At 39.5% G+C, this 144,179-nt stretch overlaps 2 protein-coding genes and 1 pseudogene across 4 annotated transcripts; 2 read left to right on the top strand and 1 right to left on the bottom strand.

The window, feature by feature from the left end:
- The first annotated feature begins 51,692 nt into the window (after window positions 1–51,692).
- CT47C1 (cancer/testis antigen family 47 member C1) lies at window positions 51,693–56,084 on the top strand. Its single transcript, XM_077145501.1, has 3 exons — window positions 51,693–53,518; window positions 54,467–54,629; window positions 55,898–56,084. The coding sequence occupies exons 1-3, from the start codon at window positions 52,363–52,365 to the stop codon at window positions 55,908–55,910; spliced, it is 1,332 nt and encodes a 443-aa protein (XP_077001616.1). The 5' UTR covers window positions 51,693–52,362; the 3' UTR covers window positions 55,911–56,084.
- A 3,542-nt stretch (window positions 56,085–59,626) lies between these two features.
- Window positions 59,627–140,419, bottom strand: KIAA1210 (KIAA1210 ortholog). Of its 3 annotated transcripts, XM_077146016.1 has the most exons (13): window positions 140,288–140,414; window positions 126,841–126,901; window positions 112,149–112,252; window positions 109,516–109,586; window positions 98,890–99,058; window positions 93,221–93,347; window positions 92,211–92,348; window positions 87,678–87,830; window positions 73,000–73,105; window positions 66,622–70,746; window positions 65,434–65,597; window positions 63,692–63,797; window positions 59,629–62,228 (listed from the first exon to the last, which is right to left on the bottom strand). In XM_077146016.1, exons 3-13 carry the CDS (start codon window positions 112,175–112,177, stop codon window positions 62,017–62,019), a joined length of 5,400 nt encoding a protein of 1,799 aa, XP_077002131.1. In that variant the 5' UTR covers window positions 112,178–112,252; window positions 126,841–126,901; window positions 140,288–140,414; the 3' UTR covers window positions 59,629–62,016. The 3 variants fall into 3 exon arrangements, with proteins under 3 accessions (XP_077002132.1, XP_077002131.1, XP_077002130.1); XM_077146015.1 differs by lacking the exon at window positions 126,841–126,901 and having other exon boundaries at window positions 140,288–140,419; XM_077146017.1 differs by lacking the exons at window positions 112,149–112,252; window positions 126,841–126,901 and having other exon boundaries at window positions 59,627–62,228; window positions 140,288–140,378.
- On the top strand, window positions 80,688–81,201 carry LOC143670918 (double homeobox protein A-like; annotated as a pseudogene).
- Window positions 140,420–144,179: the final 3,760 nt, after the last annotated feature.

Raw genomic sequence — 144,179 nt, 5'->3', positions numbered from 1 at the left:
TGCAATTGGAGTTACCACCTGGTTGAGTTTATGATAATCCACTGTCATCCTCCAAGGTCCATCTGTTTTCTGCACAGACCAAATAGGAGAGTTGAATGGGGATGTGGTGGGAATCACCACCCCTACATCCTTCACGTCCTTAAGAGTGCCAGTAATCTCTGCAATCCCTCCAGGAATACAGTATTGCTTCTGATTTACTGTTTTGAAAGGTAGGGACAGTTCTAGTGGCTTCCACTTGGCCTTTCCCACCATAGTAGCCCTCACTGCACATGTTAGAGAGCCAATGTGGGGATTCTGCCAGTTGCTCAGTATGTGTCTTTCAATTATACATTCTGGAACTCAGAAATAACTACAGAATGGATCCAGGGGCCCACTGGACCCACTGTGAGATGGACCTGAGCTAAAACTCCATTGATCATCTGGTCTGCATAAGCTTCCACTCTGACTCAGGGACCAGAGTGATGTTTCGGGTCCCCTGGAATTAATGTCACTTCTGAACCAGTGTCTAATACTCCACAAAATATCTGATCATTTCCTTTTCCCCAGTGCACAGTAATCCTGGTAAAAGGCTGTCAGTCTCCTTGGGGAAGGCTTGGAGGAAGATTAACAGTATAAATTTGTGGCAGTGTAACAGGGTTCTCCCCCAAAGGGACCTGGCCTCCCCGTCATTCAAGGTGCTCTGGGTCTGTAAACTGTCTCAAATCTGGAAATTTATTAAGGGACAGTGACTCTGTGTTTTTGTAATTCAGGTTAGACTTCTGTTCACTTGACCCAGGACTCTTTTGTTTATACAGCTCAAACAAGAATTTAGTAGATTATCCATCTATTGTATTTCTAGTACCCCATGAATTACTAGCCAATGCCACAAATCTCTGTGAGTCAGATTATTTTGACTCCTGCTTTGAGTTTGCTGTCTATTATAATAGCCACATCCACCCTGTTTTTGGTGATTAAGTGCTGCCACCTGGCTTCTGCCAACTCAGGATCCAGTCATCCTCATTTTGTTTAAGGATTCCAGCTCAGTGACAGCCGTTCCTACAGTAATATCTGACCTACAGAGAAGTGCAACACAGAGCTCTTCAGGGATGATGGTGCTAGTCTCACAAATTTATTTCTCACTGTTCTGGTAAAAGGTGCATCCTCCGGACATTCCTGGGGTGTAAGAGCAGGCTTTGCATGATAAATCTACTCTAACATTCCAATCTCTCTAAGCCTCTGGATCCCCTCATCTACATTATACCAAGGCATTTCTGGCATTTAAACCTCAGGTAATGTCGGCTACCTTTTTGATCCATATTTCAACCAACCATCCAAACAAACTGGTAATGCCTTTTCTAACCCCTCTAGCTATAAGCATAGAATTATTGATATAGTGGGCCCATATCAATAAAGTCAGCCTGATCCAGCCTTATATTCCTCCCACCATTATCCCACACCCTTAAAATCCATTGCCACACATATTCCCCTGATTTCTGTCTATATAAATTGGAAAACTCACACAGTTCTTTTGGAGTATAATGTACCTCTTCATGTGTGATACTTTGTACCTCACCTTTAGGGGCCTGTGGGGACTTAATCTGGTTATAAGTCTGGAAGAAATGAGGGGTGGTGGGGGTGGGTCATGAAAATAATCAGAAATATCTTCTAAGCCATTTGCTTCAGGGCATTCATTTTCAGTTTCATCTGGTGAAACAGGATTAATCACTCTAGGGCTAATCCCCTCAGGTGGAGGTTGGGTGGCCAACTCCTCAAGGCAGGCTGGACATCAGGCAGCTATGCTCTCAGGGCAGACTATTACAGGGTTATCTAGAGAAGACTCAGCATGACCTAGGGCTCCAACTTCGCCCCTGACATCATTATTAATCCATATGTCACTATCCCATTTTTCAGGGTCCCACTCCTTTCCAATCAATGCCCTCATTTTAATGGCAAGCACCAAGCAAGATTGAGATTTCAGCTTATGTTATAAAGTTGCTATTCTAACAATAGGATTCTAAGTCTGATTTTCAGAGATCTCAAGTCTACAGCTACAGGAAATACGATTTTCCTTCAGGACACTCATAGAAACTTTTTTTAAAAATCATGATCAGCCAATGTGATCATGATTTAATTCTACAAAATGTCCTCATAGCAACAGACAGGCCAGCACTTGTCCAACCAGACAAACAGGTACCACCACTTGGCCAAATTGACACATGAACCTGACCAAGACATTTCCCAAGGTTGCAACCCTCACTCCAGCATTTGGAAAGAATAGAGCCTTAGAACTGTGAACTTGTAACTTAATAACCCCCCCTTTATAAAACCCATTTCATTTCTAATATATTGCATTCTGGTAGTTGTAGCAAACTAAAATAGTAACATAGGGCAGTTCACTGATTAAAGCCTCTTAATTTGGAAACCCTGCCTCCTTGCTTTCCCACTCTTTTTTTTCACATGTGTATCTCCATAAATAGATTAAGGAGAATCATATCCCTTTGTGCCCAAACAACACAAAAGGAAGTTGTAATTAGATTTCTCCATGGAAATACTTTTCCTGCCTGGAGGAAGTAATACAAATAGGGTAGTGCACTTTCCCTTCCTACAATTATCATCTCGATTTCCCCAAAGAAGTTTGGCTCTGAATTGAAAGCACAATTCCTCTTTTATCCTCTGGACAATCATTAAATGAGCAATTTCATCTCTGGAATTCAGGATCACTGGGACAATTAAAGATTCCCACCTTCAAAAAGAAACCTAGAAGAAGTGTGGATAATATCGGGATATTTGGGGGAATATCATTTGACAGAGAAAAAGTAGTATGCGAAGCTTTCTAAAAGAATGCTTTAAATTAATCTGAAGTATTCTTACCAGAACTCATACATTTTTCTAGTGTGAGTCAGTGGGACACATAGGTCTATACAACCCCTTTCAATCTTAATCATCTTCAATATGGTAATGTTGGTAATGTTACTTCTAGACCCACTAGAGAATCACCTTTGCTCCTATCTATTCTCTTACATTGGAGTTGAACCTTATTAGCTAACGGTTCACCCATTTCTAGCTTCTGTGTATCTCTAAGTCCCCTATATTCTGTATTATAAGACTCTGATTTTAACTTTACCATGGCCACAAAAGTGGAATCATACAGTATCTATCCTTTTGTTTATGGCTAATTTCACTCAGCATTATGTCCTCAAGGTTCACCCATCTTGTCATGTGCTTCAGGACATCATTTTGCCTTACTGCTGCATAATATTCCATCATATGTATATACCATATTTTGTTGACCGACCCACTCATCCTTGATGGTCATTTGGTTTGTTTCCATCTTTTGGCAATTGTGAATAAGGCTGCCATGAACATCAGTGTGCAAATGTCTGTTTGTGTCATCACTTTCAGCTCTTCTGGGTATATAGCAAGTAGTGCTATTGCTAGGTCATAGGGCACCTTGATATTTAGTTTCCTAAGGAACTGCCAACCTGTCTTCCACAGTGGCTGCCACATTACACATTCCCACCAGCAGTGCAGAAGTGTTCCGGTTTCTCCACATCCTCACCAACATTTATACTTTCCTGTTTGTTTAATAGCCACCATTCTTATAGGTATGAGGTGGTATCTCATTGTAGTCTTGATCTGCACTTCCCTTACAGCCAATGAAAATGAGCATCTCTTCACGTGCTTTTGAGCCATCTGTATTTGCTCTTCAGAAAAATGCCTATTCATAACTTAACCCATTTTATAATTTGGTTGTTTATTCTTTTGTTGTTGAGTTGTATGATTTCTTTGTATATACGGGAAATCAAACCTTTGTCCAATATGTGATTTTCAAATATAATCTCCCATTGAGCTGGCCGCCACGTCACCTTTTTGACAAAGTCTTTTGAGGTGCAGAAGCATTTGATTTTGAGGGGTTCCCATTTATCTATTTTTTCTTTTGTTGCTTGTGCTTTGGGTGTCAAGTTTAGGAAGCTACCTCCTATTATAAGGTCTTGAAGATATTTCCCTACATTTTCTTCTACAAGCTTTATGGTGCTAGTTCTTGTATTTAGGTGTCTGATCCACTTTGAGTTAATTTTTGTGTAGGGTGCAAGTTAGGGGTCCTCTTTTATTCTCTTGGCTATTGATATCTAGTTCTTCCAGGCCCAATTATTTTTTTTTTTTTTTTTTTTTTTTTTTTTTTTTTAAAGACAGAGAGAAGGAAGGAAGGATAGAAGGAAGGAAGAGAGGAAGAAAGGGAAACATCTTTTTTTAAACATTTTCTTGTTTTATTGTATTTTGTTTCTCCGTTTTCGTTACATGGGCTGGGGCCGGGAATCGAACCGAGGTCCTCCGGCATAGCAGGCAAGCACTTTGCCCGCTGAGCCACCGCGGCCCGCCCCAGGCCCAATTATTGAAAAGACTATTTTGCTCCAGTTCAGAGGATTTGGGGGCCTTGTCAAAAATCAGTTGATCATAGATTTGGTGGTCTATTTCTGCACTCTCAATTCGGTTACATTGACCAATGCTTCTATCTTTGTGCCAGTATCATGCTGTTTTGACCACTGTGGCTTTATAATAGGTTTTAAAGTCAGGGAGTATTAATTCTCCCACTCTTTCTTCATTTTTCAGGATGCTTTTAGCTATTCATGGTCTCTTTCCCTTCCAGATGAATTAGGTAGTTAGCTTTTCCAAATCTTCAAAGTACATTGTTGGAATTTTGATTCGTACTGTGTTGAATCTGTAGATCAACTTGGGGGAATAGACATCTTAACTATATTTAGCCTTCTATCCATGAACAGGAAATGTCTTTCCACCTATTTAAATCTCCTTTTGATTTTTTTTTAGCAATGTTATATAATTTTCTGTGCACAAGTCCTTTACATCCCTAGTTAAGTTCATTCCTAAGTATTTGATAGTTCAGTTGCTATTTTGAATGTAATATTTTCCTTAACTGACTCCTCAGCTAGCTCATTGCTTGTATATAGAAATGTCACTCATTTTTGCACATTAATTTGATACCTGCCACCTTGCTGAATTTGTTTATTAGCTCAAGTAACTTTGCTGTAGATTTCTCAGTTTCTTCCAAGTATAGATCATGTCATCTGCAAATAGTGAGAGTTTTACTTCTTCCTTTCCAATTTGGATGCCTTTTATTTCTTTGTTTTGCCTGATTGTTCTAGCCAGAACTTCTAGCACAATGTTGAATAATAGTGGTGACATTGGGCATTGTTGATTTGTACCTGATCTTAGGGGGAAAGCTTTCAGTGTCTCTCCATTGAGTGTGATGCTAGCTATTGGTTTTTCATATATTCCCCCTATCATATTGAGATAATTACCTTGGGTTCCTATCTTTTGGAGTGTTTTTACCAGAAAAGAATGCTGAATTTTGTCGAATGCTTTTTCAGCATCAATCGAGATGATCATGTGATTTTTCCCTTTTGATTTGTTAATGTGTCATATGACATTAATTGGTTTTCTCATGTTGAACAATCATTGAATTCATGGTACAAACCCCACTTGGTCATTGTGCATAATTCTTTTAATGTGCTGATGTATTTGATTTGCTAATACTTTGTTGAGAATTTTTGCCTTTATGTTCATTAGGAAGATTGGCCTATAGTTTTCCTTTTTTAAAGCATCTTTACCCGGTTTTGGTATTAAAATGATAAGAGCTTCATAAAATGAGTTAGGTAGAGTTCCTTTTTCCTCAATTTTTTGGAAAAGTTTGAGCAGGATTGGTGTTCATTCTTTCTTGATTGTTTGACAAACTTCCCCTGTGAAGCCATCTGGTCCTGGGCTTTTCTTTATAGGAAGATTTTTGATGACTGATTGAATCTCTTGTCTTTTGATTGAGTTATTGAGATCTATTTCTTCCTGAGTCAGTGTAGCTTGTTTGTGTGTTTCCAGAAATTTTTCCATTTCATCTACGTTGTCTAATTTGTTGGTGTATAGTTGTTCATAGTACCCTCTTGTGATTTCTTTTATTTCTTCAGACTCTTATAATGCACCCCTTCTCATTTCTGATTTTGTTTATTTGCATCCTCTCTGTTTTTTTGTCAATCCTGCTAGTGGCCCATAAATTTTATTAATTTTCTCAAGGAACCAACTTTTGGCTTTAATGATTCTTTCTATTGTTCTTTTGTTCTCCCATTCATTTATCTCTGCTTTAATCTTTGTTATCTCTCTTCTCCTATTTGTTTTGGGGTTAGTTTGCTGTTCTTTCTCAAGTTCCTCCAGGTTTACTGTTAAGTCCTCAATTTTTGCTCTTTCTTGTTTTTTAATATAGGCATTTAAGGCAATAAATTTCCCTCTCAGCACATCTTTTGCCTATCCCATTAGTTCTGATAAGATATAATCTCATTTTCATTCATCTCCAGATAGCTACTTATTTCTGTAGAAATTTCTTCTTTGACCCACTGGTTGTTTGAGTGTGTTACTTAATCTCCACATACTTGTGAAGGGTCTCATTCTTTGGTGGTTATTGAAATCCAGCTTCATTCCATTGTGATCAGAGAAAGTTCTTTGAATAATTTCAATATTTTTAAATTTACAAAGACCTATTTTATGCCCCAGCATATTATCTATCCTGGAGAATGTCCCATGAGCACTAGAGAATAATGTATAAGCTTGTGTTTTGGGGTGCAATGACCTATATATGTCTGTTAATTCTAATTCATTTATCAAGTCATTTAACTTCTCTATTTCCTCATTGATCTTCTGTCTTGTTGTTTTATCTATAGAGGAGAGTGGTGTATTGAAGTCTCCTACTATTATTGTTGAAACATCTACTGCTCCCTTTAATTTTGCCAATGTCTGTCTCATGCACATTGGAGCTCCTTGATTGGGAGCATAAACATTTATGATTGTTATATCTTCTTGGTGAATTGACCCTTTAATTAGTAAATAGTGTCCTTCTTTGTCACTTATGATGTCTTTACATTTAAATTCTATTTTGTGCAATATTAGTATAGCTACTCCTGCTTTCTTTTGGTTACAAATTGCATGGAAAATCTTTTTCCATCCTTTTAGTTTCAATCTATTTGTAGCCTTGTGTCTAAGAGGAGTCTCTTGGAACCAGCACATAGCTGGATTATGTTTCCTGATCCATTATGCCAATCTGTTCCTTTTAATTGGTAAGTTAAGTCCATTAACATACAAAGTTATTGCTGAAAATGCGTTTCTTGATTCTACCATCTTGTCTTTTTATTTGTGAGATCTATATATTCTTTTCCCTCTTTCTCTTTGTATTCTTTAAATTACCTTTAGTGGTACTCTTCAATTCTGTGCTCCAGACCTCCTCCAGACCTCCCTTCCCTGTCTTTCTTTTTAGCTGGCAGAAATCCTTTTAGTATTTCTTGTAGGGCTGTTGTCTTGTTGACAAATTCTTTCAGGACTTTTTTGTCTGTGAAGGCTTTAATCTCTCCCTCAATTGTAAAGGACAATTTGGCTGGGTACAGAATTCTTGGCTGGAAGACTTTCTCTTTCAGGATCTTGAATATATCATACCACTGCCTTCTCACCCTCAGGGTCCTAGTTGAGCAGTCTGAACTCAGTCTTATTTGGTTTCCCTTGTGTGTAATAGATTGTTTTTCTCCTGCTACTTTCAGGATTTTCTGCTTTTCTTCAACATTTGATGGATTGATTATAGGGGAAGGCCTATTTGGATTTATCCTGTTTGGAATTCTTTGGGCTCCTTTGACTCGTGTATTTATGTCCTTTATGAGGGTTTGGAAGTTTTCCCCCATTATATCCTCAACTACTCTTCCTAGCCCTTTACTCCTCTCTTCTCCTTCTGGGACACCAGTGATTCTTACATTTGTGCGCTTTGTTTTGTCTATCATTTCCCTGAGTTCAATTCAATTTTTTCCCATCTTTTTGCTATTTGCTGTTTTGAGTCTTCAAAGTCAATTATCCTGTCCTTTATATCACTTATTCTTTCTTCTATCTCTTCAAATCTTTGCTGTGTGCTTCTAGTATGTTTTTTATTTGGTCAACAGAGTCTTTAATCTCTGTGATTTCTGCTGTTTTTTTATTTATTCTTTCCAATTCATCTTTGTGCTCTTCTACTGTCTTCTTGATCTCCTTTATGCCATTTGCTATCCCACTTATTTTATTAAGTAGAGATGTATGAACATCTTGGATTAGGTGTTCCAACATCTGTGTCTCCTCTGGTGCTTTAATGTGGTCACTAGAAGAGATCTTCTGCTGTCTTTGTCGCATGTAGATATCTTGATTGATTTACTTTGGGAGTTGATTTCTTTCAGTAGTCTAAGGCCTTGTGTTTGTGAGATGGTGTACAGCAGGGTCCAGGGCACAGGGTGGAGCACTCAGTATGGTGATTTGTTTCAGGGCACGTATGGGCACAGTTGGGGATGTTACACTGATGCTTGTGAACATGGGTGCCCAGCGACCAGGGAGGATGCAACTGTGTGGGTGCATCAGTCTGGGGGGGGGGGGCGTAACTCTGGTGTGAGCTGGTCTAAGGCATGGGGCCCTTTGTGTGCACGCAGAGAGATGTGGAAGCAGGTCCACGTTATGCCTTCATGGAGGACTGGGGGCAAATGTGACCTGGCTTCACAGGGCAGTACTTTCTCAGAACTGGGAAGTGAGGCTGAGGGCTGTGCGCATGCTTGGTTCTTGGACTGCTGTAAAGTACGGTTCCCAGAGCTGAATGATGTGATCGGGGCCGGTGCACATGCGTGGGCCTAGGAGTGTTGTAAAGGGATGCACTGAGCTCAGGGAGGGTGGGGTGAGGCTGTGCAACACTATGGGCAGGGGGCAGAGGTAGCCTAGGTATGGAGGTTAGTGCTGCAACCTTTATGTGCTGGGAACAGCCTGCAGGGATCAGGGAGGGGGAGGTAGTGCTCGCGAGGGGTGCAGGAGAGGTGGATTGGGCTGCACTTGGGGTGGGGAAATGGGGCAGTTACGTGCACTGCGGACTTGTGGAGTGGGGGCACATGAAGCATGAGGAATGGGAGAGGATGATGGGGTTCAGGTGTGTGGGGTGTGGAGCAAGCACCAGTCACAGGACTGTGCTGGTGAGGGTAGCATACCGAAGGAATACCGCCAAGCTTTCTTCCTAGTCCTGCACTCCAGTCCGTGCACTCCCACAAGCTCCACAGCTCTGCGACTCCATGCCTCCACGCCAGCCTCCAGCTTTCTGCCTCTCAGTTCCTCAGCCTCTGCAACCAGGGCTGCTACATGTGGTGCAGAAGGCTCTCCCAGGTCAGCTGCACTCACGAATCAATGCCTCAGTCACCCTCCTGTCCCTTCTCTAACTTTTCCATGGAGCAGGGCTAATCTCGAGCTTCTCTAGTTGGCCATCTTCCCAGAGGCCCTAATTTATTTTTTAATTAGCTAACTCTGGCCCTGATCATATTTACTATTCAACTTGCTATTGTAATTTCTCCCTCCATCTCATAGACAACCACAGACATATATACACACACAGTCAATTATTGCTCTTGACTCTCACTTGTTTCTGTTTCATATTTTGGGGTAACATGTTCTGTTTACTGCACTGGGAGGTATTTTCTAGACTCTGCAGCTGGATCTATGCCTGCTTCAACGCAGTTACCCTAGTCTCGTTCCAGATCTTTCTATAACCGTTGCACATAACTGAGCCATGTCCAACTGGTTTTAAGATCTGACACCCATTCTGACCTATGAACAGTAAATATCCATCTACAAGGTATATTTCACTCTTTGTTCATGTGTTAATTCACTACCAAAAAGCTGCATTTCACTTGGCTTCCTCTGCAGGAATGTAAGCCATTACTTGATTCATTTTAACCAATTGTTATAACAAATGTATTACATTTGGTAAATGGTTACAATTGTATTTGTACTTTCACTGCAGTGGTTTTCAGACTTTAGTGTGCGTAAGAATCTCCAGAGGGGAAGCTAAAATGCATATTTCTGGGTCACATCCTCTCCCACCAAAAGATTTTAAGTGAGTAGATTTCGTGTGGGGCCTAGTAATCTACATTTTATATAAGTGCTCAGTTAACTCTGACATTAGTGGTACTGTTGAGCATACTTTTCAATACCATACTTACTTGGCTTGTCAGTAAAGCCCACATAGATCACTCAGGAATTAGGAACACAAATTCTCCTTTCAGTGCTTTGAAGAATATGCATCTGGAAGTCTGCTTTTCTCCTACAATGCCATTAAATTCAAAGACAAGGAAATCAAAAGTTAAAACTACCAGCATGTCCCTTTAAAGAGCATTATTAGTTTGAAAATGAAATGTTTGCTTGCTTCCTTCACAAAGAAAAAGTTCTGCTTGCCGTGGGAGTAAAAGGTGTTATGACTGCAAATTTTTGTTCACCAGACAAATTCCAGTCCTTTCATATGGCTTTAGACAATGCTTTCTCAGTTGTTTGTACAGCACTTCAAAATCCTGAGGAGGTAGTTTCAGTGTGGGCTAATGCCAGTGTTATTTAGAGAACTCACAAAGAGAATCAAGACTCTGCTTGAGGGGACAGAACAGTGGCCTCCCCAGCAATAAGACTTGCACTTTGCTGGAGCTACTGAGTCATCCTGGGGCACAGACTCCCACCTCTCTTAAAGTGGGGAAATGAATTACATCTCAGGCTTAAGACCAGAATCTGGCTCAAACACCCTTTGGAACGCCCTCCCCACCCCTGGTTCTAGACTCCCCTAAGACCCCAGGCAATGGAAGAAATACAGGATTCAGTTGCAGTTTTGGTACTTTACTGACTATAAGACTTTGAGCAAGTCATGCCACTGTTCCGAGGCTATATAGTTGGAATTAAAAATAATTGCTTCACAAGATTGTTGTGAAAACTGATTTAGTTTGTGAAAAATTGAAGCATAGTATGTCACTAGACCCCTGCAACTTTCATTCTGTCACTCCAACCTTGTAATTTGCCCTGCAGTCATTGCCACACAGCAGTGAGAGTTTTCCCAGTCACCGTTTAGCTTAGGGGAGTACCCTTTCCCGTGGATACTACATGCCATTTAATGTGATTAGTTTTATGGGCTAGCAATAACCTTGAGAACAGTTTGGATGTGGTCATCAGTTACCAGTATGATATAGTAGCAAGAAGCTTATGGGTTTTAATGTTATTGTGAATACTTCTCTTTTCCTTAAAATCTCATTTTAATCCATTTCTTTCACAAGTATTTTAAAAGTTGATACAGAACAATCTGGATTTACCTAACAAATCAACTAAGATGATGGTTCTTCATGGCATGAGGGAGGCTATGTAATTTTCTGAAAACCTGATGAATGCTATGAACGTTCTCTCTCACCTCTGGGGAAAAATGTACATACACGCCAAATTTTATATTCAGTTTTTGAAGGCTCAAACTCCCCAGAGATCATCAATTAAAGCCAGATTAAGAAACCCTGATATGAGTATCATCACTCATCCACCTCTCTTTCTCTAGTAAACTAGGAAATGGAGGTCAAGCTTTAGCCCCAACTGACTTGCAGAATGTGGGAACTTCTTCCCTATGAAGCTTGTTTATACTCCCTCAAAACACCTGTGTGCTCCTTTAACAGACAATTTGGGTTCTTTAAAGGACTACATCCAACATATGTCTAGGCAATGATAGGGTTTCTGTGGTGAGGCAATTAGGAACTCAATTTAATGGGAATTCAGCGAATTTATTTTCCAGCTACTGTAAAACAGGCATAGAGGAAAGAAAGGGTCAGGGGAATACTCCAAGGAAAATTAAGTTTTCACCAAGCGTCCCATTCAAATTGTAGGGGTCATATTTTCCACATTGCTCAAGTCATATTGCAACTATACAGGAAAATATTGCTGATTCCCTGCCAGGCAATGTACCCCACCTTCCCAGTACTGCATTTTCTAATGAAGATGTCAAAAATCTCAACTTGCCAATGCTCTCATTCTCAGATATCAAGAATCAGAGAGTGAGGTATCAATTTTTTCAGGGTACAAGCAGCTGGGAGAGGAAAAGATGAAGTAGGCTGCATACAGTAAATGACAGCAATTAGGCATCAAACCAAAAGCAAGTGGTAAAATGCATTCAATTACCTTCTATTATTATTTTGGAAGCCTTTAGTTAGGTCTGGCATGGTCATTCAAAACATAACTGCCTCCTACAAACAGGAAGATATATTTTAAGGGTCAAAATGTCACATCATTCAGATATAATATTATCACTCCTGGACTTCCCTTGACAAAAATTAAATTCAGGGTTATTCCTTCATAAGAATCACCCCCACCATGCCAACACTTGTGATAAAAAAAAAAATAACTGTTTGAGAAAAAACTGTTAAAGCCTGGAGTGTAAGCTGTGGCTAAAGAACAAGATCTATGTATGCCCTTGACTTCATTAGAACACATCTCTGTCATTATCAGCTCCAGTCTAAGGAAACCCCAAATCAAAACACAGAATTTGTTACTCTTTCTAAATAGGGATCATATCCAGGAAGAAAATTAAGAAGATGAGTGACAGAATATGGAAATAAAATGAGTGATTTTGAAATTAATTGATAAATAATGGATTTACATATTCAGGAAAAGGGAGAACTTGAAAGAGATCCTTAGAACTGAAAATTAAGAGTCATCCTGTCCTAATACTCAGCTAATACAGGAAAGCAGTCCTCACCTTATTGTTTTCAGCAAGGAGAAGAACCAATAAAGTCATACCAGTAGCAGCTATGTTACCTATTCAAAGGACTTTTAACTAAAGGGCAAATATGAAATTACTCATCATAAGGAGGTTAGGTTTTCAAGTTCTCAGGATTTGATCCAGGACTTCCTGTTCTTTGTTGTCTATATTCTCTTAGTAAATCATGTCATTTTTCCTGTAGCTTTAAAAAATAACATCTATACACCAGTTATTCTGAAATTTACTTCTCCAGCCCTAAGTGCCCTGGACCAAAATGATCAACTGCCTACTTAACATCTCCACTTGGGTATCTCAAATCAATAAATTTTATTTGTCTGCCTGTAGACCCCCTAGTAAATGGTACACCATTCATCCAATTATTTAAATCATCCTTGACTTCTCCCTCTCCCTTAACCTCTGCCCCTAAGTAACCACACCCAGTGAATCATTAAATCATTCAAATGCTACATGTCTATAATTAGAAATGAAACTCTAACCCTTCCCTCTCATTTACAATGTGGTCTGGGTCAGTTGTGAAAATATAGACATAGAATATGCTATATTTCCTGGACTGATATGCCTGTACATAACACTCAGACTGTGTCTCATTATTCAGGATACCTCTTCAGGGAATTCAAAGAAATACTGTACTTATTAATATTATCTAGAATGATTTTTATTTATCAGTATAGCTTTACGGCCAAATAAAGCAGTGAGTAGTTTGGCCTTTATAAAGCCTTCTAAATGAGAATATAATGACTGGTTATCTGAAAAGTAATGGCAATGGGTAGTATTTAGCCATAGTAATAAAAAAAATCATTTTTCATCTTAGTTTCTAAGAAATTATTTAATGATATATATTTTTAAAAGATTAGGGTAGGAGAGATGAAAGTTCAAATAAGATATGTTTTCATTTACTAAAATATCAACTTGAAGCCTAGTTATTTCTTTGACAAATTTTCAGTCACTGAATTAGTCTATTTCTGTAACATTGGCAGTAATGCCCCAACTTGCACTTCTGATTTTAGTTGTTGCATCTTTTCCTCTCCCTTTTTTCTTTGTTAGTCTACTGAAAGTTTTGTATATTTGTTGATATTTTCAGTGAACCAACTTTGGTTTCTTTGGTTCTTTTGTATTTCTATTTTCTATTTTGTTTACCTCCATGCTATTATTTCTGTCCTCTGCTAGCTTTAGGTTTAGTTTTATCTTCTTTTTCTAGTTCCCTATTGTATAAAGTTAGGTTATTGAACTGAGATTTATCTTCATTTTCAATGCAACAGCTTTTAGCTTAAATTTCACCCTGAGCACTGATTTTACTGCATCTCATAAGTTTTGGTATGTTGTGGTTTCAATTTCATTTGTCTTAAAGTACTTTTCTAATCACCCTTATGATTTCTTGACACATTGGTTGTTTAAAAATGTGTTGTTTAATTTCCACATATTTGTAAATATTCAAATTGTACTTCTGTTAGTGATTTCTAGCTTTATTCCACAGTTGCTGGAGAAGACATTTTGTATGGCTTCAATCTTTTCAGCCACATTTTCAATTTGCTTTATCTGATTGTTTGTCACCCTGGCTCACATTTCTGAAATTGTTACCAACAATGGGCTAAAGGCCAGATCTTCGGGGTAAATAGATACCTTGCGATCCCACCAGCTATCATAATAAAACTGACCCAGAAATTCAGCTGAGACACTTGTACTACTTTGAATACCCTAAAAAGTGAAGCACTACCCAACTCTACACCTTACTCAGAGCTTAGAAAGGGAGAAAATAATGGGCATTAAGTACTGTTAGTAGTTAGGACCCATCTACACAAGTAGAAATGTTATCCTGAAAAATGTTTATCATATGAACAAGCATGTATTGAATGATCACAATGGGCCAGGTTTTTCTGGACATTTACAATTTTATGGCATTTAAATCTTAAAATAACTCTAATATGTGGGTGCTACCATGATATCCTTTTTATCGCCAAGTAAATCTAGGCTCAGGAAGATTAGTAAACTCCCCCAACATCTCACAGGTAGTTAAAGGCAGCATTAGGAATTGAAGCAATGCAGTCTGATTCCAAGTTTAAAGCTCTTAATGGTCATACCATAATGCTCAAGGGAAAAATAACTAAAAGGAAAAATTCTGTTGAGGACACAATATCAAAATTCATTTCTACTTTTAAAGTCAAATACTTTGCAAATATATTTATGGAGCTTTGCTGGTTTGAAAGGATTATGTGCCCTAGAAAAGCCATGTTTTAATCCTGAACCATCGTGTAGGAGCAGCCATCACTTTTAATCCCTATTCAGCACTGTAGGTTGGAAACTTGATTAGATAATCTCCACAGAGATGTGACACACCCAGTTGTGGGTATTAATCTTTGATTAGAGGGAAATATGACTCTACTCGTTCCAGGTGGGTCTTGATTACTTTACTAGAATCCTTTAAAAGAGGAAACATTTTTGGGGAAGAACGACAGAGCCACAAGAACCCACACAGCCAGAGACCTTTGGAGATGAAGAAGAAAAACGCCCCTGGGGGAGCTTCATGAAACGAAAAGCCTGGAAAGAGAGCTAGCAAATGTTGCCATATGCCTTTCCAGTTGAGAGAGAAACCGTGGACTTCATCAGCATTTCTTAAATGAAGGTAACCTCTTGTTGGGGCCTTAATTTGGACATTTTTATAGACTTGTTTTAATTGGTACATTTTCACAGCCTTAGAACTGTAAACTTGCAATTTAATAAATTCCCCCTTTTAAAAGCCATTCTATTTCTGATATATCACATTCCAGCAGCTAGCAAACTATAACAGGAGCCAATATCCTGACTCTCCTTACTCATTCCCATTGAAATATGAAAGTTCTCTTCATAACCTTTGAGAGTATTACCTAAGGGGGATATGAATCTTATATTATAATAAATCATATTTCACTTGATAGGCTCAGGTAATATATACAACTCTAGGTGGCATCATCCCTAGCTTTCTGTCCTTTTTCCAATGGAAAGTCCTGAGCAACAGGACTTAAGATGCTGATGGCAAAAACCATAATTTCATGTTGAAAGAAAAGAGGAGAAAATGCTATGAACAACAAAATAGTGACTGCTTTTCCAGGGAAGTGGCAAACTATTTACCCTTAAGTTACCTTGGTGTGGTCATAAACTCTGCCAGTTAAGACACCATTTCAGTAACTTTTGTAGTCTTGAACTAGAGTTACTGTTATTGACCTCGAAGCTAATCACTGTATCTATCACCTCTCTAATAAAAAGCACTTCACGATAAGTACAAGAGCAGTCTTCATTTGCTTCAAGGATAGACCAGATGCTACAGGCTTCCAATTTCTGTTTCTATTTCCAGTTTGGTGTAAGTGCCAAATATTTTCTCCTCAGATGATTATATGATCTACTAACAGGCACCATCTTAGTGGAGTGGGAGGACAAGATTCACAAAGGCCTCTTCCGCAATTTCCCACTTGCATAGGGGAAACCATTAAGGTTCAGTGGTTATGCTTTTCTCCAGAGAGAAAAGGGGCTCCTGCTTCCAAGGATGTCAAGGACAGGATGAAGTGAGATACATAAATGACTCTTGTGTACATTACCTGGTAAAGGTTTTCTTGAACCTTAATATAGTTCTGATGCTATGTCAAAATAGCTCTATCTAAATATCCCCTGGACTTCTGGTTCTGGGATAAAACCAAGGAGTAGATGTGTTTCTACCTATTCCTCCCACTAAGTACAAGTAACAACATGGCTTTTATATATAAAACAAATGTAAGAAGCCTATGAAAGGTGGAGAAAAAAGGAAGACAGGCTAGAAGCCTCAGGACATGGTGATGAGTTCCCTGGGGTTTTTTGCCTCATATATACAGGAATGGATGTTGTACATGCCTGCAACCAGGAAACACCAATGGGTGCAGACTAACAAAATCTAGGAAAAGCTTCCTCTTTCTATCCAGAGGACCAGGAAAAGGGCAGCTTATCAAAACATTAAAACATTTTATGGTCTTGTTGAGATAAAAGTCTCTGAGAGGTAAAACCGTACAGTATGAAAAGATTGCTGATGAGCGCTCTGGGAAGTTGGAGGCTGAAGAGATTCCCATGGGCTGTTGGTTCAGAGAAGGGCTCAAGAAAGAGTCCAAACTTGACTTAGTACTTAAAGCATGGTTAGGATTTTGAAAAGCATTGAGGAGAGAAAGGGCATTCCAGCCACATGGAACAAAGTGATCAAAGGCTTTACAAAGGCTGGAAAGGAAGATCTATATAAAAGGGTGGTAAAGTTTGTGCTGAAAAGGTCACCTGGGTCAATATCATGGATGTCTGATATCCCATATTAAGGAGCTTTGGTGTTATCCTGTTAACTACTATTAAAATTTGGCATCAGCATCAGAATAACACAGTGTGTGTGGAGGTTTGAAATTGTATTACCTCAGAAAATCATGTTCTTAAACCTAATCCATTCCTGAGGGTGTGGGGACCGATTGTAAGGAGGACCTATTAATAAAGTTACTTTAGTTAAGGTGTGGCCCAACTCAATCAGAATGGGTCTTAGTCCTATTATTAGAGTCCTTTATAAATGGAATGAAATTCAGACATAGAGAAAGCCACAAGGGGCATCCAGAAGCTGAAATTCAACTGAACCCAGAAGAAAAAGGAGAGACCAGGAAATAGAAGTTTAACTTGAATCACAAAAACAGAGATTCATTGCTCCTCAATCAATTTCAGACTGGAGAATATTTTCAGACATAGAACCCCGTGAATGAAGGGAAGGCTGGGTTCCACTGGGGAGGGACACTGTTACACAGTCAGAATTTATACTGTTAACCTTCATCCCAGCCTTCCCCAAAGGGGAACTATGATCTTTTACCAGGTGACTGTGCACTAGAGAAAAGAAGGTGATCAGAAATTTCAGGGATAATTAGACACTGACTCTGAACTGATATTAATTCCAGGAGAACCAGAACATCACTGTGGTTCACCAGTCAGAATACGGGGTTGTGGGAGCAGTTATCAATGGAGTTTTACCTCAGGTCTATCTCACAGTGGATGCAGTGGGTCCCTGAGACCATTCTGTGTTTATTTCCACAATTCTGCAATGAATTAATTGAAATAGACATAGTCAAAAACAGGTAGAATCCTCAGTTTGGTTCCCTGACTTGTGAAGTAAGGGCTATTATGGTAGGAAATGCCAAGTGGAAGCCACTACACCTATACCTTGCAGAATAATAAATCAAAATAAATGCCACATTCGTGGAGAAATTGCAGAGATTAGTGACACCATCAAGGTCTTAAAGGATGCAGGAGTGGTGATTCCTACCCTATCCCCATTCAATTCTCCTATTTGACCTGTGCAGAAAACGGATAGACATTGCAGGATGAATTGATTATCACAAACTTAACCAGTTGGTGAGTCCAATTGGAGCTGCTATTTCCAGATATCATTGCTTGAGCAAACCAACACATCCCCTGACACCTAGTACGCAGCTATTGATCCAGCAAATGTTTTTCTTGATACCTGTTAGTAAAGACCAGAAGACCCAGTTTGCTTTCAGCTGGTAAGGCCTGCAATATTCCATCACCATCCTGCCTCAGGGATATAACAACTCTCCCATCCTATGCCATAATCTAGTCTGCAGAGGATTTGATCACCTTTTCCATCCATGCGACAGCACCATTAATTTCAGGACATTATGTTGATTTGACCTCATGAGCAAGAAATAGAAAGTACTATAGACTTATTGGTAAAACATTTGTATGTCAGAGGGTGAGAGATAAACCAAAAAAATTTCAGGGTCCTTCTACCTCAATAAAATTTCTACGTGTTCAGTGCTGCAGGGTATGTTGAGATATCACTTCTAAAGTGAATTATAAGCTGCTACTTCTGGCACATCATACAGCCAAGTAAGAATCACATCTAGCTGGCCTCTGTATTTTGAAGACAAATTACACCTCATTTGGGTGTGCTATTCAAGCCCACTTATTGAGTGACCCAAAAAGCTTCTATCGTTCAGTGGGCAATGGAATGAGAGAAGGCGCTGCAATAGCTCCATTCTGCTGTGTAAGCTACTCTGCCACTTGTGCCAATTGATACACCAGATCAAATGGTTCTGGAACTTTCAGGGACAAATAGAGTTGCTATTTGGAGCCTCTGTCAGGGTAATCATAGTATAGACCCTTAGGATTTTAGAGAAAAGTCCTGCTATCCTCTGCATATAACTATTCTGCTTTTGAGAAATAGTTTTTTGCCTGCTACTGGACTTTGGTATAGCCATTTCTTAACCATGGAACACCAAGTTACCATGAGACCTGAGTTGTCCATCTAAACTGGGTGTTGTCTGACCCACCAACCCATAAAAAGGTGTGCACAGCAGCACTCCATTATTAAATGGAAGTGATATATATATGATCAGACTCAAGTATGCCATAAGGGCACAGGTTATATGAAAAAGTAGCCTAAATGCCCATGGACCTGCACTCCTGCCACATTACCTTCCTTTCCAAGCCCAAAGCTATGGCATCTTGGAGAGTTCACTATGGCCAATTGAGTGAGGAAGAGAAAACTCAGGCCTGACTGACAGATGGTTCTATATAATATAGAGGTATCACCCAAACAGCTGAAACATGATAGTCCCTTTCTGGGCATCTCTTAAAGATAGTGGTGAGGGGAAGTCCTCCCTTTGGGTATAATTTTGAACAATGAACCTGGTTGTTCATTTTGCTTGGAAAGAGAAATGGCTATAGTGCATTTGTGTATTGATTCATGGGTTATACCCAATGGTTTGGCTGGATGATTAGGGTCTTGGAAGGAACATGACTGGAAAACTGGTGACAAAGCAGTCTGGGGAGATATATAGATAGTCCTTTCTGAATGGGTGAAAAACATGAAGAAAACTGTGTCCCATGTAAATCCTCACTAGAGGGTAACTTCAGCATAGAAGACTTTTAATAATTAAGTAGATAGGATGGCCCATTCTATGAATACCAGTCAGCCTCTTCCCTCAGCCACTTCTTTCATTGCCAAATCAGTTCAAGAACAAAGTGGCCATGGCATAGGGATGGAGGTTATACCTGGGTTCAGCAACAAGGATTTCCACTCATCAGGGCCAACCTGACTATGGCCACTGCTAAAAGCCAATCTGCCAGCACTATTTTATTTTTGGTTTGTAACTCTACTTTTCTTCCTATAGGATTTAAAAGGCAAATGCATAAAATACAATGGTAAATCGGTGTTCATGTGTTCATAATGTATATTCATGTAATTCGTAACATAAACTAAGTAGTGATGGGGTGACAGAAGGGTTTAGGAACATAGTTTCTGATTACTAGTGAAGTTAAGTTGGAATCCAAGAAATCGAGATTGCAAGAGATCTAGAATGTTAAATTTAAGCCCTGTGATAACTACAAAGAAAATATCAGAGATTATCCAAGATCAAGGAGACAGAAATTAGGGGACAGGTTTAGAGGGTGGGAGAGGGAACATGGGAATGACAGTTAATGCATAGTGGGTACAGGGTTTCTGTTTGGGGAGATGGGAATATTTTAGTAATAGAAGGTGGTGAGGGTACCAAAACATTGGGAATGTGATTATTCCTCATTGAATGGTATGTTATGACTGGTTGAGATGGAACAGTTTATATTGTATATAATTCCCACAATTTAAAAACAGCAATTTAAGAGAGAATAAAATTAAATGCAATATATTATCCTAGAAAGGATAATAAGGAAGGAGAAAAGCCTCCAAAGGTTATATTGAGACATATTAAAAATTGGAAAATAGCCTCTAAGCTTTATATCAATGTTAAATTTCTTTAACTTGATAAATACACATAAATTGGTTATATAAATGAACATACATGGCAGTATTAAATGTTCAAAGAGCACAATGTATACCACCTACATTCAAGTATTCAGAACACGGGTTGATAAACAAACAGATATAAGGATGGGTCATAGATAGATGAACAGATGAAATGTGATATGTAAATATGGAAAAATGTTAAAATTGGTGGATCTGGGTATCTGGGGAGATAGGGGTATGTTGGAGTTCTCTTTAAGGGGTTTATTTTTGTAACTTTTCTTTAATTTTGAAAGTATTTCAAAACACTTTTCTTTTATGTATACGATTTCCATCAGCCTAGAAAATTACTTTATACCCATTCACCATTCTAAGTTTTATCACCATAAATTAGTTTTGCCTGTTCTTGAATATCGTATGAATGGAATCATACATTATGTACTCATTTGCTTCTGGTTTCTTTCATTCAACACATTTTTATGATTCATACATATTGTTGCATGTGTAAGTAGATTCTTTTAAATTGCTTAGCATTTCATTGTAGAAATATGCCAGAATTTGTTTATCCATTCCTCTATTGATAGAAATTTGCTTATTTCTAGTTTTTTACTATTGTGAATAAAATTTATATGAATATTTGTATACAAATAAAGATGAAATACTTGTGTATACACTTAATATGTACAGGATCACTATGCTTAAAATCACAAAATACTGTTAAAATAAATTAAAGACTTAAACAAATGGAGAGGCATACCATGTACATGGGTTGGAAGATTCAAAATAATAAAACTGTCAATTCTACCCAAATTTGTCATACATTTAATGCAATTCCCATCAAACTTCCAGCAAGGTTATTTGTTGACAAAATTTTTTCTAAAATGTACATGGAAAGGCATGTGTCCTAGAATGCCTAAAACAATCTTGACAAAAAAATTAAGTGGGAGGAATCACTCTATCAGAGAGCAAGGCTTGTTTTATAGCTTCAGTAATCACGACAATGTGATATCGGCAGAGGGATTGATATATAGAGCAATGGAACAAAATAGAGAACCTGGAAATAAACCCACAAAAATATGCCCAACAGATTTTTTTAGAAAGGAGCAAAAGAAATTCAAAGGAAGATAAAGACCCTTTTCAACAAATGTTGCTGAAACAATTAGACAACCATTGACATAAAAATGAATCTCAATCTAACTCCTACACCTTTTTTTTTTTTTAACTTTTTTATTGTATAGTATAACATATATACAAAGTAAAGAAATAGTTTTCAAAGCACTCTTCAACAAGTGGTTATAGGACAGATCCCAGAGTTTGTTATGGGCTACCATACGATCCTCTTATATTTTTCCTTCTAGCTGCTCCAGAATATAGGAGGCTAGTAACTCTTATACCTTTTATAAAAATTAACTCAATATTGATAATGGACTAAATATCAAACTATAAAAGCTTGAGAAAAAATATAGGAGAAAATCTTCAGTATCTAAGGATAGACAAAGAGTTTTTAGAGTTGACATCGAAAGCACAATCTATAAAGGAAAAATTGATAATTTGGATCCCATCATAATTTAAAATGTTTACTTTGTGGAAGCTCATGCAAAAAGGTGAACAAACTAGCTGCAGACTTGGGGGAAATATCTGTAAACCACATATCAGACAAAGGACTAGTATAAAAGGACAATTAATTGAGAAAATTGGAAAAAAAAACCATGAACAGACATTTTACTGAATATGGCAAATAAACAGATGAAAAGACATTCACCATAATTCACCACCAAGGAAATGCAAATTTAAACCAACTGCAATGTGATACAACATTGTTCTAGTCTGCTAGCTGTCAGAATGTGATATACTAGAAACGAAGTGGCTTTTAAAATGGGGGATTTAATAAATTGCTAGTTTATAGCTCTAAACCCATGAAAATGTCCAAATTAAAGCAAGGCTATAAAAACATCTAATCTAAGGCATCAGGAAAAGATACCTTGGGTCAAGAAGGCCGATGATGTTCAGGGTTTCTCTCTCAACTGGAAAGGCACATTGCGAACATGGTGACAACTGCTAGCTTACTCTTCAAGCTCCTTGTTTCATGAAGCTCTCCGGGGGCGTAGTCTTTCTTCATCTCCAAAGGTCTCTGACTGTGTGGGCCCTCGTGGTTCTCATTGCTCTCTGGTGTCTCTCTCGTCATTCTGAAACTTTCTCTAAAATGCTTCCTCTTTTAAAGAATTCCAGTAAACTAATCAAGAACCAGTAAACTAATCAAACCCAATCTCCATGAAGATAATTTAATCAAGTTTCCAATCTATAGTGCTGAATAGGGATTAAAAGAAATGGTTGCTCACACAAGAACTGGATCAGGATTAAAACATGGCTTCTCCAGTGTACATAATCCTTTCAAACCAGCACACACACACACACACACACACACACACACACACACACTTTTTGGAAGAGCTAAAAAAGAGACTATATGCTGGTGAAACCAGAGAAACCGGTTCATTCTCATACATTACTAGTGAGGAGATACAGTTACTGTCTTCAAATCTGGCAGTTTCTTATAAATCTAAACATTTAATTACCATGTGATTCAGAAATTTATCCCAGATATATTAAAACTTGCTGCTCTAATTTGTTAAGTGGCCAGAATGCAATATACCAGAAATGGAACAGCTTTTTAAAAGTTGCAAGTTCACAGTTCTAAGGCCATGAGAATATCCAAATTTAGGCCCCAAATGAGGTTACCTTCAGTCAAGAAAGGGTTATGCAGTCAGGAATACCGTCAGCTGGGAAGGCATATAGCTGGCATCTGCTGAAGTCTTTGGCTTCTAAACACCTTTGTAAACTGGGAAGGCACACGGTGATGTCTGCTAGCTTTCTCTCCTGGCTTCTTATTTCATAAGGCTTCCCTAGGGACATTTTCCTCCTGCATCTCCATCAGCTCTGAAGCAACTGTTCTCCAAGCATCTGACACAGCTAGTATCTCTGTCCTTTCTGGCTCTTTCTAAAATATTTCCTCTTTTAAAGGATTTTAGCAAACTAATCAAGACCCACACCAAATGGAGTTATACCTCATTTAACCAAAAGGCTACACCCACAATTGGGCGTGCCACAAGTTCCTGGAGATAATCTAATCAAAGCTCATACCCACAAATGGGAGCGCCACACCTCTGCAGGATAATCTAATCAAAACGGTTTCTGCCCTACAATTATTGAATCAAGATTAATAGAAATGGCTGCCCCACAAGATTGGATTAAGATTAAGACATGCCTTTTCTGGGTTACATAGTAGCTTAAAACTGGTACATGCCACCTTCTGGACCCCAAAAAAGACATGTTCCTTCCACATATGTATTTCATATACATTAATTCCATTATAATATCACAAAGCTTTAAACAATTTCAGTAACAATATAAATACAATACAAAGTCAAAATCAGTGCAAAATCTCATCAAACTCAGCTACAGGCATGGTCTGTTCTAAGGCAAAACTTCTCCTCTGGCTCTGGACCTGTGAAACTCAGAAGAAGTTATCTGCTGCCAATATATAAAGAAGGACAGTCATAGGATATATGTTTCCATTGCCATAAGGAGAAATTGAAAGGTAAACAGGGGTCACTAGACCCAAACAGTTCTAAAAACCTGCACAGAAAACTCCACGGGATTACAATGTCTGAGAGTCATTTATCCTCAGGGCTTTAGAAAGCATCAGTCCCATCCTTTCCAAGAGCCTATGCAGTGGCCTTGCTCTCTCCAAGTGCTAGAGTTGCAAGTCTGGGTCTCGTTGAGAGAGACCACCTTTTTCTCAGCTCCACCCTCTCCAAGCTCCAGACCAGCACCCGGGATCTCTGCCATCTCCAGGGCACATACTCAACCCCTCTAGAACAATGCAGTGGCAGCCAGCCTCCCTCCAATCCCTGGTTTATGTGCTCCAACCTCTCTGAGGCCTGGGGTAGTAAAACCGCCCTCTGCTTCTGGGCAAATTCCCCCTCTTCACATCTATGTGTGGGTCCGTTCTCCTGGCCTGAGAGTTCCTGGATCCAGATCTTAGCTTCCATGGCTCTGCCTCTGAAAGTAATTTTTCCTTCAATTTGACCCTTTTCTGTCCATTTTAGTTGAGAATGGCAATGGTTCTATTTATACAGATCCCACAACACTCTTCTTGGTTTCTATGTAATATGCAGGGATCATAATCATCAGACAATAGGACTTTCTACAAACCCTTTCTGGATAATTCCATTTCCAACCCAAGCTTTTCTTGAAATGGCTGACTAACTTCATGTTTGATTAAATCCTCAGATTGGGCCTTATTCACTGGGGTCTCACTTTCTGAAAGTCCAGAATTTTCCAGACCATCAATTCCTGTTTTCTTTGAACCCAAGTTCAGTTCTCAACTTGTCTCTTTCCTCTTGCATTTTATTATAAGCTGCAAAGAGCAACCAGGCCGCATTTTCCACATCTGATTTGGGAATTTCCTCAGCCTAATATCCAAGTTCATGCAGATGCTTGGAGAACAGTTGCTTCAGGGCTGACAGAGCCCACACATTCAGAGGCCTTTGTAAAGCTCTGAGGATATTTCTCAAGTTCTACCTTCCATCCAATTCTAGCACCTAATTTTACCAAATTTTCTGCCACTTGAAAAACAAGGGTTGCTTTATATTCTAGTTTGCTAGCTGCTGGAATGCAATATACCAGAAACAGAACAGCTTTTAAAAGGGAGAATTTATTAACTTGCAAGTTATAGTTCTAAGGCTAAGAAAATGTCCCAATTAAAGCAAGTCTAGAAAAATGTCCAAATTAAGGCACCAACAAGAGGTTACCTTCACTCAAGAAAGGCCAACGAAGGTAAGGGTATCTCTCTCAACTGGAAAGGCACATGGTAAATGTGGCAAAGTCTGCTAGCTTTCTCTCCAGGCTTCTTGTTTCATGAAACTCCCCCAGGAGTGTTTTCCATCTTCATCTCCAACGGTCTCTGGCTGTGTGGGCTCTCATGGTTCTTGCAGCTCTGTCATTCTTTCCAAAAGATGTTTCCTCTTTTAAAGGATACCAGTAAAGTAATTAAGACCCACCTGGAATGGGTAGAGTCACATCTCCCTCTAATCAAAGGTTAATACCCTCAACTGGGTGTGTCACATCACCATGGAACCCATCTAATCAAAAGTTACCACCCACAATTGGGTAGGTTACATCTCCATGGAGATAATCTAATCAATTTCCAACCTACAGTACTGAATAGTGATTAAAAGAAATGGCTGCCTCCATAAGATGGATCAGGATTAAAACTTTGGCTTTTCTAGGATACATAATCCTTTCAACCAGGTACACTTTCCTTCCAGTTTGCAATGACATATTCCTCATTTCTGTCTAAAGCTTCATCAGACGTATCTTTAAAGCCCCCATTTTTACCAACAGTCTCTTCAAAGCATTCTAGGCCTTCTCTATCAAGCTCCTAACAACTCTTCCAGAATCTTCCCCTTATCCATTTAAAAAGCTGTTCCAAGATGTTTGGTATTTTCAAACTGTAGATGCACCCAGTTTCTCTCATACCAAAATCTGTATTAGTTTATTAAGCTGCTGGAATGCAATATACCAGAAATAGAATGGCTTTTAAAAATGAAAGTTAAGTAGAATGGATTGATCTCTAATGTTGTGTTAGTTAATTTTTTTTAATTAATAAAAAAAAAATAACATGTAAAAAAAAAAAAAAAGAAAGTTAATAAGTTGCAAGTTTACAGTTCTACGGCTGTAAGAATGTTCAAATTAAGGCACCAACAAGAGGTTACCTTCATTCAAGAAAGGCAGATGCCATCTGGAATAACTCTCTCAGCTGGGAAGGCACATAGCTGGCATCTGTTGGGGTCTTTGGCTTCTGGACACCTCTGTCAGCTGTCAAGGCACATGGCGATGTCTGCTAGCTTTCTCTCATGGCTTCTTATTTCATAAGGCTTCCCAGGGGTGTTTTCCTCCTGCATCTCCAGAGACATCTGGTTATGCGGGCTCTGTCAGCTCTGACGCAACAGTTCTCCAAGCATCTGCATTGGCTAGCACCTCTGTCATTTCTGACTCTCTCCACAATATTTCCTCTTTTAAAGGATTCCAATGAACTAATCAATACCCACCCTGAATGAATGGAATTACATCTCCATTTAATCAAAAGGCATATCCACAATTGGGTGTGCCACATCTCCATAGAGATAATCTAAGCAAAACGGTTTCCATGTTGCAATATTGAATCAGGATTAAAAGAAATGGCTTCCCCCACAAGATTGGATCAGGATTAAAACATGGCTTTTCTGTGGGTACAGAACAGCTTCAGACCGGCACATTTATTTTCCCACAAAAGCCTGCACATGAATGTTTGTAGGTTTCTTTATAATAGTCAGTAAATCAAATCAGCCCTGATGTCCTTCAGCAGGTTACTGGTTAAACAAATGTGGTACATCCATATCATGGTATACCACTCAGCCATAAAAAGGAATGGACCATTAATACATGCCACAACTTGGATGAATTTCTGGGGAATTATGCTTGGAAGAGAAAATAAAGCCAATCCCAAAAGTTTACATACTTATGTAACTCCATGTATATAATATTTTGAAATGAAATCATTTTAGAAATGGAAAACATATTAGTAGTTTCCAGGGATTATGAATGAGGGGTGAAGTCAAAGTAGGGGGGGAGGTGTGATTATAAAACAGCAATCTTAGAGATCCTTGTGGGGATGGAACTTTTCTGTTTCTTGACTGTGGTGATGGATACATGAACCTACACAATGATAAAATTGTATAGAACTTAATACAGGCACGAATAGAAGTAAGCTGGGAAAATGTGAATAAGATCAGTGGATTATGTCAATACCAATATCCTGGTTGTGGTATTATAATACAGTTTTTTGAAAATATTATCATTGGGGGAAACTAGTGAAAGTATACAAGGGATTTCTCTGTATTGTTTTTTACAATGGAATACGAATCTAAAATTACCTCAAAAATTACCTTAGAAAAAGCTACAGTAACTGAGTCAGTATGGTGTGAGTACAAAGATAGACAAAATAGACCAAGGGAGCCTATCACTAAGCTGTGTGACATTGGACATATTACTTAATTTCTCTGTGCCTCAGGTACTTGTTAAATGAGGATAATAATAGTACCTACCCCATAAAGATTGTGGAAAGGATTAAATGACAATACCATAATTAACATGGTCTGGTATATAGCAGCCACTATTTGTCATGTAAGCCTTTGTGTGGGTCAACAACAGACATAGGTGGAAAGTGTGAATTGCTAAACAGGAGGGGTTAACTCTTCTGCATCCCATACAGCCTAGGAATTATAACACAACCCATACAATCTGTAACCACATGCAGACTCCATGCTGCAACAACAGTTAGGAAATTTAGTAGCATTCTCCCACATTGATTTGTAGCGAAGCCACAAAATTCATGAAGAAAGCATATAGTTTATTCCACAGTGTAGGGTGACATGATGGAAGATTGCTGTCAGTTCTTGAGCCCTACTTCTGATAGTCAACCAAAGGAAGACACTGCTGATGTATAAAGATATACCAGTGGTCCCACCAGAAAGTCGACCAGTTGAAAAGCCCCTCATGAACTCCTTAGAGCCCACTTAAAGGGAAATTCCCAGAAGCTTTTAATAGGACCTTACCATAGGCCATATGCCCAGGGAAGCACTTTTAAGAGCAAAGTTCCACTAAGTATAGAACTGCCATATGATCTGGCAATCCTGTTACAGGTATATACTCAGAAGAACTGAAGGAAGGAATACCAGTGGACATTTGCACACTGATGTTTAGAGTGGTATTATTCATGACTACCAATAGATGGAAACAGCCCAAGTGTCTATCAACTGATGAGTGGATAAACTGTGCTGTATACATATGATAGGCTAGGAAGGGTTTTAAAGGGAAGAGTGACATGATATGATTCATGAATTAAAAGGATTACTCTGACTATTGAATTACGAATGTTCAGAAAGATAGCAATGGTGGAAAAAGGGAGACCAGTTATGAGAGTATTAGAATAACCAAGATAAGAGATATTCAAAGTGTGAACTAAGGAGATAACAATAGAGTTGGAGAGATTAGGTTCTCCTCTCCATATCATCACCAAATCTTGTATCATTTCTGAAAGGCCTTGCTGAACAAACAATGTAAACAGTTGTAATTTTTATCTTCCAATACAGAAAGTTTTATCACCCCTTAAATGCTTGATCTCTTCATTCTCCATATTATAAAATTTACTAATCCTCCCTCAGATATCAGTTTCCTAATTCAGCAGTGCATCAATGGACCACTTTCTAAACATTAATAGCATTTTTTAGTCAAAAGTAATTCAGGAATCGGGTTCGATTCCTGGAGCTTGCCCATGCCAAAAAACAAACAAAAACATGGAAAAGTAATTCAGGACGTCTAAAAATTAAAAACTTTTTTGTTAAACTGCTATAGATAACAACAGGTATTGTCGGTTCTGCCAGGGCTGTCTCTGAATTAAGGTAAGGCTAAATGAAAGGAAGGGCAGTTATTCTACTGGTTTCAATTAAAATCCAGCATACTTGGATATCTGTTATCTCACTAAGTCAATAATGGGCCTTAGATTTTAATCACTCCATGAACGTAAATGTAGTGCAATCTACCAAATACTCTAATCCTAGATTACATTTCAAGACAATAAAATTAGGGAATCATTCAGGTGTTTCTTATAGGAATACTTCATTACAAGTTGCCCTGCTGGGCTATGTGGAGAGGAACAAAGAGAAAAAGGAATAAGGAAGTGTTCCTTCATGGATATTAGCTACATAATCCATGTTTGGGATAGCTAGAACAGAAGGCTATGATATCCATACCAGTGTGAAAAATAATTTTTAAAAAGTTTTAAAAAGGGCAACTAATACCCACATGTTGCCTGAAAGTATACTGTATTTGCCCAAAGAGTAATTTAAAAATCAAGAGACTTCACACTAAAAATATCATCATTGGCAGCTATTGAAATACTGGAAGAGCAAATTGCAGGAGCAGTATTCCTACTTAATAAAAAATAGATAGAGACAAGTAATGGGTGTTCTAATTGAGCAGGGCACATTCGTTTCAGTTTGTCAGTCCCCATCATTGAAACTAGATCGACATAAAGCACTCCTGTCTTAGATTACAGGCCAGGAGATCCTTGTTCTAGTCCAGGCTTCTCTATTAACTAGCAAGCCAGGTAGCTGCTCTGAGCCTCAGTTTCCCTGACTGAAAAAGAAAGGTCTTGGATTCAAATCTCTCTCCTACATTTACTACCATCCCAGAAAGTGCCAAAGAGTACAGTTCAATGGAGAAAAATGATTACTCAACAAATGGTGACAGAGGACAGCTGTTTAAAAAACAAAAAGCAAACTAATACCCAAATAACATATGCCAATATAATTCTACATGGATAAGAAGATACAATGTAAAAATTCGCAACTAAAAACTAGAAAAGTATATATACTTAAATGGTCTTATCTCCAAATATTAAAGAAGTTTGCTGATTTAAAGACAATGGAAGAAATTGCAAAATCATTTATTGGTAAACTTTCTAAATAAAAAGAAAAACCACTGCACTTAGAAATATTAACAAACTTAAAAGGCAATCACAAACAGAAAAATTACAATAAAAAGGACAAATGGTTTATGTCCTACCTCCAATTTCACCACAGCTCCCTCACACAGACCTTGATAAAAGGGAAAGCAGGGCATAAGCTCTAAACTGCTCCACAAACTACAGGGTTATTCCTGAAGGTCTGAAGAGATTACCCAACATCAGCCACCCTGAAATTTAACAACTAGGAGGGGGTAGGGAAGGCAAAAGTTATTACCTTAATTTTAAAGATGAGAAAACTGAGTTGCAGAGAAGCTGAACTATAACAGCTGGTAAGTGGTAAAACCAATTCTAGAACCCAACTATGGCTGTCTTGATTTTAGCCACCTGTGGAATGAAGCAGTTGGATTAGATCCCTGGTTCCAAAGAGCAGAGCTCAAACCAGCAGCATCAGCATCCCATGAGAAGTTGCTAGAAATGCTAATTCTCAAAACCCATGCCAGACCCATGGAATCCTGACTTCTGGGAGGTGGGGCACAGGAATCTGTTCGAACAAGACCCCCAGGTAATTCTCATGCACTCTCCAGTTTGGAGAACTGCTGGACTCCATGATTTCTAAGGTCCCTCCCAGATCTAAAGCAACACCATTAATATGTGACCATTAATCCCCAGGGCTGTTGGCACAAAACCACGATGTGTTTTTGACCCAGGACCAGTGTTTTGTTTGGGTTTTCTTGAAATGGTATTATGTCAGCAAAAGCTACCTGTCTTAAGTCAATTGCATGAAATACACTGGTCATCATAACCTAGGCCTTCTTCCTGGGGTCTATTTGGAGAGAGGAGTGATGACCCCTTTCCCAAAGGCAAATTGAAGGCAGGTGGGAGGGAGGAGGGGCAATGAAGCATGGACCTGTCAATCACCACTTCTCAGCAAAAGAGCTTAGAAGTTTAGCCCTCCTGGTCCAGCTGGAGAAACTTGTTGACCTTTCTGGCAGGTAGATTTAAATGCGGACGTCAGCTCACCTGGCTCAGCATTGTAGTTCTGCTCTGACTACAGTGCCAGGCTTTCATTCGCAGACAAGGTCTGAGTTTCAGCTACTGTCGCCTAACCCAGGTCATTGAACAGCGGCCACCTTCACCTCAGACGTTACCGGTCGCCCTCACTCCAGCAGCAGCTGCTCCTGTCACCTTCAGTTTCTGCTCTCACTTTTGCCGCCACTTCCCAGCCAAAGCTACTGAGAAGGTATTGGAGTTCTCCCAACATGTCTGATGAAAGGGACCTAAAACCTGTTACACTTGACGAACAAGCCCAACAAGAAGCAGTCAGTGTGAAGGATGGAGGGAGAGGAGGGGAAACTGGCTACGTGGAGGGGCGTGTTGAAGGGGGTGACTGTGTTGGAGGCATTAACCCTGATGCTAAGGAGGCAGATGATGCAGAACAAGAGCTGAGAGCTGGTGGGGAGGCGACAGGAGATGGTGGCAGCCAGACAGAACAGGGTGCTGAGAGACTGAACATCATCTTTCATGATCCATATTCACGCTCTGCCCAGCTTCCTGTTCTAATTGTGGAGCCAAAGGCACTTGAGCAATTTGTCTTCACATATAAAGGCGCTGATGCTGGGAGAGCACAAAAATCTCCAGCTGGAACCCAGGAGGCTGAGATTCAAGTTGCAACAGAGGGTACAGAGAAAGAAGCAACTGTTGAGGGGAGGCATATTCCTCAAGCTGCTGGAGATTCTCAAGAAAGACGTGGTGCTTCTGTTGAAACATTTAATGACTTCTTTCGGAACTTGCCTATTCCTATTAAGCGGCGACTAGGTGCCCTCAAAAAACTTCAGACTGAGGTGGCAAAAATAGAATCAGAATATCATAAGGAAATTCATGACACTGAAAAGAAATATGCTTGTCTCTACCAACCTCTGTTTGATAAGCGTTACAAAATCATCAATGCAATTTGTGAGCCCACAGATGATAAAAATAAGTGGAACCCAGGTGCCAATGTGGCAGTTGCTGAGGAAGTAAAGGAGCAGACAAAGCTTGAGGGGAAAACATCTGAAAGTAAAGACTATCCTAAAGGAATCCCTCATTTTTGGGTGCAAGTATTCAAAAATGCAGAGTTGCTCAGAAATGTGGTTCAGAAGCATGATGAACCAATTTTAGAGCACTTGAAAGATATCCGACTCAAGTTCTCAGATGCTGGTGAGCCTATGAGTTTCACAGTGGAATTTTTATTTGAACCCAATGAATACTTTTCAAATGAGGTGTTGACAAAAACCTATGTAATGAGGTCAGACCCAAATCCAGCTGATCCCTTCTTCTATCATGGACCACAGGTGATAGGCTGCATTGGGTGCGAAATTCATTGGAAGAAGAGGAAGGACGACCTTTGGAGACGCATTGAGCAACAAGAGAGCAAAGGAAACGAAACTTCTGAAACAGTGTACGGAACTTCTAATAACTCATTCTTCAATTACTTTAGTACTCCTGAAATACCCGAGTTTGGAACGCCAAGTATGGATGCTAAAGCAAAAATTCTTGAAGATCTTCGATTAGGGTTTTTCTTCCGTGAGTATTTAGTCCCAAGATCAGTATTATACTTGGCAGGACAAGGCAATTAGGATGATGACTATCACAAAGGGAAGAACCAGGTGAGAAGAAGAGGAAGAAATATAACATTAACGAAAGCCAAAGGATAACCGTAAAAGACTGTTTTGCAGAGTGCCAACTGCTGTGAGCTGGGGGTATATGTATCAGTGAATAACAGCATAAACAACTGAGTTGCTTATAGCCTCATGGTTTGGGATTTTCCTGTTAGCTAAGTAAGAAACTTTTGAAGGTTTAGAACCATTTTTTTCTTATTAGACTTTCGATGGTCCCTGACTTTTGTGCTACACAGAATAGAATTCATTGCATCCTATATGCTTCCATACTTTGGATCATAGTACTTTTGCCACAGCTATAAGACTACAACTTCAAAATATGGAAATACTTAACAGAGACCAAGAGTTGTTTAAAACACTTCCTGAGAAACCAACTGAGGTGGTCATCAAACCAGCTTGCATGACGTATACTTTCATCACCATGTAATAGAAAATGTAGTCTCTTGTACTAACCAGTAAATGATATATTTCTAACCTAACAGCATGTATGCTAGTAAAGGATGATGACTTCTGGTAGGACCATATTTAGTAACTACTAGCCTGTTTGATATTTTTGTATTGACCACTTAAATTAAAAGAAAAGTCATAGTAAGGTGTTTAATCACTGGGATATTAAAGTTTTATATTCATCTTATATTAGTATGAAGTACACTCAAACTGTTAAAGTAAATTATATGTCACCATATCTTCTTGGAATGGTATCTTTTTCACCCTTTGGTAAACATGTATCAAACTCCTTGAAGCCTAAAATATCATTGGGGGTGGGAGAGGCTCTCTAGAGCAGTGATTGTCAAAGGGTGTTCCCCAAAGTGATAATCTAGGTCTATTGGAAGCCACATGGTACAAGTGAGCCCAGGCCTGGATTTTTGGCTTAAAATGTAGGGCAAGAAGCCAAGTTTTACATGTAGTAGGACCAACTTTACTTAATTTACTGGCTTGGAAGTTCTGCGGATGAATTAACCAGGGAAGGAATAACTGTGCTGGGGAGGAGACTAGAACCCAAAGGAGTCTGAGATATTTCTCTGAGGGGAAAGATTGGGCAACAGTGGAGAAAGGTGTAAAGCACAAATCTAGTTGCAAAGGAGTTCAGACTCAATGATGCCATTTATACAAAGTTTCAGAAACATGTAGAATACTCCTGTGTATTTCAGGATATAAAAATATTTAACAACATGGGGCATTTTCACAAAGTGGGAAAAATAAAGATGTACATGGGAATGAAACACCAAATCTGTGATACTGGCTACTACTTGAGGGAAGGATGCACAAAGCTTCAAATACATTTCTAATGTTTTATTTCTTAATCTTGGGTGTGGTTCCGTGGGTGCTACAGAGGTTAATGTTAGTGTTCATATAAGTATTGCTATAGATTTATTTGCGACTTTAAGTAGTAAACGGACCTCATCTCTAAAATCTAGATGAAGAAGTGGGTGAAAGGTCATCAGAAGGGGAAAGGGGCTCACTGATTTGGGAGAAAGGCCTTGTTTCTACATTTAGTTAAGATTACTTAGATACTGTTTGTCATTAATAACTTCCTCTCCTAAATGGTATAAAATACCTCACAATATACCTTACATTAGCCTCCCTATACCATGAACTTCTCACTGGTTAGAACCTTGAGGGGTCTTAGTCACATTTCTCTCAAGGAACAACTACCTCCAGTGACAAGTGGGCCTAAAGCAAAGCTGTGAAAAATGGGGTAACACTTGTGTCCCCAGCTCTTTTGTCACTTTTTCCAATGCCCTCCTTTTCACTCTCAGGCACTGACTTTGTCTTCCTCCGACTCAACCGTCATCTCCAGATATCTAATAATCAGGCTGTCATATAGACCTGCCTTCCCTGGGAGCACCCCCGGCACAGATCTTTTCTTTATTACTCTACCCCTTGCCTCTGTTCAAATATTCTATTACACTTCATCAGTCTCCTGCCTTGAAGTGATACCTAGTTAATGATACAAATTTTCAGATAGGTTTTGACACAATACTATCTTATAATACACTTGTCTCTGAGAAGTCCTATGAAATGATGCTAACATGAGAAATTTCAGGCCATTTGTGAAGATAGGACAAGAAAATTTGGGAGGACGTTAATCATACCATGTAATGAAACAGCAAGTTGGTTTGCATGTGATCTGGCCTCCAAAAAATATTGCAATTTAGTGTGAGGTAACCACAAAGCAAACAATCTTTAACACTAGTTGTAATCCCCTGCAACCTTATATACATGGCCCCATTTTAATTGTCAAATTTAAGACATTTTTCCTATGAATTTGCCTCCTCAACTTAGAGAAAGTTATACCCTGTGCCAACCTGAGATACGTTGGTGTGTAAGGAAATGACCAGCATTTTACAGAAATTCGATATTCAATTTCAATCTCACTAATCTCTTGGGGGCTCACGCAATTCATAAATGTGATCCTACAACCTAAAGGCATTTGGTTTTGTACTTTGTACAATTAACCAATTGTGCTGGATTGAATCTGTTGTTAACCCCAGAAAAGCCATGTCCTTTAATCTGCATTCAGTATTGCTGAGTAGGATCTTTTTTTATTGTTTCCATGAAGATGTGTCCTCACCCATTCAAGGTAGGGTTGCTTACTGGAGCCCTTTAAGAGGGAACCATTTTGGAAAAAGCTTTAGAGCCACCAGAGCTGACAGAACCAACAGAGCCCACACAGCCAGAGACCTTTGGAGATGAAGAAGAAAAACGCCCACAGGTGAGCATCAGGAAATAAGCTGGGAGAGAAGGCTAACAGAAGTCACTATGTGCCCTCCCAGCTGAGAGAGGAACCCTGAACTTCATAGGCCTTTCTAGAATGAAGATAACCTCTTGTTGCTGCCTTAATTTAGACATTTTCACAGCCTTAGAACTGTAAACTTGCAACTTAATAAATTCCCCTTTTTAAAAGCTGTTCCATTTCTGATATACCGCATTCTAGCAGCTTTCAAACTAAAACACCAATGTGGAGAAATAAAGTTGCTTTCTGTAATTCAACAATGTTTATTTGCTATGTTTCAAGTACCAGTTTAGGTGCTTGAGAATATAGCGAAGTAAACACAATGATCTCTGTCCTTGTGACATTTATGAGGGGTGTGTAGGCAACTAAAACAGATAAAATTAAGGGGAGAGGTTCCAAGTTCTATGAAGGAAATAAAATGAGGTGGTGATATGATAGACAGTGATTAGGATAGAGGTGAGGGACAACTTTAGCTAAGGTAGTCAGGAGTGATCTCCTGTGAGTACTCATTGGCTGAAACCTGAACACCGAGAAGCAGGCAACCATGGAGCAATCTAGGAGGCAGATTCCCATGAAAATGACTAAGAACATAGAAATGAGGTGAGATGGGGGGAATCTGAAAGTATGTATTTCTACTCATTTCTTCTATGGACTAAAGGACAAAATTAGAAATCTGCTTCCTTTGAAGGAGGAAGAGACACTGATAAACCTCACTAATATCCCTTAATTTGGACAATACTCTGTATATTATTATGTTGAACATTCAAAAAAGTCCCTGGAGCATGTTTCTGTTTACTAAACCTGCCAGAAGGAATGCAATATACCAGAAATGGATTGGCTTTTATAAAGTGGATTTATTGAGTCACAAGTTCCAATTGTAAGGTTGTGAAAATGTCCAAATTAAAGTACCAATAAGAGGATACATTCTTGGAGGAAGGACAGCATCCAGGTTCCTCTGTCACATGGGAAGACACATAGCGATGTCTGCTGGTCCTCCTGAGCTAGTTTCAAAATCACTCTCTCAGCTCTGGTGGGTCCTTCTGGCTTCTGCAGGAGTGAGGGTGGGGCTTTCCTTCTCCATCTTCAAATGTCTATGTCTAGGCTTCTGCCCTCTGTATCTCCACTCAGCTATTTCTTTCTCCGTGTGCTCTTTTAATGACTTCAGTAAGCTAATTAAGACCCACCTTGAGTGGGTGGGGTCACATCTCCCATCTAATCAAAAGGTCCCACCCACAGCTGGGTAGGTCCCATCTCCATGGAAACAGCCTAATCAAAAGTCCAACCCAAACCATAGCTCTACCCCCACAAGATTTCATTAGGATTAAAAGAGCATGGCTTTTCTGGGGTACACAATAATTTCAAACCAGCACACATAGGGAAATAACTATTTATTATCCTTATTTAACAGATGAAACTGAGAAACAGAAAGGCAACTTACCCTAAGTAACATGGCAATTAAATAACAGAAGAAAAGGGAACTTTCTTAATGTGGTAAAGAATATCTATTTGCAATGAAGAGCCAACTTCCCATTTACACAAGATTAGAATATGTCAGTATTAGTAAAATCTAACTTTATGATTCCAGGGTTGGAACTACAAACAAGTTTATTTTCCTGTAGTCAAGCACATCTCTACACATAGACGTAGACAAGGTATGGGCCAAACAAAAGCAAGGTTAAGATCGTGTCCCACTTTCCTCCAACTAAGTGGGGAGAAAAGAAGATTTCTTGTCAAAGAGGGGAGTTTAGGATTACCAAATGGAAGTGATTATTTCTAGGTGGCGGTGAGATTAAGGGTGATTTTTATTTTCTTATTCAGGCTCTAAATGGCTTTCTGGCTGAGTAACCTTGGGCAAGTTACTAAACTTCTCTATGTGTTGGTTTGCTCATTTGTAAAAGACAGATAATAATAATAGAATTCAGTATAGATTCCATGCTGTCAGAAATTGGGGGCAATTCTAAGTCTGATATTTCAATAATTTTTATCCATAGGGAGGGGAGACTAGAATTAGGATAAAACTGCCAATTGTAAAGAGGTAGCAGATACTCATTTTAGCAAAGAGTGAAGGATTTTTGGTGGTTTGTGACCTCATTTTTGTCTCTACTTAAAGAAAATTATAACAGGACCTTGTTTTGTCTCCTGTTATCATGGTCACAGAGTTTCTTTGTCTGATATAGTGTCTGAAAGTCAAGGGATGCTTTTTCTTCTGTCTCATTGTACACTTCTTTCTCTCAATTAGATTGTAAGACACTTGTGGTCAGGGATGGTGACACCTGCTTCCCTGTCATGGCTGGGTCTTCCGTAATGCTTTGAATGTACAGATCTAGTAAATACTTATTGTTTGGTTGGTTATCAGGGGAAGGCTGGTCTGAGACTTTCAGAGATCCTCAGTTCATAGCCACTTACTTTTGTGCCTGGGTAATTTACTTTCTGCTTTAAATTCTGACACTTCCTGAAGCTGAAAGTATAAGAAGCAGTTCTCAAAAGTTGATTTTGATGATAAAAAATATTTAAGCCCTCTAACCTCCTATATTCTGGAGCAGCTAGAAGGAAAAATGTGAGAGAATCATATGTTAACCCATGACAAACTCTGGGATCTGTCCTGTAACTACTTGTTGAAGAGTACTTTGAAAACTATTGCTTTCCTATTTCTTTGCTTTGTATATATGTTATACTATACAATAAAAAAAAGTTTAGAAAAAAAAAAAGAAACAGTTCTATCTCAACTTCAGATTAAGGGTCAGAACATATTGTTTCTAGGCCTGGCTCCTCCATTAAGAACCATGAACTTGGGAAAATAACATAGCTGCTTTAGGCCTCAGTTTCCCCATTTAAAATAAAAGGTTTTGGACTCAATCTCTAAAAGCCTCTTCGTCTGTGAGATTCTAGGAGAATATGAGTTTTCTCTTGCATCTCTTCTACCTTTTCAGAAAGTGCTCAAGAATACATGGCCAGGGAAGAAGAAAGCATAGTAGGGTTTGGGATAAGTTCATCCTCCAGAGCAGCTAGTAAATAGCCAGGAATGGTACAGAACAACTGCTGGGGGAATATCAGTGACTGGACACATAGCGTTCACCAGTCCAGACCAGATGGAATGACTGAGAACCCACAAAGAACTGTAAGCCCATCAAGCTGTGGAGGCTGGCACTCCTCGCCCATGGGCACAGCAGGCTGGTTTCCCATGGGGAAAGGAAACAGACTTTACTAGAAGCAAGGGCCTAGCTCAACAAATCTCCAATTGCAGAATTAATTAACAAATTTTGACTACTGAAAATAGGCCCCCAGCACATATAAACATGGATTAAGCACTAGAGAAAATAGGAGATTTGCCCCAGCAGAGAGGGAGCAGGGCTAACGGAAAAAAAACAACAAAGACTTTTTGAGTTGGACAACACAAAATAGTGCAAAAGGGCTGGACCCCACGAAAAGGGGCACAAAAAGCCTGGAGATACATAGAGCCATGTACCAACACACACTCTTGATTGATAAATATGAGGAGCAGGGGTCCAGCTCTGAAAAGAGTTTTAGCTTTTTTTTTACTCTCAGGCTCCACCACTGCCTGAGGCAAATGCAGAACTAGAGCTTGTCTGAGAGGCAAAGTAACTAGTCAGGTAAAAGGTGACAATTCCTAAAGAGTGTATGTTGCCCAAGAAAAGGGGGGTGGGGTCCACCTCAAATGGAAGCTCTCCTTCAAGGAATTCATGGACCAAGGGCTACAAACAGAAGCAATCAAAGCCAACCTATTAGCTAACCTCTGTCCCAACCACCACCACCCCCACTGGCATGGAGAGTCTGCTGAAATCAAAGGCATCACACCACTTTACGCTGGTGGGAAGCTGTGGGCAGAAAACCACCACATGCTGGGCAGGACAGGAAAGGTGTCACAGAGTCTAGAGGCTTCATTAGAAAGTCTGAAAACCTGCTGGGTCTCAATCTCAGGGAAAACTGATGATCGCTACTCTTTCCTCCTGAGACATGGGCCTGTCTGGTCTGGGAAAATCTACTGGGTTCTATAATATCTAAACAGACCCTTCTCAATAAAAGGCTGCATATAGGCAGTTCAAGGAAAAGAGAATCAAGAACTGAAAAATTCTAACCAGTTAAACAGAACATATGCTAGAGGTCTACAATAAGTTGAACTGAATATCAAAGAACAGATAGAGAACAAAGCCATTAAGCAAGAAAACCCTAGGTAAAAGAGTGAAAACAACCTCCAGAATAAACTAATTAAGGAAAAAATGCCTAGACACCAGCAAAATATAACAAGTTAATACCAGGAATGTCAAAGCTGTGGTCCAGTCAAAGGAACAAACCAATACTTCAAGTGAGCTACAGGAGTTGAAACAACTAATACAGGAGGTTTGAACAGACATGCAAAATCTCATCAAAAACCAAATCAATGAATTGAGGGACAATATAAAGAAGTCAATGGGTGAACTAAAAGAAGAACTTGAAAGTTTGAAAAACAAATTGCAAAATTATAGGAATGAAAAGCACAATAAAAGACTTGGGGAAAAAAAACAATGGAAACCTACAACAATAGATTTGAAGAGGCAGAAGAAAGAATTAGTGAACTAGAGGACTGGACATGTGAAATTCAACACACAAAAGAAAATATAGGGAAAATGGAAAAATATGAGCAGAGTCTCAGGGAATTGAATGACAATATGAAGCACATGAATATGCATGTTGTGGGTGTCCCAGGAGAAGAGAAGGGAAAAGGAGGAGAAAGACTAATGGAGGAAATAATCATCAAAAATTTTCTATCTCTTACAAAAGACATAAATTACAGATCCAAGAAATGCATCTTACCCCAAACAGAATAGATCCAAATAGATATACTCCAAGACACTAACTGTCCAAGACACTAACTCCAAGACATGAATTGCCAAATGTCAAAGACATAGAGAGGATGTTTAAAGTAGCATGAGAAAATCAATCCATCACATACAAGGGAAACTCAATAAGAATATGTGGATTTCTCAGCAGAAACTATGGAGGCAAGAAGGCAATGGTATGATGTAATTAAGATTCTAAAAGAGAAAAACTGTCAACCAAGAATTCTATACTCAGAAAAACTAGCCTTCAAAAATGATGGGGATATTAAAATATTTTCAGACAATCACTGAAAGAATTTGTGACTAAGAGACCAGCTGTGCAAGAAATATTTTTTAAAAAAGCTTTTTGTGTGTGTGTGTAAAATATAACATATATACAAAGCAAAGAAAGTAAAAAGCAATAGTTTCAAAGCACTGTTCAACAAGTAGTTAGAGGAAAGATCCCAGAGTTTGTCATGGGATACCATACCATCATCTCAGACTTTTCCTTCTAGGTGCTCCAGAACATTGGAGGCTATAAGGAATAATTATATTTTTATCTTCACAATCAACTTCTTTTTTGTGAAAAACAACATATATACAAAACGCAATAAATTTCAAAGCATAGTACAGCAATTAGTTGTAGAACAAAATTCAGTGTCTGGTATGGGTTACAATTCCACAATTTTATGTGTTTACTTCTACCTGCTCTAAGGAACTGGAGGCTAAAAGAAATATCAATTTAATGATTCAGCAATCATACTCATTTGTTCAACCTACCTTCTCTGCATAACTCCACCATCACCTTTGATCTTTCTCCACTCTTTAGGGATATTTCAGATATTCCCATTCTAACTTTTTCATATTGAAAGGGGCTGTCAGTAATATGGGATAGGGAGATGGAATTAGCTGATGTTCTGGAGAGGGTTGGCCCTCTAGGTTTCAGGAGATATCTGGTCCAGGGACCCATCTGGAGTTTGTAGGTTTCTGGGAAGTTACTCTAGTACACGGAACCTTTGTCATATTATATATATTGCCTTAGGTGTACTTTAGAATTGGCTGGAATTGTTTCAGTTGGAGTTTGGCAAGTTATGATAGGTAGCAATGTTTAACTGACACGTGCATAAGAGTGAGCTCCAGAGTAGCCTCTTGACTCTATTTGAACCCTCTCAGCCACTGATACCTTATTTGTTACATTTCTTTCCCCCATTTTAGTCAGGATGGCATTGTTGATCCCATGGTGCCATGGCCAGACTCATCCCTGAGAGTCATCTCCCATGCTGCCAGGGAGACTTTCACCCCTGGATGTCATGTCCCATGTAGGGGGGAGGGCAATGATTTTGCCTGCAGAGTTGGGCTTAGAGAGAGTGAGGCGACATCTGAGAAACAAAAGAGGTCCTCAAGAAGTAACTCTTAGGCATACCCATAGGTAGGCTAAGCTTCTCCACTACATACATAAGCTTCACAAGAGCAAGCGTCAAGATCAAGGGCTTGGCCTATTGACTTGGGTGACCCTGATGTTTGATGCAGTATCAGGAGTTTCCCAGGTGTATAAAGTTTAATAGTTCCATATTTTTTCTCCCAACCCTCAAGAGACTTTGTGAATACTTTTTTATTATCTACTTAATATATTCTAGGATGTATCCAGGCATTACATTTAGCTGTACAGGGTTACATTCTTATTCTGGGCTCCCTGTATTTTGATTCTTTAAATGAGGTATCCAGACAGGTTGTGTTAGATCATGTGCTAAAAAACATTTAGGTTCTAGACAAAATAAACCTTTCTTCCTTTGGTCTCAAAGAGGAGGTGAGGTTCTGAAATGTAGACAATATCTTTCTTACCCTGTGTTCTGAATTACCTTATCCTGACCTGATCAGCTTCATTCTTATCTCTAACTACCAGAATATACATATATAAAACACCCTCTCAAAATCCAGAAATAATAATTACCACTCCAAACTAAATGTGACTGCTATAAGAATTTACAGTCTAAGCCCCTATTTTCTTGTAAGCATTTTCTAAAGGACACATAAATAATTGCTCTTTTGTTTCTGGTTTACTTTGCCTCACCAAATGTCCCACAGGTTCATTCCCAATGGTGCAACCTTACAACTTCATTCCTTTTTGTATCTTCAAGAAATAGTAAAGGCAGATAGGAAAAGGCAGGAGAGCGAAGTCTAGAGAAGAGTGTAGAAATGAAGACTATCAGTAAAGGTAAAAAGAGAAAAAAATAGACATGACATATGAAATCCAAAAGACAAATGGAAGAAGAAAGTACTGCCTTTACAGTGATAACACTAAATGTTAATGGAATAAACTTCACAATCAGAAAGCATAGACTGTCAGAATGGATTTTAAAACAGGACCCCTCTATATGCTGTCCACAGGAAACTCACTTTAGACCCAAGGACAAAAATAGGTTGAAAGAGAATGCTTGGGAAAAGATGTTTCATGCAAACAATAATCAGAAAAGAGCCAGAATATTTACACTAATATCCAGCAAATTAGACTTCAAATGCAAAACAGTTAAAAGAGACAAAGAAGGACACTATGTATTAATAAAGGGAATATTCAACTGCAAGACAAAACAATCATAAATATTTATGCAGTAAGCCAGAGTGCCCCAAAATACATGAGGCAAACAGTTAAACACTGAAGGGAGAAGTAGATACTTCTACTATAATAATTGGAGACTTCAATTCCCTACTCTCATCGATGGATAAAACATCTAGACAAAGAGTGAATAAGGAAACATATTTTTGAATAATATGATAAGTGAACTAGACTTAACAGACATTTACAGAACATTATACCCCATAACAGCAGGATACACATATTTTGCAAGTGCTTTTGGATCATTCTCAAGGATAAAGCATATGCTGGGTCACAAAGCAAGTCTAAATAAATTTTAAAAGAATGAAATCAGACAAATCACTTTCTCACATCATAATGGAATGAAATTGGAAAACCATAACAGGCAGAGGGCCAGAAAATTCAGAGGTATATGGAGGCTAAACAACACACTCTTAAATAACCAGTGGGTCAAGGATGAAATTAAAAGAGAAATCAGGAAACATATTGAGACAAATGAAAATGAGAATACAAAATATCAAGGTATATGGGATGCCACAAAGGCAATGCTGAGAGACAAATTTATTGCTTTAAATGCCTATATTTTAAAAAAGAAGAAAGAGCAAAAACAGAGGAATTAACTGTGCATTTGGAAGAACTAGAAAATAACAGCAAACTAACCCCAAAGCAAACAAACGGAAAGAAATAACAAAGATTAGAGTAGAAGTAAATGAAATCGAGGATATAAAAACAATCAAGAAAATCAACAAAACCAGATTTGGTTCATTGAGAAAATCACTGAACTCTATGGACCCTTAGCTAGGTTGAAAAAAAAAGAGTGAAGATGCAAATGAATAAAATCAGAAATGGAAGAGGTGACATAACCACTTGCCCCCACAGAAATAAAGTAGGCAATGAGAGGATACCATGAGCAACTAGACAACACAGATGAAATGGACAACTTCCTAGAAAGGCATGAACAACAAACATTGATTCAAGAAGAAATAGACGACCTCAACAAACAAATCACAAGAGATTGAATCAGTCATTAAGAAGCTCCCCAAAAAGAAAAGTCCAGGACCAGATGGCTTCACATGCGAATTTTACCATTTTAAGAATGGTAAAATTCTTAATTTTACAATTAAGAATGAATTTCTTAATTCATTCAAGAAAGAATTAATACCAATCCTGCTAAAACTCCTCAAAAAGTTGAAAATGAGGGACGTCTACCTAACTCATTCTATGAAGCCAACATCACCACAATACTGCAGCCAAACAAAGATACCACAAGACAAGAAAAATAGAGACCTATCTCTTTAAGGAATATAGGTGGAAAAATCCTCAACAAACTATTTGCAAATTGAATCCAGCAGCACACTAAAAGAATTATACATCATGATCAAGTGGGATTCATTCAAGGTATGCAAGTCTGGTTCAACATAAGACAATCAATTAATGTAAAACACCATATCAACAAATCAATGTGGAAAAACCACATGATCATCTCCATTGATGCAGAAAAGGCATTTGAAAAAATTCAACATCCTTTCTTGATGAAAACACTTCAAATGACAGGAATAGAAGGGAACTTCATCAACATGATAAAGGGAATACATGAAAAACCCACAGCTAACATCATCCTCAATGGGGAAAGACTGATCGCTTTCTCTCTAAGATCAGGAACAAGACAAGGATGCCCACTGTCACCAATGTTATTCAAGAATGTGCTGGAAGTCATGGTCATTAGCAAGTAGACAATAAAAAGAAATAAAAGGCACCCATATTGGAAAGGAAGAAGGAAAACTCTGTTTGCAGTTACATGATACTATACATTGAAAATTCTGAAAAATTGACAACAAAGCTACTGTAGCTAATAAATGAATACAGCAAAGTGGTAAGGTGCAAGATCACCCCAAAATCAGTAGTAGTTCTATACACTCGTGATATGCAATCTGAGGAAGAAATTAAGAAAAAAATCCATTTATAATAGCAACCAAAAGAATAAAATATTTACGAATAAATTTAACTAGGGATACAAAAGACCTATACACAGAAAACTACAAGATATTTCTTTAAAAAATCATGGAAACTGAAATAAATGGAAGGGCATACTGTGTTCATGGATTGGAAGACTAAATATAGTTAAGATATAATTTCTACCCAAATTGATTTCTTGATCCAATGTAAAACCAATTAAAATCCCAACAACTTACTTTGCAGAAATATTAAAAACAATAACCAAACTTATTTGTAAGGTCAGGGTGCCCCAAATAGCTAAGATTATCTTGAGAAAGAAAACTGAAGTGGGAGGTCTGACACTACCTGACTTTAAATCATGCTATGAAGCTACAGTGATCAAAATAGCATGGTACTGTCATTAAGATAGATACACTGGCCAATGGAATAAAATTGAGTTTCAGAAATAGACTGTTTCATCTACAAACAATTGATGTTTGATAAGGTGGTTAACCCAACCCACCTGAGACACAGCAGCCTCTTCAATAAATAGTGTTTGGAGAACTGGATATGCAAATGCAAAACAATGAAAGAGGATCCATATCTCACACCCTATACAAAAATTAACTCAAAATGGATCAAAGACCTAAACATTAAAGCTAAGACCATAAAACTTTTAGAAGAAAATATAGGGAAATATCTTATAAATCTTGTAATACGAGGCAATCTCTTAGATCTTACACCCAAAGCAGGAGTAATGCAAAAATAGATAAATGGGATATCCTCAAAATTAAACACTTTTGTTCATCAAAGAACTTTGTCAGGAAAGAAAACAGGCTGCCTATGCAATGGGAGACAATATTTGGAAACCACATATCAGGTAAGGGTTTAGTATCCAGAATATATAATACATAGAGAGATTCTAGAACTCAACAACAAAAAGACAAACAGCCCAATTAAAAAAATGGGCAATAGACATGAACAGACACTACTCAGAAGAGGAAATACAAATGGCTAAAAGGCACCTGAAAATATGCTCATCTTCACTATTAGGGAAATGCAAATCAACACCACAATGAGATATCATCTCACACACACTAGAATAGCCACTCACAAAGGACAGAAAACAACAAGTGCTGGGGAGGATGTGGAGAAAGAGGTACACATATCCACTGTTGGTGGGAATATGAAATGGTACAACCACTGTGGAAGGCAGATTGGCGGTTCCTCAGGAAGCTAAGCATAGAATTGCCATATGATTCGCCACATCCCCTTACTAGGCATACATTCAAAGGAAATAAAGGCAAGGTCACAAGTGGACATTTGCATATCGATGTTTATAGGAGCAATATTTCTGATTGCCAAGAGATGGAAACAACTCAAACGTCCATCAATGAATGAGTGACTAAACCAGCGGCAGTATATAATTATGATGGAATATTATGCAGCTATAAGACAGAATGAAGTCATGTAGGATGTAAGAATGTGAATGAATATTCAGGAAATTATGCTGAATGAAATTGACCAGGAACAAAAGGACAAACACTGTATGGTCTCACTAACATGAACTAACATTAATGAGTGAACTTGGAGAACTGAAGTTAAGAACACAGGTTATTAAGAGGTAGAAATAGGGTAGAGATTGGGCAATTGGTGCTGAAGAAATAAAGACTTTTGCAACAGGACTGATTGTAAAAATTCAAAAATGGATAGCACAATACTACCTGATTATAGCACAATAATATAAGTACACTGAATGAAGCTGAATATGAGTATGATAGAGGAGAAGGGCTGGGAGCATATGAAACCAGAATGAAAGATAGAGGATAAAGACTGAGACGGTGTAATTTAGGAATGCCTTGAGTAGACAATGGTGGTGATTAAATGTAAAATAAAAAAATGTTTTTGTATGAGGCAGAACAAATGAATGTCAATGCTGCAAGGTGTTGGGAATCGATGGTGTAGGGGATAAAGTACGTCAATGCCAGCTAGGGTCTCTAGTCAACAGTAACATTGAAATATGTTTCCACTGAATATAACAAAGACATTATGCCAAAACTAAATGTCAACATGTGGGGCATGGGGAAGGGGTACGGTTTCCTTATGGAAGAAAAGGAAATGACTTCAGATAGATTACGGTGGTGAAGGAATGTCTATACACTTAGGTTGGACTGTATTATATGTGAGCAAAACTGTTTAAAAATGAACAGAGAGAAACAAGAGTTAGAGAAAATGAGAAGTAGATGTACCTATTCTCTGTTGGTAGGGAAAATGAAGTGCAGCCCATTGGAGGACAGTGTGGTGGTCCCACAGGAGGCTAGGGGTGGGGTTGCCATATGATCCTGCCACCACGTTGCACAGTATATACCTGGAGAAACTGAGTGTGGGGACTTGAATGGACATTTGCTTACTGGTGTGGCTGCAGTTTTCCCCATCCACAATGGATAAAGGTGGCCTAAGGGTACAATAACTGAGGAATGGAAGTACGAACTACAGGGTATACATACAATGGACTACTCAGTGGCACACAAGAACAAATGAAGTTGTGAGGTATGCAACTAGGTAAATGAACCTTACGGACTGTATGTTGAATGAAATGTCAGGAACAAAATGACAAATATGCCTCAATCATATGTACTAACAATAACATAAAAACTCGGTGAAGTAAAGTTGAGAACATGGGTAATCAGGTTGGAGCCTATTGTGAAGGGTCCTAGATTGTAAGCTTTTACTGCAGTCACATATATTCAGAAGCTGTGACTGTTAATTTTATATTCTGAGATACTGATCTGTTGGTATAAAACCTGGTCATTCCCACTAACTTTGGGTATTTATGTGACACTGAGACTCAGAGTTAGAGTTCTGAAGCTATGAAAGCCAGCATTTCCCCACACAGGAACTGTTGAAAAAGGGATCATACTTCAACTAGAGATATGAATGAAGCTACTCTTGATAGGACTAAGGTAACTTAGAATACGGGGTAAAGGATATTGCCTATATTCTAAAACTTCAACTTCTGTTGAGACCAAAGGGAGAGATGTTTATTTGGTTCAAAATTTATTTTGGGGGTAGCACATTACCTAATTTAACTTGTATAGTCAATTTAGTTGAACACCATAAGTACATGGAATCTTGAATAGGGTGTGAGATCTTGTTGGTTTTTCCAGGTTAGTGTGATGTTCTGACTTATCCCAGAGTAATTGGGCAGTGAATAAAAAAGTATTTGCAAACTCCCCTTGGGGGGTTAGGGAGAAAGGAGGAAATATTCACCATTTGGAGAATTCATGATATTCTCACAAGCAGTGAGACAACCAAATCAATAGACTGAGTCCTTGAACTTGGGGTTCGCCCCTATGAAACTTATTTCTGCAGAGGATAGGTTAAACCTTTTTATAATTATGCCTAAGAGTCATCCCCCAGAGAACCTCTTTTGTTGCTCACATATGGTCTCTCTAAGCCAACTCAACAGGTGAACTTACTGCCCTCCCCCTCTTCATGGGTCATGACTCCTAGTGGTGTAAATCTCCCTGCCAGTGTGGAACAGAACTCCTGGAATGAGCTAAGGACTAGCATCACAGGATTGAGAAAGCCTTCTTGACCAAAAGGGGGAAGAGAGAAATGAGGAAAAAATAAAGCTTCAGTGGCTGAGAGACTTCAAGTGGAGTCAAAAGGTTATCCTAGAGGTTGTTTTTATGCATTATATAGATATGTCTTTTTAGTTTATGGTGTATTGGAGTGGCTGGGAAAGAAGTACCTGAAATTGTTGAGTTATGTTCTGGTAGCCTTGATTCTTGAAGAAGATTGTATAACTATATAGCTTTTACAATGTGACTGTGTGATGGTGAAAACCTTGTGTCTGATGATCCTTTTATCCAGGGTATGGACAGATGATAAAAATATGGATAAAAATAAATAAATAATGGGGGGATAAGGGATAAAATAAATTGGATAGATTGAAATGCTAAAGGTCAATGAGAGGGAGGGGTAAAGGGTACGGAATGTGTGTGGGGTTTTTTTATTTCTTTTTCTGGAGTAATGCAAATGTTCTAATGCTGATGAATACATAACTATGTGATGATATTGTGAGCCACTTGTTGCACACCATGTATGGACTGTATGTGTGTGAAGATTTTTCAATAAAAATATCAAAAAAATAAAGAATACATGGCCAGACATCAGTTAGAGGAGAATTACTCAAGAAATGAATGGTTGTATGATTAGGAGTTTAAAATAAGCAATCAACTGAGATTTTAATCCTATACCACATGTCAATATTAATTCTAGATGGATAAAGCAGTTCAGTGTAAACATACAAAAGACATCCCCAAATAAAGAAATATAAAATATATTTATCTCTGGATGAGAGAATACTTACAAGTTCACAATGAAGTTAAAACCATGAAAAAAATATATTATTAGGCTTTGCCATATAAAAATGAAAGCTATATACTGGGAAACAGTAACCAACTTAGAAGGCAAAAATCAAACTAGGCAAATATTTGCAACACATGATTAATATCAAATATAATCCCATCCCATTCCATCCAACTATCTCAGATTTTGACACCATGTTATGTACTTAGCCAGGGCAGAAGTATGTAACCTGGAAACAATTAACTACTCCAAATCCAAATTAGAAGGATCTCTGTAGGCCTGAGAGGCTACCCAATAGCTTCTCACCAATAATTCAAGAGTGGGAAAAACTATAATTGGTGTAAAATCTTATACACATGTAAGATTTCACAGGACAAAAAGGGCTTTCATGCCCATTATACTATTTGATTCTTACAGCAACCTTATGAAGTAGCTAAGTAATCATTACCCTAACTTTACAGATAAAACTAAGGCCTAGAAATGATAAGTAATTCTCCCAAGAGTACATCAGAAGCCAATGTTAAAACCAACTCTAGACCCCAGATTGGAGTTCTATCTCAGTTTTGCTGCCTTTTTTTTTTTTTCAGTTTTGCTGTCTTTATATTGAGAATTTTGTATCAGAGATATTCTGTTCCTTTCTAGATATAAACCAATGATTTATGACAACATCATGCTCCCTTCTTGAGGTTGGCCCAGAAGGGATGGGAACATTGGGTTGAGGAAAGGAAAAAAGAGCCCTCCTTCTTACCTTGACAGGATTTACAAAGTGTTATTTTTCCTACATGTAATGTAAAAAATATATCATTTGCTATGGTTTTTTCCAAGAAACATTTTTAGTGTTACAAAACATTTTTTTAGCAGAATAAGTATAAAATAGCTGTTGATTTCTCCATGATTTTCAGAATTATTTACACTTCAAGTCTTTACTAAGTGAATCTTGAAATCAATGAAAGTCTTAGACTGTTACCACAGAAACATTCTAGAAGCCAGACCTTTTGGTGTCTGTTGTGCCTAGCTCTTATCAGATGGCCTGGTCCTTTAAAAGGAATTGTTGGGGGGTGGGTGTCCAAGAGTAGTTCAGTGATAGAAGTTCTGCCTGCCTTGCGGGAGACCCAATTTCAATTCCCAGCCCATATACCTTCTAAAAACAAACAAACAAGCAAAACAAAACAGACAAACAAAAATTCAACAAATGGTGCTGCAATAATGGGATACTTACATGGAAAAAGAATGAAATTTGACCCCCACCATACAGCATACAAAAGTAAAAAAAGGAATTGTTGGTTGGGAAACCACCAACGTCTTAGGAAAACCAACAGCAACTGCTTTAAGTTAGAAGAACCGCAATGTAAGTAGGTGATTCAAAGAGTTTCATTGTATTTGCAGAGACAGGTATCTGGCCCTCCTCCAGATGTCAGAATCCCTAAGCTTTCCTATACTTGGTTTAAATAGTTTTGCATGGCTTGGGGCCAGGTGTTTTACAGAAAGCTAGCGTTGTTTGCATCTACAACTATCTGTCGACTAATAATCAATGAGCATGTTCCTACGGTTATGTAATCTTATGTTGACTATATACTATTTCATACACTGCATGTTCAAAACTGGCAGAAAGTCTACACCTCTGGGTGTGTCTTTTACTATGCTTTACTGGTTTAAAAGGATTTATGTACTCTAGAAAAGCCATGTTTTGATCCTAATCAATCTTGCGGGAGCAAATGTTTCTTCTAATCCCTATTCAGTACTATAGGATGGAAACTTGATTAGGTTATCTCCACGGAAATGAGACTCACTCAATTGTGGGTATTAAACTTGATTAGAGGGAGACATGTCTCCACCCATTCTATGTGGGTCTTGATTCATTTACTGGAATCCTATTAAAAAAAAGAGAGAGATTTTGGAGAAAGCTTCAGAATGATGGGGGAGCAACAGAGCAGAGTCACGAGAATGATGAGAGAACCACAGAGTCCACCAACCAGCGATCTTTGAAGATGAAAAAGGAGAACACCCTGGGGGAGCTTCATGAAGCAAGAGGCCTGGAGAGGAAACTAGAAGACATCGCCACGTTCGCCATGTTTGTCATGTGCCCTTCCAGCTGAGAGAGAAACCCTGAAGCTCATTGGCCTTCTTATACCAAGGTATCTTTCCCTGGATGCCTTAGATCCAACATTTCTATAGACTTGCCTTAATTGGGGCATTTCTATGGCCTAAAAACTGTAAACTAGCAACTTATTAAATTCCCCCTTTTAAAAGCCACTCCATTTCTGGTATATTGCATTCCAGCAGCTAGCAAACTAGAACATATGCTAATAAGGCAGGAGCTACTTTTGGGGGGCTTTTATGTCTCTACTTGTAGCCAGTTGAATCCAGTTTCTCTCTTAACTAGAGAAGCAGGATGCAGTTAACTACAAGTGCGGGATGTTCGTCTGAGTATAGATTTTAAATTTGTGTAATTTATGTATATTTCATTAGTTTTCAATGCTGGGTTCTTGGTTCCCTTTGTTCCATAGTTCTGGCTGGCTACCAACTTCCCCTATATAACTGTAAGTGTTTCTTTGTAACCCTAGTAACTCCACTGCCATCCTTCACAGAATCTCGTTATCCATTCTTTGGAGGCTTTAAGTGAAGTTGATAGGGTTCATTAAATACCTTCCAGCTCCTTTTCTGACTGCATCTACTTCAACTTTATGCATGCTTCTCTAGGTTGCTTTCAGGTTAAATCACCCAAATTCTCTCTCTCTGGGAAGGTTTTTCTACTGCTGAGGTCTGAGCTATACATACAGCAGGCTGATATCAGGGAACTCCTTACACTGTACGCTTCCCGGGGTGCCTCCGTTTTGGACCACTTTAGCTTTGGGGGCAATCGTAAAACTAAATGACTGGACCTGAGTGGGCCTAAAAGGTGGCACAGCCCCAACCCACAAAGCATCAAGGGAAAGGGATGCAAGACGGGAACTCCAGAAGCTGAAGGTCTTGTTGGACACGGGGCACGTCAATCCTCACTTGTCAGCAAATGAGCTCAGAGCTCCCTTTGTTGGCCGTTTCTGGCCCCGCCCTCCGTCACTTGGCCGGGTGACTCTTTCCCACCTTGTTCACTGCCCGCTTCAGTGTAGGCTTGGTGGTGGCTCCTGGGGTCAGACCCTGCCCTTCCGGTCGTGAGGCCCCCTGAAGCACCGTGACAGACTGCTGTCTCCTCAGCGGCCCCCTCCTCAGCCCGCCCCTCCACCTCAAGGCAGGCGGCACTACCAACCGCCTTGGTGACCGCCATCTTTGTCGTCGTTGCCACAGCCCGATCCGGGACCGGTTGAGGTACTGACTGGACTCGTGATGTCTGCCGCGGAAGAGCGAGACCCGGGCCCAGGCGGCCGGGACGACCCCAGGGGTGTGGCAGAAACCTGGGCCGTTTTGACTGATGCTGGTAGTGGGGTGGTCCACAACCCTGAGCCGGTCGAGGGCCCTGCGGCCGGGGCAGCGGGGGTCGCAATGCCTGGGATACTGCAGGAGGCCGCCGGGGCCCTTCAGGAGGAAGAGGGTGGGCAAGAGGCAGCCCTCCCCCAGATCCAAGAGGCCGAGAACTCCGAGGAGGACTCGGATATTGAGCCAGCCGAGGAGGAGGACCAGAACCATGAGGCGGGCCTGGATGACGTCGTGGAGCCCCGTCATTTCCCCCTGGCAGGCTTTCGGTTCATGTTCCTGGATCTGATCCACTCCCTCCTCCAACGCATCTATTATAACCACCACATCCTGGTCCGGCCCCACGGAGACCATGTGTTAGTGAGCCAGCGCCCTCAGACCCCCGGGAACCAGGGAGACCCGCCGGTGCTCCACGTGCCCGAATCCCCCAGGGAGCCACCTGCGCCCCAGGCTTCCGAAGACCCGGGAGAATCCCCCGCGTTCTGGCAGCCCGGAGACCCGGGAGAACCCCCAGCGTTCTGGCAGCCCGGGGACCCGGGAGAACCCCCCGCGTCCTGGCAGCCCGGGGACCCGGGAGAACCACCCGCGTTCTGGCAGCCCGGGGACCCGGGAGAACCACCCGCGTCCTGGCAGCCCGAGCACCCGGGAGAACCACCCGCGTCCTGGCAGCCCGGGGACCCGGGAGAACCACCCGCGTCCTGGCAGCTCGAGCACCCGGGAGAACCACCCGCGTCCTGGCAGCCCGGGGACCCGGGAGAACCACCTGCGCTCTGGCAGCCCGAGCACCCGGGAGAACCACCCGCGCTCTGGCAGCCCGGGGACCCGGGAGAACCACCCGCGCTCTGGCAGCCCGAGCACCCGGGAGAACCACCCGTGTTCTGGCAGCCCGGGGACCCGGGAGAACCACCCGCATTCTGGCAGCCCGGGGACCCGGGAGAACCACCCGCGTTCTGGCAGCCGGAGGACCCAGGAGACGGCCCCACATCCTGGCAGGCGGAGGGCCAGGCAGGGGAAAACGCGTCTGCTCTCCAACCCGAGGAGCCAACAGAGGAAGCGGTAGATCTTGAGGGTGAGGAACGAGTCCGGGGGCCGGTGGGGCTGGTTGACGGGGCAGCAGCCCAGTAGGCGGGGACCCAAGTTTCCAGGGGACTGATGCCAGGCCAAAGCCTCTGGCACCCGTGGCCTCTCGGCAGGGGTGTGATGTTGGTGCAGCTGATTCCCTTGCTGGCCATGCTTGGGGCTTGCCTGGGGTGGAGAAGCAAAGGGCCAGGGCCCTCAAAAAACTTCAGGCCAAGTATACCCAAGTAGAAGCCCAATCCTATAATGACCTTTAGAGTCTTGAGAAAAAATATGCTGCTCTCCACCAAAATCTGTTTCATGAGAGATTGGAGGTGTCAGTGCAATTATGAACCCACAGATGGATGTCAGTGGGAGGTAGAGTTCAGAAGGGAGATTAGCAGGAAATGAAAGGGGAGCCTGAAAGAGAAGAGTAAACAAATTTTGGTTTGCTGACTTTTGGTTGATGACTTCAAAAAAAATGTAAAGATTCATAGAAAGTTGATACCACAAAATGATGAACTGATGAGGCAGCACTTGGTAAAAATTAAATATTCAGGGGGTTGAGGAATCAATGAGCTTCACCATTGAATTTGTCTTCGAAGCAAATGAGAATTTTCTCAACAAAGTTCTGCCCAAAACACACAGAATGCTATCAGTCCCTGATGATTCTGATCCCCTCTTCTCTAAAAGGCCAGAAATAATCAACAGCATAAGGTGTGAGATTTACTGGAAAGAGGGAGATAATATCAACATGAAAACTATCAAGCAGCAGAAATGTGAGGGCCACAGAAATATTGAATCAATCAGTAGAAAGGTGCCCAGCTATTCTTTTTGTTAGTTACTTTTATCCCTCCTGATTCTCTTGAGCCAAGAGTACTGAATGTCCTTACTGATTATGGGTTGGGATTTTTTTTCCATGAATATCTGGTCCCAAAGTTCTTGTTATTCTTTACTAAAGAAATGAATAAATACCAATATGAAAACTCTGAGGAAGAGGCCCAAAAAGCTGGTGGTGAGGAAGAGAAAGAAGCAGAACAGGAACAAGAGAAGAAAAATGAAGAAGAAGAAGAAGGACCTAAGAAGGATCTGGACCAAGCTGAGGGCCGCCCCAGAAAATCCAGGTATCTATATGTAGCCTTGAATATCAGCCAACCATTCCTGGCATTTACCTGTTACTGATAGCTTTATGTTTGTTTGTTTTAATCCTCTCAGTAAATTAATTACAAAAAATTTTGCTTAAAATTAATTTTAAAATTCAATTTAAGGAGGGGGTGCAAGGGTAGTTCGCTGGTAGAATTCTTGCCTGCCATGCGAGAGACCCAGGTTCAATTTCCAGTCCATGCACTTCCCCAAAAATAAACAAACAAGCAAAACAAACAAAAATTCAACAAAATGGTGCTGCAATAACAGGATACTCGCATGGAAAAAATAATGAAATGTGACCCTGCCATACAGCATACACAAAAAAATTTCAACTTACATTGCTTGTTATTCGAATACTTGTGTACCTAATAGTATAAAATATGGCATGTGATAATGCTGCTGCATGGCTACTAATTTGTTCTGTGAGGTCCTAAAAGATTTAATTATCAGGGGAAAAATGTGTGAGAGGTGGTAACAGACCAATATTGTTTAGAATATGATTACCAGAAGAAGCAGCTAAAGTGTCTGGACCATGCACTGGTTAGGCCTTCTTCACTTGGCCACTGAAATGTAGTCTCTTGTACTAGACAGAAGATTAAGTCTTTTAGAATGTGACTACTTACAAATAATAAAAAGTTTAAAATTTCAAGTGGGACTTGAAACCTAAATATTCATTCAGCTGTAGAGTTTTGTATTTCATGTGACAGTCCAAAGAAAAGAAACTTAGTCACCGTACGATCATTGTTTATTGCAGAATTGGTAATTAAGTCTTAAGGTATATCTTTCTTTTGAGTATATTTAAATGATTAACTAATATTTTTCTTTTTCTTTTCATTTTCACAGCTATATATTTCATAAAAGCCTCTTTCCATATGATAGATATGCAAACCAAGGTTTTGGGAGGGTGTGGGATATCATTTGTGGAACTAACACAGACTTTTAAGGTGGAGAGATTTATTTAAATCCAAGAATGACCTCTAAAGAAAAAAACCAGTCAAGTATTTATTGTGTTGGGCAAGAGGGAGACAAGGTTGGTGCAGTCATATGAGTGAAGCCCTTGGAGCACGTGCATCCTGATATCCAAGGGTGCAAGTTGCAAGAGGAAAAGGTGATGTTCTTCACTCCTTGTTGAGATATAAGCACACAAATACAGAAGACATATGTAGGGCTATTTTCATAGATTTAAAAGCCAGTAGTGCAGGTTAATGTTGTATAATTGCTAATTTTATCTTATTTCATCCTGTAGTTGGGAGAAATAGAAAGAAAAGGATGGAGAAAGAAGAAAGAATCTGTTCTTCACTGTTTTTAGGTTTTTCGGTTTTTAGAAGCCCAAGGGAATTTTATCCACAATGATTTCATTCCGCAGTTCATCACCCAGAAGTTCACCATCCACTGACATCTGACTTCTCTCTTACCTTTCACAGATGTATTTGACAGGATGTATTCAAGTTAAAAATAAAAGTTGTTTTGAATAACTAACATGAAATATGTGCAGATTTTTTTAGATAAATAATCATGACTCAAATCTCTCTTTTACCTCTTTTTGTTTTGGTCCACCTTATTTTCACTGAAAGGGATAACTTTCCGCCATTTGGTAAGCCTATTTTCAATGATCTTATTGATGCTTACTATGTATTAAAATGTCAGGTTTAAACAATTTTTGTAAAGAGAGAGTTGGAGGTTAAGCTGTTAGAGGTGTTATCCACCACATTAGTCACTAGTCACTTGTGGCTACTGAGCACCTGAAATATGGCTAGTCCACTTTGAGATGTGGTACAATTATAGAAAATGATGTAAAGTAGCTCAATAATTTTTATACTGATTATATGTTGAAATAATAATATATTCGGTTATGCCAAAAATAGTTTTAAAATTAATTTCAAGTTTCTTTTTACTTTTTTTATTGTGGCTACATATATATATAACATAAAATTTTACATTTTAACCATTTCTAAGTGTACAATAAATCCAGCGACATTAATTACATTTATAGTGTTGTGCTACCATTTTACCACCATCCATTACCAAAGCTTTTTATTCATACCAAAGAGAAACTCTGAACTCGTTAACTAATAACTCCCATCCCCCTTCCCCCCCACTCAGCCCCTGGTAACCTCTAATCTACTTACTGTCTATATGAATTTGCTTATTCTAGATATTTCATATAAGTGGAATCATACAACATTTGTCCTTTTGTGTCTGGCTTATTTCTCTTAACATGATGTTTTCAAGGTTCATCCATATTATAGCATGTATCAGAACTTCATTCCTTTTTGTTTTGGGTGTGTGGTCCGGGAATTGAACTCGGGTCTCCAGCATGCAAGGCAACCATTCTAGCACCGAACCACCTGTGTACCCATCCTCTCATCCCTTTTTATAGCTGAAAAATATTTTCATTGTATGAATATATCATTTTGTTTATCCATTCATCTTTTGATGGACACTGGTTGTTTCCACCTTTTGGCTGCTGTGAATGATAATTGGTGTTCTTTTTACGTTTTTAAGATTATCTCTAGAAAATTAAAAATTACACATGTGGCTATGTATATGTGTATGAGACAGGACTGTTTTAAACTGTTTTTGAAGGAAACTTTATGGATAACCCAGTTTTCCTGAAGGTCGGCTGGTGCTGCTGGGCCTGGGTTGACTTTGATTTGGAGCAGTGGTTCTCAAAGTGGACCAGCAGAATCGATATCACCTAGGAACTTGTTCAAAATGCAAATTCCCACCCAAGAGCAACTGAATCAGAAACTCTGAGGGTAGGGGCCCAGCAATCTGTTTTAACAAGCCTTCCAGGGACTTCTGATGCACCCAAAGATAGAGAACCACTGGTTTAGAGCAACAGGGAGAAGAAGCTGTGCTTCTCTTGGAAAGTAGGACCAGCTGATTCATTGGCTTGAGCCTTTGGTAGGTAAACTGAACAGAAAGGCAAGAGCTGGGCTTGGGAGGAGACTAGAATTCACGTCTAAGACACAGAGAGCAAAGATTGGGTGATCTCAACAGAAAAATTCATAAGAGAGAAAGCTGGTTCCAGAAGGATACAAATATACTATATATATGAAATAAACTAAAACATGTGCAAAGTGATCACCATATAGTGATTTGAATACAAATATATGGCCGTGAATGGCATGCATAAGAGTGGTCCCATACAAATGTAGCATGCGTAAGTGCATGCACAGGAAAGATAAACCCCTCATTTAGGACAGTGGTTACCTCTTAGGGAAAGAAAGAAGAGAATTCTGTTGTGAGGGGAACACAGTGGGCTTCAACTGTATTTGTAATATATTTCTTAAGCTGGGTGGTGGGTTCATGGATGATTATGGCAGTGTTCTCTATAACTTTGTGTAGGTCTGAAATTTCCTAATAAAAATGCAAAATATAGAAAGGAAAAGGAGAGAGTGGGCTTAATTTCTGGACTCTGTTGAAGGGAAGAAAGATGACATAGTTGATGAGAGTAGAGGATCAGAGAAGGGAAAGAGACTAGAGATTTGAGGCTAGATAATCTCATTTTCACATTTAGTTATGGATTTCTAAGGTGCTCTCATATTCTGTGGTAGCACATCTCATATTCTAACTTGTGTTAGTATTATTTTTAAAAATTGAGGTGAAATTTGCATAACAGAATTAACCATTTTAAAGTGAACAGTTCAGTGGTATTTAATACATTCATGTATGGTGCAACCACAACTTGTAGTTCTGAAATATTTTCATCATCCCAAAATAAAACCCTGTACCCATTAAGTAATTGCTCTACATTCCCTCCTCCCCCATCTCTCACACCCACCAATCTGCTTTTCCTCTCTATGGGTGTAGAGAGGAAAAGGGTATTTCATATAAATGGAATCATATAATACATGATCTTTTGAGTCTGGCTTCTTTCATTTAGCATGTTTTCAAGGTTCATCCATGTTGTAGCATGTATTAGTACTTCATTCCTTTCTGTGACTGAGTAATATTCCATCATATGCATATATCACAATTTGTTTATCCACTTATCAGCTGATGGATATTTGAGTTATTTTCATCTTTTGGTTGTCATGAACAGTGCTGCTCTGACCACTCATGTACAAGTATTTGTGCATTGTTTATATATGTGTGTGTATCTATCTTCCCTGGATTCTGCCTGGATTGAGAGAACCAAACTTTAAGCATTTTATTTATCTTTCTTTCCCAAAGTCCTAGGCACTGAGTTTTCTACTTAGAAGATGCTCAAGTAATATCTGTTAAAGTGAAGTAACATTTCAGCAATCCTGTTTTGTCACCAGTGTTTATGTTTTAATAGGCATTATCATGTAGCATTCCTTATGGCTAGAACTACATGATGATTCATAGGCACAAGGCTCCTTGTTGCCATTATTGAAACTGAAAGGGAAGGCCAAGTAGACAGTTAGCTGTGCAATGTGATTTGAAGGGCGTGAAACAGGGGCAGGGTTGGGGAGGTTCTTCCCACCCCATTGGAGCAGCCTTAGAAGAATCCAAGAATTCTAATTTCCAACCTGGCCTTTCAGGTCATTATGAAGTGACACTGGTCACTTAAGGAAATATAACATTTTATTTGATGGATTATTAGTTGATTTACACATTTTAGATATTTAGACTTAGGATACGTGGGCCCACTACTAAATTCTTGCCCTGACCCTGCAAATGTTACAAATGTTACAGGTGGCCTGTAACAGATTCAATACCTGGTATATCAGCCCTTCCCTGTCTTTACTCCATGTCACACTTTGTTACCTGAGCACAGTGGGGCTCTGTGCTTCTGAAAATGACTTGTTACAGTAACCCATCCTGCCTATAGGATTTCCCTAGTCCCTGGGCCAGACTGGAGTATAACCACTAACCATCTTGCTCCATCTGCTTACCCCCAGTGGCATACTCCCTTCTACCAGTCTCTTTCTTTGCTCTCCAGGTGTTTACACACACAAAACTTCCCCTTCAATACCACTTATCCCTTCTCCCCTCCCCATAACATACCCATCTGGGGCCATTAGCATGCTCAGACACACCTATGTGGAACCCCTTTAGGCTCAGCACAAGCCCTCTGAAGAACATTCTCCTTCTCTGACAACCCTCAGGTCTGAGTTGTCAATATTTATTTCCTATTTATTTCCCTTTGCATGTCACAGACAGACTTAGATGGACCACAGAACAGGCTTTATTTACTTTTATTTATTTATTTACTTTGCATATAACAAAATCAAGAAACCTACCAAAAAAGTTGAAAAACCTATCAGAATGTGTCCCTAGGCATCAAAAACACTTAACTTCATCATTTAAAAACAAAGTGTTGTTAACCATGGAAAAGAAATTACTAATGGAGAGTTCTCAGATTGAGAATAACCTAACAGTGATCTACCCTAAGAACGGGAGTGAGGGAGGTATAATAGCTAATCTACCAGGATTACCTGGGTAAAGGGCATTTAACTAAATGAACTGTTCACTATAGAAATACAAAGGAAGTAAAATCAAATCAATTAAACACTTAGCATTATCAAAATTATCAAAAAGATACAGCATCAAGAAAGTAAATGTTTTATAGAGAAAATGCAAAATCCAGCATCTGGTTGTACAGTGTCATACCATCACGAGGAAAACCAAGTAACAAGGGTTTAAATTAGCTCTGGCCCTTAAACGCCTCTGAATTTTTTGCATGGGGCAGCTTCCCCAGTCAGAATTTAAAGGCACAATTAGATGTACAAGCCTGCATTTCTGTTTAAGCAAAGTGGCTCTGAGGTGACAGAAGCAGGCACAGCAATAGCCATATCAAAAAGTCACTTCTGGGTCCCCTAAGAAAATGACTTGTGTTTACTGTCCAGGCTCTGGGAGCTCTCCCTTAGAATTTGATAGGTTTTGTGGATCCAGGCTGGATGGAAATACAGGGTTGTTTGCTTCATGGAGAACCAGCCAAGTTACAAATTAACTCTTGTGGTAAAGATGCCTACACCTTCACTACTGTGCCTGTCTGCTCTTAATGGAAGTGATGCTGCCAAAGAAAAACACTGCATGGCAGAATTAGAAGGGAGGGGTAAAAAATTGCTGGACTACATGCTCCCTCTCCTCACAGCTGACCATCTCTCTCAAATGGACTCTTCCTCTCCAACTCTGCTTTTTTTGACTTTCTCTTTCCCTACAGCAGGGGAAAGTGTGAATAGCTGGATGAGGAGATCGGTACTGTACATCCCAGTAACTTTTGAGGTGTGTGCCTCTAGAAATGAGGGCAGGGAGAGGTTGATTTAATTACGCAAGTTAGCAGAAAGTCAACTGCTCAATGGCTTTAGGATTGCGATTTTGCTTTGGTCTAAAACCTTATGAAGCAGAGTCTGTCAAGGGAAGGGGACTAGAAGCCAGGCTACAGGGAGGAGTTCTCTACCTTAAGGCTGGAGCCAGAGGAAAAGGGAGCACTCCAGTGTTCCCAGATTTACTTCATGGTGATGAGTTTGCCATCTGCCTGAGATTGAAAGTACAGATTTTGGCATCTGTAGAAGGCTGAATTTCAAAAGAGTCTTAAGAGCCTAAAGAACAAGATATGTATGACAGGCAGTACATTTCTGGGTAATTGGAGATGGTCTCACTGGCACTGGGGCAAAAGGTCAAACACTGATGAACTAACCATCCTGAGGAGAATGATATTCCCCAAGAAATGTTCTGCCTCATAGGGATATTTCTGCTTCGTATTCCCTGTGCTCGACTGGGGGCAGGTTGGCATGGAGCATGTGCAAAGCGAGATCTCTGCCTAGTGTTCTGTGTCACTGTCACCCAAGTTGCAGGCATTGAGGAACCCAGGGATACAGGGGAGATGTTTCAGTGGGTAGTCGGCTGACTGGGGGAATTGCTGTGCAAAATTTTTCTGGGAGACCCAGAATTTTCACTACCATCACCTCTTCTAGGAGCCTAAAACTGCTTTTACAGAGCCTGAAACAATAATCAAAGAAATAAAGCATTTAACAAAGCTCATAAAGTCTAAAAGCCAATCCTTAGGTCAAATCATCTGGGCATTTTCATTAGAAATACTTCACTTGATCAAAGAAAATGACATCCCCTTAGTTGCTCTGACAAAATGTTTTTGTTTTCTCCCTTCTAAAGCACATTGTCCAAAGTTAAATATTTCGTAATTCTGCAAGCACTGAACATTCCCACATTTTTATAGAGGAAATGCTGGATTTCCTGATGGTGGCTGTCACTGTAATGAAGATTAGGCATTCCTGAAATTTATTTCATTCAAATAATTATAGGCTTTAATTGCCATTTCTAAGGCTCTTTTGATTAATTAAAAAATGGCCACAGTTAAGAAACCACTATGTGGAATTAATATAGCTATTGATAATTATGATTGAAAAAGTTGATGCTCCACCCATGAGCTATTTATTGCGTAATATCTGCTATATGGCCCCATGCTTTGGCTTTCTTCTTAGCCAGGGAGAACCATACTGGTTCAATCGGTTCAGTTGGCTCAGTTGGTTCAGTTGGTTCAATTGGCTCACCTAACTCATGGAGGCCAGTTGAGAGAGATGAAAATTGTCTGGTTCCTCTTTCCATGGAAGGCACTTGAAATATCTCCTCATCTTCAAATCCAACTGGAACCACAGCAAATAAATACACAAGCAGTAAGAAGCCCCAAAAGATACTGGGGTATATTGTTTATGGAATGCAATTAAATTTTTCCTCCTTTCAATTTCCTCTGATCCACCTGCTCTCAATGCTGCCCAACTCCGACTCCCTTCATTGTCAGGTTTTTAAAGCCAGTGTGAGTAATGCTATGGGAGTTATGTAGAAGGGAAAAAATTAGCATGGCTGTTGTCAGAGGGGCCTGGACATGGGAAGGCCTGAAAATGCCTGCAACTGTAACTGCCCTTCTTTGGGAGGTTAACGTTGGACTGTCATATCTTACATTTTTGAACAGATGCCGTAGGGGTACTATATTGTACGGTATCAGTTCCATTTTAAAATTTAAATAAGGTAACATTATTTTTGTGTTGCCAATACATGATGTGCTGTGAAACAACTGATGATGTGACAGATCCATACGGTAACAAATCTGTGCTAAACGACATCATACCAAACTACCCGGGCCACTCCCTCCCCATCCTGCTTTATGCCCAGTTGTCTCAGTGGCATAGTCTCAGCCAGTGGTTCTCAAGCCTGGCTACACCTTAGAATCACCTATGGCTCTTTTAAAAATACCATTGTCTAGGGGAAGCCAAGAAAATCAGCAATTAAAAAAAAAAAGCTCACAATGCACAATGAAGGTTGAGAACCACTTGACAGGAGTATAGTGCCCATACAGGCCAGTAATAACAATGAACAAGTCAGCTGCTGCTGTTTCTTGGCCAGACAATGAGTTTGTAAACTGCTAGTCTAATCTCTTCATGAGGAGGACTAAGGAAGAGAGAAAGAGATGGTTCAATATAAATCCATCTTCCCTTCTCCCTCCAACTGCCGTAAAGAAAAATGCCCTACTGGTAAATATGCCCTACTGATGAGACCACATTCTCTTATATCCCAGCACAATGTTTTTTTCAGCAGCCAACATTTCCCTATCTCTCACATCTCTGCTCAGAATACTGAGGGGTTGAAACAAGCCTTTCAAATAGTTGTGGGTTTTTTTGGTTTTTGTCAAAAATTGCTTCAATTCAATACCATTGGGCCTTATAGTGGATTATTTTTTAACAGATTCATTGGGAATGCAGACAGTGAGAAAATGTTGCTTTGTTATGAGCTAGAAAGTAGCTTGGTATTTTCCTCTTACATACCCAACCACAGGAATATTTGAGTGAGTGATCACTGCTTTGTGCCTATACAGCTTCCTCAGTGGAGTAATAGACTAGAGGACCCTCTGAAAGTTATACAGTGGTTTTAGTAGTCACTTCTATTGAATTTGTCCTAGTAATTGTATCTAATTGAAGGACCATCAGAGAATCATGAAGTTGATTTGAGGGGCAAGAGACATGTATAGCCTGAGCTTGAAATTCCAAGAGCTTCACAACATTCTGCCAGGGTTATTTTTGGGGTGTATGTGCCTTTGTGTGTGTTTGTTTACCTGGTTGGGTAGACTTAGGTTGCTTCATTTTTGCCATCTTCTCCTGTCTGTAGATACTGGAAGTTAAACTCCTTCTTGGTTGGTATGGATTTACAAGGTCAGCTCCCTTGAATACAAAAATGAAAACAGAAAGCTTATAAGTACTGACATGAAAACAGCAAGTTATTATTCAGAAGACTATAGGGTACAAACTCTGTCCTGGTTACTATGAGTTCAACAGTGGTCAAAAGGAAAAAGATAGACATAAATGGCAGATAGATAGGAAAGAAGGAAGAGAGAGAGGGAGGGAGGGAGGGAGGGAAAGAAATAGCATCAGGAGCCTCTTGGTTTGAAGTTGAGATTCACAAAACCTAAACTGGGTCATGTTTAATCACCTTTCAGACCTGGAAGAAAAGGTTGTCTGTGTAAGATGAGAATTATTTAACTTGAGAGCCACCTTTTCCCTAGCACTATACCAGCATTTAATAGCAAACTAATAGTATATTGAGGTTATAAATCCTATCAATTAATTGAATTGAGTTCCATGAGATTTCTACTTAACAAAACTTGCTGACATCTGACTTGAAGCACTCCTTGTATTAGAAAGCAGTATATCTGTAGGTTTTTTCAAAATAATGTAGTTTACCCTTTTCAAATTAATCTTTTCCACAACTGGTTTAAATAATGAGTTTATATAAATCTACTGCATCTCCGTCTGGCAAAATCATCATCCAGAGCCTTCCTCAAATTCTCCAACCAGAGCCCTAAAAAAGAAGTGGACTTTGCCTCTTTAAGGTCTTGTTCCCATATAAATGGTAATGATAAAAAATAAAACATCTTTGAAACAAAGAGTTTTAAACAGGTCCTCATCCGGTCTCTCAATAAATTGAGCAAGCACTTAAAAGTATAGGATTTTAAACATATCTCGTGATATGTAAATTGGATGTATTTTCTTGAGTCTATTTTTTGCAATTTTGACAAGGTTTCTCATTCCAACACCTCCAAAGACATTGCAAATGGGACATTGGAAGCAAGGCATTATCCCTTATCCATATGTGGTACCATTAACCTAGTTCATCACATAACATATTTTAACCTACAAGAACATGCCACACCAAATCAAATCAATACGTAGAAATCCAGACAATGAGTTTGTAAGTTCCTAGTCTAAATTCTTAATGAGGAGGACTAAGGGAGAGAGACAAAGATGATTCAATATAAATCCATCCTCACCTCCCCCTGCAATAGCTGAAAAGAAAAATACTGTGGTAAACATCAAACATAGGTAAGTCATTATATCCTGATATGGAAAGGCCCACAAATAAAATATTAAATGAAAAAAGTAGTAGTGTAATTTGATTCCATTTATATTTTTAAAATACATGTACTTATATATAGGCATGAAATATCTGTAAGGAATAGTCCTTAAACTCTTACCCCAGTGGTTACCTTTGGAGATTTTTATGACTTACTCCTTATTTCTTAACCAATCTCATTGAACCCTGCTCTACAATATTTAGGATAGGGTTTAGTTTACAAAATCTCCCCATATTTATCACTTTTTGCAAACCTTTTAAAAGCATAAAGCATGGCATGTTTGTGAAAGTACAAATCAAGTCTTTTTTCCCATCCAAGATTCTTCCTTCCTTAATGAATGCACTCAAAGAGATGGGGTGCTGCATGCCTGGTTAAGTTCCCGATGGAAGCTTAATCAGGGACTCCAGAACCTTTGGGAGTGTTTTCTAGGCTACCCCATGTCCTACCCCATATTGATGTTCCTTAGCCTCTGATTTGGCTCCAGCTGTCTCCTTGGTTTTGGGCTCTTTCATAGGAACTTGGGCCTGGAAACTCCTCTGCCTGCGCTTTGCCATGGTTATCCATGTTGGCTCTAAGATGGCATCATCTGGCTGTTTATCAGGAACCTTTTCTGAGAAAGGAATGAAAAAGAGTTACAACTGGAACAAGATAAGCAGGGTCTTAAGTCTTACCAGGGCTTACCCATGATAATGTTGCAAATAGGTTCCTCATTAATTGCCAAATGAAAATCAATAGATATCTAGTGGAGAAGGGCCCCCTTCTTTTCTGCCCCCAAAATCCAGCAAGGGAGGAATTCCTTGGGTACTTAAGAAGCTTATACTTCAAAGTTGGCATGCTACTCCCTTACTGGCCCCTTTCCTTATACCTTACTCTTCCTTTACCTAAATCAGGGCAAGATAGTGGTCACAAGGTGAGATGGGAAAATTCTTAGGGGGCCAGAGACTCAAGCCACTGATGTCATTCCTTTAGTTCCAAGAGAAAAACAAAGTATTTGTTTCTCATGCAAGTGTGTGTGTGTGTGTGTGTGTGTGTGTGTCTATGAGTGTGTTTAAGGCATATACAAGATTATGTGATGGTAAATGTGAAGCTACAAGAGTTTTGGGAGAAATTAGTGCTCAAAAAGCTAGCTAGCTCTAGATTCTTGGACATTTCAGCTTGTGAAGGGACTGAAGTACAAACATTTACATTAACTTAAGATTTCAGTCTAGCCAGGGCTTACCCACTATGAGAGTCTGAACATAGTACTGTATTAATGAGTTGGCTTTAAAAATTCACTTGGTGTTGGAGAGGCATACTGCATGTAAAAGTACTTTGAGAAAGCATAAAGTTCTATCCAAATATAAAGTATATAGAGGGTAGGGGAAGTGGAGAGATCATGTGATCATATTTCTATTACAGGAAGTGGATGGATGTCCAAAGGGAGACACCCTTGAGAAAGAGAAGCATTAAAATTAACCACTCCAAATCCATTAATCGAGAATGGGGCACTATCCTGCCCCCAATTCCTCAAGTCAACCCTTAGACAACATTTCAGTAGGCAAGACTAGAACAGAGTTCCTTCTATTCAAGACTTTGATTTCCAGTTCTTCCCTCCACTTGGTACCTATTTGCTATCTGGGAAGATAAAGTCTCACCTGGGATCTTATAAGCAGGTTGATTCTTGGTCATGTCTTCAGATTTGGGCCTGACCTGTTGCTTCTCTGCCAAGTCAGATATTGTGGTGAGGTTCTCTGAGGTGCCCGGGTGCCTCTGGAAAGTACTTCTTCTGACTTGCTGTTTTTTACCAATGGATGATGAAATCGGGCCCGAGCAGGATGAAGGAAGCTCGGTAAAGTCATCTTGTTTCTCATCCTTGTACCTCTGAGAGAAATGGATTTTCTTCAGTCGAACTCCAAAAAGGTTTTGAACATCAGTCCCACTGATGGGTGAGCTTGAACGACTGTTATTATTTTGATCACCACTTTCAAGAACTTCCTCTTTACAGTAAAGACCTCCAGAGTGGGATGTTTGACAGGCTGGAGTGATAGTGAACTTCATAGATTTGGTAGCAAGGGTTGAGATGCTCTTACTGAGGTCTTCAGAGCCTTGGCTTTCTTTTTTGGTTTTGCTTGGAGAAACTGAGCCTCTTGGTAGGATGCAGTTCCCAGGATTGCTCTCAAAACTGATTCCCTCAGCAGTAGCACTCATGGAACATGAGTAAACTTGTTGCTGATTTTCAGGATTTCCAAAAGCCTGGAAAGGGTGTCTGGGAGGCAGTTGATCCTCAGGACAGCCCCACTCTGCAGATACACTTGCTGAGTCCATTGAAAAAATTTGTGACTGAAGTTCAGACCCATCCAAGGTTTGGAAAGGGTGTCTGGATGGCAGCTGGACTTTAGAACTCCAACATTCTGCAAGAAAACTCTCAGAAGGTGTGGAGAGTTCTTGCTGGTGCTCAGGCTTCACCATGGCCTGTATAAAGTGTTTGGGAGGCAGCTGCTCTTTAGAACTGCTCCACTTATCAGGAATACTCTCTGAACCTGAGAAAACTTGGTGCTCAACTTGAGGTCTCAACAAAGATTTAGAAGGATGATTTTGAGGCAGAGGATCCACATTAATGCCCCCCTCAATAGCAGGGCTTTCTGAACATGAAAAGATTTGCTGTGCCATAAACTTCACAAATGACTGGGAAGGGTGCCTGGGAAGCAGTGATTTCTTAGAAATGTCTTCAACCACAGGATTCTCTAGAGGTGAGGACATATCCTGGACTTTAGACCTCCTTACAAACTGGGCAGGATATCTTGGAGGCAGTGACCTTCCAGAAATACCCCCTTCAACAGTAGCACCCTCAAAACCTGAGGAAATTTGCTGAATGTTATGTCTTTCGAGGGACTGGGAAGGATGTCTGGGAGGCAGTAGCTCCATAGAAGTGCCTCCCTCAGCCACAGCACTCTCCACACCTGCAGAGACTTGCTGCTGGACTTCAGCATTCATGCATAACTGTAAAATGTGTTTGGGAGGCAACAATTCCACAGAACCAATCAATTCTGCAGAAGTACCCACTGGACCTGAGGAGACTTCTTGCTCAACTATTGGTTTTTTCAGGGAATGAGAATGATGTCTGGGAGGCAGCAGCTCCATATAATTGCTCCTCTCAACAGCAGTGCCCTCTGTGCCTTGTTGGAGTTTAGGCCTCATCCATGGCTGGAAAGGGTATCTGGGAAGCAGTGACTCCATAGAACTGCTCCATTTTGCAGAAGCACTCACTGAATCTGAAGTGTCTTGTGGCTCAATTTTTGGTTTCATTAGGGGCTGAGGAGGGGTTCTGGGTGGGATCAGTTCCATAGAAATGCCTGAATTAATAGCAGCACTCTCTGGACCTGCAGAGACTTGTTGCTCAAATTTAAGGTTCACCTGTGCCTGGAAAGGGTGTTTGTGAGGTAGCAGCTTCACAGAGCTGCTCCATTCTGCAGAAGCACTCATTGAACCTGAGGAGTCTTCTTTCTCAGCTATTGGTCTCATCAAGGACTGAGAATATGTGGGAGAAAGCAGCTCCATAGTAATACTCTCCTCAGTCACAGTGCCCTCTGGGCCTTCAGAGAATTGTTCGACTTTAGGGCTCACCTCTGGCTGGAAAGTGTGTCTGGGAGGCAGCAGCTCCACAGAACTGCTCTCTTCTGCAGAAGCACTCGCTGATTCTAGGGAAATATTCTGTGACTGGAGTTTAGGTTTCACTAAGGGCTGGGAAGGGCCAGGAGGCAACAGCTCCTTTAAAATGCCTTCCTCAGCACCAGCACTCTCTGAGAAGGTTTGCTGGACTTTAGAATTGGTCAAGGACTGAGAAGAACAATTGGGGAGCAGTGATTCCACAGGAAAGACCCTCTGAGAGTCTATGTCCTCTGAACCTAAGAATACTTTTTGCTGAACTTTAGGGTTCATCAAGGGCAGGGAAAGAAGTGTAGGAGGCAGTGGCTCCATAGGAATGTCCCCCTCAACAGCAGCACTTTCTGGACATGCAGAGATTTCTTGCTCAGCTACCGGTGTCATCAGGGGCTGAGGAGGACATCTGGAAGGAAGTAACTCCATACAAATACTGTCCTCAACAGCAGCTATCTCTGGACCTGCAGAGACCCGTTGCTCAACTTTAGGACTCACTTGTAGCTGGAAAGGGCATTTGGGAAGCAGTGGCTCCATAGAAATGCCCCCCTGAACAGTATGGATATCTGGATCTGTGGAGACTACTTGTTCAACTGTTGATCTCATCAGGGGCTGAGAATGATGTATGGAAGACAGCAGCTCCATAGAAACAGTCGCCTCCACAGGAGAAATTTCTGGACCTGAGGAGACTTGTTGCTCACCTTTATACTTCCTCGGGCGCTTAGAAGGGATTCTAGGAGGCAGTGGCTCCAAAACAATGCCCCACTCAACAGCATCACTCTCTGGACCTGCAGAGACTTGTTGCTCAAATTCAGGGTTCACCCATGATTGTAAAATGCAGCTGGGAGGTACTGGCTCCACAGAACAGTTCCATTCTGCAGAAGCATCAGCTGAACCTGAGGAAACTTGTTGCTGAACAACAGGACTTGTGAAGAGCTGACAAGGGTATTTGGGAGGCAGTTGCTCCATAAAGGTACTCAACACCTCAAGAGTGTTCCCTGAAACAGAGACGACTTCTTGGTGATCTTCAGACTTCTCCAAGGCCTGGGAAGGGTTTCTGGGAGGCAGAACTTCCTCAGCACTGCTCCAATCCTCAGCAATGCAACTATTTGATTTTGTGGAGACTTCTTTATCTGCAGGCTCCCCCAGAGCCTGGAAAAGGCATCCAGGAGCCAGCTGCTCCTCAGAACCACTCCCCTCCTTTGAAGTACTCTCTGAATCTGAGGAGACTTGTTGACAGTCTTCAGGCGTCTGAAAAGCCTGAGAACGGCTTCTGGGAGGCAGTCTTTCTGCAGAAGTGTCTCCCTCTGCCATAGTACTTGCTGTGTCTGAAGCACTAACTGTAGACGCCTGGAGGACATTTCCGGTAGGCTTTTCTTTGTAGACATTTAGGATATCTAGGGCTGACTCCATTTTAAATTGGGCATTTGTTGAATCAAGGCTGGAAGCTTCTTCCTCTTCTGACTTCAAATAAGAAAAATCCATAAACACCTGAGCCTCCAATGACACTGAGCGAATATCTTCTTGGGTTGTAGAAGGGCTTTCCACCACTGATAAAAGAGGAGCTCTGGCTTCTGTCTTCTTGGCTCCAGAAGCCAAAAGAGGAGCTCTGGCTTCTGTCTTCTTGGCTCCAGAAGCCCCAAATTCATGGTATGGTAGAAAACCACTAACCATGAACTCTTTCATGTCTCCAGGTATGGGTTGTGGTGCTGATGCTTTTTTGGATTCAAAATCTATGCCAACATTTCTCCTTCCCACGTCATCTTTATCTGAAAGCAACTCCTGAGGGATAGCTGCTGCTTCTTGTGGAGTTGTGGACTGCTCCATAAATTGCTTCTCCAAGGGCAGGTGGCTGAGGGCACAATCCCTGGCAGTCTTCTTGGCAGGTGGGGGCCCAGTTCTAACTCCTGGGTCATACCCTTGGCTAAATTGTTTAAGGCTTCTTTCTCTGGTTCCACACTCATTCATTCCTGAAGCACTTGATCCTTTTCCTCCATGTTGTCTTCCATTTGCTTCTGACATACGGTAGCCCAGACTCCCAGCAGCATCAGTGTTCAAAGCCTCATCTGTTGTTTTCGTATCACAAATCTCAGCTTTGTTGCTTTGTTCTTGGCTTGAGGGACCTGTACCAAATAGAAATAAGGAAAGGAGAAATATGTGTGCTTTTGACTTCCTAAAATAAGTCTACTCTGCCCTAGCCCAATAGGTACATATTTACTGTTTAATTCCCTAGTATGAAGAAGCAGCTATTTATAAGATAGAGAGCAACTTGGTCACTAACTGGTAGCCTTCTGTAGGTGAAAAATTTTAAATCAAAGGGAAATCCCAGTTTGTTTTTTTAACTGATTCCAGGGCTGGTTCATTACTATTTTATCAATAGTTCAATCTTCCATTAGGTCAGGACACATTAAAAGGTATATATATATTTTTTGTATGCTGTATGGTGGGGGTCACCCTTCGTTCTTTTTCCATGTGAGTATTCAGTTATTGCAGAACCATTTGTTGCATTTTTTTTTGGGGGGGGGGAGTGCTTGGGCTGGGAATTGAACCCGGTTCTCCCACATAGCAAGCGAGAATTCTACTACTAAACTACCCTTGCACCCCCTTAAAAGGCAATTTTTGAGCTTGCAACAATGATTACCTTTAAATAAACTGGAGCAGGGGAAAATTTTACCCTTTAATTAACATCTATGTTTTCTACTTAATATTTATCTGAACTACTTGAATTTTTATATTGTACATATATTACTTTACTTTTTTAGAAAGGTGCCAACAGGAGTTAACTGGGAGGTAGGCTCATGGCTCCCTTTTCTTCTATTTTTTGTTCTTTTGTTTTAAAATAATCCTATGTAATATTATACATGCAAAGCAATTCTTGGGAAGCCTAAACAACTGCACCCGTCCACAGGCCAAGCACGAGGCAGCAGTTATATAGATTGCGTCTCTCTAGTCCTTTTACTAAGGAACGCCATTTGATCCTTAGGTGGGAGGGTGCCTGGCTGCCCTTCCTCCCTTACCATCTACTACATCTCTAGCTCCATCTGGTGGTTTTATATCCAGCAAACAGTTCTGAGCATCACTGGTTGCACTATAAACCACTCCCCATTATATGGAAAACCAGTCAAAATATCTAACCACATGGACACTGACTCGGTTCTATCCTCTGTTTGTAAAACAGATAATCATTAAAAATAACTACAAGAAAAGATTTTAAAAAGTAAAAGAAGTAGCTGATTTCATTTATTTCTAAGGGGAACATATTGTTTTTTAAGTTTTCCTAGGAAAATATGTTTGGGGATATCCTTTGAGCCCATGTGTGAAATTATTCGTGGCAAAAACGTAAAATAACTGCTCAACTTAATTTGCAGAACTGGAACTTTGTTTTTTGCTTGTTTGTTTTTTTAGAGGTTATAGGTTTTCAGAAAAATCATGCATAAAATAGAGTTTCCATATACAGAGTTTCTATTATTAACACTTATTTAATTAAAATAAAATAAATAATCATTAACATTATTAGTGTGGTACATTTTTTACAATTCATGAAAACATTATACATGCACTATTCACTATAGTCCATCATTTACAATAAGGGTCACTGTGATGTTAGCACAACATTGTGAATGTAATTAGCAGCACTGAATTATGTGTGTGGATGTGGATAAAAGGGAAAATTTGACATTGTATATATGTTACTAGAAAAAAATTTTAGAAGCACAGGATTGAAATTTTGTTTTGTCAAGTATTTGAAAAGAGCTTGACATCATCTGGAACCAACATTTGCATATGCACACATACAAACACACACCCGGATTTTCACCCTGGTAGTATTTGCTGTTTGAGTATTTGATGGGTGTTGGCTGCCATAGACATCTATCTGCAGCTTGCGGATATGGGCACTTGTCTTACCTAGTTAACACCAGACTCTTCTCTCTACTGGAAGAGAAAGACAACTTTGACCAAAAAAAAAAAAAAAGAGTTTTTGCCAATTCTGTTACTCTTGTCTGCTTCTGTTGTTGAGGGAAACCGTTGAAGGGGAAATCACTGGCTGCCCTCAATATCTGAGCTCACCGAGGAACTCAGCAGGGCCATCATACTCAGAAGATTAAACAAACTTAAAAATAAACCAAGACATCTCTCTGGTTGGAAATTCATCTAGCTACAGTAGGGATCCTAGTATGACCCTTTACCTAAATCCCACACAGGTGGCAGTTTAGATGGAGAAAATTGAACCACATTAAAATACATCTTAAATAGAAAGTTCTCTGAGGATCAAGGTCAATAGGCCCAGGTAATTCTCTTTTTATAGCTCCTGTCACATAGTACTGTGCAATTAATTCGTAATACATGTTTTTCGATGAGGATGAATATGTGCTAACCTGCACTGTCTTTTTCCAGCTTCTTTTGATCACCTTCTTTTGGTTTGATTGTACTCTTCTCTTCAGAAGCCAGTGGAGGGTTTGACTCTTCCTGCTTTGGTTTCACCTAAAATGAGGGAAAAAATCTGATTCACTGCTTGCCCCGCACCCTTAGATGGTTGTCAAAGGAAAAAAAAATCAGGAAAAAAGTCCTTGATACTCAAACAATTCTGTTGGGAGCATATTAATGCCATTAAAGATGGAAGTTATTTCCAGTGGCATCTGCCAAGATCTTTATGGTGATCCTTTTACCAGTTGGAAGTGGCTCATCCAGATTTGGAATTTCTGATTGATGAGTGACATGCTGCAGGGCTCTCTTTCTAAAACACCCTGGAAATCACTGAACTGCACTGGAAGGCCAGAAATCTGAATGTTGCTGGGTCTAACAACAGTCATGCCTCTGGCAACACTGGAATTCTGAAATTTGGTTTGGCAGACTTTGAGCCAAGTTCAAATCTTGTTTGGCTTCTTTTCAGAGAATTTAGTGGAAGTGTGAATTATATCTTTCCAGCTCAAGAGAAGAAAGAGGATTGGGATTTTATTGGGAGGGATGAGAGATAAAGAAGGTTTTAGCCCTTACAATGAATGAGTTGAAATTGGTTTAGTATGAACAGAGTTTTTAGATAATTACATTGCAGTTCTGGAAATACGAGAGTAGTACAACACTGCAATAATGTCTGGAATTTACTTAGTCTAAGCCTTTACGGCAGGCATCTAAAGACAAATGTACAACACTTTATGCTCCAACTTGAAGTGCCTGCCCAAACAGACTCAGGTTAATATAATTGATTTTTGAGTGAATGGAATCCGATAGACTTGGTTTCAAATCTCTGTTCCATAACTAAACTGTGTGACCTTTGGTAGGTTGTTCTCCGAATCTTGGTTCTCGCATATATAAATTAGGGATAAGGGTAAACCTCCAGTGGGACTTTCAGATCTGAGAAATTTCAGAGCAGGGAGCAACTGGTAGCAGCCTCTATGTCATAAATGATCCCAAACCATTTCTATTCATCCATGTGTCAGAGAGAGAGTGTCAAAAGAGAGACGTAGATGTTCAGACCTTCTCAGAGAGTGCTGCCAAGGCCTAACCATTAGATTATGCGGAAGAAAGAACAACAGAAGGATCACAACTAAGTTTCTCTCATCCAACATTTCCTGGCTCCCAGGTTTGTGGTGAGGTGTCCAGGTGATAATGCATGTATAAGGCTTGGCACACAGTAACTGGTCACCCCCTGCTTGACACCAAATCAAGGAGATCATCTCAGGAACCCTTTCTCTGCCAACCATTCTTTCAACTCACACTTTGTCCAGGTTTTAAAGTTAAATTATGATGTTAGGCTAAAGGCAACATGATGTGATGAAGAGTCCTGGGCTGGAAGTTTAGAGACTGGGTTCTGGCCCTAGCTGTGCCACCAGCTGGGTGTTTGATTTTGGGCAAGTATCTGAACTACTTGTACTTTAACGTCCTTCCCTGTAAAATGCTTGCACTATGCAATCTTTTAGTCTCTTCCAGTCATGATTTACAGCCCAGAATCATTGTGGAATTCTGTGTTCTACTGAAGTGAATTTTCCAGCATCATTTGATTCTTAACTTTATAGCAAAAATCTTTTTCAAAGTCATTGCTTCCTATCTTCTGAAACAGCAATTGGGGAACATAATTCAACTTTTCTTAATGACTAGGGCAAATAATGAACATGATCCATTATACTGGACTATGATACAGTGTGGCCCCAAGGGAACTACTGAGAATGGGAAAGGTTCTTGACCCCTTAGCCCCTATACTAAATGACAACATATTGTTTCTATCATCTCTGCTGTCAACTGTCACTTCTCTTTGATGTCAGGTCTCTGAGTCTGCTCTGTGGTCATGTTTATAACATAATCGTTTGGCCTAAGTGTAGCTCCGCTTTTTAGAAAGTCGTGTGACAAGATTTTGTGACATTTATTTGTCAGTAAGAGATCTTTTGAAAGATTAATAGTTGAGTTCTAAATATTAGCAGTTGCTGAAGGCCTTATCTCCAAATGAGATCTGATTACTAAAATAGTTTATCTGGGTTAGGGTTGACTATTCTACAAAGAGGGCTGAGTGAATTCCCAGGTGCTAAGCCAATAAGCAGTTTCTGGGGGGTTAGTCACTATAAATACTTTCTTCATTTAATTTTATACGAGTTCCAAATGGATGCAATCATTAGATGCAAGCTTGCTCACCCCTCTGGCGGTGTCAATCTCAGGACTCTGCCCTCAACTTTGTCATCCCTTACTTAGGGTACGAGTCCCCTATATTGTTTCCTTAGAAGCAGTTTGAAAAGGTTGGAACTCCTTTTTCATTATACACGGGTTTATTCCAGGCCTCTTGAAGGACTTACAAGCACTTGAAGAGTCTTTCTGATCTTTTGCTTCCAGTGGTTTAAAGCCATCTTGTGTCGAGCAGCTGAAGTGTCTAAACAGCCCTGGGTATTGACTGAGATGCTGAAACCAATGGACAGTTGTGTGCTGCTGGGAGAGGGAAGCATGGCAAACGTGGTCAAGGATGGTGAGTGAAAGAACCCAGATGATACCTCAGAGGCACTCTGGAGATAGTGGAGGAAAGAAATAGGTCAACCTTGTATGTTGTCACTGGTCTCAAAAGTTGGAAATTCCTCTGGCTGAAGAATTCCTAAAGAATAAGTCCTTCATGAATTACTGTCCCTTTTCCCTACAGTTCTATCAACACTTTCAGTCAGTAGGCACATTAGAGGCAACGTGTACTTTCTACTGCCTCCCTTGCAGGTGAAAACAAGAAATAGAAAAAAGTTTGGAATGCGCCCCTGCTTAGAAAGCATTCAGGTGCTGCCCATTGCCGTCCAGATGGAAACCCAAACACTTAAAGGAGTTTGCAAGGTCAGAGGGTTTGCATTTTCTCCTATTCTGTATCCCTGGCATTTATTGACAGAAAGGCACCTGGCTGGAATCAGAGGTACAATCTGTAAAACACAGCAGGGCTCTGGGATTTCTACAAAGGAGGGCTTGGTGGAAGGAAGAAAATCAGGGTGGAAGAGGACTTGTGTGCAAGCTGCATTTGCATAGAGAGCGTGCTGCCTTTACTTAGCATTGTTCGTGGTGCAAGGCGCATGACAGGACACTAAAGAACTGAGTGCGCCCATCACCAATGGGGTGGGGATGGAGCCTATTACCTTGTCTTCCTTGTGGCTGGTCTCCACCTTTCCAAACCATCTGGTTTTGGGGTGCCTAGCTGTGTTCCTCTGTAGGAGCTTCAAAATAATCTTTTCTGGGCCTCTTGGCCTAGCATTTACCTCCAAGAATGCCCCAGATCACCTCCCATTTCTAAGAATCACAAGATATCTGTGTTAGCAGAGCCCTTTTGAAGGCCAAGGGATGAGCCATCTCTGTCCCGGACTCCAGTGTGAAATGATGTAATTTAGCAGATGGACAGAACTTCCATTTGTGTTTACTCTCTTGTTCTTTCCAAACTAGCTTTACACAGTGCCAGCCACCCCTTTGGTATTTGCAGCTTTCATATTCCTTTGTATTTCCCCAACACCATTGTATGTTGATCCAGTGATAACGTTAACTACTCTCTTGGTTGCAGATATGGCTCTTTTATGGCCCATGGTTCCAGTTCCTAGAGATTTAACACAGTGCTGATGGGTTCAGGCTGATGATACATCTAGCTCACCATTCTGTTTTATTTTCATTCTGATAATAGAGGAAGGAATGCTACAGTTGTCTTTTATGGGATCAATCAACAAAGTTAGGAGTAGTCTTAAGCCTTGCTTAACTTCTCTATCCAACTGTCACCCATGAAATTATTTAAGATCTCTTCCTGGTATTATGTATTATGGATTGTGTTATCACTTGGAATTATGAATTTAATACTCAACATACAGAGTAATGTCTCTTGTTTTATTTTTCCAAACTTCTTTCATGCTTTAGGGTGGTTTTATAGGTCTGGTCTTTTGGAACTGGATGACAAAGTCAGTGTCCCACTAACTTGTGTGATCTGTCTGCCCATTGCCTCTCTAACTACATCTCCTAGCTCTTTTTGCTCCAGCCACACTGTTGTTGGTTTGCCATTCCTGCAACGCTCCATGCATGTTCTCCTCTTAGGGCATTTGCACTTGTTATTTCCTCTGCTTGGCTTGCTCTTTCCCCATGTCTTTGTGGATAGCTCCCTCACTTCCTTCAGATCTTGATTCAAAAGCTGCCTTCTCATTGAGGCCTTCCTTGACCATCCATTTAAAATTTTGGCCCCCCACCCTGACACTTTCCCTGCATTACTTTTTCTTCCTGATGCTTTCATCACTGTCTAGCACAATGCATATTTTGCTTATTTATCTTGTTTGTTGTTCATATCCCCCATTAGAATATAAACTCCAGGAAAGGAGGTCTTCATAGTAAGCTCCTCTGTTCCCTTTGTCATTTTAGTTATTCTTTCTGAAGTGTGCACTAGCTCCAACCAAAGGTAAATGGAAAAAGACAGAGGTCTATGAATCTGGAAAAATCTAAAAAGCCACCATGCACAATTTAGCTTGTATGAAAACTAACTTACAATGTCTAGCCAGCAAGTACATACATATTTAATAAAGAAATATCTTCAGTTCAGTTGGTTTTCCAAACCTTGTGGTATAAACACTACAGACAAAAGCATTATTTTTCTAGTGAAACTCACTCTATCCTATAACAGAGAAATCAGGCTCAGCAAAAAATCTGGCAATGTCTAGATTGGGTGAGTGAAGGAGAGAGCTTATCTGTTCCTAATCACTACCTAAACCATGAGGCCATCAAACTTGATAAGTCACTAGTCTCCTAATCTTCTTAGGCTTGCTTGGCTCTAATTAAGGAATCTCTGAGCATTAGATATAAAAAATAGACTCCTGCTATCCTCAAACCTGTGCTAAAAATTAGAGAGCAAAGCCATTAAGTATTATCTCCACCTCCAGCTCAGGCAGGTGATTCAAAACAGCCTGAAGAGGATCTGGATCTTTGGATTTAGAATATGTGTATATTTTACAACTTCCTTTAAATTCACCAAAGTGAACTAAATAAACTGTATACACATCTCTAGAACTCCAGGCAGTGTTTCTCAAAGTATGAATTATCAAAGCACAGAATTACCAAGAGTGAGTTTTGAAAAGGCACATTTCAGGGACACACCAAGATGTGATGAATAAGAATATCAGGGGAAAAGGCTTAATAGGCTCTCCTAGTGAGTCTTTTGGGAGCCAGGGTTGATAATCACTGCCCAGTCCTCTGGCATGAAGGTAAAGCTCCCATTTTCAAACAGGAGCTCAACAAGTTCCTAAATAACACAGTTGCCTCAGAACAGGAGCCAGCAATATGTGGATTCAGGCTGAGAAGTGGAGCTCCTTCTTAGCCCCCTTTCTATCAGCCATAATGGTTAGGAGCAAACTAGGGAAGTTACCACAGGAGCCACCCATAGATTTACAGGGTTTATTAATTACAGAGTAATTAATTCTTGAATATAGAGTTTATTAAGTAAAGCAGGACAAATATTTAGACTAATGCATTTAAATGTTGACTGTAAATAACTTAACTCTGTTCATTGACCTTGAAAATACATTATTAGCCTATTCAAGTTAATAAAGAAAATTACATGTCTTAAAATGTTATCTAGTCTTCTTAATTGTAATCCCCAAGATAAGCATTACAAAAATGAAGAAAATAATTTACACAGAAACTAAAAGGGAAACAAAGTGGTACACTACAAAAAAAAATCAATTCAACAAAGGCAGTAATAGAGGAAATGAAGAACACAAAAGATATAAAGCATATAGAAAATAAGCAACAAAATGGCAGAAGTACTTCCTGATTAGTAATTACCATAAATATAAATGTATCAAACAATTAAAAGACAGTGATAGGCAGAATGGATAAAAATCATGGTCCATCTTTATGCTGTCTAAGCAGACACACTTTAAATCCAAAGACACAAGTAGGTTACAAGTGAAAGGATGGAACAGATGTTCTAAGCAAATCATAGTAAGTGAGAACTGGAGTGACTATATTAATGTCAAATAGGCTTTGTCAACAATTGTTACAAGAGATCAAGAAAAACATTATATACTGATAAAAGAGTCAATCCATCAAGAAGCAATAGCAGTTATAAACATAAGGGCACCTAACAACAGAGCCCTAAAATACATGAAGCCAAAACTGAAAGAATTGAAGGAAAAAATAGACAGTTCTACAGTAATAGTTGGAGACTTCAATAAACCACTTTGAGTAATGGGTAGAATAATTAAACATAAAATACAATAAAGCAACTAAACCTAACAAACATGTGCAGAACATTCCACCCCCCAACAACAGAATGCATATGCTTCTCAGATGCATACGGAACAGTTATCCAGGATAGACTATAAATTAAGCCACATGCTGGTTTGAATCTGTTATGTACCACAGAAAAGCCTATGTTCTTTTAATCCATCCCTGTAGGTACAGACCTATTGTGGGTGGGACCTTTTGCAAAGGTTGTTTCCATGGAGATGTGACCCAGCCCATTCAAGGTGGGGCTTAATCCCCTTGCTGGAGTCTTTTATGAGAGGATAAATGGCAGAGACATTTTGGAGAGAGCTCAGAGAAAGGAAACACCCCAGGAGAAACCAGAAGGACCCACAAGAGCAGAGAGAGCCATTCTGAAACCAGAATCCAGGAGAAAAGGAGCAACAAATGTCACCATTTGGTTTTCCATGTGACAGAGGAACCTCAGATGGCAGAGATTTTGAACAATGGGTATTTAAAACCTTTCCTCAGAAAAGGTATCTTCCTCTTGATACCTTAATTCAGATATTTTCATGGCCTTAGAACTGTTCTTTGTAACCTAATAAATCACCTTTGTAAAAGCCAATCCATTTCTGGTATATTGCATTCTGGCAGCTTTAGAAAACCAAAACAGGCCAGAAAACAAGAATCAATAAATTTTAGAAGATTGAAATCATACAAAATATCTTCCCTGAGCACATCAGAATGAAACTTAAAAATTAATAACAGAAGGAAAACTGGAAATTAAACAATATACCCTTAAACAGCCAATGCATTAAAGAAGAAATCATAAGGGAAATTATAAAATACTATGAAATGAAGGAAAATGAAAATTCAACATAAAAAAATTTATGGGATGAAGCAAAAGCAGTGCTCAGAGAAAAATTTATAGTTTTAAATCCCCATATTTAAAAGAAAGAAATATATCAAATAAATAACCCAACTTTACATCTTAAAGAACTAAAAAAAAGAGCAAACTAAACCCAAAGCTATCAGAAGGAAGGAAATAATGAAGAATACAGCAGAGATAGAGATAGAGAATACAGAAACAATAAAGAAAATCAATGAAACCAAAAGTTAATTCTTTAGAAAAGATTAGCGAAATTGACAAGCCTTTAGCTAGATTGACTAAGAAAGCAGAGAGAAGACTCAAATTACTAAAATGAAAAATGAGAGTGGGGACATTACCACCAACCTTACAGAAATAAAAAGGATTATAAGAAAGCACCATGAACAATTGTATGCCAACAAATTACAGAACAGATAAAATAGACAAATTCCTAGAAACATACACTACCAAAAGTGACTCAAGAAGAAATAGGCAACTCCTACTCACATGCTTGAGACACCAAGGATCTCTTTCAACATGGCCCAGAAAGACTCCACAAACCAGATCATCTCTACATGTCAAAGGGGCAGTCGCACCAAATTTACACCGGATCAGCTAAAAATCCTCATAGACACTTTCAACCAAAAACCTTACCCAGGTTATGCTGCCAATCAAAAACTTGCTTTAGAAATTAACACCGAAGAGTCTAGAATCCAGATTTGGTTTCAGAATCGAAGAGCTAGACACTCATTCCAGAGGACAGAACCTGAGCAGGCCTTAGAAGCACGCCACGCCCACAGACCAGATGCCCCTGTAGAGACTCAAGTTAGAGAAGCCAGGCGATGCCGAACTACCTATATATCTTCCCAATTATGCACTCTCATCAAGGCGTTCAAGAAAAACCCTTACCCTGGGATTGATTCCAGAGAAAGACTTGCTAAAGAAATTGGGGTTTCAGAGTCAAGAGTCCAAATTGGGTTTCAAAACTGAAGATCTCGATTCTATGACCAAAGAAAAAGAGAACCTGGTGAGATCCAAGGAAAAAATATAAGACAAGGCACAAGGTCTCTGAGAAGAGAGAGTTCAAGACACAGAAGCTACACGAAACGTCACCAACCTCACTAGCAACTGTTTTATTTCTCTGGAGCCAGAATGAGGGGGCATAGAAACAAGTTCCGTGTATCAGATATCATCATCCTGAGACCTAAATATATCTCACTCTTCCTGGGAATGCACTCTTCCTCTGAGATTACAAGTTGAGCATACTGGAAATGGTAAGCAAGACTTCAGAAGGCAGAAACAGGTCCAAGAGGCACGTCACAGCACTACTCACCCAGCCTGGATACAGAGTTCAGCAGAGTTTGAGGACAGTGAAAATAAAACTAACACATTTTTTAATCATCACATTAAGGATTGGTTCAGACAAAAATAATTAGTGGATGTAAAACTCTTGAAATGAATGTTTTTTGAAGAACAAGATATGTATTGTCTCAAAGAATCTACCAATGGATTCCTTATTAATTACAACAGGAAATTTGTATCGGAGAAACCTGACAGACTCCACCTTAACCAAGTGCTCGAAATTTGCTTTATCAGCAATAACATGGACTGAGGTGAGGTGCTTCCTGATATGAAGCATCTAAGAAAGACAAAACATCCTTTCTGTGGTATTACTGTCAAAAGTGCACATGCTTAATTTAATCATGAGGCAACACAAGACAAGCAAAACTAAGTGACATCCTACACAGTAACAGACCTGTACTTTTTGACAATGGATTGAATAATTGCAATAAAGATGGAGACATAGTATGCCAACTCAAGAAGTCTCCTGAAGAGCTATCTCCTATATGTAGAATGTGCTGCCATTTATGTGAGGAATGGACACAAATTCAGAGACCTGGTTATGCTTACAATTTCTCTCCAAAGATGTTCAAGAAACTGGTAACATTGGTCATCTCTTTTTTTTTATAAATGCAATTTTATTGAGATATATTCACACGCTATACAATCCATTCAAAGTACACAACCATTGGTTCACGTGGTTGTGCATTCATCACTTGATCATTTTTGGAACGTTAGCATCACTCCAGAAAAAGAAATAAAAATAAAAAAGAAATCCCAGACATTCCATGCCCTTTTCCCCTCCCTCTTATTGACCACTAGTATTACAATAGTTAACTAAGACAGTGTTGGTTAACAGAACAAAATATCCAGAAGTAGATCCATAACCACACGGACAACTGAAATTTTTTTACTCAATATAGTTATACAATCATTATCAAAGATCAGGGCTACTGGGCTACAGTTCAACAACTTCAAGTATTTCCTTTTGGTTATTCTAAAATACTCGGCACTAAAAAGAAATATCTATATAATGAGGCAGTAGTCACAGTCATTTGTTAAATCCTAATTTCTCAGTTACACCTGCTCCATCTCACACCAGTTTCCTCTTGGGAAGAGAGATGGAAAGTTAAAGATAGAACTGTTTTTTTTTCACTTTTATCTTTTTTTTATACTGTTGTAGTACCAAATATACAACTCAAACTTTCTCATTTTTACCACTTTCAAGTGCACAATTCAGTAGCATTAATTCTATTCACAGTATCGTGCTACCATCATTAAAGCAACCATACCTCAACTTTTTTATCATCTCAAACAGAAACTCTATGTATTAAGCAATAGTTCCCCTTTTGCCACACCTACTACCCTCTCCCCACCACCATGGCTGCTGGTAACCTGTAATCTATCTGTCTATGAAGTTTGCTTATGTGTATTTCATATAAATGAGATCATACAGTCATACAATGTTTATCTTTTTGTGTCTGGCTTATTTCATTCAACATGAAATCTCCAAGATTCATCCATATTGCAGCATGAATCAGAATTCCATTCCTTTTTATGGTTGAATAATCCATGGCATGTATCAACAATATTTTGTTTATCCAATCTTATATTGAGGGACACTTGGGTTGCTTCTACCTTTTGGCTATTGTGAATAAAGTTATACAAATATCTGTTTAACAAAAGAAAAGAAATAGGCAATCTGAATTGACCTATAATAAGTAAAGAGATTGAATAAATAATCAAAAACCTCTAACCAAAGGAAATCCCAGAACCAGACAATTGTGAATTCTATTAAATATTTAAAGAAGAATCAATGCAAATTCTTCTCAAATTCTTCCAAAAAAATGGAAGACGTGGAAACACTTCATAGCTCATTCTATGAGGCCAACATTATTCTGATATGCAAGCCAGAAAAATCACAAGAAAAGAAAACTACAGAACAATATCCCTCATGAATATAGATGCTAAAATCCTCAACAAAATATTAGCAAACTGAGTCCAGCAAAATAGTAAACGAAGTATTCATCATGACCAAGAGGGATTTATCCCAGAAATACAAGATGGTACAACATATGAAAACCAATCAACATAATAAAACACATTCATAGAATAAAGAAAAAGAAGCACATGATCATCTCAATTGATGCAGAAAAACTATTTGAAAAAAAATCCAACACTCTTTGATGGTAAAACACTCAACAAACCAGGAATAGAAGGGAACTTCCTCAACACAATAAAAGGCAGTTTCGAAAAAACAGAGCTAACATCAAGCTCAGGACTGAAAGCTTCTCCCCTAAGATCAGAAACAAGACAAGGATACCTGCTTTTACTACTTTTATTCAACATTGTACTGGAAGTTCTAGCCAGAGAAATCAGGCAAGGAAAAAAAGGGCATTCAAATTGGAAAGGAAGAAGTAAAGCTATTTCTATTACAAATGAAAAGATCTTTTATAGAGAAAATCCTTAAGAGTCCACTCACCATTAGAGCTAATTAAGAAGTTCAGTGGAATTGCAGATACAAGATCAACATGTAAAAATCATTTGTATTTCTATATACAGCAATGAACAATCCTAAAGGAAATTAAAACAATTCCATTGATAATACCATCAAAAAGGATAAAATACTTAGCAATAACTTTAACCAAGGATGTATAAGACTTACACACTGAAAATCACAAAATATTGCTGAAAGAAATTAAAGGAGACCTAAATAAATGGAATAAATCATAAGACAATATTGTTAATATGGTAATACTCCTCAAAGGAATCTACATATTCAATGTTATCTCCACCAAAATCCCAATGGCCTTTTTTCTTTTTAAAAGAAACCTGACAAGCTGATCTTAAAACCCATATGGAAATTCAAGGTACCAGAAATAGCCAAAACAATCTTCTAAAAGAAGACCAAAGCAAAATTTATATTTTGGGTCGTACATTTCCTAATTTAACTTGTATGGTCAGTTTAATTGAACACCGTAAGTACAAGGAATCTTGAATAGGGGATGAGGCTTTCTTGGTTTGTCCAGGTTAGTGTGATGTCCTGATATATTCCAGAGTGATTTAGACAGTGAATAAAGAAGTACTTGCAAAGTCTCCTTGGTGGAATGGGGAGAAAGGGGGAAATATACAACTTCCCCATTTGGAGAATTTCTGATATTCCAGCAAGCAGTGGGGACAACCAAATCAATAGGCCAAGCCCTCGATCTTGGGGATTCGCCCCTATGAAACATACTCCTGCAAAGGATAGGAGGCTAAGCCTACTTAAAATTTGGCCTAAGAGTCACCACAGAGAACCTCTTTTGTGCTCAGATGTGGCCTCTCTCTCTAGGTCGACACAGCAAGTAAACTCACTACCATCCCCCACTATGTAGGACATGAGTCCCTGGGGTGTAAATCTCCCTGGCAACATGGGACAGAAATCCTGGGATGAGCCAGGACCCGGCATCAAGGGATTGAGAAAACCTTCTTGACCAAAAGGGGTAAGAGAAACATGAGAAAAAATAAAGTGTCAATGGCTGACAGATTTCCAACAGAGTCAATAGGTTATCCTGGAGGTTATTCTTATGCATTATATAGATGTCCCTTTTTAGTTTATGGTGTATTAGGTGGCTAGAGGGAAGTCCTGAAACTGTAGAGCTGTGTTTCAGCAGCCTTGTTTCTTGAAAATGATTGTATAATGATACAGGTTTTACAATGTGACTGTGTGATTGTGAAAACCTTGTGCCTGATGCTTCTTTTTTCTAGGGTATAAACAGATGAGTAAAAAAAACCTGGATAAAAATAAGCAAATAATAGGGGGAACAAAGGTTTAAATAAATTGGGTAGATTGAAATACTAGTGGTCAATGAGAGACAGGGGTAAGGGGCATGGTATGAATGAGTTTTTTCTTTTTTCTTTTTTTTTCTTTTTTATTTCTTTTTCTGGAGTGATGCAAATGTTAAAAAAAAATGATCATGGTGATAAATACACAATTATGTGATGATATTGTGACCCATTGACTGTACACCTTGTATGAAATGTTTGTATGTTAAGAATGTTTGTATATTTGTATGTTAAGTTTTGTCAGTGAAAATATCTTCAAAAAAGAAGAACAAAGTTGGAAGAGTCACATTATCTTATTTGAAAACAGGGTGTAAATACAGTGTGGTCCTGGCATAAGGATACCCACCTAGATCAATGGAATAGAATTGGGAATCCAGAAGTAAACTCATACATCTATAGCCAGCTGATTTTTTTAAAAAGAGATTAATCTGTTTCCCATTCAATGGGAAAAAGAATAATCTGTTCAACAAGTATTTCTGGGATAATTAGATATTTACATGCAAAAAGAATGAATTTGGACCTTTACCTCACACCATATACAAAGATGAGCTCACAATGGATCAAAGACCTAAATGTAGGAACTAAAACTATAAAACTTGTAGAATAAAATTTAATGGTAAATCTTTATAACTTTGTATCGGGCAACAGTTTTTTAGTATGACACCAACAATGTAAGCAACAAAAGAAAAAATAGGTCAATTGGACTTCATCAAAATTAAAAGTTTTGTATATCAGATGATATACAGGAGAGTGAAAAGAGAATCCATGGAATGGAAGAAAAATATTTGCAAATCATATATCTGATAAGGTAGTTGTGTACAGAATATATAAAGAACTCTTACAACGCAACAGCAAAAAGAAACCAAATTTAAAAATTGAAAATACATTTCTCCATAAAAATATACAAATGGCCAACAAGCACATGAAAAGATGCTCAACATCATTAATCATTAGGAAAATGTAAATAAAAACCACAATGAGATACAACTTTATACTCACTAGGATGGCCTAGGAAAAAAAAGGAAAATAACAACTGTTGGTGAGGATGTGGAGAAAATGGAGCTCTCACACATTGCTGGTAGGAATGTAAGAGGGTGCATATGCTGTGTAAAACAGATTAGTAGTTTTTTAAAAAGTTAAGCATAAAATTACATATAACCCAAGAAATTCCACTTTTAGGTATGTAGCCACAAAATTGAAAACAGGAGCTCAAAAAACACTTGTAAATGAATGTTTATAGCATCAGAATTCACAATGGCAAAAAGGTGTAAACAACTCAAATATCCATCAACAGATGAAGGATAAACAAATTATGGTGTGGAATATTATTCAGCCATAAAAAGGAATGAAGTTCTGATACATACCACAACATGAACCTTGAAAACATTATCATAAGTGGAAAAAGCCAAACATTAAAAGATAAGTATTATATGATTCCATTTTTATGAAATCCAGAATAGACAAATCCATGGAGACAGGAGATTGGTGGGTGCTAGGTGCAGTGGAGGGGGGGGACAGGAGACGGGGAGTGATTGCTTAATAGGTATGGGATTTCCACTTGGGGAGATGAAAAAGTTCTGGAACTAGATAGTGGTGGTGGTTGCACAACATTGTGAATGAACTTAATGCCACTGAATTGTTCATTGGTTAAATATAGTTAAAAATGGTAAATTGTATGTTATGTGTATTTACTACAATGAAAAAATGTTATCTAATTCAATCCTTCTACCAATTTGTCTGAATTAGTGGCATTCTACAGAAGATGTTTATAGTCATATCTTACATCTATCAATAGGTGACTAACCATCCACCTAACACTAGCCTGTGCCTTAACTTCGGTCATAAACTATTTGTTTCTTTATTGTCATATTTAAATAAAGGCTGCTTCCCTCCATCAGCTCTGTTAACATCAAAACAGAGTTTTGCTCTGCCTGGCCAATTATGTTCATTATAAATTACCTGTTTCCTTTTTAGTTTCTAGGCTTAAATGTTCTAAACTCTAGTTTGCTCTAAAACTACATGCCCTAACCTTTGAGATTTGGGGATTTGAAACTATAGAGGATTAATTTCTGTAGCAATCTCTATATTTTGTTTCATGAAGTAACTAAAAAATCTGCATATAATTATATTTTTCTGAAAGACTGCCTTCCATTTGTTTATAAATTAAAATGCTGATTATTTAGTTTGTAGAATTGTATAGAAAATGTAAACCACTATGCAAATAAAAAGCCAAGAATGGCAATACCTTCCCCAAACAGTCCCTTAATGTTGAGCTAGAACAGGAGAAAAGAGAAAGCAAGAAAACATTATGCCTCTGACCCACAGCCCCCAGTGTACCCCTTAGGATAGGGCTAAACTAACCTTCATTGCCAAGATGTTGGGGAGTAAAGACTTCTGTTGTGAGCTTTTCAGTAACTCATCATCTGTAGGGATTTCTTCAAAGTCCTTAGAGAATGTGTCAGGTTGGATAAGAGGTGGGCTGATGCTGGGTTGGGGTGGATGCAGTGTTGAGATCTGTCAAGGAGGAGGAGAGAAGGAAAGTTACAACCTGCATACTTTCCCCAAGTCACTGGTGTTCTTCTTTTGCTAATGACTGAAGGACCCTAAGAAGGAAAAAAAAATACAAGCTTAGGAAAGAATTTCCTACCTCCCTATCTTTGCTTCTAGGGCCTAATCAGAATAGCCTTGGTTTATTATCTGGATATTCTAATAATAACTGCAGTAATAACTACTAACTTTTATTGAGGATTTACTCTTTGCCAGGCAAAGACTCCTTTCCATAGATGTATCTCATTTAAACCTCACAACAATTCTTTAAGGTATTTGTTATTGTGGTCCCCATTTTAGAAATGGGAAAAACATGGTCTGAGAGCTGACATGACTGGGCCCAGTTTTCACAGTGGCAGAGCAAGTATTTGAAAGGTATGCCTGACTTGATAGTCCATACTGTTAACCACTGCGCACTCCAGCCTCATAACTATAAGAGCTGGAAAAGAGAGGTCCCATACTAAGAAACAAGTTCAGGAAGTTTAAAGGTGACAACCAGAAGAGATGTTGTACCTGCTTCCTTCAGAAGGCCCACAGATCCTGAAACCCAAAGGGGCCAGTCAAGGGCATCAACCAGTCGCAACCCCCTACCCCTCGACACCCCTTCCCAACATGAAAAAGTTAGAATGGGCACAGCCCAAATACTCCTAAAGATTGGGAGAAGGATCAAAGGAGAAATAGGAGTTAGAACAGAGAAGATAGGATTAAAAAATGACTATGACTACTGAATCATTATATTGATATTTCTTTTAGCCTCCAGTGTCTTGGAGCAGCTAGAAGGAAAACCCTGAAATTGTGGAACCATAACCCATAGCAAACTCTGAAATCTGTTCTATAACTACTTGTTACAATGTACTTTGAAATTTATTGCTTTTTGTATATATGCTATATTTCATAATAAAAATTTTTTTAAAGAAGGGCCATAGAGGGAGAGTCAGTCATGTGAACTGTAAGAAAGACCACTTTGTAGTATCTGTTTCTTAAATTACTGAATTAAGTTTGATCGAACAACAGGAAGATGTCAGTAATCTGCTACTGCATCTCTTTATCCAGCAGCCCTTTTTTTCCTGAAATAAAAATAACATGATAATATCTTGGAGACTAATCAACACACCCATATTCTTAACACTATAGATGGGACATCAGGTGAAAATTTGGCAGAGGATAAAATTGACGCAGTCCTGATATTTTTAACAGAGCTATATTCCTAGACTTCCTTTTCCACAATCTCCCAGTTGCTCTGAATGTCTTTTATTCAATTAATAATCCTGCCCTTTAAAGGGACCCAGTCACTGGTCAGCTGCTATCAACTACTCTGCTTTATCGCTATCATTATCACTTAAAGGACATTCTCCATGTAAAGGCCAATTTGTTTGATGATGTCTCAGGTCCTGTTAACATTCTAGGTTATCTTCGGCCCTGCTTCCTAGGGAGGGAGGGTCTAAGAAGCAGGCCAAGGAGATGAGGTTTGGGTCCAAGTCAAACACTTGAAAACATTTACCTTTGGGCTCTCATGGCTTTCCCCACAACCTTCACTGTGAGAGAAAATGCCTCCAGAATCTACTGCTTTCATTTTCACAAAAAAACACTAATCTTTTTTTAATGGATTATCTCTGTTTCTGGGACTAAGAGAAGAGGAAGAGAGGGAGGAAGGAATCTAGGAAACAGGTTTTCTCTTTCTGAATGCAAGAAATAACTCTGTGGCACTTGGTTATGGTTTGGCTGGGAATGCAGCTATGTAGGCAGGTGAAAGCTGGTGTTAATATCTAAATTGAAGACTGAAAATTTCATAGAAGTGACTTTTTAAAAGACATTTTTTATTATGAAATATTTCATATATACAAAAAGCAATACATTTCAAAGTACATTGTAACAAAATTATAGAACAGATTTTAGTTTGCTAGGGATCACTGTTCCACGATTTTATGTTTTTTCCTTCTAGCTGCTCCAAGACACTGGAGATTAAAAGAAAAATCAATATAATGATTCAGCACTGATACTCATTTGTTAAATCCTATCTTCTCTGTTGTAACTCCTCCCAATCTTTAGGGGTATTTGGGCTATGCCCATTCTAACTTTTTCATGTTGGAAGGGGCTGCTGCTAATATGGGATAGGGAGATGGAACTAGGTGGTGCTCTGAAAAGGCTTGGCCCCTTTGCATTTCAGGACCCTTCTGGTCAAAGGACCCATCTGGAAGTTGTAGGTTTCTGGAAAGTTATCCTAGTGCATGGAACCTTTGCAGAATCTTATATAATACCCTAGCTGTTCTTTAGGATTGGCAGGAATAGTTTGGGTTGGTGTTTGGCAAGTTATGATAGGTAGTTATGTCTAACTGAAGCATGCATAAGAGTGACCTCCAGTGTAGCCTCTCAACTCTGTTTGAACACTCTCAGCCACTGATACTTTATTTGCTACACTTCTTTCCCCCTTTTGATCAGTATGGCATTTTTGATCCCATGGTGCAGGGCCAGATTCATCCCTGAGAGTCATCTCCCACACCACCAGGGAGACTTTCACCCCCCTGGATGTCATGTCCCATGTAGGGGGAGGGCAATTGTTTCACTTGCAGAATTGGGCTGAGAGAGAGAGAGGCCACATCTGAACAACAAAAGAGGTCCTCCAGACGTAACCCTTAGGTATACCTATAGGTAGGCTAAGCTTCTCCACAACATACATAAGCTTCACAAGGGCAAGCCTCAAGATCAAGGGCTTGGACTATTGATTTGGGTGTCCCTAATGTTTGACACAGTATCAGGGGTTTCCCTGGTGGTAAAGTTTAATAGTTCTATGATTTTTCTCCCATCCCTCAAGGGACTTTGCCAATGCTTTTTGATTATCTGCTTAATATACTTTGGGATGTATCCAGGCATTACATTACATATAGGATTAAAGGCATTCTCATTTTTATTCTGGGCTCCCAGTGTTTGGATTGTTTAAATGATCTATCCAGACAGATTGAGTAAGAATATGTGCTACAGAAAATTTAGGTTCTGGACAAAGTAAATCTTTCTTCCTTTGGTCTCAAAGAATAGACAAGGTTCTAAAATATAGACAATGTCATCTTTACCCCTATGTTCTGAATTTCTTTAATCCCAACCTTATTGGCTTCATTCGTATCTCTAAATACCAGGTTATACATATATAAAACAGCCTCTTGAAATCCAGAGATAACAATTACCACAGAAGTGACTTGTACTGCTGTAGTCTAAGGGCCTTTGGGAGGGCAAAGCCTATTGACTTAAGGGCTGCTTTACAACCTTAGGATCCAAGCCATTAATGAGTATCTCAGTGTTTTCTTCTCCCTTCTTCATGGTATATGGACCCAGCAGAACTTCCACATAAAGTATGGAAACCAGAGTGAAAGGTGTGGGGTCTCAAGCAGGTATATGAGAAGTAAGCCCCAATTATCCTTTATTTATTGATATGCAGTATGGCAGGGGTCACATTTCATTCTTTTTCCATGGCCCTATTTATCTTTTGACAAATAAAAAATAATCAGCTCTCAAGTGGATAAGGGTCTTCTTATGTGAACTTCCCAGTTACACAAAGATCTTTGGGTATAATCCCACCCAGAGACTGAGAGAAGAAAGAAGGAAGCTGCTAAGATTTATATCCCTGACAACGTCTCCAGCTACTCCTCTGTTAATTGCATTTCTGGATCAGAGCTCCAGACAAATATGACTGAGCATAAAATAATACAAGTTTATTACTAGGTGGGGGTATGAGACTGTCCTATGTCCATGCTATATTTCATGGAGACTAAGACTTTTCCCTATTGTAGCAAGTACAAAGAAACTGAGCAAGTTAGAGACTAGGGTAACGGGAAGACCACGGGTTTTGAGGTCAACACACCTGTAACATATTTCTAGCTTTATTTCTTACTACCTGAGTGAGTTTGAGCAATTTCTTTACTCTCTTTGAGTCTGTTTTATTATCTGTAGAATGGGGACAATTATATCTACTTCTGGGGTTATTAGGATCCAGTGAGAGGATATGTAAAATGCCTAGCATAGTACTCGGTATATAGTAGGGAGAAACCCCAGAGATGTTAATTCTTTTCCTTCCCATCCCCACAGCTGAGGACTCACAAAGCACCCCACCTCCCAGTTTTCTCCTCTGTCATCTCTCATGGATAATAATAATAACAGCAGTGCTTTACATATCCAATTTCATTCAATCCTATCTATCCTTTGAAGTATATATTAATATTATACCCATTGTACATAGGGAAAGGAAGGTTTAGAGAGGTTAAGCAACCAGCCCAGAGTCATATAGCCAATAAATAGCAGAGTGAGAATTAAAGCACAGATCTGTCTGACTCAGCTGCTTATATTCCACTCTATTACCTCAGCGATCATGGAACCCACAGCCCAGATTCCACTTCTGGGTATATATTGGGGTAAAGCTTCAAAGACAGCATCAGAAAGAGTTCCAGAAACATCAATAAGTCCACTTCTAGGCAGAGTTCTAGAAACTTGTGATGTCTGTGGAAGAGACAGAAAAAAAGTGGGAGTTGGGATGATTGCACATTAACAGTCTAATGCAACTGCTAAAATAGTTAAAGCATTCCTGGGATGTGTTAAGAGAAGTGAATGATGGTAATACTGGCCAAAACTTATTGAGCAGTTACTAAGTACCATACACCAAGTTTGGTGGTTGGAGCTGTTATATATCCCAGAAGGGGTCATGTTCTTTTAACCCATTCTTGTGGATGCAGACCTATTGTAGGTGGGACCTTTTGGTTATGGTATTTCAACTGAGATATGACCCAACCCATTCAAGGTGGGTCTTAATCTCCTTACTGGAGCCCTTTATAAGAGAATAAAACACCACAGAAGCTAAGAGATGAAATTAAGAGAAGCTCATAGAAATATCCCAGGGAGCTTAGAGAAAAGACCTAGGCTAAGAGAGGACCCACAGAAACTCAGAGAGGAAGTCACTGAAGCCAGAGGCTGAAAGCAATGAAACCCTGGAGCAAAGGACCAATAGACATTGGCCATGTGCTTTCCCATGTGACAGAGGTATCCCAGATGCCAGCAGCCTGTCTTCAAAGTCAGATATCATCCTGCTGATGTCTTGAATTAGACATTTTCATGGCCTAAGAACTATAAATTGTAAGTTAATAAGTCCCCATTGTTAAAAGTCAACCCATTTCTGGTATATTGCATTTTGGCAGCTTTACCAAACTGCAATACCAGCTAAATTCATTATATATTTATACATTCTCATCCAATGCTTAAAACAGACATAGTGGGTAGAATCAGCTGAAAAGTAGGGCCAAGTCCCCCCTGCTCCTTTTTCTGGTAGAAGTGGAGTATGGAATAGAAGAGGCACTGAGGCTCAAGCCCACTATTACCTGCAGAGTTCTGCCTCTTTGGGGTTCCAGAGAGGGGCACATTTTACTTGCTGATATTTCAAGTTCAGGCTCCAACATGAAGATACTGTCATGGGATAGAGCTTTGTTCCCCATGCTGCTCGTTGCCCTGAACAGGAATGAAAGTTCTTATAAAAGCAGCTCAACGGAATAGGAATGAAAACACATGCATATCCATATTACAGTCTACCACAGGTACTACAGAAGAAGGACAAGGATGCACAGGTGCTGACCCAGAAAGTTCTCCAAAATATATTAATTGAAAAAAAATGATAGCATATATGACATACATATGTAGTTGTGTCCACAGAAAAAAGTCTGTAAGGATATGCCCCAAATTGTTAGTGATAATTACCTCTGAGGAGTGACACTAGGGATATGGTGATATTTAATTTCTACTTTATGTACTTCTGTATAATTTTTATTTTTAAATGATGAGCACATATCTTTATATACATATATATGCCAGCTTTATTGAGCTATAATTCACATACCATACAATTCACTTAAAGTATAAAATTCAATGGTGACAACTATGGGAAATGAAAGGGAAGGCACTGAGTCTTTATACTATTGTGGTGAGAGTTACGAAATATATTTTACACCCTGAATCTCTCTAGGTTTTCTGCTTTAATTTATTGTAAAATATCAAAGATGTGCCAACATTCTGGATTTTCGTCCACCAGGTCTTTTCCTCTTTCACACAAGGATGCTGCAATTCACCTTATTTCTTTCAAATTCATCTTACACAGTCAAGCTTGCTAAAGCCAGATAGAAATACCTTCTAATTGAAAATGCAGCCAGTTTGACGACAATTATGTGTTAAGACAAGTCAAGGGAAAATTAGAAATAAATAAAAGGCACCAAAAAAAGTTACAAAAGACTTCTTTGGGGATGTGGGAATATATTTTACCTTTTCAAAATTTCAACTAGACAAAGACATCACAAGAAAAGAAAACTATGAACTACAGACCAATATCTCTTATGAATATAGACACAAAATCTTAAACAAAATACTAGAAAGCTGAATTCACTAACATATAAAAATAAGTATACACCATGGCCAACGAGGAATTGTCTCAGGAATTCAAGGTTGGTTTAATATTTGAAAATCAATTGGTGTAATACACAATGTCAGTAGAATAAATAAGAAACACCACATGATCATCTCATAGATGAAGAAAAAGCATTTGACAAAAAAAAAAACCTTTCATTATAAATACTCAGCAAACTAGGAATGGAAGGGAATTCCTCAACCTGATAGAGGGCATTTATGAAAACCCCATAGCTAGCATCATATTTAATGGTGAAAAACCAGATGCCTTCCCCCTAAGATCAAGAACAAGATAAGACTGTCCACTCTCACCACTTCTATTTAACATTATACTGGAAGTTCTAGCCAGCACAGTTAGGCAAGAAAATGAAATAAAAGGCATGCAGGTTGGAAAGGAGGTAGTAGAACTATTCACAGATGGCATGATCATGTATATAGGAAATCCTAAATAATCCATTAAAAACTTATTCACGCTAACAAAATTATTGAGCATAGTTGCAGTACTTAAGATCAATATCCAAAAATCAGTTGTATTTCTGTACAATTCAAATGAACAATCTGAAAATGAAATTAAGGAAATAATTCCATTTATAATAACATCAAAATAATAAAACACTTAGGAATAAATTTAACAAAAGAAGTGTAAAACACATACTCTGAAACAAAAATAATTGTTGAAAGAAATGAAAGATGATCTAAATATTTTTTTTAATTCTATGTTCATGAACTATTGATGGCTATGCTCTCCAAATTGATCCACAGATTAAATGCAATCCCTTATCAGAATACCTGCTGGCTTCTCTGTAGAAATTGACAAGCAGATCCTAAATATATATGGAAACTCAAGGGATCCCAAATAGACAAAATAGCCTTGAAGAAGAACAAAACTGGAGGACTCATATCTCCTGATTTCGAAGCTTACTACAAAACAACAATAACCGAAAAAGTGTGGTACAAGCATAAGGACAGACATCTAGATCAGTGGAATACAATTCAGAATCCAGAAACAAACCCATACATCTATGGCCAATTGATTTTTGATAAGGGTGCCAAGACCATTCAATGGGGGTAGGGAATATTCTTCAACAAATGGTCCTAGGACAACTCAATATCCACATGTAAACGAATGAATTTAGACCCTTACTTCACACCATATTCAAAGATATGGATCAAAGAAATGGGTCAAAGACCAACAACAAAATAGATAAATTGAACTTCGTCAAGATTAAAAACTCTTTGCTTCACAGAACACTATTAAGAAAGTGAAAAGACAACCCACATAATGGGAGAGAATATTTGCAAATCATATATCTGATAAGGGTATTGTATCTAGAATATATAAAGAACTCTTACAAATCAATAATAAAAAAACAAATAACCCAATTGTTAATTGGGCAAAGGATCTGAATAAATTTTACTTCAAAGTAGATATACAAATGGCCAATAAGCACATGAAAAGATGCTCAACCTCATTAGTCACTAGGGAAATGCAGATCAAAACTAACTGAGATACTACTTCATACCCACTAGATGGCTATAATAAAAAGCTCAGATAGCATCAAGTATTGGTGAAGATGTAGAGAAATTGGAATCTTCATACACTGCTGGTGAGAATGTAAAATGGTATAGCCACTTTGGAGAACAGTTTGGCAGTTCCTCAAAAAGTAAAACATAGAGTTGTCATTTGACTCAGTAATTCCACTTCTGGGTATGTATCCTAGAGAAATGAAAACATATGTCTATGCAAAAACTTGTACATGAACTTTCATAGTAGCATTATTTATAATAGCCAAAAGGTGAAAGCAACCCAAGTGCTCATCAATAAATGAATGGCTAAACAAAATGTAATAAATACAAACAATGGAATACTATCCAGCTATAAATAGGAATCAAGTTTTGATTTATGTTACAACATGGATGAAACTTGAAAAGATCATGCTAAGTGAAAGACGCCAGTCACAAAAGACCACATATTGTATAATTCCATTTATGTGAAATGTCCTCAAAAGACAGAATAGACAGAAGGTCGATCGGTGGCTGCCTACAGCTGGATGGGGAGGGATGGGGCGTGATTCCTACTGGGCACAGGGTTTCCTTTTGAGATGATAAAAATGATATAGAATTGATTGTGGTGATGGTTGCACAGCTCTGTGAACATGTCAAAAACCCTTGAACTATATACTTTAAATGGGTGAATTGTATGGCATGTGAATTATATCTCAATAAAGCTGTTTACAAATAAATGTTTAAACTTTTGGAGTTGTTTTTTTTTTTTTTTTTTGCATATGTGACAAAAAAAACAGTACATGAAGGTTGACCTTTAAAGAAACATTTTCAAATGGTGACTAGAGGAACAGCTCAGGCACTGGAGAACTAGCTCTGGTGAAGTCATTGTGAACCTGTCTGGCTGCGGGGCATGTATGTGCGTAGGCCTATATTTTACAATGACACATGCCAATGGCAGTCTCATGTTATGGGGTACCCATTCTAAGGTGGATTGTGGGCCAACAAGAGAGGAGAGAGAACAGGTATCTGCCACTTTTTACTAAGCTCCTACTCGCCTTTTCTTTATAAAACGCTCCTATCCAGGTGGTCCCAGTGCTGGATTAAAGCAGCAGTCCAGAAGAAAATTAGCATGATTCTCTAAATAAACATTTCTGGACATATACAGTTGTCACAGCCTTGGGATAACAACGTTTCCAGACATTTCTATATACACACATTTGGTCATCGTGTGTGCATACACTTTCATTCACTTCTTATCTATGACTTGCTGGGTCAATTTAGGTTTGGAACCAGTGTAGCATTTGTGACTACCTTGCCTCCCTTGCTTTGTGTAGATAGACTCAGAGGAAATCTTGGGCCTTAAATGGACTTAGAAATCTCATTTCCATGGTTATGCATCAGTCATAGGACAGCTGTTGAATTGACTCTATAGTTCCAGTTCTTCCCTGATCAAAGAATTACATTAGCATCAGCCATGGCCAAGTTTGTCAGAATCCAAACCTTTTGTCCATGAATATGTTTATTGATCTTCTCCCTTGAGGCAAAAAGAAAAAAATCCAAAACCTCAAACCAAACCTTAGCCTGAAGGCCAAAAAAAGGGCATTACAATTAGTACCCATTAAGAAATCAAATGAAGGAATATGATTAATAGTCTTGGAAATAGATACTGGTCATATTGTACAGACTGGGGTCAAGGGTGATCTTCAGACCCCCTAAATTATATCATTTTAATTAATTTATGCTCCTTGCCAAAAAAAAAAGACCTGTCTCAGGTTCTTAGAAAACCATCCTTTCCGTAGATGAACTATTTCATGCACTTGTATACACACTCTCTCCCTTAGACAGTTTGCACACATATGCTCTTTAATGTGGAGGATGAATTAAACAGACCATTTTAAAGGGGTAGGAACAAATAACCAGAGGAAATGTAGAACTGTAATAGAAACAGTGCTTGTCAATTTGTAGAGGCAACTCAGTAAACCCGAACACTTCTTTCCTATCCCACTTTCTGGTTATTACCAGGGTTAGTCTTAGTTTTATCTAGAGCTTTAAGGCAGTGGTCTATAATGGAATGATTTGTAAGGTATGAAACAAGCTCCTTTGTCCAAAACCAACTTCCCCATTGTGAGACAATCTGAAATTCCTCGCATTCAATGCTCTCATTAAGATCCTTCTTAAGGAGACATAAATTTTAACTATGTCTTGATGTTACAGGAAGTATTGGGGGGTAGAGGCCATGTAACATTAGCTAAGTGTCCCATTACCACCAAGCAAACTCTTGAGGGAATGGATACCAGCACAGGTGAGCTCTGTGGGATTTCCAAATAAGACTGGAGTTTAAGACCAGGATAACAGGCCCAAGTGGAACTCCATACTGAGGGATTTGATTGGTCCAGAAACAACTGGGGCTACTGGGTGTCTAGATGAAACGGCACAATAAGGAAATAAGAGGATGTGGAAATTGGTTCTTCACAGAATGAAAATTAAAATAAAAGATGATAATGGTGACTGAGAAACAGTCTTCTTTGTACCTTCTGTGACCAGTTATCTTTCTCATAGTCTTGTGAGGTGAAGGGAGAAAGGGGGTTAAGCTATTTGCTTATTTGTTTGTTGTTTACAGCAACACAGTTATTTCACGCTCAATCTAGCTAGATATCTTCAAAACCTGAAACTTAAACACACATTTAAAGACCTAGCTCATAATCTGCCTGGTAATCACAGATCTGCAGTTCAGGGACCAGGCAAACCAACCAGACCAGGTCTCCGGAATGCTGGAGGCCATCCTTAGTCTATGGACCAGAGGCTACCTACACTAGTGATAGGCACCACATCTCCAGTTACTTTAACTTGACATGGAAGGGTTTCTCTGATCTATCTGCGCCCTCTCATCCAGTGCTTCTGGGGTATCCATTTGCTATGCTCCAACACACTGAGCTGTGAACCCACACGATAGCACATATATGAGCACAGAGAAAAGTCCCCCACTGGAAGGGAGGTCAAAGACACTGCAACCACAGGCCCATTGGTGAATTGGCTGCCAAAGGGAGACCCCTTGCCCTGTCCCCATCACCTCCACCCCACCCAAGCTTACCTAGTTTCAGTTTGTTGAACTTCCAGAACTGGCTTCAGAGAAGAGGTGTTAATATTGCCACTGGATAAGTTTGGTTTTAGCCTCCTCCCTCCCTGGGCATCTTCACAGTCTCTTTTCTTCTTTTTGCCAAAAAAGTTCTTCAAGGCTTTAAATTTGGATTTCTTCTTTCCTGGAAGTTGTAAATGGAAGTGAAGTGTAGGGAGATGATGGAAGGAGGGACGACAAGGGAGGATGCAGGGCCTTCATGACAGCATTGAGGACAGTGATCCCAGGTGCCCTGCAGAACTTGCCCCCCACTACTCCACCTCAATGCTAACAGTACCATTGATTTCTTTTATTTCCCCTTTAATAATTCAGTAACAACGTGCCTTAGTTTCTGGTGAAAGCAGAAGCCAGTGGACACAGCTTTTGGGATTTGAGCAGCCTCTATTCAGACCCAACACACCAGCATTCACTTGCCTCTTAACTTCAATTATCAGCACACACCTCTTTTCTGATCCTAAGAAGTTCATTCTTGTGCAGTAAGTATTGAGCCAATGTAAGCACTTTGTACCCCACTGGCCTCAGCTGGGGTCATCATAATCCACAAGGCGAGCTAATGTGAATGTGAAAAACACTTCAGAACCCTTGGGAATCCAAGTGGAAGTTGTTACTGCCTGCATGCCAAAATGATACAGTTGGTTTGTGCAATCAAGGAAGGCTTCCTTGAGGAAGGAATTTATAAGCAATGGGGAGGGTCAAGAATTGGCAAGAAGAAAGAAACTACATGTGCAAAAGGCATGGCAAGGCATGCCAAAGGATTTTAAAAGGTGTGATTTGTGTATTATGTGTGTTCTTCAGTTAGTGCCAGTTGGTTTGGTTTATCTACAGGATTGCTGCCCTCTGCACCTACAGATAATTGAGAATTTGATCTATCTATAGTAACTACCAAGGCAGCAGTGAGGTATGTGAGCTTTAAATGCTCCTACAGCTCTGTTGGGATTTCTTTAGTTTCCTAATGCATATATACATCTTTATCAGGACTCAATAGAAGAGTGGAAGGGAGAGGAGGAGTTTGTGCTACATTATTCTGAGGGAAGGAATTAGCCTTTATTTCTTTCACAGGCAATAATTTACCAACTCACATGTCTCATTCCAATCCCCAGTTGTCTGGTCTTCAGAAAAGTCTCTTGTCAGCACAACATGCTGAGCTGGCAGTGAAGGGTCCAGCCAAGATGTTGCCAATGAGGCTGCTCTTAGGAAAGGCTTTGTGTTTTGAGAAAAAGCACCACCTGAGAGTTAAGAAACTCTGGGATCTTGACCCTGAATCTGTGGTCAATTAGCTCTGGGACCTTGGTTAAGTCACTTAACCTATCTGGGACTCAGCAGGAAGATCAGGAGATTACACCTGATCAGCATCTCCCAAAGTATGTTCATAAGATGCTCATAAGATTAAGAAACCATTGACATGAGAAGACAGTGGTATGATATATTTAAGATTCTAAAAGAGAAAAAATGCCAACCAAGAATTCTATATCCAGCAAAACTGTCTTTCAAAAATGAGGGGGAAATTAAAACATTTTCAGACAAAAAAAATCACTAACAGAATTTGTGACCAGGAGACTGGCTCTGCAAGAAATACTAAAAAAAATCACTAGAGGCAGATAGGAAAAGACAAGAGAGAGAGGTGTGGAGAAGAGTGTAGAAATTAAGACTATCAGAAAAGGTAAAAAGAGAAAAAATTAAATATGACATATAAACTCCAACAGGCAAAATGGTAGAAGAAAGTACTACCCTTACAGCAATAACACTAAATGTTAATGGATTAAACTCCCCAATCAAAAGACATAGACTGGGAGAAAAAAGACATAGACTGGCAGAATGGATTTTAAAACAGGACCCATCTATATGCTGTCCACAAGAGATGCATTTTACACCCAAGGACAAACATACTTTGAAAGTGAAAGGTTGGGAAAAAATATTCCATGCAAACAACAATCAGAAAAGAGCAGGAGTAGCTATACTAATATCCAAAAAATTAGAGTTCAAATGTAAAACAATTAAAAGAGACAAAGAAGGACACTATGTATTAATAAAAGGAACAATTGAACAAGAAGATATAACAATCATAAATATTTATGCACCAAGCCAGAGTGCTCCAAAACACGAGGCAAACACTGAAAACACTGAAAAGAGACATATCTACCATAATAGTTGGACACTTCAATTCCCCAGTCTCATCACTGGATAGAACATCTAGACAGGGGATTAATAAAGAAACAGAGAATTTGAATAATACAGTAGACGAACTAGACTTAACAGATTATAGAACATTACACCCCACAACAGCAGGATACACCATTTTCTCAAGTGCTCATGGATCATTCTCAAGGACAGACCATATGCTGGGTCACAAAGCATGTCTCAATAAATTTAAAAAGATTGAAATCATACAAAACACTTTCTTAGATCATAAAGGAATGAAGTTGGAAATCAATAACAGGCAGAGGGCCAGAAAATTCATAGATATATGGAGGCTCAACAACACACTCTTAAACAACCAGTGAGTCAAGGAAGAAATTACAAGAGAAATCAGTAAATAACTCAAGGCAAATGAAAATGAAAGCACAACATATCAAAACTTATGGGATGCAGCAAAGGCAGTGCTAAGAGGGAAATTTATTGCCTTAAATGCCTATATCAAAAAGAAAACACCGACCACCAGCATTTCAAGCTACTGAGTTTGTTTTAACATTTAAAAAATAAAAAAAAGAAGAAAGAGCAAAAATTGACGAATTAACTGTTCACTTGGAAGAACTACAGAAAGAACAGCAAATTAACCCCCAAGCAAGCAAAAGGAAATAAATAATGAAGATTAGAGCAGAAATAAATGAAATTAAGAACATGAAAACAATTGAGAAAATCAACAAAAACAGAAGTTGGTTCTTTGAGAAAATCAATACAATTGATGGACACTTAGCAAGATTGACAAAAAGAAAAAGAGAGAGGATGCAAATAAATAAAATCAGAAATGGAAGAGGAGACATAACTACTGACCTCACAGAAATAAAGGAGGTAATGAGAGGATACTATGAACAACTTTATGCTAATGAACTAGACAATATAGATGAAATAGACAACTCCCTAGAAAGGCATGAACAACCTACATTGACTCGAGAAGAAACAGAATGACCTCAACAAACCAATCACAAGTAAAGAAATTGAATCAGTCATTAAGAAGCTCCCAAAAAACAAAAGTCCAGGACCAGATAGTTTCACATGTGAATTCTACCAAGCATTCAGGAAAGAATTAGTACCAATCCTGCTCAAACTCCTCAAAAAAATTGAAGAGGATGGAAGGCTACCTAACTCGTTCTAAGAAGCCAATATCACCCTCATACCAAAGCCAGATAAAGATACTACAAGAAAAGAAAATTACAGGCCAATCTCTCTAACGAATATAAGTGCAAAAATCCTCAGCAAAATTCTTGCAAATTGAATCCAGCAGCACATTAAAAGAATTATACACCATGACCAAGTAGGATTTATCCCAGGTATGCAAGGAATGTTCAACATAAGAAAATCAATTCATGTAATACACCATATCAACAAATCAAAACAGAAAAATCACATGGTCATCTCGACTGCTGCAGAAAAGGCATTTGACAAAATTCAGCATCCTTTCCTTGTTGAAAACACTTCAAAGGATAGGAATAGTAGGGAACTTCCTCAACATGATAAAGGGAATATATGAAAAACCCACAGCTAACATCATGCTCAATGAGGAAAGACTGAAAGCTCCCCCCCTAAGATCAGAAAGAAGACAAGGATGTCCACTGTCACCATTGTTATTCAACATTCTGTTGGAAATTCTAGCCAGAGCAATTAGACGTGAAAAAGAAATACAAGGCATCAAAATTGGAAATTTATTCCTAAATATTTTATTCTTTTGGTTGCAATTGCAAATGGAATTTTTTTCTTCACTTCCCCCTCAGATTGCTCATTACTAGTGTATAGAAACACTACAGATTTTTGAGTGTTGATCTTATAGCCTGCTGCTTTGCTATATTCATTTATTAGCTCTAGTAGCTTTGTTGTGGATTTTTCAGAGTTTTTGACATATGGATAAAAAATAAACGAATAAAAGGGGGAAGAAAGATTAAAATAAATTGAGTAGAGTGAAAAGAAAAAGACTGACTGCATAGAAAAGGATCTATATTCCAGTCCATCTGAAAAATGCTGAGCTAGACAAAATTTGACATTCTTCTTTCAAGCAAAGATTTTTTCTGAAAATGAACATACTTATGTGCACAGTGAAGCTCAAAGAAACTGGGCACTATTGTCTCCCAAATGCATGTATGCAGAATATCTGACAGAACAAACTTTGGGAGCCACTGAACTTACAGTTTCTTTTAGCTCTGAAATGCTATGACCTTTTATTCATATACTGATTACTCATGAGCCTGCCTATTAGAATGTTACCTAAACTTCAAGGCCTGGCTTAAGCCCAGCCCCCTACCTAGCACTACAATTCATGCTTTTCTCATTTCTCTGACTGACTGAAACTTGACTGTTGGCACCACAATTTTGCATCTGAACGCTCTCTAATCTGCACATTCATGCATTCATCCATTCAACGAATATTTAGAGCAAACGCTATGTTCTAGACATCATGAAACAAATTAATAAGATGTTCTTATGTCTAAGCTACTGTTCCCATCAAGTCTGTAGGCAGGCTCTCTGTAACATCCCTCTTAGCAACTAATGGAAAGCATGTAATAAGTAAACCTCGAGGGGCAATTGAGTCCAGAGTACCAAATAGTCTATCATTTCCCTTGAATTTAGACCACTGCCAAAGTCATCCCTGAGCATCCTATAACTTAAACACAGGCCCTTATAGGGGTTGATGTGAGTTGTAAAAAATGTAGATAAGAAGCTTAGCATAGGATCTGGCATGTAGTAAGTGCTCAATAAATATAAGCTATTATTAGGGAATCAATAATCACTTGCTTATTAGGGCTAGATTCAATTCCATCCGTGTTCATTAGAAGTAGTCCCATGTCTGTAAGTCAGAAGTGAATTCTAAAATATACATGATTACAAACAGAAGCCAGCATGAGGTGGAGCAATGAAAAGAAGACTGAAAGATTGTTTGATATTCACTGCTTAATTATCAATTAATTTCGGTTTTGGATGACTTTGGGAATGTCCTATCTGTTAGGATGTGCCTATATAGGATCATGGTCATGACAAATTTGGCAATTCTACCTAGAATAAAACACGAAAATACAGTAGGCAACATATTTTCCTAAAGTTCCCTTCTTTCATTTTGGTCAGGAAAAGAAATTAAACTAATTTTCATGATCACAAATTAAAACATTTAAGATGACATTTGACCTCACAGAACTACTGTGAGGATTCAGTGTGAAGATTCTGGAGTATACTGCACAGAATAGGTTGGCTCCAAAATAATCTATGCCTAATCTCTGGCCTCTCTTACTCTCTCTCCACCCCAAAATGATTACTAAAACCTATGAAATAGTAATTTTTTATGTACAATTCAGATTATTATCATCAGTTTGGCGCTGGAAAAAAAATCAACACTGGTTCTCTGGGGAAAATGTTCTGATTTGTAGTATTTGCCTACTTTTGTCAGTGTAAGTACATCCACCACAGTCGATTTAAAGCTATCAACATTATGCTTGGGAAGAGATCTACACAAGTCAATGTGAGCTGGCTCCACACACCACCATATAATTCCTGCCCAGTGGGCAGTGTCCTCTCACAATCTTCGGAAGGAACATGCTGTATTTCAGCCTTTTAGGGCATTACTATTTTCAAGCGGAAGGAACACGATTTACTGATTCTTGACAAGGGGATCTCTTTCTGACCTTCTGAAAGGGGAACATCAGTCCTATCTTTTTATGCTCAGTGTGTTTAAAAATATAGTGATTGTGCCCCTCTTATGCCAAAATCCCAGAAAAGAAGGGAGGAGGGCAAGGCTAGAGAATTTGGAGTTGCAAATCTGCTTTACATAAACTAGAAAAGTCAAAGAGAGAAGAGACTCAGCAGCTGATATCTCCATTTGTGACACAATCTATAAACACTTAATAATTTAATAAAAACACTTCTAATAAACTCTTCAGGCTTTAAAACTGAACTTGTCAAACTCAACCATTGTATGAACAAACAAAATTATGTATTAACATTTTTATGTTCCTAAGGCTAGTGACTTTAGAACTATAGCAGGTCCTAAAAATTAAGTATCCATATATTCCAATTAACCCCTAATTTTCCATTCTATGCTGATCCAAGATAATTAAGCAATGTGCATCTCTTTCTACTGTGGGCACTAGAAGGAAAGAACGTTTCCATTCTGCCCTGTGGAGTAGCTTCGTTGGTGGGGAGTTGGTGGGGGAGGCATCAAGAGATGGTAACACCTCAAACACAGTGGTTTTCTCGTTCATTGATCTAAGGCAGTTACTTGAAAGCTGGACATGGCCTTAGTGAGAAAACCATTGCCACACCTACAATGTCAACTGCAAAAGTCTTCAGGCTGATTTGGCTTAGGAGACCTCCCTACCCCCAACTGCATCAGACAAGGTGAGCGAGGAAGCCTGGTCTCAGCCCCAGGAATGAGATACAGAGCTGTACTGGTTACGCAAAGAAAATACCATGCCCCATCCACATGCTTTGCTACTTGGAGATCTTAAGGAAACCTGAGATGGTTGCAATATATTCCATTATATAAATTGGCTTTTCAAGCTTTCCTTTTCAAAGGGATGACTTTAAATTGCCAGCAACTGAACCCTGCATAGTCTTATCTTCAAAAGCTACTAAAAACAGAAAAGACAGACCTAGACAGCAGGTAAGGGTCAAAACCCACATTTGCATCCAGCAATGTTTATATAGGTCACCTATATACTAGGTAACTTATGCCCCCACAATGTACAGTAGTTGTGGTCAATGAGCTGACAGATGAGAGCTGACAGCTGTCTGAACTTCTCCTATAACAAAGCCATTGATTTCCCTCACCAAGCCCAAGGACTAGGCATTCCTAAACAAGTAGCTTTCAATATCCTCATCCAGTAAGGGCCTGCACCGTGACACGTGCCAGAAAACAGCCCTTTGAAAGCAATCCCCCCCCCTCCTCCAAGAAGAAAATATTGTGAAATTCAATAAAGAACTCATTGCTCCTGGGTTGTATGTTTTCTTATCCACCACGCACATAGGCAGTCCATCTGGGTTGAACTTGATGAGCTTGAAAAATGCATCTCATAAAGATGACCTTGTTCTCTTGCATTGCTGCTTAGAAAGTAAACATTTCTAACTAGGCTTTTTTCTCCTTCAACTTCTCAACAGCAACCTTATTCTCTGGCTAGCACTGAATGGTTCTAAACATGTACCCAAACATTTGGTCTTCTAAAAAACAGCTTGAAAACAGAGAAAAAACATTTCCTTACTTCCACTCTTCATCAAGATACTCCAAATTGCCACCTTATTTTTAAGGTAACTGTCTACCTCATATCCAGAAAGATAGATCAGTTGTTTTGGTAGTCGGGTCTGCATTGGTAAGGAAGCCTTTCATTAATTTATTCAGTCATTAAATACTTTTAACTATTTTTTATTAGAGAGGTTGTAGGTTTACAGAAATATCATGCATAAAATACAGAGTTCCCGAACACTGCCCTATTATTAACACTTTGCATTAGTGTGGTACATTTGTTACAGTTGATGCAAAAATCATTTTTATAATTGTATTATTACCAATAGCCCATGGTTCACATTAAGGTTTACTGTGTTGTTCAGTCTTATGGTGTTTTTTTTTTAATTTTTATTTTAGTAACATATATACAACCTTATATTTCCCCTTTTAAGCACATTCAAATATATAATTCAGTGCTGTTAATGATGTTCAAAATGTTGTGCTACCATCACCACCATCCATTACCAAAACTTTTCCAGCACAAAGTTTAAGAAAAATCCAATGAACAGTTAAATTCAGTTCTCTCATTAAATACAATGTCTCATTTTATGTCTTATGGTTCCATTTTGGGGGAAGATTAATAAAATTTATCATTGTTTAGTGGCTTTTGCTCTCCTTTCCATTATTCCATTCAGTCACCTATCATTCAGAAGTGGAATCACAATTTAGGCACTGGATACTTACCTGAGTAAATTTTGAAAAAAAGAGAATTTTCACAAATTGAATCCTGCTTAACAGAAACCAGTTGTGAAGTCTTTTGTTTCTATTCTCCCTTTTCCTCCTCAAATTACAAATTTATCTCTTGGTAAATCTGGATTTCTAGGAGAGGATTGTGGCAAGATGGCAGTTTCGGAAGTCCGGGAATCAATCCCTCTACGAAAACAACTAGTGAATGGCAGGAATTGTCTGAATCAACTATTTTGAAACTCTAGCACTGCACAGCATCCAGAGAGGAGCAGGAGGAAGAGACTGGTAAATTGTAAAAAATACCTGTGAGTCTTACCTCTCTGCAGCAGTTACCATCACCCATCCTCCAGCCTTTTGGTGGCCTGCAGACCTCCAAGCTCCTGGGTGATGTGGTCTGACTGCTGCTTTGATAGGCTATTTCAGATCTCTGGGGGCCAGCTCTGAGGGTGGCTATTGTTCTACCCTGCCTCAGGCAAAGGCAGTAAAGGAATCTTAAAGTCAGTAACCTTCTTAAAAATTATAGAAAACACTGCATGAACTGGCAAGTGCTGAATCAAGAACATGCAGCCTTAAGTCCTTTCAATGAGGAAAAGAACAGTCTATTTAGCAAATGGTGCTGGGAAAAGTGGATATCCATATGCTGAAGAAGGACAGTGAACCCCTACCTCACACCATATACAAAATTACATCAGGATGGCTCAAAGACCTAAATAAAAGAACCAGAACTATACAACTTCTAGAAGAAAATATAGGAAAGCATCTTTAGGACATTGTGTTAGGCAATGGTTTCTTAGACTTTACACTCAAAGCACAAGCAACAGATGAAAAAATAAGTATGTGGGATCTCATCAAAATTAAAACTTCAGTGAATCAAAGGACTTTATCATGAAAGTAAAAAGATAACCTACAATGGGAGAAAATATTTGGAAACCACATATCCAATAGGAGTAAATATCTCAAATATATAAAGAAATCCTAAAATTCAACAAAAAAAATTTTTTTAATGGCAAAAGACTTGACTAGCTATTTCTCCAAAAAAATGCACAAATGACCAAACAGCAGATGAAAATATACTCAACATCATTAGACAACATCATGACAGAAATTCAAATCAAAATCACAATGAGATACCATTTAATACTCACTAAAATGGCTACTATTTCAAAAATGAAAAATTACAAGTGTTGGAGAGGATGTGGAGAAATGGGAACACATATTCATTTTGGTGGGAATATAAAACGATGCAGCCATTGTTGAAGCCATTTTGGCAGTTCCTAAGAACGTTAAGAATAGAATTACTATTGACCCAGTAATCCCATTTCTAGATATGTACCCCCAAAGAACTGAAAATAGAGAATTGAACATATATTTGTGCACAGATGTTCATAGCAGCATTATTCACAATTGCCAAATGAGGGAAACCCAAGTATCCATCAGCTGATGAACAGACAAAGAAAACACAGTATATACACACAATGGAATACTGTACAGCCATAAAAATGAATGAAGTTCTGATACATGTAATAACATGGATGAACTTTGAAGACATCATGTTGGGTGAGATTAGCCAGGCTCTAAAGGACAAATATTGTATGCTCCACTGATTTGAAACAATTAGAATAAGAAAACTCATAGAGTCATAATCTAGTATATAGGTTACCAGGGGATAGGGTGGTAGTAGGGAATAGGGAATTAATGCTTAAAATGTACAATGTTTCTGTTTGGGATGATGGAAATGTTTTGTAATGGATGGTAATGATGGTAGCATAAAATAGGGAGCATAATTAACAGCTCTGAATTATATATTTGTGGTTAAAAGGGGAAATTTAATGTTATGTATATGTTACTAAAATAAAATTTTTAAAAACACCATAGGGCTTTGCAACACAAGCAGTGAACCCTAATGTAAACCATGGACTATAGTCAGTAGTACAATTATAAAAATGTTCATTCATCAATTGTAACAAAGACACCACACTAATGCATGGTGTTAATAGTGGGCTGGGTATATGGGAACTTTGTATTTTATGCATGATTTCTTGTAAACCTACAATTTCTCTCATAATAATTTTTTAATTATGTAGAGAAATATAAACAAACAACAGTTTATGGAAACTGTAACAACCCAATAAAGAGAGGACCACTAAGGAAAAAATCTGGATTTCTATTTATATTACATCATTGGATCTCTCAGCTTATGGTCTGTTCTGAAGTAGAAAGACCTTTTCTTGCCTTCATAAGTAGAATCTATTAACCACCCCCATAGAATATTGCAGAGCATCAGAAAAACCTTTTGCTTATCAGAATTGGAGATGAAAGAGAAAAGGTTAGAAGACTTAAAACCTGGACTGAGTTTAATATTATTAGAAATTTAATAAGAAATTGTTTTCTTGTGACTTCGTTCTTTTTCCCAGGGACTAAGCATAATTTTAAAAGTCTCATTTTAGTTATCAAGGTTTTACTGAGTTACTTACCTTCATCACTGGCCTCCAGAATTTCCGGACTGCCAGAAGCTTCACTTATTGATTCAGCCATAGTAGAATTACTAAAATAAAATACAAGCAAAAAAAATCAAAGGATCATAATTTGATGTCGAGTTCATAATACTATCATTTCTCCCTACCCCTTATGCCCCAGTTAGAGACTTAAACTATTCAAGAAAAGATATACAAAGAAATTTCCACTAGGGAGAATTAGCTTTTCTTTAAGTAAAGACAATGATTCCATTCATAGGAAATGTCCAGAATAGGCCAATACATAGAGAAAGAAAGTGGAGTACTGATTTCTCAGGGCTGGAGGAGCTAAGGGGTTTGGGGGAGTGATAGCTAAAGGATGCAGAGTTTCTTTTGAGGGTGATGAAAATATTCTAAAACCGATTGTGGTGATGGTGAACAACTCTGTAAATATACTAAAAACAACTGAATTGTATACTTTAAATGAGTGAATTATTTGGTATGTGAATTATACCTCAATAAAATTGTTACCAAAAAAAAAAAGACAAACGCAAAAAACCTGATCAATTGCTATGTGTTGGGGCCCATTAATTTTGGAGGCCTGTTCCCCAGGGAGACAAAATTTTCCTTATCAACATCCTAGTCATAAAGGAAAAGATCGAGATATTTGACTGCTTAAATATTTTAAACTTGTGGCAAGAAAAAAGAGTCAACAAAGGAATGACAGACTAGAAAACAAAACTCACAGCACATATGACAAACATATTAATTTAAGAGTTCATATAAATCGATTAAAGACATCTTTATATAAAAGTATGCAAAGAACTCAACAAGCAGTTTACAGAAAAAGAAATTGTACTAACTAATAAATGCATAAAGAGAATCTCAGTCTCACTCATAAGTAAAGAAATATATATCAGGACAAGAAGTTAACATTTTCATCTATCAAATTGTCAAAAAAAAAAACGCTTTAAGTTTGATAATATCCCATTGCGGGCAAGTGTGGGGGAAATAGGAACTCCCACACATTGTGGAGTGTAAATTGTTTTAACTCTCTGAAGAGCAATTTGGCAATATCCGCCAAAATTAAAAATGCAATTACCTTTTGATCCAATAGCATACCTGCTAAAACTTTACCCTATAGGTATACTCACACTTGTGCATGCACAAAAAATACATGCAAAAATGTTTAGCACAGCATAGTTTACATAGCCCAAAATGGGAAATAACCCAAGTGAGAATCAAAAGGATGATTCTTATCTATTCCCTTGTGCTCCTTTCCTTTAGTACAGATAATCAATTGAGAAGCAACTGTAAATTTTCCATTTAACCCAGCCTTCTAGCAAAAGGTAGAGATGACAGGTTTAGGAAAACATGCCAGTAGATCAAAAACCTTTATAAATCAATGCTGACATTCTTTATGTGCATTGATGTATGTGTGTGTATGGGGGAGAGGGGTCCAATGGGAACCATGGCCCAGAGAAAAGGTGCTATATTAGTACAAAACAGGTTGGCAGTGGAGAGGCAAGCGGCGACTTTATCCTCTATGATAGCGTTCCTTGGGGTCTTGATATCACTGACTAAAGCATCATCAAGTGGGGTTAACCAGGTTCTGGATACCCTGCCCATGCCAGGTATGCGCTGCTCCCAGACCTAGTCAAGCTTCTACTCCTGTTTCATAGGTGAGCTCCAGGCTTATCCTGCCTGCTTTCTAGCCAACATGTTTTTTTGTTTTGTTTTGTTTTTTGACATTTAAAAGAATCACCTTTATTTCTAAAAGAAGTAGACCTTCAGGTCTTATTACAAATATTGAGCTTAGAAATAATAACAATTCATCACATTGTGTAACATTTTGCAAAATACCTTTTTCTCATATAGTATGTCATTTATTCTCCACAGAGAGGTAATTGGCTTAAGGGAATAAAATCGATTAACAGTGGAGCCTGGAATTAAATCCACTTCTCCACTGGTCTGTGGCAGTCAAATTGCCTACCTATATTACCACTCCCCTTCTTCTGAACTAACAGAGGAGGAGAATAGATACTGTTTTGGTTGGAAAATTACCCTGTGAAGAGACTATATTGGGCAGACAACGGTGACTCAGTGGCAGAGTTCTCGCCTGCCATGCTGGAGACCCAGGTTCGATTCCCGGTGCCTGCCTATGCAAATATATATATATATATACACATATATATTTTTTTGATATTTTGATAATATATATATATATTTATGAGCTACCCTTTTCTAGCCAACATGTTTTGAAGCTAATGAAAACTTGAGAGTACATTATGGCAAGAGTGACCAAAGCCTTGGAAAGTAAAAGGTTCCAAACCATAATAAAAGCCGACCGTGCTCTGGTGTCAAGAAGGCTTCATACCCTCTTACTGAGACACTGCATGGTTCCCTAAGGTGTGTGTTCTCCCTTACTGCAATGAATAATAAACCAACTTGTTCTACCACTGGTGTGTTCCTGATAGTCTTTGGCTGGAAGGCACTAACACATTGTTCAAGTCACTCAACCTCTATGAGCTAATATCACAGTTTTGCCTGTAAATGACTTAGCCCCAGGCCCACACTGTGCTCATTAATTTATCACATAGATACACACTCTCTCTCCACTGCATACAACCACACCTTTCTTACCATCCACCTACCTCCAGGAGAACCCACATGTATTTATCATACACTGTCCTAAAAGGAAATGGATTTCCCTCTGGAATTTCAGGCTTGACTGTTTATCCAAGCTTCATTTGGATATCTGGAAGGAGAAAAGGAATGGTTTCAGAATTCCCTCAGCAATTCAGAGGGAGAGTGGGAGAATTCCTTAGGCCAGAAGCAATTTGCGTCACTAGTGGGTTCCCATGCCATTTTAATAAGCATGGAAGCACTACTCCACCCAGAAAGGAAGGCCATGTAGGCTCTGGGGAAAGAAACTACTGAACTCTGAACTTTAGAGAAGCCCATGGAAAAGGAGCCTGGTATCCAAAATGGCAGGCCACAGGAGGCTAACATTGTCCTTAACCCACCACTGGGTAGAGGTGGAAGAAGAAAGTGAAACAACAGCTAAAGTGAGTAATATGAAAGACAAAAGGGAAAGCAAAGAAAAAGGGACCCTTAAGTTTAGACTGTCTCAAGTTCTTTCTGGCTTACTTGCCTTATTTCCCCAAGTGAATCTTAATGACCCTAAGGACAGCATCACCATCAGCCAATCAATCAGAACATGCTGATTTATCTCTCCTTCCTAAACAAACTGCAATAAAACACACAAACCTCCCCCTTGATTTCATTTCTTCCTGCTACTATCTCTTTACTCCACTCCTCTTTAAAACAAAATTCAAAAGCGTTACCTGTACTCACTGTCTGTCCATCCTCACTTCCTTTTCTTCTGAATTCTTTCTAATCAGGCTTCCAAACCATGTCACCAAAACTGCTCTTGTAAGATCCAACCGTCAATTATTTGACCTAGAAGTAGCATCTGACACAGTTGATTACTCCCTCCTTTTCAAATCACTTTAACACTTGCCTTTCAGAATACCACGCTCCTCTAATTTCTCTCCTACCTTATTGGCTGTTTCTTCTCAGCTTCCTTTGATGGATCTTTCCTCTCTTCTTGGTTTTGAAATTTTGTAGCACCCCGGGACTCTGCATGCCCAGAACCCTGTCCTTGGCCCTCTTCTTATCTATAATCCTTTTCTATGCCACCTCTATTACACAGAAATGCAAATGTGAGCCACAAATGCAAATCACCTATGTAACTTAAATTTTTCTAGTAACCACATTTAAGAAAGTAAAAAGACAGGTGAAATTACTTTTAGCACTATATTTTATTTGGGCCAATATAACCAAAATATTATTTCATCATGTAATCATTAGAAAGTATTACTGATGAGATATTTACATTCTTTTATTTGGGGGGGTGGGGTGCAGTGCATGGTCCGGGAATCAAACCCCAAGTCTCCTGCATGGAAGGTGAGCATTCTACCACTGAACCACCTGTGCAACCCTACATTCTCTTTTTCAAAGTAAATCTTTAAAATACTTAATGCACATCTCATTTCAGACTAGCCACATTTTAAGTGCTCCATAGTCACATGTAGCTAGTGTCTACTGTATCATAGATGATCTCATTAAGGCTTTAAATACCATCTATACACTCTGGAATCCAAAATCTCTATCTTCACTTTTTTGCCTTGTTTGAACCTTTATTATCTTTTTCCTGGACCCCTGCAATAACCTTCTATCTGGTCTCCCTGCTTCCATCTTACAGGATTTGGCTCCATGGAGATGGCTCCATGGCGTTCTGACTGCTGGTCCTGCTCCCTTCCCACTCTCACCTTCTGTTCTAGCCTCACTGGTCTTCTTGTTAATCCCCTACACATGAAACTCCTTTCAATTTCAGGGCCTTTGCATTTACTGATCCTTCTGCTTGGAGGGGTTTTTCCCCCAGATATTTACATGGCTGGCTCCTTTGAAGCATTCAAGTCTCAGTTCAAATGTCACCTCTACAGAGAGGACTTCCCTGATCATCGGAGTTAAAGCACCCCCCACACACACACATACTCTCTCTCATCACATTACCCTTCATTAACATCTGCATAGCACTCATCACTAACTGAAATTGTTATATATAATTTGATTACTTGTTTCTCACCTGTCTACTAGAATGTAAATTTCAAGAAGACAGGGACCTTGTCTATTTTGTTCACTTCTGTACCTCTCAGCACCTAAAAAGATATCTGGCACATGGCAGACACTCAATAAATTGTTGAACAAATGCCTAAATTTAATAATGGAAGGGGAATCTAAAGACCATCTCTGTGGTCAGAAATTTCTTAAGAAGTAGAGGCATGCTATAGAAGGCAAAGAAAGACTTGTCCTAGGAGAACCCCCTTGTTTCCCAACTTAGCAAGGCCTGCCTTTCCTTCCAGCAAGATGAGCCCTACATCTAGGTTATTCACTTGTGCAAGACCACGCATTCTCAGGACCCCTCTTATCCTTCATGCATAGAGTCCATTTTCAGGTTTCCCAGCCAGCTGAACATTAGGAGTGGAGCCCCATTCACCCAGATCTGGGCACTCATGGAGGAGGAGCTTTCAGGAGCAGAATCTTTGTTTCTTTCTAATTTACAGTAGCCACCACTGACAAAACTTCTTCCCTTTTGCCCTCAGTCTGACCTTATTAAACAAAGATTTGCTTCCCATGCTTTGCTTTTTCATAGAGGCATCATTGCATTTCTTTCATGTCTCATTACGGCTAATAGAAGTTTACAACTAATTTGTTCCTTAATCAGACTAGAGTTCATTAAGGGTGACCTTGGGGCTGCCTCCTCTGGTCTACACTTTTATTTATGATATTCAGCCAAAACTCTTGTCACCTCATTGGTATCTCACAAAAAGTCACAACGCTTTTTCTAAAATACCAATCTGACCATGAGCTCCCCCAGCTTAACCTCGTTCACCAACTTTCTGTTGCCTGTGGGATGAAAGCCAAGTTCGTAACATTCAGAGCCTTCCACAATCTAGTGCTCCCTGCCTCCTCCAGTATCCCAACAGTACACTTCCACTCACACCTTCATGCTCTGGCCTCCCAGAATCACTAGCCAATCATTAAACACACCATGTTCTTTCACATTCTCTGTGCTCTGAACAGGCTGTCCACTTGGTCTGGAACACCATGTCCCAATAACCACATCCTTGAAATCCCACACATTCTTAAAGACCCTATTCAAAGGTTACCACCTCCACCCCCATGTTCTAAGCACATACCTCTGTCATAGCTGATATTTTGAGGACAATAACCATATTTTGCTTATCTGGGTATCACCAGCACTTAGCACATTATCAGGCACACAGAAGGTGCTCACAACATGTTTTATGGATATATTAATGCAGGAGTTGCAGGGGAAGGGAGTTGCAGTGACAAATTTAGTGTGAGGGGAGCGGACCCCATTTTTACACATATAGTACAATCTGAGACCTGCTATCTGTAAAGGACTCCTTTGTATGAAACTTCATGAAAACCCTCAAGCCAAGTAAGAAAAAGAAGAAATACAAGTTTTTATCCAGTAAACAATGAGAGACCTTCAGAGCCACTTCCAAGAAGCATAAATAAGTCATATAATAATGGTCACCAGGAAGCCCAGCCCAACAGAGATATAAAGTTTCATTATCAAGTCATTGTTAAAATGTTTGCTTACTCTCTCTGTGCCAAGCCCAAATGCTTATACCCCCAAGCTGTGTTTTCTTTCTCAAACAATCTGACTTGAAAGCTGAGAAAGGCCTATAGGGGAAAAGAAAAGATAAAGGACAAAGGGGAAAAATCCTTGTCTTCCAAGGTTGTTAAAATGTTTTAACCACAGGAAGGAGGGGCCAAGATGGCGGCTTAGTAAGGTGCATGCGTCTTAGTTCCTCCTCCAGAACAACTACTAAATAACCAGAAACAGTGCAGAACAGCTCCCGGGGCCACGGCAGGGACCAGACACACAGTGTACCCCAGTCTAGATTGGCTGGTCCGGCTGCGAGAATCCGCTGCAGTGAGCTCCCCGAGCAGTGCGCGCTTCCCCGGGCCGCGGCGGCTGGCAGTTGGTGCCCCTCCCTCCCTCCTTCCTGGACGGGCTGGGAGTCTTGGATCGCGAGTTTCCCAAACCACGGCGAGCGACCGGCACCCCTCCCCCACAAGCGGCTACCCGGAGGGAAAGGAAAGAGTCTCCAAACAGTAGTGGGGACTGAGCCCAACCAAACACCAATAGTGGCGTTAATGGACAAATTCTGACTACTAGAAGTAGTCCCCCAGCTCAGGCGAAAGTGATCAAGGCGGAAGTCGCCTATTGGGCTAACTGAAAAAGAGGAAAGGGGGCGAAACAGAGCCTTCTGCGGCTGTTTCTACGGAGACTCAGTTGCCTCTGGGCTCAGCGCCAGGATTACACAAGGTGCAACTGCCCCAAACACAGAAACAGGCTGCTTTCAGGGCTCTGTACCACATGAACCTTCCCCACGGGAGGGGTGAAACACAACTCAGGTGGAGTCCCTCTCTCAGGGAATTCAGATCCCAGGATTTCACAATCTGAAGCCATTAAAACCAGCCTACAACCTTTCCTCTGTCTCGACCACACACCCAGCAGCGAGAGCCTTTCAAAGTTAAAAGAGCCACAACATCTTTTGCTGGTGGGACCCACAGACAGACAAGCGCCACATACTGGGCAGGATAAGAAAAACAGAGCCCAGAGACTTCACAGGAAAGTCTTTCAACCTGCTGGGTCTCACACTAAGGGAAATCTGATTAAATGTCCAGGCGCCAGCAAAAAATAACAAATCACACCAGGAAAATTGAAGATATAGCCCAGTCAAAGGAACAAACCAATAGTTCAAATGAGATACAGGAGCTGAGACAACTAATGCTGAATATACGAACAGAAATGGAAAACCTCTTCAAAAACCAAATCAATAAATTGAGGGAGGACATGAAGAAGGCAAGGGATGAACAAAAAGAAGAAATGGAAAGTCTGAAAAAACAAATCACAGAACTTATGGGAATGAAAGATACAGTAGAAGAGATGAAAAAGACAATGGAAGCCTACAATGGCAGATTTTGAGAGACAGAGGTTAGAATTAGTGAACTGGAGGATGGAACATCTGAAATCCAAAAAGAAACAGAAACTATAGGGAAAACAATGGAAAAATTTGAGCAGGGGCTCAGGGAATTGAATGATAATGTGAAGCGCACAAATATACGTGTGGTGGGTGTTCCAGAAGGAGAAGAGAAGGGAAAAGGAGGAGAAAAACTAATGGAAGAAATTATCACTGAAAATTTCCCAACTCTTATGAAAGACATAAAATTACAGATCCAAGAAGTGCAGCACGCCCCAAAGAGAATAGATCCAAATAGGCGTTCTCCAAGACACTTACTAGTTAGAATGTCAGAGGTCAAAGAGAAAGAGAGGATCTTGAAAGCAGCAAGAGAAAAACAATCCATCACATACAAGGGAAACCCAATAAGACTATGTGTAGATTTCTCAGCAGAAACCATGGAGGCAAGAAGACAGTGGGATGATATATTTAAATTACTAAAAGAGAAAAACTGCCAACCAAGAATTCTATATCCAGCAAAATTGTCCTTCAAAAATGAGGGGGAAATTAAAACATTTTCAGACAAAAAATCACACAGAGAATTTGTGACCAAGAGACCAGCTCTGCAAGAAATACTAAAGGGAGCACTAGAGTCAGATACGAAAAGACAGAAGAGAGAGGTATGGAGAAGAGTGTAGAAAGAAGGAAAATTAGATATAATATATATAATACAAAAGGCAAAATGGTAGAGGAAAGTATTACCCAAACAGTAATAACACTAAATGTTAATGGACTGAATTCCCCAATCAAAAGACATAGACTGACAGAATGGATTAAAAAACAGGATCCTTCTATATGCTGTCTACAGGAAACACATCTTAGACCTGTCATGGTTAGGGACAGGTGTCAACTTGGCCAAGTTGTGGTACCTGTTCATCTGATTGGGCAAGCACTGGCCTGTCTGTTGCAATGAGGACATTTCATAGGTTTAGGTCATGATCACGTCAGCTACATCCACAGCTGATTCCATTTGTAATCAGCCAAAGGGGAGTGTCTTCTGCAATTAGTGATGCTAAATCCAATCATGGGAAGCCTTTTAAGGAGGACTCAGAGGAGACAGGTTCCATTCCTGCTTTGGCTGGTGAGCCTCTCCTGTGGAGTTCATCCAGGCCATCCACTGGAGTCATCGGATTCGCAGCCTGCCCTGTGGATTTTGGACTCTGCATTCCTACGGTCACGTGAGACACTTTCATAAATTTTATATTTGCAAGTGTTCCCTGTTGATTCTGTTTCTCTAGAGAACCCTAACTAATACAGACCCAAAGATAAACATAGGTTGAAAGTGAAAGGTTGGGAAAAGATATTTCACGCAAACAACAACCAGAAAACAGCAGGAGTAGCTATATTAATATCCAACAAATTAGACTTCAAATGTAAAACAGTTAAAAGAGACAAAGAAGGATACTATCTACTAATAAAAGGAACAATTAAACAAGAAGACGTAACAATCATAAATATTTAAGCACTGAACCAGAATACCCCAAAATACGTGAGGAATACACTGCAAATACTGAAAAGGGAAATAGACACATCTACGATAATAGTTGGAGACTTCAATTCCTCAGTCTCTTCAATGGACAGAACATCTAGACAGAGGATCAATAAAGAAACAGAGAATTTGAATATTACAATAAATGAGCTAGATTTAACAGACATTTATAGGACATTACACCCCACAACAGCAGGATACACCTTTTTCTCAAGTGCTCATGGATCATTCTCAAAGATAGACCATATGCTGGGTCACAAAGCAAGTCTCAACAAATTTAAAAAGATTGAAATCATACCCAACACTTTCTCAGATCATAAAGGAATGAAGTTGGAAATCAATAATAGGCAGAGTGCCAGAAAATTCACAAATACGTGGAGGCTCAACAACACACTCTTAAACAACCAGTGGGTCAAGGAAGAAATTACAAGAGAAATTAGTAAATATCTCGAGGCGAATGAAAATGAAAACACAACATATCAAAACCTATAGGATGTAGCAAAGGCAATTGTAAGAGGGAAATTTATTGCCCTAAATGCCTATATCAAAAAAGAAGAAATGGCAAAAATTTGGGAATTAACTGTCCACTTGGAAGAACTGGAGAAAGAACAGCAAACTAACCCCAAAGCAAGCAAAAGGAAAGAAATAACAAAGATTAGAGCAGAAATAAATGAAATTGAGAACATGAAAACAATAGAGAAAATCAATAAGACCAGAAGTTGGTTCTATGAGAGAATCAACAAGATTGATGTGCCCTTAGCAAGATTGACAAAAAGAAGAAGAGAGAGAACGCAAATAAATAAGATCAGAAATGGAAGAGGAGACATAACCACTGACCCCACAGAAATAAAGGAGGTAATAACAGGATACTATGAACAACTTTATGCTAATAAATACAACAATGTAGATGAAATGGACAAGTTCCTAGAAAGGCATGAACAACCAACTTTGACTCAAGAAGAAATAGATGACCTCAACAAACCAATCAAAAGTAAAGAAATTGAATCAGTCATTCAAAAGCTTCCCAAAAAGAAAAGTCCAGGACCAGACGGCTTCACATGTGAATTCTACCAAACATTCCAGAAAGAATTAGTACCAACTCTCCTCAAACTCTTCAAAAAAATTGAAGTGGAGGGAAAGCTACTTAATTCATTCTATGAAGCCAACATCACCCTCATACCAAAACCAGGCAAAGATATTACAAAAACAGAAAACTACAGACCAATCTCTCTAATGAATATAGATGCAAAAATCCTCATCAAAATTCTAGCAAATTGAATCCAGCAACACATTAAAAGAATTATACATCATGACCAAGTAGGATTCATCCCAGGTATGCAAGGATGGTTCAACATAAGAAAATCAATTAATGTAATACACCATATCAACACATCAAAGCAGAAAAATCACATGATCATCTCAATTGATGCAGAGAAGGCATTTGACAAGATTCAACATCCTTTCCTGTTGAAAACACTTCAAAGGATAGGAATACAAGGGAACCTCCTTAAAATGATAGAGGGAATATATGAAAAACCCACAGCTAATATCATCCTCAATGGGGAAAAATTGAAAACTTTCCCCCTAAGATCAGGAACAAGACAAGGCTGTCCATTATCACCACTGTTATTCAACATCATGTTGGAGGTTCTAGCCAGAGCAATTAGACAAGAAAAAGAAATACAAGGCATCAAAATTGGAAAGGAAGAAGTAAAACTATCACTGTTTGCAGATGATATGATACTATACGTCGAAAACCCTGAAAAATCCACAGCAAAACTACTAGAGCTAATAAATGAGTACAGCAAAGTAGCAGGTTACAACATCAACATTCAAAAATCTGTAGTGTTTCTATACACTAACAATGAACAAGCTGAGGGGGAAATCAAGAAACAAATTCCATTTACAATTGCAACTAAAAGAATAAAATACTTAGGAATAAATTTAACTAAAGAGACAAAAAACCTATACAAAGAAAACCACAAAAAACTGTTAAAAGAAATCACAGAAGACCTAAACAGATGGAAGGGCATACCGTGTTCATGGATTGGAAGACTAAATATAGTTAAGATGTCAATTCTACCTAAATTGATTTACAGATTCAACGCAATACCAATCAAAATCCCAACAACTTATTTTTCAGAAATAGAAAAACCAATAAGCAAATTTATCTGGAAGGGCAGGGTGCCCCGAATTGCTAAAAGTATCTTGAGGAAAAAAAACGAAGCTGGAGGTCTCACGCTGCCTGACTTTAAGGCATATTATGAAGCCACAGTGGTTAAAACAGCATGGTACTGGCATAAAGATAGATATATTGACCAATGGAATCGAATAGAGTGCTCAGATATAGACGCTCTCATCTATGGACATTTGATCTTTGATAAGGCAGTCAAGCCAACTCACCTGGGACAGAACAGTCTCTTCAATAAATAGTGCCCAGAGAACTGGATATCCATATGCAAAAGAATGAAAGAGGACCTGTATCTCACACCCTATACAAAAGTTAACTCAAAATGGATCAAAGATCTAAACATTAGGTCTAAGACCATGAAACAGTTAGAGGAAAATGTAGGGAGATATCTTATGAATCTTACAATTGGAGGCAGTTTTATGGACCTTAAACTTAAAGCAAGAGCACTGAAGAAAGAAAGAAATAAATGGGAGCTCCTCAAAATTAAACGCTTTTGTGCATCAAAGAACTTCATCAAGAAGGTAGAAAGACAGCCTACACAATGAGAAACAATATTTGGAAATGACATATCAGATAAAGGTCTAGTATCCAGAAGTTATAAAGAGATTGTTCAACTCAACAACAAAAAGACAGCCAATCCAATTACAAAATGGGAAAAAGACTTGAACAGACACCTCTCAGAAGAGGAAATACAAATGGCCAAAAGGCACATGAAGAGATGCTCAATGTCCCTGGCCATTAGAGAAATGCAAATCAAAACCACAATGAGATATCCCCTCACACCCACCAGAATGGCCATTATCAACAAAACAGAAAATAACAAGTGCTGGAGAGGATGTGGAGAAAGAAGCACACTTATCCACTGTTGGTGGGAATGTCAAATGGTGCAACCACTGTGGAAGGCAGTTTGGCGGTTCCTCAAAAAGCTGAATATAGAATTGCCATACGACCCAGCAATACCACTGCTAGGTATCTACTCAGAGGACTTAAGGGCAAAGACACAAACGGACATTTGCACACCAATGTTTATAGCAGCATTATTTACAATTGCAAAGAGATGGAAACAGCCAAAATGTCCATCAACAGACGAGTGGCTAAACAAACTGTGGTATATACATACGATGGAATATTATGCAGCTTTAAGACAGAATAAACTTATGAAGCATGTAATAACATATATGGACCTAGAGAACATTATGCTGAGTGAGACTAGCCAAAAACTAAAGGACAAATACTGTATGGTCCCACTGATGTGAACTGACATTAGAGAATAAACTTGGAATATGTCTTTGGTAACAGAGACCATCAGGAGATAGAAATAGGGTAAGACAATGGGTAATTGGAGCTGAAGGGATACAGACGGTGCAACAGGACTGGATACAAAAACTCAGAAATGGACAGCACAATACTACCTAATTGTAATGTAATTATGTTAAAACACTGAATGAAGCTGCATCTGATGTATAGTTTTTTTAGTTTCTTTATTTTTTTATTTTTATTTTTTTCTCTCTATTATCGCTTTATTTCTTTTTCTGTTGTCTTTCTATTTCTTTTTCTAAATCGATGCAAATGTACTAAGAAATGATGAATATGCATCTATGTGATGATATTAAGAATTACTGATTGTATATGTAGAATGGAATGATTTCTAAACGTTGTGTTAGTTAATTTTTTTTTAATTAATAAAAAAAAAATGTTTTAACCACAGCCTGATTCAGGTTCAAGGTCTCAGGAAACTGACAGCTCTGCTGCCTTCCCAGAATGGCGGAGCTAATGGAAAGCAGCTGACCTCATTCATGTTTGTTTGTTTTAATACTGTAATAGAATGACATGCTTTTCATCAAGTCTGTAGTAGACAAAATTCTAAGATGCCCCCACAATTATTATCCTGTGATATGCATGTGGGTGGGCATTACCCAATCAGGTGAGCCCTTTAAAAAGAGGGTCTAGAGGTCAGAAATTTTAAAAAAATGTCAGAGATTAAAAGCTGCAGCAGATGCTTTCCTCTAGGACTCAAAGGAGCAAACTGGCATATTGTGGAGAGGGCCATGTAGCATGGAAAATCAGGCAGCCTCTAGTAACTGAGAAAGACCCTTAGTTGACAGCCTTCAAGCCTTCAAGAAAGCAGGGACCTCAACATTACAACATCTAGGGACTGAATTCTGCCAACAACCAGTCAGTTTAGAAGAGGAACCCCGAAACTCAGATCAAACCTCAGCCCTGGCTGATACCTTAATGGCAGCCTTGTGAGATCCTGAGCAGAGGACCTATGGAAAACAGAGATAATACACTTGTATTTTGTAAGCCAATAAATTCGTGGTCATTTGTTACACAGCAAGAGAAAACTAATACAAAGTTTTAGTATCACATTTCTCATTAAAGAAGACACCAAAAGTGGGGTAGGTCTGGAGTCATGGAAGCTGCAACACAGAACTGCATGCAGAAGCCCCTGATGGGACTGTTTGCTCCCTTGCCTCAGCCCACCCCACCAGAAACACTTTTTTATGAAGAGCATAAGTTACCCCTTGCTAAAGTGAGAGAACTGGACAGGTTAGACCTTGCCAAAATGACAGAACATGCAGAAGCCCCTTGACGGCTCACCTTGTTTGAGAAGGCTTTCCTTACTCCTAAGAGAGTGTCCACAACCCTTCTCAAACTATTGCTACACTGTGTCCTCAACCAGGGGTATATAGTATCCACCAATTCCTTGATGAAGAACCCAGGAATTTATCAGTTAGGAGCATGGGGGCAGGGGGAACAACTGTGTTCCTCTTTGAATCTGCTAAATTAGTTCTAGAGGAAGTGTCTGATACTAGGATGCCAATTCATTGAGGAACCTGGCTACCCCCACCCAAAAGGAAAATATCAGAAAAGGTTTCCAGGACCCTTATTAATCTCAAAATAAGCCAACCTCCATGGAGAGGAACCGGTGATCACTTATCCTTTTCATTGCATGAGGATGGTAAGAAGGCACCAGAGGTTCATTCAACTCTTGAAATGCAGCCTTGGGCACTCCACAAAGGAGGCAGCTGCCCATCAGATCATACAGTGAGCTCCAAAAACCCTACTTCACCAGCCCATCAGAAATGAGGATGGCTCTGGTGTATGCAAAATCACCCCATTAAGTGGCAGAGTTCATAGTGGGTGGTAGGAATTAGATACCAAGTTCTACCCAGGATCCAACTACTTCCATGCAAAATCAGGACCTTCAAGTTATTAGGCATGACTGGCATTTTCCCAGTAGAAGTCAAGAGCAGTAGAGGTTCTTAGCAGGCTTGAGGACCCACTAGTTGGCCCTAGCACTGCTGTTTGTTGGTGCTCCTAGGAGCAGATATAAGCACTTTCATGGGAACTTGGAGAGAGAATATTCTTGATGGCCATTTCTCCTGGCTCTGAGAGCCCTGTGTGGAAATCTGACCAAAGCAGAAATTATGGCTTGGCTTTGGTGGTACATTTTTTTAAATGACATCAGCAACAACTTCTGTGAAACCAATCCTCAAAATGTCCATGGGCGTCAGAAGCAAGACACACCAAGGAGAGAGAGTCACATTCCATAGCTCTCACTGGTGGACTTTTGATCACCTGGGCCACAGACCACATGCTCAAACATGCTCTCGGAGATTGTCACCTTGGATTCCTGCTCTAGAGTGATTGTCACTCAATCCCTTCTACCACTGTAGGGGATCAGAGAAAAGTGAAAGCTTAATACCTTGTACTCCCCCTCCACAGGGAAGCCCATTTTAGGAATACCTCTCAGCACTCTGATTCTTATCCAGGGAGCATGTCCTTGTCCTGGAGACTGGAGGCAGCCTCAAAAGAATAGGTTGTATTGTCTGGAAGACTTCTCAAAATTTATACTACTAGGAGAAGAAGCCAATAGAAAAGATCCACTCATTGTAGAGAAGCAGCTGCAACAGCCACAACAGCTGGAGCTTCTTTTTCTCTTCTTCCTGCTCCTACTCATTTTTTCCTTCTTTGCCTTTTCTTCCTCCAACGATTCTGAGTAAAGGGTTTTTGGCCTTGCCTCCAGCTCTGATTTCCCCTTCTCCTCACCGCTCCCCACCTCTGAGTAAACCAGTAGAAGCTCAGAAAAACCAACTTACCCCCCACCCTCCCATAATATCCTAGCTCCTCAGAGTGGGAATAAAGAACTTGGTATCAAAAGGTCTTTCTTCTCTTACTTTAGTGGCCTTAAAGCCTAGCTTATGGGGAATCCCACACTGTTTTGTCAATCCACACATCCTATGATTAAAGGCTCTGTTGCATAGTCAGGAGCAAGGTCTAAATTCTACTTCAGGCATAGCATAGCCATGCATATAAGTGGAGTAGGTACAACTAATATTACATAATTAGAGCAATTAATAATAATAGTATCGAGTCCTTACCCTGTGCCATTCAGGTACAGTGAAAAGTGATTTTACATGCCTTATCTCATTGAATCCTCACAATCGCACTATGAGATAAGGATTATTATTTTATTTTTTATCATTTTCATCCCCATATCTTAGATGAAGAAACTGAGACTCATGGAAATTAGGTAATCTGTACAAGGCCTTACAAGTAGTAGCTAATAGAGCCAGGACTAAAATCCAGTTCTGGCTGATTTCAGAGTCCATTATTTTAATCACTATACATTTCTCGCTCCTTACAATTTTTGGCAAAATCTGTTAAGTGTTAAACACCAATTCATTCCTGCTTCCAAGACTCTCCCCTCCAGGCCTGTTATAGGACTTACAATTAGAATAACTGGTCAGGCCATTATCAGCCCCTAACATCTTTGCAGAGATTCATTGATCATTTTAACAAAGAATTGAGTTCTGCCAAAAATGCTTCACTGGATATATATTGTTATGAAGAATCTTAAAGGGACTAGTTTAGCAGCATGGGAATCCTTGGGTGGTCAAGCTGAAGTGGAGTACAAGTGCGGGGAGCAGGAAATTGCAAGGACACTGGGTGACTCAAGGGAAGAGCCAGAATTGAGTCAAGAGGCCCAGGGATGGATTTCACAGCTTTAAGTATTTGCTAGGTCCTAGGAGCTCTGTCCCCCAACTCTCTCCAATTCTCAAGTCCATTCCAAGAAGGCTTAGGCTTTTTATTTTATTTATTTGCTGTGATTGGTGTTGTTACCACTTCTAGCCATAAATGATCCTTAGTTGCCAAGAAGGAGAAGATTGGAAACATCTTCAAGGAGGAAAAAAAGCAAAAGAAGAAAAGGGGTGGGTGGAGGTACAGGATCTGAATTTTACATGGCTTGTTGGATTCTGTGGGATTTGACAATTTCCTAGCCTTAGAATATAAAAGGCACCACAGAAAGGAAATACCTGTAGTCACTTCCTGGTTGTGGGAGGCAGGGAACATAAACAAAGAAGGAGAAACCGGGCCTCAAGAATGTGCCCTCCCAAAAAAAGGCATAAAAAAATAAGAATGTACCCCCAATCCAAGCTGAATTTATCTGTGATGTTTGTGAAGGCAACTTGAAACTTTCTGATTTCATCTTAATGCTCTATTCAAGGAATCCCTTTAGCCTATGGGGTTAGAGAACAGGTAGATAATCTCAGCAGCATGGCATAGCTATGATAAATAACCCTTTACCTCCCAGTTCTGGGGTGAAATAGAGAGCGGTCTCTAAGTGAAAACTGTCCTAAGAGGGATAGAATGAGCATAAATAGGGGTGCTGCGTGTACCCAAAGAACACACTCCCACAGAAATAAATATACCTCCAAGAATCTGAGAGCCCTGGCCATTCTCAGGGAAGGTGATATATGAGTGCCTTAAAAATCCCAGATTTTCTTAGTCCCTAACCCTACAGACAGCTCTACATCTGGACAAAGAGGCAGCTGCCTTCCTGAATTCTGAGTTCTGAGTTTTGAGTTCTGGGAAGAGATGTTCAAGGGTTCTCTGGTCCCCAACTCTCTCCCTTCACCCCAGTTACAGCACTGTCCTCTTTTTCTGCCTGACCACCAATTCAAATGTCCACCAACTCAAACATCCACCAATTCAAATCATTCCCCTTGAGCCAGAAAACACAGTCAAAACCTTACCTTGCAAGGCCTTTAGCATCTAAAAGTCTTTATACACAATGACTTCGATCTGTTTTAGGTGCTATGGAAGTAATAACAAAATAAAACAGTCAATATGTATTGAGACTATTCAAATGTTCAGCATACATTATTTCATTCAATCCTCAAAGCAATGCTATGGAGTAGTTACTATTTATTCCTACCCTTCTCCCATTTTGTAGATGAGGAAACTGAGAGGCTAAGTAACATGCCCAGGGTCACACAACAAATACATAGTGAAAGCGGGATTTAACCTATGCACTTTGACTTCAGAGCCCACAAGTGCTACACTAAAATGGTCCACTTCTCGTTGATGGAGAAAAGAATACATGTGAATAATTGGAGAATGGCAGTAGATTAGGTCAGGAGTCAGAGACCGGTCTGATTCTGTACTTCCAATAAAGTGTCCTTATGGCCTTGCCCAAGTCATAGCCCCTCTCAGTCTTCAGATCTGTAAAATGAGTAGGTGAGACAAAAAATCATTGTATTCCCTTATCACATTTTATAGCACATCTTATAACACATTTTGTAGCAAGAATTCTCAGGGCTAAATTCTATGGCATTGACTATACCATAGAAGGATCTGTAGGCCCCCAGAATTGTTGGAACAGAAAATTGGAGTATACATTGCTTGCATGTGTGGTACAGGGGACCAGTGAGCAGAAATGAGGTAAAGGACCAAGGAAGGTTAAGGCAGAGAAATGTGTTCAAAATACTTGCCAATACTTTGGCAAGTTCACGGTGGGGTGGATAACAGTAAAGCAAGACCAAAATGTTGAGATCTGGATGTAAATGAGCTCTAAGAATAAGTGAAAGAGAGAGTAAATGGAAATAATGAATAGCAGAAATGGGGAGTAGGAGGCAGTCTAGCCACAGGAGGTATGGAGGGTGCCTTTGTGAATACCTGCATTAAAAGCCACAAAAGGGACTAAAAGAGATCTCTCAGTATAATCATGAAAGGCCAGAAAGAGGGGCTGACCTTAAGATGGAAAAGCTGTTAGGCAGAGAGGTTTGTTGATGGCTTGAACACTGAGGCACTAAGAGCCAGCATAGATAAGTGGAGATGAGGGCAGGGAGAGCAGATGATAGTCACGAACTCTGGGTGACCAGGAAGAGCCTGAGGACTCCGGCCTGGAGTGATATGCTTGGGGCAATGAAGCTTCAGGGGTGGCAGCTGGCTCATCTCCATCCCTTTGCCCAGGGCCAATTCTGCTCTCACACGTGACTTTTGTACCTCCTTGGTCCAGTGCCTGGAACAGAAGCTAGAAGCTTCTGGAGTAAGTACTGGCAGGCTACAGGAAGGAGACTCCAGGGCAAGGGACACCAAATAATAATGGATTAGAAAATGGGGTGCCCCAAGGCCTGGAACAGGACAGGGCACCAAGAGGGCAGAGAAAGAGGGACCACCTGAAAGAGGGAGGAGCACTGAAATGGGAATGAGACGTAGCTGGTCCCTCCCAAACTATACATTGCTCTTATGTCTACTTGAGAGTGAAGGAAGCAAAGCTAGCAGCTCTTCTCTTTCCAGAGCAAACACATCACCCACTAAGGCAGTTTGGCCAACTGAGACCCTGGAAGCAACCAAGACACACCTCTGCAAGGCAGGCATTTAGGCATTTTGCAAGCACAAAGTATTCCAGTGCTTCAGACAATCAGTTACTTTGGGATTCAAGCAACTTTCTTATCCTGGAGCTGAGGTACCAATCAACTTTCCTCCCTGGCTCTGAGTAGGGGCTGAGGTCTCCTCACATAAGCTTGGTTCATAAGGCAGCAGGTCCCAAATGGTGTTCTAAAGAACACTGTCTATGGCTTGACTCTGTAGTTTCCCACCAGTTGGCTTACGTGAAGCTGAGCAAGAACAGTAGGGAAATAGCCTAGGGACAACCAAGTTTCCCAGAACACCTCTGTCAGCTGAGAAGGCATGTGGCTGGCATCTACTGGTCCTTGTTCCTGGTTTGTAACTTCCTTCTGATGCCAGTAGTTGCCTCTCTAAGCATCTGTGGGCCTTCACTCAGTTCTCCTGGGACACAACTCTGAGTTCAGGCTTGCTTAGTGTCTCATGGGAAGGCACACAGCAATGTCTGCTAGGATCTGCTCATGTCTAGGCATCTTCTCTCTCTGTGGGTACTCCAAGCATCTCCAAACATGTGTCTCTGAAGTAACTGTTCTCCAAGCATCTGCACCTGAGGTTTCTTCAAAATATTTCCCCTTTTAAAGGACTCTAGTAAACTAATTAAGACCCACCTTGGATAGGTGGAGTCACATTTACATCTAATCACAATCAGGTGTGTCACATCTCTGTGGAGATAACCTAATCAAAAGTTTCCACTCTACAATATTGAGTCAGGATTAAAAGAAATGGCTGCCCCCACAAGATTGGATCAGGATTAAAGCATGGCTTTCCTGGGGTACATAATAGCTTCAAATGACACAGTGGGCATGACTGGAACAGAAACACTGAATTGGGAGCTATAAGAAACAGATGTCAGGGCAAGGGCAGTGAAGAAAAAGCAAGTTGAAAGGTATTATTTTAGTTTCCTTGGGGGCTCAAGCAAATATCATGCAATGGGTTGGATCAAACAAGGGAATTTTACTTGCTCATGGTTTTGAGGCTAACAGAAAGTCAAATCAAGGTGTCATCAAGGTGATGCTTTCCTTCTGAAGACTAACATTCTGGGGCTGTCTGCTGGTGATCCTTGGTCCTGGGATCTTCTGTCACATGGCAATGCACATGGCAGCCTCTCCCTTCTTTTCTGGGTTCCCTTAAATTTCAGCTTCTTGCTTTCTGTGGCTTTTTATTAGTTTGTCTGAATTTCATTCTCTTACAGAGGACTCCAGTGATAGGCTTTAGCCCAGGCCTAGTTGTATTGGGCCATACCTTAACTGAAGTCACACCTCATCAAAAGTTCTCACTTACAGCATGTTCACACCCACAGGAATGGATTAAGTTTAAGAACATGTTTTTTTCTGGGGTACATACTGCTCCAAACTACCACACACAACCAACTGAAAAACAACAAAAAAAGACATGTTCTTTCTACATGCAAAATACATTTATTCCATCACAACATCTCAAAAGCCTTAAGTCATTTCAGTAACAATGCTAAGTACAAAGTCTCATGAAAATTGGTTATGGGTGTGGTCTGTCCTGGGGCACAACGCCCCTTTGTGTGTGAACTTATTGAAATCTAGAGAACAACTTAACTCCTTCCAGTATATGATGTCTTGTATACATGTGGAAGACAAACATTTCCATTACCATAGGGAGGAATTAGAAGGAAAACAGGGGTCACTGGTCCCAAACAATTCCAAAACCCAGAAGGTCAAACTCCATTAGATTTCAGGGTCTGAGCATCATCTAGAGATCAGTGTTTTGCCCTCCTGAACTCATAGTGTCAGCCCCACCCCTTTCAAGAACTTGTGCAGTGGCTATGCTCTTCCTGAACACTGGGGTGAAGTCTTCAACTTTTCCAAGCATCAAGATGGCAGCCAGGCTCTCTACAAATGCCAGGCCATAGGCCCCACCATCTCTGAGTATTGGGGGGTGCAGAACTCTTCCTGAATAAAAGGTAGGAAGGCTCACCCCCCACCCCAAGTGCAAGGATGGACCCACACTTTCTACCACATAGGTGACCCTGCTCTCTTGGCCCAAGGATATGTCTTTGGTCCAGACCTCAATTCCACGGTTCTTCCCTTAAAGTCATTCTTCTGTCAGTTTGTCCCTTCTCTGTTTCTTTTAGTCCAGGCTGGCAATAGTCCCATTCATACAAATCTCACAATAAACTTTTTGGCTTTGCATGTAGTTCATAGGGGTCAAAACATCAGACAAAAAGACTTTCCATGGATCCTTCCTGGATAACTACATTTCCAAGCCTGACTTCCAAAGAAATTGCTGAGTGGTTCCGTGTCTAGTTATACCCTCACATGGACCTCTATTCTCCAGGGACTCACTTTATAGAAGGTCAGAGATGTCTATGATATAGCTACCTCTATCCCTAGTCTCAGAGCACAAATGTGCATAGGCTCAGAATTTTCCAAACTATCAATTTCTGGTTACTTTGTGCTCAGGATTTCAGTTCTCATCTTATCCCTTTCCTCTCTCTTTTCACTATGTTGCAAGGGGAAATCAGGCTACACTTTCCATATTTAGCTTAGAAATCTCCTCAGCTAAATATCCAAGTTCATTGTTTTCAAGTTTTGCCCTCCATCCGACATCATAACTAAGTTTCACCAAGTTCTCTGCCACTTTATAACAAGGCTCACCTTTCCTCCAGTTTCCAATAACACATTCATCATTTTCTTCTAGGGCCTCATTGGAAGTACCTTTAGCATCCATATTTCTACCAACAGTCTCTTCAAATCAATCTAGATTTTTCTTATCAAGCACCTCACAATTCTTCCAGCCTCTACCCATTACTCAATTCCAAAGTCACTTCCATATTTTTGGCATTTGCAAGAGCAGCACCCCTCACTCGGTACCAAAATTTGTTTTAGTTTCCTTGGCTGCTCAAGCAAATACCATACAATTTCTCAGCTTAAACAACGGGAATTTATCTGCTCAAAGTTTTGAGGCTAGGAAAAATTCCAAACCAAGGCCTCATCTTTCTTATTGAAGACTGGCATTCTGGGGCTGACTGCCAGTGATCCTTGGTCCTTGGCTCCTCCATCCATAACAATGCACATGGAGGCCTCTTCCAGCCTCTCTGTTCTCTTCTAGGTTTCATTGAATTTCAGTTTCTTGCTTATGGTGTCTTTCCCTCTGTCTGTATCTCACTCTGCTTATAAAGAATACCAGTAATAGTATTCTTAAGAATCATCCTGATTGGGCTAAGCCACACTTTAACTGAAGTAACCTCATCAAAAGGTCCTACTTGCAATGGGTTTACACCTAAAGGAATGGATTAAGATTAAGAACATGTTTCTCTGGGGTACATACAGCTCCAAACCACCACATCCCAAAAAGACTGGACTCCAAAAAGACATGTTCTTTCTACATGCAAAATACACTCATTCCTTCACAATATCTGAAAAACCTTAAGTCGTTTCAGAAACAATGCTCAGTACAAAGTCTCATGAAAAGTGATTATAGGTGTGATCCGTCCTGTTGCACAACTCCCCTCTGTCTGTGGATCTATGAAACCCAGAGAACAAGTTATCTCTTTCCAATATTCAATGGACGGACAGCATAGGGAGAAATTGGAAGGAAAATAGGAGTCACATATCCCAAACAGTTCCGAAACCAACAAAGCACACTCCATTTGATTTCAAGTTTTGAGAGTTATCTACGGAATGATGTTTTGTCCTCTGGGCCTGATGAAGCAGTAACCCCACCCCTTTCAAGTGCTTGCACAATGGACATACTCTCCCCAAACACTGGGGCAAAGGCTCTAACCTCTCATTACACTAAGGTGGTGACCAGACTCTCTGCAATCCCCAGGGCACAGGTTCCACCCTCTCTGAACATTGGAGTGGCAGCACTCTTCCTAAAACAAGAGGGCAGAAGGCCTACACTTTCCAAGCACCAGGGCAGACGCTCTTTTCACACACATCAGTGGGCCCACTGTCTTGGCCCAAGGAAATCTGTTTGGTCCAGACCTTATCTTCCATGGTCCTGCCCTTGAAGTGATTTTTCCTTTTGTTTTTCCCTTCTCTGTCCCTTCTAGTCCAGGCAGGAAGTGGTTCCATTCAATCAAATTATGCAAAAAACTTGTTGATTTTGCATGTCATTCACAGTGAATCCAAACCATCAGACAAAAGAACTTTCCACAGATCCTTCCTGGATAACTGTATTTCCAATCCTTACTTCCATGGAAATTACTGACTGGTTCCATGTTCAGTTGAACCCTCACATGGAATACTATTCTCTGGGGACTCACTTTCTGAAAACTCAAAATTTCCCAAACCATCAATTTCTGGTTTCTTTACACCCAGGATTTCAGTTCTTGGTTTATTCCTATTCTCTCATTTTACTATAAGGTGCAAGGGAAAACCAGGCTGTACTTTCCACACTTAGTTTGGAAATCTCCTCAGTTAAATACCCACGTTCTTCACTCTTAAGTTCTGCCTTCTATTTGACACAAGAACACAGTTTGGCCAAGTACTCTGCCACTGTAAGACAAGGACTGCCTTTCCTCTAGTTTTCAATAACACATTCATCATTTTCATCTAAGACCTCATAAGAAGTACCTTTAGTTTCCATATTTCTAGCAAAAGTCTCTTCAAAGCAATCTAGACCTTTTCTATCAAGCACCAGACAATTCTCCCAGCCTCTACCCACTACCCTATTCCAAGGTCATTTCTACAGTTTTGGTATTTGCAACAGCAACACCCCCACTTTCCTGTTACCAAAATCTGTATTAGTCAGGATTTTCTAGAGAAACTGAAATGACAGGAGATGTGTGTGTGTGTGTGTGTGTGTGTGTGTGTGTGTGTGTGTGTGTGTGTGTGTGTGTGTATTATGTACATATTATGAGATTTTAAAATAAGAATTGGCTTATGTGATTGTGGGGATGGGCAAGTCCAAAATCTGTGGGGTAGGCAACAAGCTGGGAACTCTGATGAAGGTTTTTAATGAATTCTCCAGGGGAAGCTGTCTGGCTGAAGTAGAGATGGAAATTCTCCCTTCTCTGCCAGGTTCTGTACATGTCCAGCCTCTTGTTTCCTGTAGCTTTCTCTCTGTCTGTCTGAATTTCATTCCACTTATAAAGGACTCCCATTATAGGATTAAGATCCATCCCGATTGGGCTGGGCCACACCTTAACTGAAGTAACTTCATCAGAATGTCCTACTTACAATGGGTGCACATCTACAGGAATGGATTAGATTTTAGAACATGTTTTTCTGGGATACATACACCTTCAAACCGTCATAATGATTCAGTAAGTATTTCCAAGCCCCCAGGTAATTCCTAGAGAGGCGAGATCTTGCAGAGATCCAGTATATACTCTAACTGAGTCTGCCAACGGGTGTCCAGACTTCAGAGCAGGCCCTTCAGAAGCCTGTCAATATTTTCAGAAAATGACCCTACTTTTACTTTGTTTAGAAATGTAACTATTTTTCCCATGAAAAAATACACAGGTTTGGAAAAGATTTAGCTTAAAATTCCTCATTTCTTCTTTCCTGCCCTTTAAAAGAGCTGTTTTTTTCTTTAATGTTTTGAAATCAGGAGTTCATCCCTACTGGAGAAGTAACTACATCACCCTCAGAGTTTCCCCTTCCCTGAACCTGAACACACAAATATAAGCCATTTCTATGTGAAATAAAGTCTTCGGGCCACTGACATTTGGCTTCTGGACCCAAAGGGACAGAAGAAACCATCACCCACATGTAAAAGTAAAATATGTCCTTCAAAATTGGGGGTGGAGAGTCACTGCAGATTTTTCCCCATCTCCTTCCCTTAAAGGGCTTCTGGAGACCCTTCAAAGTATCACAAATCAATAGTGAATTAATGCACAAACCTCTTTTCATATGTTTAAGGAAAACTCAAGAGAATACTTTTTGTACTGGGCTTTTCTCAAAATGTTGGGGGGCAGAGGAGCCCGGGCTCCCAGAAGCCATTCCTTCACCCTGATCCCCTTGGGTCTCAGAAGAGTCACTGTTTGACTCGCTTTCTGACTTATAGAAAGGAGAAATTTTAATGCAATAAGTAATGGGAAATATTACAACCCACAGCTTGTAGGTCAGGATTGGTCCTTGGCCTGTAAAGTCCACAGAACAGGAAATAAGAGATAATAATGAAACAGATAATAGGAGACATAAAAATGCAACATGACTTTATCAAACTTTAGTAGCAATATTTTCTGAAATACAGTGCCTACTTTGTTGCTCTTTTCTTACCCACATGTAGATTTTCCCATGTCTGTATCTCTTCTTTTTCCCTTCTCTTGATCTCATACCTCATTTCCACCATTGCCCTTATATAGTATAGTAGATAACAGAATTATATTGTTATAATTATTTGTGTTTGTAACAAGGAATACAGTTCTAAAAGTGCAAATTAGATGAGTAAAATATTTTGTTTCTATATTTTTAAAAGTAAATTAAGTTGCTTTAACAATATGGGGCCCTTTGTTAATTTTTTTCCTGAGTCTTGTCTCCAATAGATGAAACTCTTCCTCTCCCTATCAGGCTGTGAAGAGCCTGACAAGCTGCATGACCTAGCTTTTCTTGCCTCAGTTTTCTGATCTATAAAATCAGCATGATAATTGACCCTATACCACAGGGTTGTTGTGACGATTAATTGAAAAGTGTTTAGGAGGCTGCTTTGCATTACTCTGCAAATGTTACCTATTAGTAATATTATTGTTAAGCAAATTAGAAGTATAGTAAATGCATATCATTTCAATCAGAAAGGGACAACCAGTACCAAGGACTGTTGCTCACTCTCCTCTTCCATTCATAGGAATTACTGTTAAGGTTGAGTACATATAGTGGAGCCCAAAAACAGCCCTAAAGAATCATCAACCCACCTCCCTCCCTCAATTCCCTTGATGGCCTCTGTGTCCAAGGGGCACAAGTACATAGTTAGTGAGTGGCACCCCACAGAACAGTCAGTGACATCACGCCAATAACTGATCAACAGCTATTGAAATGGCCATGTGGCTTTAATATTTGGTTTGGCCCTAGGTGGGGGACATAGTCTAGGTATAATGAATCTCATGAGAGGAGGACCCAACACTGTGAAGAGCTCCTGACTTTCTGCTGTTCTCTGGTACAACCTCTCCAATTCAGACATTCTCAGTCCAAATATAGGACAGTACTACCAAGGACAACCTTTGCATTTAATCTGTAAGAAAGTAAGTACTGCTAGACATAAACTCACAGCATAAACCTTACACCTAGAGAGGACTTTATACTCTTCAAAACACTTCCACATCCATTTGATCCCCAAATTCTGTTACATAGATGGATAAGGCATTATTATTGAGATCATTTTTATTATTCCCATTTTACAGATGAGAAAACTAAGGTCCAAAGAGGCATGGTCACATGCATATGGTAATGCTGTGAGGGCTCATAATTAGGGCCCTGCCTCTGAAGTGGCCTTCAAATAATACCCCAAGGGAGGTCTCATTTTTAAGCCCTGCAAAAACTCCATTTACATGATAACAATTACTATACTAATCATAAATCTCTAGTAATAATTGCTAACTTCTCTCAAATGTTTACTGTGCTGGGCACTGTGCCACATACCTTATTTCTCATGCATTATTTCATTTGATATTCCCAACCCTCTGAGGAGTAGGTCCCATTATCACCTCCATTTTACAGATGAGGAAACTGAGGGTCAGAAAGCTTAAATGACATCATCAAGACCATAAAGCTAGGAAGTAGTAGACAGTAGAAGCAAACCCAGGACTGTTTAAAGTTCTACATTAGATACAGGGTTCTGACAGAGTTCTTTCTGCTTTCTTTGGTTACTTTCAAGTTTAGGGCAATAATCTGAGAGGTTGTCAAAAGACCAAGATTTCAATAATTGGAAGTTTATTTGCAATTATTAATCTTGAATTATTTAAACTGTCTGTAACTACAATTCTTTGCTTATATAACTTCAACTCAAAAGAATGGCAGAGGATGTTTGTTGTTTTTTTGTTTGTTTTGTTGTTATTTCTGTTTAATTTACAGAGAAAACATCAATAAAAGGGCCTAGAGTTATTGGCCATCCCCCTACCATAAATAAAACAAAAACAAAACAACCAGGGCTGTCTGATCCCAGAACCATGATCCAGTAGACCATAGTGCTCCTAAAGTTTAGTCCAATATGGAAGCCACTAGCCACATGAGGCTATTTAAATTAAAATTATTCTAAATGAAATAAAATTTAAAATTCAGGTCTTCAGTTGTACTAGCCACACTGTAAGTACTCAATAGCCACACATGGCAAGTGGTTGTTATACTGAATAGTGCAGATAGAGAACATTTTGATCATTGCAGAAACTTCTGATGGGCAGCATTGACATAGACACCTTGAGGTTGGTCCTCCTAAGATTTCTACTTGGTAAAATGATATTTGTTTAAGGTAGGGTTTCTCAATGCCAGCACTATTGACATTTTGAGCTGGGTAGTTCTTCACCATGGGGGGCTGTCCTGTACATTGTAGGATATTCAGCAGCATTCCTGGCTGCTATCAACTGGATGTCAGTAGCACAATACCCTAGTAGTGACAACCAGAAATGTTTACGGACATTTTCAGGGAGCAAAGCTGCCCTCGGTTGACAATCACTGAGTTAGGATTAGTGAATATACTTGAAGTAATCAAATGTGAAGTCTTTTTTTAAAACATGGAAACTTTTCAGTAACTCAGCTTGAGCTTCTGAAAGCTAGCCAATTCACTGAATCTCATTTCTTTTAGAAAATTATAACATTTATAGCAATTTGTATTGGATGGGTGGTTTTAATAGCAATTAAAGATTTCATGAAAGCATAAACCCATTCAAAGCAGCAGAACAGAAGTGAAGATGTCAAGAAGGGATTACTATAGCATATTCTACTATTAGTTATATTCAAATTTGCCATACATTAATCACAGCTATGAAATTGTGAAGAAGGGTAAGATATAAATTGTTTAAAAGGCATAAAGAGTATAAATAAAAAATGAATTAGGAGATGACAGGACCACATCACATACTAAATTTTAGGTACTGATTTCCAAAAGTAACAAACAACAAAAAATTGTGCTATTTGAGAAACTGATGAAAGAATTACCAAAATGCCAAAATTGGCACAACAGAAAATGGCTTTCAAATGATTCAAAAGAAATTAGGATAAAAATTCCCACATAAAATACTGAAATGTGGGTTACTGGTGAAATAATATACATTTTCACATTTTTAATATATTCCCAAGGAAACAGAACCTTTCTATAATAAATGGAGTGCTCCTTAGAATGTTGTTAAAGATGGAATGAAACCAACCAACTACATCTCCAGAGAACTCTCCAAAACCTTTTAAAACCATTCTCTCCTAAATGAACTTTTTCAAATAGTTAAATATTTCAACTATGTTATAAACAGTCAAAAGAAATGAACGTTTGGTAAACTGGTCAATATGGAAAATACATTATTCAAGAAAATGCCTATGAGCTGGTCTTTCCCCTCCTCCTCCACCCCCAGAGGGCAAAGCTAGGGGCCAGAGACATACCCTCACCCCACCCTGCCAAGTGGGTACCTGCCACCCCATCTGCACTGCTTTCCTATTGCTTTCAGGAATGGAAAGTATATAAGGCAGATTGCACAGGGTGAATATATATCAGCAAGATGCAATACCCAGACTGGGCCCCTTGCCAGAGAACTGGTCTTAATACCCCATCTTCTAAAACCACAAAGAAAAAAAGGAGAAGAAGAGAGGGAGAGAAGTGAAGTGCCACAGGGATCTCTAATAACCACATTAATTATGCTTAATTACAGTGAGGAGTAAAAGTTGGGTAGAGCTGGCAGGCTGAGAAGCTTCAGCCACCCATTTTTGTTGCTTTCTGGCAGCCTATCTTTGCCTTCCCCAACTAGCAGTTCACATAGAGCTCACCTGGGAGCAGTAACGTCACCATTGTCATTTCTCACAGTCATGGCCTTCCTCACCCTCATCCTCCCAAAGCATTCACTTTCAATCTCCCCATCTGGTCCTATGGTGAATTACAAAGAGAAAGCTTTTTTGTTTCCATATTGTCCATCCAGGAGCCAGGTGAGTCCTGGAACTGGGGTTTTGAAATAGTTCCAAGGACACTTTTATATGGAGATGACAGCATTTCACGAGTCCATGCCCACTCACCATGTACAGTGGTACCGAGCTTTAGGAAGAAGCAGATGGGTGCATCCAGACTACCCACACCTCCATGCCTGCTCCACCTCTCTCAGCACCCCAGTTGGAATGCTACTAAAAATCATATGGAATATCCCTGTGAACTTGCAGGCCACAGGTTGCCGGTCCCTGCCCATACGGTGCTTTTCCATGATGGAAGAGAGTTGCTGGGGCCAGGTGAGCCCACAGGACCCTCAGCTATTGGAGACCTGCTATGAACGAGGTGATTTCCTGGCTCTGATTCTAGGTTTTAATAACTGAGAGAGAAGAAAAGGGTTAGTATTATGAATGAAAATGGGAAGTAGTCCTGTACACTTGTGCACCCACTAATTAACCATATGGCTAAATCCATTTTGGTTAATGTCTTCTTCCTGTTGGCACTGCTTGAAGTGTATACACATATGCACACACAACATCCAAAAACAACACCGCAAACACATGGAGAACATACTGCTTGGAGTTAACACCACATCACATAACTGGAGACTGCATATTGTACAGCTTAGAACAAATTGAGAAAATTAAGACAACTCAGAAAATTTAAGGTGATTTCCTCTACTTATCCAGATTCCAGTTTCTCTTTCCATTCCTCTTTCTCCTGCTTCTTGGCCCCAGCTCCCCATGCCCATTTTTATCTTTATATCTCCTTATAAGATCCTGGTCTTGCTAACTGGTGCAAGACCAAAATGTTTCAGTGTAATTTGAAGCACCGTATTATTTAACCGACTTATTACCCAAAAATTATTTTAATGGTGTTGCTACTCAATGGAATTAGACTTGTAAATCTAAGTTTGTGGGGTGCTTTATTGTATAAATTGGAACCTTTAGTTTTGTCCCAGTCTCTCTCCCCAGCTCATCTGTAATATCCTCCTCCTGCAGCTTCCTTCTCAGATACCCGAGCCATTTCGTACAAACTCTGGCAAAACCAAGGCTGCAAAAGTGCCTCAAAGCACGCCTGCACCTAGAAGTCTGGAATCACCATGTGCATGAAAGGAAACCCCAGGAATAACCAGATATTTGCCTGTCAGTCACTGAGGCTCAGCAGTTTGGCCTTTCGTGAAAGTAAATTAACCAATAGCAACTGCAACAACCTGCGAATACTTCCCGCCTGTCTCAGGCCCTCGCTTCCCAGGGTTCAAGTGAGCCTTTTTTAAGGGCAGCGGTGCGAAGGAGAGAAAGCCTGAAAGGCAGAAAAGTCTCGCAGCGTGTAGCCGCCCTGCACTGCCCCTCGCAGGGTTCATCCATCTCTGCCTCCCGACTCGCCTCACCTCCCCAGGCCACCCCACGCTTGCCAGATCCTGACAGCCGGGCTTGAAGGCGCCCACCCGCTCCCCTCGCCCCGCAGCCGCCCAGCTTTCCCACGCCCACGCACACTCAAGCACACCTGAGCGAACTCTCCCTGGAGAGCACTGCCCCCATTCGGCATTCGCTCCAGGGTGCGAAGGCGCTAGTTCGAGCCCCAGAAGCGGCACCCTGCCCACTGCCCATCTGCGGGTCCGCTCCTCGCTGCTGCTCTTCGCTTCGAGCGCCCCGCTTGAGGATAAGTGGCTGCATAGGGGGCCCTGTACCTCCGACCAATGCTCTGCCACCCTCCACTCTGCGGTGTTGAGTAGGACGGCTGTGCCCTTCCACTTACTCTGAAGTTTTCAAGCAACGGTAAAAAACAGCAACGGGATTTCCAAGGAGCCACTGGCTGTGCAGCCCCAAACCAGCGGGCCGATGCAATAGTCAGCCTGTTACAAGTTTCTTTTCCAAGGCCTCTCGCGTAGTCTTCTGAACCAGATCCAAAAAGGGCTGGGCTCGTTCCTTACATGGTTAGGATTGTTAACTCCCGCTTCTCCACTGCCTCCAACTCTACAACCACAGCATCCTAAATGCAAAATACCAGATGCTCTTTCTTAGCCTCCTTGATCTCTGCAGGGCTAACGAATGTGAGGAGTAATTTTGCAGGGGAAATCCTAAGGAGATAGTAGAGATTTTTATCAGGGGGAAACAGGGAAAGATACCCAATAACTTTGGGGAGGCAATGTAAATAAGTCACTTTCTGGCATTTTAGATTGTGCAGGCTTGGGTGAGCGAGTGGGGAGCGGAGAGGTGGAAGAAGAGAGAAGCTGAGGCGGGAAGGAAATTTAAATAGCAAAGTTGCAAGCATTCCCAACTTAATGTGAACACTCTATTTGACTAAACTATTCTTGTCCAGTCCTAAGGTAAACGATCGACTCCTAGGGCAACGAACAGAAATTAGAAGAAAAAAAAGAGTTTACTGAAAGTTGTGAAATCTCATTGCTATCCCCACCCCGGCCCTCCACCCCGGCCCTCCGCCCCGCCACAGCTTGAGTTGAAGGTCCCTACTGTAAAGATTGTGTATACACAGTGGGTACCAGTCCTAACACAGCTTGCATTACATAGATTCAGAGATATTGCAGATCCGATTCTGTCTGCAGAAAACCAAAAGAACTAGAGGAGGAGCAAACATGAGATAACACCAGCTGCCTGGAAGGTGCCGTGGGGCATCTTTCCTCATCCTGCCTCGATTTACTGGGTGTCCCTGGCCTGGCATCTGAGGCAGAGATTTTCAGTATTTTTATTTTTCAAGTGTATATGGTAGTGTGAAAGCACAACTAATGAAGATGCAGGCTTTTGATTTTTAAAATTACTTTGAGAAATCAAGGTGAAATTTTAAAAGGTCAAGATGTATTCATTGGGGGCATTAAATACTGCCTGGTTTTGCCTAATCTGTTGCCTTTGTAAATTGGACATCCCCCAGTAAGAGTGAGAATAAAGCTGGGCCAGGGCCTTTCTGGGGTCTTGGCCACTCTGGTAGCAGAAGGCCTGCTTTCTCCTTTGGTCTAATAGGCAGCACTCTGCTTCTGAAATTTCCCTGGATTAGTAGACTGGAGTCTCTGGAGCAGGGCAGCACACGGGACCCTCTTTTCTTAACTTTGGGGCTGTGGACATAACTGACGAAGAACTAGATTTATATTGCAGGTGCTGAAGCCATACCTGTGGCCACCTTTCTAGCTAAGATCTGTGGCCAGTTCCCCTTTAGTTATATGTAGCTTACCCACTTGGTGGATTTTCTGCAATTATGATTTTTTTAAAGCTTTTTTAAAATGCAGTTTTATTGAGATATGTTCACAGTGCGATTATGTTTTTGAGTACACAATTATGAGTTTTAATAAGAATATGTAGCAACTAGAGTTAAAAATGCTTTTTTTACTTAAATGCAATTTACTGAACTATGTTATATATCCACGTACCATATAATCATCCAAATTATGCAATCAGTGCTTCATGGTGTCATCATATAGCTGTGCATTCGTTATCACAATAGATTTTTGAACATTTCATTACTCCAAAAAATACAAATAGGAATAAAAGTAAAAATAAAAGGAAAAAATAATACCTAAAACATTCCTTACCCCCCCCCCATTGTGTATTTATTTTTGTTTTTTTTTTTTCTTCTTATTCATCTTTCCATACACTGGATAACGGGAATGTCAGTCACAAGGTTTTCACAATCACATGGTCACACCTTAAAAGCTCTATGGTTATTCAATAATCTTCAATGATCAAGGCTACTGTATTACAGTGCAACAGTTTCAGGTATGTCCCTCTAGCTACTCCAATGCATCAAAAACTGAAAGAGAATATCTATATACTTCATAAGAATAACCTCCAGAATGACCTCTTGACTTTATTTGAAATCTTTCAACCACTGAAACTTTATTTTGTTTCATTTCTCTTCCTCCTTTTCATTTCTTTCACTCCCACAATGTTAGGGCAAGACTTGTCCCCTGGAGTTATGTCCCACATTGCTAGGGAAATTTACACCCCTGGGAGTCATGCCCCACATAGGGGAAAGGGCAGTGAGTTCACCTGCCAAGTTGGCATAGAGAGAGAGTGCCAAGTTGGCATAGAGAGAGAGAGACCACATCTAAGCAATAGAAGAGGTTCTCTGGAGGTAACTCTTAAGCATAATTATAGGTAAACTTAGCTTCTCCTTTGCAGGAATAAGTTTCATAAGGGCAAGCCCAAAGATTGAGGGGCCTGGCCCATTAATTTGGTGCAATTATGTTTTTAATCAAAGAATAACATCTTGAGGTATGTACCCCAGTTACAATGTTAGCAGGTGCATGGGAAAGGCCACTTTTAATATTGATCAGAGAAAAAGCTAATTAGTTAGGCAAATCTGTGTTGTTTCCCTCTCCCACAAGTAGAATACACTCCAATTACCATAGAATTTGTGGTTTTGATTATGCACTATTTGTGATTACTTGACCAAGTCCTTCCATTGCTATGAAGAATCAGGGATTGAGGGCTCACAGAAAATGATGGCTCTCCCCATTGAACTCCCACAGCACTTGTGGTCAGGGCGCTGGAGTCACTGGGTTCAAATTCCAGCTCTGGTTAAGTTTCTTTGGTGTGATGACTACATTGTGACTTTGTAGGAGAAGGTCTTGGTTCTTAGAAGGTACACATGGAATATTGACAGGTAAAGTGTAAAGATGTCTGTAATTTATGCATAAATAGCAAAGAAAAAAAGAATGTGTTGTTCTGTGTGTGTGTGTACAGAAATATGTATATATATAGAGAGAGAGAGAAAGAGAGAGAGAATAATAAAGCAAATGTAAACTGTTGACAATTGGTGAGTCTAGATGAAGCATATATGGGTCTTTCTTATAATATCTTTCCATTTTTTTGCAGTTTCAATGTGTTTTCAAAATAAAAGGTTGGGGCAAAAATTTTAGGTCTGCTGTGACTATCACTGTGTTATGGCAAATTGATTACTCTTTCCAAACGTGTTCCTTTGGCCCTAAAATGGAAACAATAATAGAACCTACCCCATAGTGTGTTGTGAGGATTAAACAGGATAGAAAGTGCAAAGCCTGGTGCCTGTCATTTAGGAAAGCCACAACAACTGGTAACAATTAGTGTTCATACCAGTATCATTTAACATTTGATTATATACACTCTTTAATTGCTCTCAAGGTGTTTCATATACACATGTCTTGTCTCCTTAACGCAAATTTGAAGCCTCCTGAGGGCATTTCTTACATTTTCTTTGTATCTTCCATAGTTCCTAGCCCAACGCATATCAGAGATCATGAATAGAATACCTTGTTGTGTGGTTTTGGGGTTACTGTTCTGTGGGATCTGTGGTCATAGCACTGACTTGAAAATGATCGTATGCCCTAAGGCCAGTCAATATTTATGACAGACTAGTAGACAAAAATGTTAGCCATGGCATGGTGGGAGCTGGGTGAGAAGATTGGACTACAAAAATAACCATTTGGGGAATAAAGATTTTTATCCTTTTTGTTTAACTTTTTTAATTGTATAATATAACATATATACAAAGCAAAGAAATAAAAAAGCAATAGTTTGCAAAGTACTCTTCAATAAGTATTTACAGGATAGATCCCAGAGTTTGTCTTGGGCTACCACACAATCCTCTCAGATTTTTCCCTCTAGCTGCTCCAGAATATAGGTGGCTAGAGGGCTTAAATGTTTTTTTATCATCTACA

The sequence above is a fragment of the Tamandua tetradactyla genome, chromosome X, assembly GCF_023851605.1.
Source record: "Tamandua tetradactyla isolate mTamTet1 chromosome X, mTamTet1.pri, whole genome shotgun sequence".
NCBI lineage: Eukaryota > Metazoa > Chordata > Mammalia > Pilosa > Myrmecophagidae > Tamandua > Tamandua tetradactyla.
This window is presented reverse-complemented; position numbering and strand designations above follow the sequence as displayed.

What these genes read in the sequence shown, in the direction of transcription:
- KIAA1210 (XM_077146015.1), bottom strand. Translation starts at nt 112,177, where the DNA reads ATGATAAATACATGTGGGTTCTCCTGGAG. An exon ending in GTTCAACAAACTGAAACTAG is followed by an intron (nt 93,348 to 98,889) that starts GTAAGCTTGGGT and finishes ATTCCTGTTCAG; the next exon opens with GGCAACGAGCAGCATGGGGA. An exon ending in GCTGGAAAAAGACAGTGCAG is followed by an intron (nt 70,747 to 72,999) that starts GTTAGCACATAT and finishes TATTTGGTACAG; the next exon opens with GTCCCTCAAGCCAAGAACAA.
- CT47C1 (XM_077145501.1), top strand. Translation starts at nt 52,363, where the DNA reads ATGTCTGCCGCGGAAGAGCGAGACCCGGGCCCAGGCGGCCGGGACGAC. An exon ending in GGAAGCGGTAGATCTTGAGG is followed by an intron (nt 53,519 to 54,466) that starts GTGAGGAACGAG and finishes TCTTTACTAAAG; the next exon opens with AAATGAATAAATACCAATAT.